General features: G+C 37.2%; 2 protein-coding genes and 2 pseudogenes across 2 annotated transcripts; 2 read left to right on the top strand and 2 right to left on the bottom strand.

Annotated features, from left to right (window-relative positions):
* Positions 1–2005: 2005 nt before the first annotated feature.
* On the bottom strand, positions 2006–2198 carry LOC118636804 (annotated as a pseudogene).
* Positions 2199–33441: 31243 nt separating this feature from the next.
* Positions 33442–34667, top strand: CT83 (cancer/testis antigen 83). The gene is given in 3 exon segments (XM_036270057.1): positions 33442–33516; positions 34432–34528; positions 34531–34667. Coding segments are annotated over 3 exon segments (309 nt in total).
* A 2685-nt stretch (positions 34668–37352) lies between these two features.
* On the bottom strand, positions 37353–97877 carry SLC6A14 (solute carrier family 6 member 14). The gene is made up of 14 exons (XM_036271060.1): positions 97752–97877; positions 96432–96597; positions 92946–93077; positions 91218–91379; positions 90282–90420; positions 81954–82086; positions 80207–80347; positions 63130–63358; positions 61195–61320; positions 49854–49972; positions 49213–49312; positions 48858–48967; positions 38715–38882; positions 37353–37536 (listed from the first exon to the last, which is right to left on the bottom strand). The coding sequence occupies exons 1-14, from the start codon at positions 97797–97799 to the stop codon at positions 37390–37392; spliced, it is 1920 nt and encodes a 639-aa protein (XP_036126953.1). The 5' UTR covers positions 97800–97877; the 3' UTR covers positions 37353–37389.
* A 31167-nt stretch (positions 97878–129044) lies between these two features.
* On the top strand, positions 129045–129899 carry LOC118636336 (annotated as a pseudogene).
* The last annotated feature ends 14280 nt before the right edge of the window (positions 129900–144179 follow it).

Here is a 144179-nt window from a genome sequence, read left to right as displayed (position 1 = left end):
TTATGCTTGGGTCTCTCTCTCTCTCTCTCTCTCTCTCTCTCTATCTCTATCATCTCTCTCTCTCCCTTTTAATGTTGGTTTGGTAGTTAAAAAACAAAGCTTCCTTTAGTTTTTTTTGTCTGCGAATCTCTTTATTTCACCCTAAGTTGCTTATAATTCTCACTAAGTTGATTGAGCACCTTAAAACCATTACTTTGAATTCTCTGTCTGACAAACTGCTTGCCTCCATTTCATTTAGTATTGTTTCTGGTGATTCCTCCTTTTCTTTATTTGAGGGTTGTTTCTTTGTCTCACCATTTTAGCAGTCTGGTAGTTTGCAGCCAGGTGAGGTTCACTGGGATGTGTAGTCAGGTCTGTGTTTATCCAATAAGACTGCTATGCCTCCCAGTCTTGGTGGGGTGGACTTCTCGTGGAACCACTGGAATAATCTCCTTAATCTTCTGAGCTGGGCACTCTAGGATTAACACTTGTGTGGGTTATGTGTGCTGTCCTGTTGAATTTGCATCTTGATTACTGTTATCCATTTGTGGGTGGGCTCAGTCCTTAGGGGTGCTAACTAGGAGTATTAATTCATCCCTTTTGACCCTTGAATCTGCTTTTTATGGAGCTCACTGGAGTTTTCTTCATTGTAGTTGAGTCTGGCCCCTTGGGTGTGGGTCCCTGTCCTTTTGGGAAGTTCTCTGGTGTAGGCCAATGTGAATCACTGTCCCTGCTGGTCCTTGGTCTCCTGGCTGGATCCCTTCAGGGCATTGTCCCAGGTAGGACTATGAGCTGGGCTTTTATAGTCCAGAGGCTGGATTGCCTTCGGGGCTAGCCACTTCTATGTATTTATTCTGAGCTGCTTTCCCTCCAACCATGGCACTGAGCTCTGCAAGTTATCAGGTCCAGTCAGAGTAGTTTACTCAGATTTGTGTTGGGGGTGGTGCCTGTAACTTGCAAGAGAGGCAGCAGACTCTTCCTCTCCTTGCAATGCCTCGGTTCTGCCTCAGTTTCTGGCACCCTACTTCAAACAGGTGAGAATAGAAAAAATAAGGTAATAAAAAGAAAGAAGAAAAAAATAAATGCCTTGCTTGGCTCTTGAGTCTTTCAGCAAGGCCAGTATGCATTGGGTGGTGCTACCACAAGCTCCCACCTAGCCAGACATTTGAATTCCCAATGCATCAGTCTCTGCCGCTGGGATGCAGATTTCCTGCTCTACATTCTATGCTGTTATTCAGGGCAGGGGTTCTACTCAGCCTCTCTGCCAGTCCAATGTCCGAATCCCCAGCACGTAGGCACTGCCGCTGGGGTGCGGATCTTCAGCTCCGAGCTGTTCCCCAGGTGTGGGGAGGGGCACCTCCTCTTTGCTAAATGTGGGGAGGAATGGGATTCTTTCAGTGGGCACCACATGTGCTCCCCGTCCCTTCCCTGTTGTTCTCCTTTGGCGATCTCTATGTGGTGCTTGAGTTCCTCCTTTCCCAGGGGGCTGGAGCTGTGCTGCGGCACCTTCCCTCCATCTTCAAAGCTATGCCGCAAAAAAAAAAAAAGCTATGCCACTCTGAGCAGCTGTGCAAGTTTACTTATCTACTCCACAGTCTTCTCCTCTCTCCTCTCCTTTCCAGACAGCTACTTTCAGCTACTTTTACGTAGTTTTTCAAGTTAAAAGTTCTGCAGTTTAGCCTCAGGTCCAGTTCTGTGTTTGGAGCAAGTGGGTGGGGCTTCCTCAGGCTTCAGCTATCTTGCCCGCTGACCTTGAATTTATTTTCTTAATAAAAGTGTAATGATTCTTCTAATAAACAAATACATAAATTATATCCATTATCTACTGTATGTTCATTTCTCTCTGTAACTATTACACCTACTACTCTAAACTGAGCCAGTTATCTTTACCCAAGAACCAACCAAACAACTGAAACTTGTTTTCTTATGAAGAAAACTAGAAGCCAAAAAATCAAGAACTGACTAGTACTTTTTGTCAACCAACACAAATTTCATATTGTATAATATTTTTTATTTTGTTTCTATTATCTGTTTCCTACATGCTTTGCCTCCTCAGTCATTGGCCACAGGATCCTGAGAAACTGTAAGAATATGCAGGCACAGAAACAAAGTCAGCTTCCTCTCCAATTTTGTGGAAAGGGACTGTATATCACAGGGCAGAGCCCTATGCTCCCTTACATCATCTGGACAGAATCACTAGACAGAGCTATTCATGTTGTATATGTATGCAATTTTAAAGTAACAATAAACATATATTAATACTATGAAAAGGCTTTTCACCTTTTTAATTTATAGTTATTATATAAATAAGGAACAGGGTAAATAAAAATTAAGCGTAGTGACCAATGCTTTGTACACTTTTCTTGCTTAGAAATTGTCCAGATAGCCAAAGAATATTTACTAATTAACCAAGTTTAAGATGACTTTAAGGACATAAAGTCAACTAAGCATGTGGAACTTATAATTTAAGCCAATGTAATTAGTTTTTATGGTTAGTAGCATTATAAAAATTCATGAGATTAAAGTCCTTAAAAAATACTCATTATTGCAAATTCATTGAGTTCAATAATTTTTTTTTATTTTAGTAATTTAAAAAAAATGGATTATTATTGTTGAATGTATTACAGATGTTCCTCATTTTTCTCCTATTGACTCCTTCCTCCCCACTCTCGCCCCCCTCCTGCTTTCCCGACACTGTTGTGTGCGTTCATTGGTTATGCATATATACATATAAGTTCTTTGGTTTATCACTTCTCACCATCCACTCCCCCTTCCCTTTGATATTTGTCAGTCTAACAATCAATTTGTACTTCTTAATCCCTTCACCCATTCCCTCAACCCCACTCCCATCTGGCAACCAACAAAATATTCTCTGAATCTATGAGAATGCTTCCGATCTGCCTGTTCATTTTGTTTAGATTCAATTGTCAATAGCTATGTATTCAATGATATTTTGTTTGTTCATATTTTTTATATTTTTCTACAAGAAGACCCTTCAACATTTTATATAATAATGGTTTGGTGATGATGAACACCTTTAGCTTTTTCTTGTCTGGAAAACTCTCTATATGGCCTCTGGCCTGCAAAGTTTCTTTTGAAAAATCAGCTGACAATCTTGTGAGAACTCCCTTTAGGTAACTAACTGCTTTTCTCTTGCTGTTTTTAAGATTCTCTCTTTGTCTTGAATATTTTGCATTTTGATGATAATGTGTTTTGGTGTGGGCCTCTTGGGGTTCATCTTGTTTGGGACTCTCTGTGCTTCCTGGACTTTATGTCTGTTTCCTTCACAAAATTAGGAAAGTTTTCTGCCATTATTACTCCAAATACGTTTTCGATTTCTTGTTCTCTCTCTTCTCCTTATGACAACCCCAACATGCAAATGTTGGTATGCTTGAAGTTGTCCCAGAGGCTCCTTACACTATCCACATTTTGGGGGATTTGTTTTTCTTTTTGCTATCTGATTGGGTGCTTTTTGCTTCCTTATATTCCAAATCGATGTTTTGCTTCTTGGTTTTACCTATTCTACTATTGAATCTGTGTAAATTATTTTTTATTTTAGTTAGTGCCTCCTTCATATCTGACCTGCATCCTTCATTTCTGATTGGTCCTTTTTTATGCTCTTGAGAACCTCACTAAGTTTATTGTGGTTCTCACTAAGTTCACTGAGCATCCTTATAAGCAGTGTTTTGAACTCAGCATCTGTTAGGTTGCTTATCTCCATTTTGCTAGGTTCTTTTCCTGGAGTTTTGTTCTGTTCTTTCATTTGGGACATGTTTCTTTGTCTCCTAATTTTGTCTGCCTCCCTGCTTTTGTTTCTATGTATTACTTAACAAGAGGTATGGGGAGACCCTAGGTCCGGCCCATGGACAGCGTCTGCTGCAACCGCGGTGAGCGAACCCTGGGGCCACCAGCGCCCGCCGCAGCTCCCAGGAGCAACCCACCCTGCTCTGACAAGCTGAACTGCGGGGGGTGGTGCACCCGACGACCACATAAGGGAGCTAGGGGTGCGCGGATGGGGGGAATAGGAAAAATGGCAGCAGAGTGAAAGGAAGCTACACAGACCGTCTCCCAGAACCAAACTGGAATTACAACTATAACACAGACAAATTGATGGGAAAAATCAACAGAAAAGCAGCTTGCGAGGACCATATAACGAGGAACACTGACTCCATCCTGGTAGGCTTGCAAAGGCTCGAGACAGGGGCTGGGAGTCCAGGGTCAGCAGCTCAGCAATGGCCTTAGCTGGGAGCGGCACCGTCGAGTTACACTCCCAGGCGGCCCCACAGCGCAGAGCCGGGACAGAGGCTAAAAAAGCCACAGTCACTCACCTTGGGCTCCGGCAGAGAGAGGGCAGACTGGACTGGAGCTGTGTGGGACACTCGGGATTTGGAGGGCGCTCAGAGCTTTTGCTGAGTGCAGCCACACAGGACGGTGCCCATATTGCTCCTTGACAGGGCTCAGGGGAGAGGCAGTAGCCCCTGCTCAGAGATCCAACCCCACCCTGTGGGCCATTGAAGTGCTAATTGAAGCTCATTAACAACCAGCATCTGCCCCACCCACGTGAAATCCCCTTGTGCTGAGCACCTGAGGGAATTTCAATCTACTGGCAACCCAAAACTCATCAAGTAACCTCCACTGCTAGCCTCCAGGCAAAAAACTAGATGATAACAGTACCTTTCCTGGGCTGGCAACTTTAACCAGGAAAGTAAGACTTGACAGTGGTGTTTAACGTGGGTCCTCCCTCGCTCATCTAAACACAGGAGAGGGAGCCACAAACAGCAGAACACCAACACCCACAGGGAAAACTTGACAGGCCCCAAAGCCCACAGTGATAGCAAAAATGGTGAAACACAGAAACAGAAGCCAAATGAAAGAGCAAGAGACCTCCACTGAAGATGAGATCAATGTGGAGCAATTAGGCATGTTAACAGAGCTAGAATTCAGAGCCATGATCTTGAGGAAGCTGAACAGCATGAGTAAGGACATAGACACACTGAAAATAAGCCAATTGGAAATTAAAAACAAACAAGAAGAGATAAAAAAAAATGACATATCAGAAATGAAAAACACATTGGAAGGTTTAAAAAGCAGAGTAGAGGAAGCTGAGGACCGGATCAGTGAATTAGAAGACAGGGTAGAAAAAAATCAACCAATCAGAAAAACAAAAGGAAAAAACTATTAAAAAACAGGAAGACAGCTAAAGAGAACTGTGGGACAACTGGAAACGTAATAATATTTGCATCATAGGAGTCCTCGAAAAAGAGGAAAATGAGCAAGGGATAGAGAATATATTCAAAAAAATAGTGACAGAAAACTTCCCTAATTTGGTGAAGGAAGAAGGCATTCAAGTTCAAGAAGCAGAGAGAGTCCCAAGTAAGAAGAACCCAAACAAACCCACACCAAGACACATAGTAATTAAAATGCCACATATTAAAGACAAAGAGATAATCCTAAAATCAGCAAGAGATAAGCAACAGGTTATCTACAAAGGGAACCCCATAAGTCTCTCAGCTGACTTCTCACAAGAAACATTACAGGCCAGAAGAGAATAGCATGAAATAATCAAAGTCATGAAAAACAAGAATCTGAATTCAAGACTACTCTACACAGCAAGGCTATAATTCAAAATAGAAGGTCATAAAAGAGCTTCCCACACAAAAAAAAGGTTAAGGGAATACATTAGCACCAAACCAGCACTGCAAGAAATGTTAAAAGGACTGCTGTAATTAGCAGTAGAAATGGGAAGAAAAATAGAACCACACTACACAAAAATAGCAATAAATAAGTACATATCAATAATCACCTTAAATGTAAATGGACTGAATGCTCCGATAAAAAGACACAGAGTAGCTGATTGGATAAGAAAGCATGACTCATCTATATGTTGCCTCAAAGAGGCCCACCTCACAACAAAAGACTCACATAGGTTGAAAGTGAAGGGATGGAAAGAAAAATTTCCAAGCAAATGGAAAGCAAAAAGAAAAAAGCTGGGGTAGCAATTCTCATATCTGATAAAATAGATTTCAAAATGAAGACCATAACTGGAGACAAAGAGGGCCACTACATAATATTGAAAGGATCTATCCAATAGGAAGATATAACCTTGATAAACATATATGCACCCAATATGGGAGCACCAGAATATATTAAAAATCTTCTAGAGGACTTCCAAGGAGAAATGGCCAAAAATACAATCATAGCAGGGGATTTCAACACCCCGTTGACAGCTCTGGATAGATCCTCTAGGCAAAAAATTAGCAAGGAAACAGAGACTCTAAATGAAGCACTAGACCAAATGGATTTAATAGATATCTACAGAGAATTACACCCCAAAACTACAGAATACACATTCTTCCCAAGTGCACATGGGACATTCTCAAAGATAGACAACATGATAGGACACAAACTAAATCTCTACAAGTTCAAGAAGATTGAAATCATATCAAGCATCTTCTCAGATCACAATGGCATGAAACTAGAAATCAATTGAAACAAGAACATGCAAAGACATTTCAACACATGGAGACTAAATAGCATGTTATTAAACAATGAATGGGTCACTGAGGAGATCAAGGAAAAAATTAAAAACTTCCTGGAAACCAATTAAAATGAACACACGCCCTGGCCAGTTTGGCTCAGGGTTAGAGCGTCGGCCTGTGGTCTGGAGAGACCCGGGTTCGGTTCCCGCTAAGGGCACGTATTTTGGTTGCAGTTTGTCCCCGGCCCTGTTTGGTCGTGTCGGTGGCAGCCACTCGATGTGTCCCTTAACGTCGATGTTTCTCTATCTCTCTCCCTTCCTCTCTCTCCCTCCCACTCTATCTGTACAAAAAATGGAAAAATATCCTCGGGTGAGGAAAAAATAAAAAAAATAAAAAAATAAAAAAAATAAAATGAACACACAACAACACAAAATCTATGGGATGCAGGGAAAGCAGTTCTGAGAGGGAAGTTCATAGCACTACAGGCCTACCTCAAAAAAACAAGAAAAATTTCTAATTGACTGTCTAACCTCACAACTTAAAAAATTAGAAAGCAAACAAAAAGAAAACCCCAGAGCAAGTAGAAGGAAGGAAATAGTAAAGATCAGAGCAGAAATAAATGACAAAGAGACCAAAAAAAGAATTCAAAGGATCAATGAAACAAAGAGCTGGTTTTTTGAAAAGATAAACAAGATTGATGGACCCTTAGCGAGACTCACCAAGAAACAAAGAGAGAGAACCCAAATACACAAAATCAGAAATGAAAGTGGAGAAGTAACAACCAACACCACGGAAATACAAAAGATTGTTAACAACTACTATGAACAACAATATGGCAACAAATTTGACAACCTAAGTGAAATGGACAAATTTCTAGAAACACAGAGTCTCCCAAAACTGGACTGAGAAGAGATGGAAAACTTGAACAGACCAATAACAACTAAGGAATTGAAGAGGTAATCAAGACTCTCCTAGCAAACAAAAGCCCAGGCCCAGATGACTTCACGGGGGAGTTGTACCGAACATTCCAAAAAGAACTAACACCCATTCTCCTCAAAATATTTCAAAAAATTCAAGAAGAAGGAAAACTTCCAAACACGTTCTATGAGGCCAGCATAATTCTAATTCCAAAACCAGAAAAAGACACTACAAAGAAAGAAAACTACAGGCCAATATCCCTGATGAACATAGACGCCAAAATCCTGAACAAAATATTAGCAAATCTGATCCAGAAATACATCAAAAAAATTATTCACCATGACCAAGTGGGATTCATTCCAGGGATGCAAGGCTGGTACAATATTCACAAATCAATACATGTGATACACCACATAAATAAGATGAAGAATAAAAACCACATGATCATATCAATAGATGCTGAAAAAGCATTCGACAAAATCCAGCATCCATTTCTGATAAAAAAACTCAACAATGTGGGAATAGAGGGATCATATCTCGACATAATAAAGGCCATGTATGAAAGACCTATAGCCAACATCATACTCAATGGACAGAAACTAAAAACATTTCCATTAAGAACAGGAACAAGACAGGGATGTCCACTTTCGCCACTCCTATTTAACATTGTACTGGAAGTCTTAGCCACAGCAATCAGACATGAAGAAAAAATAAAAGGGTCCAAATTGGAAAGGAGGAAGTGAAACTGACATTATTTGCAGATGACATGATATTATACATAGAAAACCCTAAAGACTCCATCAAAAATCTACTAGACTTAATAAATGAATTTGGCAAAGTAGCAGGATACAAAATTAATGTCAATAAATCGACGTCATTCTTGTACACCAATGGTGAACTCACAGAAAGAGAAACTGAAAAAACAATCCCATTTACCAATGCGCCAAAAAAATTAAGATACCTAAGAATAAACTTAACCAAAGAAGTAAAGGGCATATTTGCAGAAAACTACAGGTCATTGAAAAAAGAAATGGAGGAAGATATAAAAAAGTGGAAGCACATACCCTGTTCATGGATGGGAAGAATTAACATCATTAAAATGTCCATACTACCCAAAGCAATCTATAGATTCAGTGCAATCCCATCAAAATACCAACGATATATTTCTTAGAACTAGAAAAAAATACTTCAAAAGTTCATATGGAACCAAAAAAGACCCCGAATAGCCACAGCAATCTTGAAAAAGAAGAACAAAGTAGGTGGGATCACAATACCAGATATCAGGTTATACTACAAAGCGACTGTAACCAAAACAGACTGGTACTGGCACAAGAACAGGCATATAGACCAGTGGAACAGAACTGAAAACCCAGAAATGGATCCAAAGCAATACGCTCAATTAATATTTGACAAAGGTGGCAAGAGCATACAGTGGAGTAAAGACAGCCTCTTTAATAAATGGTGTTGGGAAAATTGGACAACTATATGCAAAAAAATGAAACTAGACCATCAACTTACACCATACAGAAAAATAAACTCAAAATGGATAAAAGACTTAAATGTGACCCATGAATCCATAAAAATTCTAGAAGAAAATGTAGGCAACAAAATTTCAGACATCATACGAAGCAGAATTTTCACTGGTACATCACCTAAGGCAACAGAAACAAAGGAAAAAATGAACACATGGAACTACATCAAACTCAAAAGCTTCTGCACAGCAAAAGAAACAATCATCAAAATGGAAAGGCAACCCACTGTATGGGAGAACATCATTGCCAATGATGTATCAGATAAGGGGTTAATTTCCAATATATATAGAGTGTTCATACAACTCAACAAAAGGAAGACAAAGAACCCAATTAAAAAATGGGCAGAGGAGCTGAATAGACACCTCTCCAAACAGGACATATATATGGCCAAAAGATATATGAAGAAATGCTCAACATCACTATTCATCAGAGAGATGCAAATTAAAACAACAATGAGGTATCACCTCACACCTGTCAGAATGGCCACCATCAACAAATCATCAAACAACAAGTGTTGGTGAGGGTGTGGAGAAAAGGGGAGTCTAATACACTGCTGTTGGGAATGCAGACTGGTGCAGCCGCTGTGGAAAACAATATGGTGTTACCTCAAAAAATTAAAAATTGAACTTCCATTTGACCCAGTGATCCCACTTCTAGGAATATACCCTAAGAAGCCTGAAACACCAATCAGGAAGAATATATGTACCCCCATGTTCATAGCAGCACCATTTACAATAGCTAAGATCTGGAATCAGCCCACGTGTCCTTCAGTAGACAAATGGATAAAAATGCGGTGGTACATATACACAATGGAGTACTATGCAGCGGTAAGAAAGAAAGATCTCTTATCCTTTGGGACGACATGGAGGGACCTGGAAAGTATTACCCTAAATGAAATAAGCCAAGCAGAAAAAGACAAATACCACATGATCTGACTTATATACGGAATATAATGAACATAACAGTCTGAGGAATATGGTAGACCAAGAAACATGGAAGTAGGGCACAGACTGACATCCCTCAGAAGAGGGGTTGGGGGTGGGGTGGGAAGAGATAAACCACAGAACTTATATGCATGTATGCATGACCAATGGACATGTTCAACTAAGCCAGGGACGGGGCGGGGGTGAGGTGGGGAGGGGGGTGCCAATGGGGTTAAAAAGTAAAATATCTGTAACAAAAAAATAAATAAATAAATAAATAAATAAATAAATAAATAAATAAATAAAAAACAAGAGGTATGGGGCTAGCTGTGACCAGATGCTGCTTGTTTGAAATAATTTAAGAAAACCTGCAGCAGGATTGAAGACAGGTCAATTCTATGGTAAAGCAACTGGCAACAGCTTGAATGGGTCTGAAAGTTGGGTGGAGTATGGCCTCAGGGAATCACCAGGGCAGGAAAACCAGTGTGAGCCAGGTTGCTGGAGTCCCAGATATGGCAGCTGTCTGCCTCCACAGGGAAGGGCTCACCAAAGGAACAAAGGCCTCTGACAACACTTCTGTCCAAGAGAGAGCTGCCTCTTCTGCCCTCGCTCTAATGCCAAACAACTCAATTGTTCCCCATATGTCTCTAGTGCCTTTCAAGCTACCTCCCTCACGCTGGAGCCTGGAGGGAGTGAGTCTGAGTAAGTTGGTGCGCAGGCCCTTTAAGAAGAGCTGCTGGGGCTCCAGCCACCTCAGCTTCTCTCAGCCTCAATTCCCACTGTTTTTTCCAGCAAAAAGTTATGGGGACTTCTCTTCCTGGCACTGGAATCCTGAGCTGGGCGCCTGGTGTAGGATGGGGACCCCTCAGTCCTCAGGGAGAACCTTCCCAGCCGAGATAGCTTTCTAATTTTTTTTCACCACATGTGTGTGTGGGACAAGCCCATTGCACCTCCACCCCTCCTATCAATCTTGATGTGGCTGCTTCTTTAATTTCATAGTTGTAGGACTTTCATTCAGGTTGATTTCAGGCAGTTTTGAATGATGGTTGTTCTGTAGTTTAGTTGTAACTTTAATGTGGTTATGGGAAGATGCAATAGCGCATTTACCTATGCTGCTATCTTGACTGGAATTCTATTTTAGTAATTTAAAACTATTTGTGGAAACAATAATGACAATTTATTTGATCTATAAAACAAAGTAGTAAATTTAAATATTTTAAACCTTGAAAAATAAAACTCAAGACTTATGCTAACTAGAATATTGTATATTTATTATTTTTACATGATAGAAAATGGGGGAGAAGACAAATAGTGGTTATGACACTAACATTAAACCATTCAGATTTTTGCAAATTGTCATCTATTCATTTGGAATATATCTTATGTTTTTTAATATAATTCATAGAACTTTTCTAATGGAATTCATAACACGCTTTACTCTTTGAATCATCTTCAAAACTTTGTCATTTTTTTTGCTTATTTCATTACCTGCTAACATAGGCCATTGTATAATATCATAATTCAAAATTATCATCCAATGTACAGTTTTAGTGAGAACAAATTTAGAGCACATACATATTTAATGCCATAAAGCACATACAGTTATTTTTTTCTTTTTTGATTATCTGGAATAAACATATTTCTAGAGTTTTCAACTAATAACAAAACATTTTTTGAGCAATTAAACATTAATATTTCCCAAAAGATAGCAAAAGAGGAATGGGGGAGGGGGAGACAAGTGAGCAAAATTAGCTCCAGATATGTACAAAATTATCACAGTAAAAAGTTAATTATATTTCCTCTAAAAATAGGACATAGTATACTGGCAGGAATCCGCCACTTATACACACTAAAAGGTGACAACAGCTAATTTGAACAGTAAGTCAAATAAGTGACAATCTAAGGTTATATGTTGGAAAAACATCTACTATTCCCTGGAGTATAGAAACAAAAAAGAGGTTCTTAAGTTGTTAATGACAAATGGAACAGAAAGTAGAAGAAAATAAAAAAAATTGACATACATCTAATTAACAGGAATTCACAAAATTGAAAGTTAAGAGAAAAAATATATGCCATCCTTTTCTTTCTTTCTTTCTTTCATTCTTTCTTTCTCTCTCTCTCTCTCTCTCTCTCTCTCTCTCTCTCTCTCTATTTCTCTATGTAAGTCTCTCGCAGATTGGAAGATTTCATATTTTCAATTATTTCTATCAGTTGTCGTATTTTAAAAATCAATAGTTGGTAGATGATGTCAAAAAGATGGTGGATACTTGGAAAATAGCAGTGGAGTGAATGGCAACTACACAGACCATCTCCGAGGACCAAACTGGAATTACAAATACAATAAAGACAAGTCATCTGGAAAACCCAACTGAAGAGCAGCTGGAGAGAACCCTTATAACCGGGGACATAAAGAGGACCCCAAATCGAGACTGGTAGGACCAACAGTAGCATGAGAGGACTGCCTGGGTGCCCACAGGCAGCAGCTGAGGACTCATGTAGCTGTGAGAAGTTCTTTCTGAGAAGTCAAGGGTTAAAAACCCAAGCTGGCTCCCCAGCACAGAATGGTGGAACAGGGAAAGGTGCCCACATGACACCTGGATGAGAAAATAACCAGAGAAAAGATTTTGTCCAGCAGGGAGAGGTGCAGGGAACACCAGCACTTCTCTGAAGGGCCAGTGCATTAAATTACAGCTATATCAACTCACCTTGGGCTCAAAAAGAGGGAGGACAGACTGGACTGGACCTGTGTGAATAAAGTCAGGGGTCCATGTCACGGGAAGAGAGCTGGGAAGGAAGCCATCAAGAGCTCTATACTGACTCACTCCCCCACAAGACAGTAGCGTCTCACTCAAAAAGCCCCTTTCCAGAGCAGTTTTATCCCAGGGAAGAAGCATCTGGCACAGAAAAGTGCAACCCAAGGCTCACTAATAGGTAGAGATGACCTCCCAGCCAGTAAGCAGAGAACAGCCTCTGAAAGCTTTGAGATTTGGACCTAGCTCTCAGTATTGGAGGTCATGGCTCTGGGGATTGAGCTGTGAAGTCTGAGGCCTGAGTTCATATGCTGAGACACTCCCCCATCATTCAGTAGCCATCTATGTCAAGTAGCCCCATCAGAGCAGTTTTAAACTGGGGAAGAAAAAACTGCCTCTCCCATGGGAATTTAACACGACATGGCCTGGAGAAGTACAACCTAAGGTTCATTACAGCCAAAGTCTACCATCAAGCCCACAGACAAAAAAGAGATTCTGAAGGCTTTGAGCCTTGGGTCTGACTCTCAGTACTGAGTGTCATGTTTCTGGGGACTGGCCTATGAAAGCTGAAGCCCAGGTCCCTGTGTTGAGCCAGTAAGCAACAGTGCAGAAAACCACTTTCTTCTCAAAGCAAATTTTGCTCCACAGAAAGCAAATGCCCCACCCACTGGAAATCCTCATACCCTGTCCACCTGTGGGATTTTTCATTCAGCTGAGGGCTACAACTTGAGGCTAATTAAGTAAATGCGACTACCAGTAAGCCTACAGGCAAACACTATGGGATAATTTAATCTTTGCTTGGCCTGTGACACTAGACAATGGAGTTTATCACGATTCTTTCCACACTCATCCAAACACAGCAGAGGAAGACAAAATCAGCAGAACACTGACACTATCCAGGGAAATTTGGCAGGCTCCAAAACCCACTGAGACAGCCAAATGGTAAAATAAAGAAACAAATTCCAAATGAAAGAACAAGGGAACTCTACTGAAAAATGGATTAATAACATGGAGTTAAGTGAGTTACAGAGGTAGAGTTCCGAGTAATGATTATGAGGAAGCTTGACAACATGAGTAAGGACATCAACACCATGAGTAAAGATAAAAAAGCAATGAAAATCAATTGGAAATAAAAAACCACTAAGTGGAAATGAGAATGACATAGCAGAAATGAAGTACACATTAGAAAGAATAAGCAGAAGATTAGAGAAAGCCAAGGATTGGATCAATGAATTAGAAGACTGGGTAGGAAAAAAATCACCCAATCAGAAAAGCAAAAAGAAAAAACAATTTAAAAACAGAAGGACAGTTTAAGAGAGCTGTGGGACAACATGAAATATAACATCTGCATTATTAGAGTACCAGAGGAAGAAGAAAATGAGTAAGAGATAGAGAAAGTGACAGAAAATTTCCCTAACTTGGTGAAGAAATAAGGGCATCCAATTTCAAGAAGCACATAGAGCCCCAAATAAGATGAACCTAAGAGGCCCACACCAACACATATCATAATTAAAATGACAAAAATTATAGACAAAGAGAGAATCTTAAAGGCAGCAAGAGAAAAGCAACAGGTCACCTACAAAACAAACAAACAAACAAAAAAACAACAACAAAAAAAACACCCATGAGGTTATCAGCTGATTTCACAACAGAAACACTACAGGGAGAGGAAGGGGCATGAAGTATTTAGAGTAATGAAAAACAAGGATCTGAATCCAAGATTTCTCTATCCAGCAAAGCTATTATTCAAAATAGAAGGTCAAATATAGAGCTTTTCAGACAAAAAAAAAAAAAAAAGGTTAAGGGAATATATTAGCACAGCCACAGGAGCTGACCCCACCCAGCAGCAGTGACACCTTGGGAACCGAGCTGCACATGGCAGCAGAGGAGCTGAAGCAGAGCCCCAACTAGCAACAATGGAGCAAAGGGGCTGAACCCCGCACAGCAGTGAGGCCTCGGGACCGCACACCCCTAAAGTACTCCAGCCGGACCTCTGAACCCCAGCAACACACCAGATGGACTTGCACAGCCTAGAAGCACACCTGCCAGGCCCATGAACCCCAGCTGAAAACACACTCCAGTGGACTATCGGCCTAACCCACAAAGCTTAGCAGCACCTAGGACAACATACAGGCATGAGTAACCAACAGTCAATCATCCTGGACCCGTAACAGATGAGAGGTGCCGGCTGGACAGCCACGCCCATGCCTAGAGCTGCTGACTCTACAGATCCCAGAAAAGCCAAGAGCCACCTGCCCCACCTGTGCAGCCACCACTGAGAGCCACCAGCACTCCAGTACGACTGGACTGGATCCAAGAACCAGCCCCAACACGACGCAATACCCCTGGACCCAAGGACTTGCCAACACAAACCAGAGCTCCAGGAAATACCAGACCATGAAAATAATGAGACAAAAAATAACACCCAAATGAAAGAACAGGAGGGATCACCAGAAAAAGAAATAAATGAAAAGGAAGCAAGCAGTTTGTCAAACAAAAAATTGAAAGTAATAGTTGTAAATGTGCTCAAACAATAGTGTAAGAATTGCAAGCAAGTTAATGAGAATTATAAATAACTCAGTGGAAGCTTGAAAGGGGAAGTAGAAGCTACTAATAAGAATCAGGGAAATAAAGAATGACATATATGAAATAAAGACCAACTTAGAAGGGTTCAATAGTACATTAGAAGAAGCTGAGAACTTAATCAGAAAGATAGAAGACAAGGTATAAAAACACTCAATTAGAACAGCAAATGGAAAAATAAAAATAAAAATCAGGAGGAGAGTTTAAGGGGCTATGGGACAATATAAAACATAACAACACTTGCACCAAAGGAGTGCCAGAAGGAGAAGAATCAGAGAAAGGAATAAAGAACCTGTTTGAAGAAATAATGACAGAACACTTCCCTAACATGGTGAAGAAAAAAGTCATACAAGTATCAGGAAACACAGAGAGTCTCACTCAAAATGTACCCCATAAGATCCACACCTAGACACATCATAATTAAAATGGCAAATGTTAAAGACAAAGAAAGAATCTTAAAGGCAGCAAGAGAGAGACAGAAAGTTACCTACAAGGGAGCTCCATTAGACTGTCAGCTGATTTCTAAATAGAAACAGTTCAGGCCAGAACAGATTGGCATGAAGTATACAAAGGAATAAAAACCAAATGACTGAATCCAAGACTACTCTATCCAACAAGGCTATCATTCAAAATTGAAAGCAAAGAGCTTCAAAGACAAACACACACACACACACACACACACACACACACACAGCAAAAGAAGTTTTGTTTTTTTACCATCAAACCAACATTGAAAGAGACTGCTGTAATATTAAGAAATAGACAAGGGAACACACAACCCAAAATCTATGGGACACAAAGAAAGCAGTCCTGGGAGCACTACAGGCCTACCTCAAGAAATAAGAAAAAATTCTAATTATCTAACCATACAACTTAAAGAATTATAAAGAAAACAAATATAAAAACACAGAGTCAGTAGAAGGAAGGAAATAATAAAGATCAGAATGAAAATAAATGACATTGAGACTAAAAATAAACAATACAAAAGATCATTAATACAAAGAGTTGGTTCTTTGAAAAGATAAACAAGATTGATGAAGTTCTAGCTTGACTCGCCTAGAAATAAAGAGAGGACTTAAATAAATAAAATCAGAATTGAAATATGTGAAGTAACTGACAACATAGAAATATAAAGGAGTTTTAACAATAATATATGAACAATAATGTGCCAATATATTGGACAAGTTAGGTGAAATTCCTAGAATCATACAAGTTTCCAAAACACAACAAGGAAGAGTCAGAAAACCTGAATAGACCACTAAAAACTAAGGAAATTAAAGCAGTAATCAATAAACTCCCAGCAAACAAAAGACTTGGTCTGTATGGCTTCACAGGGGAGTTTTCCGAAACATTTAAAAAAGCACTAATATCTATTCTCATTAAACTATTCCAAAAAATTCAAGAGAAAAGGAGACTCCCAAGTTTTTGTTGTTGTTGTTGTTGTTGTTGTTTTTATTTTATGAGGCCAGCAAATCCTAATTCCAAAACCAGATAAAGACACTACAAAGAAAGAAAATAACAGGCCAATATCACTGATAAACACAGATGCCAAAATCCTCAAGAAAATATTACTAAATTTGAACCAACAACATGTTAAAAAATCATTCACCATGACCTAATGGGATTTATGTAGGAATGCAAGGCTGGTACAATATTTACAAATTGATAAAAATCATAAATAGTATTAACAAAAAAAAAGTTAAAGCCATATGATCATATCAATTGCTGAAAAGGCATTTCACATAATTCAACACCCATTTTTCATACAAGCTGTCAGAACAGTGAGAATCAAGGGATCATACCTCATCATAATAAAGGCAATATATGACAAACCTACAGCCAACATCATAATCAATGGTAAAAATATAAAAGCATTTTCCTTAAGAATAAGAACATGACTGGGATATCTGCTTTTGCAACTCTTATTCAACACAGTACTGGAAGTCTTAGCCACAGTGATCAGACCAGAAGAAAAATTAAAAAAGAAATCCAAATTGGAAGAGAGAAAGTAAAACTGTCATCAATCACAGATGACATAATCTACCATACAGTAAACCACAAAAACTCCACCAAAATCTACTAGATTTAATAAATAAATTTGGCAAAGTAGCAAGATACAAAGTAAATATCCAGAGTCAATAGCAATTTTATACACCAATATTGAAACCTCAGAAAGAGAAAATAATAATCAATCACATTTACAATTGCTACAAAGAATTAAGATACCTAGGAATAAACTTAACCAAAGAGGTAAAACTCATGTTCTTAGAAAACTTGATGACAAACACTAGGATTCCAAAATGGTGGCAAAGCGAATGGAAGCTACACAGATAATCTCCCAGGACCAAACTGGAATTACATATAAAATAAAGAAAAATCATGGGGAAAAAGCAACAAAAACACAGCTTGACAGGACTACAAAACCTGGGACATTGAATAGAGCCTGGTAGGTCTGCGGGGGCACAAGAGGGGGCTGGGAGCCCACTAACAGCAGTAATTAGAGCTGTGAGCAGTGTCCTTGGGGATAAAATTGCAAGCTATCTCCACAGCACAGAGAACCGGGACAGAGCACTAAATTAGCTACAGCCACTAACCTTGGGCTATGGCAAAGGGAGGCTGGACTGGACTGAAAATGTGTGGAAACATTCAGGATTTGGAGGGCACTCAGAGTTTTTGTTCAGTTGTGGCCATGCAAGACAGTGGCAATCTTCTCCTTCATGGAACTCTGGAAGAAGCAGAAGCCACTCCTTCAGAGATTCAATTCCATCCAGCTAGGCAAAAGAAATGCAAATTGAGGCTCAATAAAAACCTGCATCTGCCCCAACCTTGGGAAATTTACTTACACTGAACAGCTGAGAGAGTTTTTTCATTCAACTGAGAACCCAAGGTTCTCCAGTAACTAAGACTAATAGCCACCAGGCAAAAAGTTAGAGGATAACTGAACCATTCCTGGGCTTGCAAATCTACCTAGGAAAGTAAGACTTGAAAGTGGTATTTAATGTGGGTCCTCCAACACTCATCCAAACACAGTAGAGGGAGCCTCAAACAGCAGAACACCAACACCCACAGGGAAAATTTGGCAGGCTCCAAAACCCACTAAGATAGCCAAAATGGTGAAACAAATCCCAAATGAAAAACCAGGAGAACTCTATCAATGAAGAGATAAATGAAATGCAGTTAACCAAGTTATCAGAGGTAGAGTTCAGAGTCATAATCTTGAAAAGCTCAACAGCACGAGTAAAAACATCAAAACCATGTGTAAAGATATAGAAACATTGAAAATCAACCAATTGGAATTGAAAAACCACCAAGAAAAAAAGAAGAAGAATACAGCAGGAATAAAGAACACATTGAAATGACTAAACAGCAGAGTAGAGAAAGCTGAGGACCGAATCAATGAATTAGAAGACAGGGTAGAAAATTTAACCAATCAGAAAATCAAAAAGAAAAAATAGGAAGACAGCTTAAGAGAAATGCGGGACAACAGGAAATGTAATACTATTCGCATCATAAGAGTCCCAGAAGGGAATGGCATAAGGTAATCAAGGTCATAAAAAACAAGGATCTGAATCCAAGACTCCTCTAACCAGCAGGCTATCATTCAAAATAAAAAGTCAAATAAAGATCTTCCAAGAGAAAAAAGGCTAAGGTAATATATTAGCACCAAACCAGTACTGCAATAAATCTTAAAAGGACTGCTGAAATTTGTACAAGAAATAACAAAATAAAAAAACAAACAAACAAAAAAAACAAACAATACTACTGCACTAAACAAAAATGGCAATAAATAAATATGTATCAATAATCACCTTAAATGTAAATGGATTGAATGCTTCAATAAAAAGACATAGAGTATGTGATTAGATAAGAAAGCATGACTCAAATATATGTTGTTTACAAGAGACGCACCTCATAAAAAAAAAAAACTCACATAGGTTGAAACTGAAGGGATGAAAAAAATTCTTCCCAGCAAGAAAAAGAAAAAAAATAAAAAGGGTGAGGTAGCAATACTCATATCTGATAAAGTAGATTTCAAAATGAAGGCCATAACTAGAGACAAAGAAGGCCACGATATAATACTGAAATGTTCTATCCAACAGGAAGATACAACCTTGGTAAACATATATACAACCAAATATAAAAGCACCAAAATATATTAATAATCTTCTGGAGGACTTTAAAGGAGAAATCACCAGCAATACAATCATACCAGGGGATTTCAACACCCCGCTAACATCACTGGAATGATCTTCTAGACAAAAAAATAACAAGGAAAGAGGCTCTAAATGAAGCACTAGCTCAAATGGATTCAATAAATATCTACAAAGAATTACACACCACAACTACAGAATTCACATTCTTCTCAAGTACACATGGTACATTCTCAAAGATAGACCGCATGTTAGGACACAAACTAAGTCTCTACAAGTTCAAGAAGATTAAAATCATATCAAGCATCTACTCAGATTGCAATGGCATGAAACTAGAAATCAATTGCAACAAGAACTAGCAAAGACATTTGAACACATGAAGTTTAAATAGCATGTTATTAAACAATGAATAAGTTACCAATGAGATCAAGGAAGAAATTAAAAACTTCCTGGAAATCAAAGAAAATGAACACACAACAACACAAAATTTATGGGATGCAATGAAAGCAGTTCTGAGAGGAAATTTTATAGCACTACAGGCCTACCTTGAGAAACAAGAAAAAAATTCTAATGACTATCTAACCTCACAACTTAAAGAACAAGAAAACAAACAAAAAGAAACCCCAGAGCAAGTAGAAGGAAGGAAATAGTAAAGATCAGAGCAGAAATAAATGACATAAAGACCAAAAAAAAAAAAAAAAAAAAAAAAAAAAAAAATTTCAAAGGATCAATTAAACAAACAGCTGGTTTTTAGAAAAGATAAACAAGATTGATGGACCCTTAGCTAGACTCACTGAGAAACAAAGAGAGAGAAGCCAAATACACAAAATCAGAAATGAAAGAAAAGTAACAACTGACACCACAGAAATACAAAGGATCATTAACAAATAGTATGACCAATTATACAGGAAAAATTAGACAATCTAAGCCAAATGGACAAATTTCTAGAAACACATAGTCTCCCAAAACTTAACCAGGAGGTGATAGAAAACTTGAACAGACAAATTAGAAATAATGAAATTGAAGATGTAATCAATACTCTCCCAGCAAACAAAAGCCCAGGCCCAAACAGATCCATGGGGGAGTTTTACTGAACATTCAAAGAAGAACTAATACCCATTCTCCTCAAACAATTCCAAAAAATTTAAGTAGGAATACTTCCAAACTCATTTTATGAGGCCTGCATAATTATAATGCCAATACCAGAAAAGGATGCTAAAAAGAGAGAAAACTATAGGCCAATATCCCTGATGAACATAAATGACAAAATCCTTAACAAAATACTAGCAAATTTAATCCAGCAATACATCAAAAAGAAAAACACAAAGACTATTCATTATGACCTAGTGAGATTTATCCCAGGGATGCAAAGCTGGTACAATATTCGCAAATCAATAAATGTGATGCACCACATAAACAAAATAAAAGATAAAAATTATATGATGCTGTCAATAGACTCAGAAAAAGTATTCAAGAAAATCCAGCACCCATTTCTGATAAAAACACTCAGAAATCTTGGAATAGAGGGATCATATCTCAACATAATAAAGGCCATATATGAAAGACATACAACTAATATCACACTCAGTGGGCAAAAACTAAAAGCATTTCCCTTAAGAACAGGAACAAGACAAGGATGCCCACTTTCGTCACTCTTATTTAATATAGTACTGGAAGTCTTAGGCACAACAATCAGAAAGAAAAAATAAAAAGGATCCAAATTGGAAGAGAGGAACTGAAACTGTCATTTTTCACAGATGACATGATACTATATGTAGAAAACACCAAGGACTCCATCAAAACTTTACTAAACTTAATACATGAATTTGGCAAAGTAGCAGGATACAAAATTAAGGTTAACAAATTGATGGCATTCTTATACACCAATGATAAACTCACAGAAAGAGGAACTAAAAAAAAATCTCATTTACCATCAGCCAAAAAATTAAGATACATTGCAATAAACTTAGCCAAAGAAATAAAGGACCTATTTGCAGAAAACTATAGGTCATTGAAAAAAGAAATAGAGTAAGATGCATAAAAGTGGAAGCACATACCTTGTTCATGGATTGGAAGGATTAACATCATTAAAGTGTCCATACTACCCAAAGCAATCTATAGATTCAATGCAATCCCCATCAAAATACCAATGACATACTGCACAGAATGAGAACAAATACTTCAAAGGTTCACACGGAACCAAAAACGACCCCGGATAGCCACACCAATCTTGAAAAAGAGGAACAAAGTAGAAGGGATCACATTACCAGATTTCAAGTTATACTACAAAGCCACTGTAATCAAAACAGCCTGGTACTGGCACAAGAACAGGCATATAGAACAATGGAACAGAATACAGAACCCAGAAGTGGACCAAAGACAATAAACTCAATTAATATTTGACAAAGCGAGCAAGAGCATACAGTGGAGTAAAGACAGCCTCTTTAATAAATGGTGTTGGTAAATTTGGACAGCTACAAACAAACAAAAAAATGAAGCTAGACCACCAACTTACACCATAAAAAAGAATAAACTCAAAATGGATAATAGACTTAAATGTGACGTGTGAATCAATAAAAATCATAGAAGAAAATGTAGGCAACAAGATTTCAGACATCATATGCAGCAGAACTTTCACTGATACATCACTTAAGGCATCAGAAACAAAGGGGAAAATGAATACATGGGACTACATCAAAATCAAAAGCTTCTGCAAAGCAAAAGATACAACCACAAAAATGGAAAGGAAACCCACTCTATGGGAGAGCATAAAGATATAACATTATGCAATATAACATTGAGCAATCATATAACAATTAAGGGGTTAAATTCTAAAACATATAGAGTGCTCGTACAACTCAACAAAAGGAAGACAAAGAACCCAATTTAAAAATGGGCAGAGAACTAAATAGACACCTCTCCAAACAGGACATACAAATGGCTAAGACACATATAAAAAAATGCTCAACATCACCAATCATCAGAGAGATGCAAATTAAAACAACAATGAGGTATCACCTCACACCTGTCAGAATGGCTGCTATCAACAAATCATCAAACAACAAGTGTTGGCGAGGCTGTGGAGAAAAGGGGACCCTAGTGTGCTGCTGGTGGGAATGCAGACTGGTGCAGCCGCTGTGGAAAACAATATGGTGTTACCTCAAAAAATTAAAAATTGAACTTCCATTTGACCCAGTTATTTCACTTCTAGGAATATACCCTAAGAAGCCTGAAACACCAATCAGAAAGAATATATGTACCTCCATGTTTGTAGCAGCACTATTTACAATAGCTAAAATCTGGAAACAACCCAAATGTCCATCAGTATATGAATGAATATAAAAGCTGTGGTACACATACACAATGGAGTACTATGCAGCTGTAAGAAAGAAAGATCTCTTATCCTTTGAGAAAACATGGAGGTTCCTGGAGAGTATTATCCTAAGCAAAACAAGCCAAGCAGAGAAAGACAAATATTATATGATCTCATTTATTTGTGGAATATAATGAACATAACAGTCTGAGGAATGGGGTAGTCCCAGGGACTTGGAAGTGGGGTACATACTGAAAATTGTGTGCGAGAGATAAACTACAGTGCTTATATCCATGCATGCATAAACAATGGAAATGGTGAACAAAGCTGGGGACAGTCCAGAGAGGGTGGTATCAATAGGGGAAAATGGAGAAACATCTGTAACAAAAATAAATTGATAAAGTAAGTAAAATAAATAAATAAATAAATAAATAAATAAATAAATAAATAAATAAAATTAAAAAAAAATAAATGTGATACACCACATAAAAAAAAAAAAGATAAAAACCACAGGATCATATCAATAGATGCTGAAAAAGCATCTGACAAAATTCAGTACCCATTTGTGATTAAAATCGCTTAGAAGGATCATATCTCAACAAAATAAAGAGCATATATGAAAGACCTACAGCCAACATAATACTCAGTGGGCAAAAACTAAAAGCATTTTTCTTAAGAACAGAAACAAAATAGGGATGCCCACTTTTGCCACTCTTTTTTATCATAGTACTGGAAGACGTAGCCACAACAATCAGACATGAACAAAAAATAAAAGGGATCCAAATTGGAAAGGAAAAAGTGAAACTGTCATTATTTGCAGATGACATGATATTATGCATAGAAAATCCTAAAGACTCCAAAAAAATCTACTAAACTTAATAATTGAATTTGGCAAAGTAGCAGGATACAAAAATGTTAAGAAATCGATGGCTTTCTCATGCACCAATAATGAACTCACAGAAAGAGAAACTAAAAAATCAATTCCATTTACCATTGCAGCAAAAACTTTAAGATTCCTTGGAATAAACTTAACCAAAGAAGTTAAAGTCCTATTTGCAAAGAACTGCAAGACACTGAAAAAAGAAATAAAAGAATATATAAAAAGGGGAAGCACATTCCTTGTTCATGGATGGGAAGAATTAACATTATTAAAATATCCATACTACCCAAAGCAATCTATAGATTCAATGCAATCTCCATCAAAATACCAACAACATATTTCACAGAACAAGATCAAATACTTCAAAAGTTTATATGGAACCAACAACGACCCTGACCAGCCACAACAATCTTGAAAAAGAAGGACAAAGTACGTGGCATCACAGTATTGGATAACAGGTTATACTACAAAGCTACTGTAATCAAACAGCCTGGTACGAGCACAAGAACAGGCATGTAGATAATGGAACAAAACAGAAAACTCAGAAATTGACTAAAGATGTTATGCTCAATTAATATTTCACAAAGGTGGTGTTGGGAAAATTAGGCAACTACATGCACAAAAATGAAACTAGACCATAAACTTACACCATACACAAGAATAAACTCAAAATAGATAAAAGACTTAAATGTAACTCGTGAATCCATAAAACTCCTACAAGACGGTGTAGGCAACAAATTTCAGACATTATACGCACCAGAATTTTCATTGCTACATCACCTAAGGCAACAGAAACTAAGGAAAAATGAACATATGGTACTACATCAATCTAAAAAGCTTCTGCACATCAAAAGAAACAACCATCAAAATGGAAAGAGAACCCACTGTATGGGAGAGCATAATTGCCAATGATACATCAGATAAGGGGGTTATTTTCAAAATATATGGAGTGCTCATACAATTTAACAAAAGGAAAACAAAGAACTCCATTAAAAAATGGGAAGAGGAGGTAAATAGACACCTCTCCAAACAGGATATACAAACGGCCAAGAAATATATGAAGAAAAGCTCAACATCACTAATCATTAGAGAAATGCAAATTAAAACAACAATGAGGTATCACCTCACACCTGTCCCTAAGGCCACCATGAACAAATCATCAAGCAAGTGTTGGTGACGGTGTGGAGAAAAGGGAACTTTAGTACACTGCTGGTGGGAATGCAGAATGGTGCAGCCACTATGGAAAACACTGTGGTGTTACCTCAAAAAATTAAAAATCGAGCCCTGGCCAGTTTGGCTCAGCGGTTAGAGCGTCAGCCTGCGGTCCGGAGAGACCCGGGTTTGGTTCCCGCTAAGGGCATGTACTTCAGTTGCAGTTTGTCCCCGGCCCTGGTTGGTCGTGCGGGTGGCAGCCTCTCGATGTGTCCCTTCACATTGATGTTTCTCTCTCTCTCTCTTTCCTCTCTCTCCCTCCCACTCTATCTGTACAAAAAAATAGAAAAATATCCTCGGGTGAGGATAAAAAAAAAAAAATTAAAAATCGAATTGCCATTTGACCCTGTATTTCCACTTCTAGGAATATATGTGCCCCCATTTTCATAGCAGCACTATTTACAATAGATAAGATATAGAAACAGCTCAAGTGTCCTACAGAAGACAAATGGATAAAAAATCTGTGGTTCTTATGCACAATGGAGTACTATGCAGCTATTTAAAAAAAGATCTCTAATCATTTGAGACAGCATTGAGGGACCTGGAGAGTATTACTGTAAGTTAAACAAGCCAATCAGAGAAAGACAAATATCACATGATCTCACTTATTTGTGGAATATAATGAACGTAACAATCTGAGGAACAGGGTAGACCCAGAGACATGAAAGTAGGTTACAGACTGACAATTCTCAGAAGAGGGCGTAAGGGGGAGAGAAGAGATAAACCACAGAATTGTTATGCATGTATGCATAACCAAGGGACATGGACAACAAAGCTGGGATGGGGTGAAGGATGTCAATGGGAAAAAAAAAAAAGGAGAAACATCTGTAACAAAATTAAATTAATAAAAAGAATACAATAACATTGAAAAAATAAATAGAAGAAGATATAAAAAATAAAAGCGTATACCATGTTCATAGATTGGAGGAATCATCACCATTTAAATGTCCATACTACCCAAGCCATCTGTAGATTCAAGGCAATTCCTATTAAAATGCCAAAGGCATATTTTACAGAGCTAGAACAAAAACTCCAAATAGTTCTAGGAAACTAATAATGATCCTGAATGGCCACAACAATCTTGAAAAGGAAGTACAGCTGAAGGGATCACATTACCAGATATCAGGCTATATTATAAAGCCATTGTAATCAGACCAGCCTGGTAGAAGCACAAGAACAGGCATGTAAATGAATGAAACAAAACAGAGAACCAAGAAATCAACAAATGGCATTATGCTCAATTAATACTTGACAAAGTAGGTAAGAGCATACAATGGAGTAAAGACTGTTTCTTCAATAAATGGTGTTGTAAAAACTGGACAGGTACATAGAAGAAATGAAACTAGACCACTAACTTACACCATACACAAGAATACACTCAAAATGGGTAAAAGACTTAACTGTAACCCATTAAACCATAAAAATTCTAGAAGAAAATATAGGCAGAAAATTCTCAGACATTGCAAGTAGCAAAATTTTCACCAATATATCACCTAAGGCAAGAGAAATAAAGGAAAAAATTAATTAATGGTACCACATCAAACTAAAAAAGCTTCTGCACAGCAAAAGAAACCAGCATCAAAATGAAAAGGGAATTCACTCTCTGGGAGAACATATTTGCCAAATCATACATTACATAAGGGATTCTTTTCCAAAATATAAAATGTACTCATACAACTCCATTGCATAAATGGGCAGAAATCCTTTTCTCCAAAAAGGACATTCAAATGGACAAGAGACATAAAAAAAAATGCTCAATGTCATTAATCATCAGAAATGTATATTAAAATGACTGTGAGGTATCACCTCGCACCTGCAAGAATGGTTACCATCAACAAATCATCAAACAACAAGTGTTGGCGAGGTTGAGGAGTAAAAGGTACTCTAGTACACTGCTGGTCGGATTGCAGACTGGTGCAGCTTCTATGGAAAACAATATGATGTTTCCTCAAAAAAATAGAATTGAAATGGCCCTTTGATCCAGGGATACCATTTCTGGGAATATATATTAAGAAGTCAGAAACACCAATTAGAAAGAATATATGCATCCCTATGTTTTTAGCAGTGCCCTTTACAATAGCTAAGATGTGGAAACAGCCCAAGTGTCCTTCAGTAGACAAGTGGATAGAAAAGCTGTGGTGCATTTACACAATGGAATGATATGCAGCTGTTAGAAAGAAAGATCTGTTACCATTTGAGAAGGTATGGGGGGACCTGGGGAGAATTATGCTAAGCAAAATAAGCTAATCAGAGAAAGCAAGTATCATATCATCTCCCTTATTTGTGGAATATAATGAACAAAATATGTTGAACAAAATAGATCCAGAGACATAGAAGTAGGGAACAGACTGACAAACCTCAGAGGGCAGGTGAGGGGAGAGATAAAACAGAGAATTTATATGCATACGTGCATAACCAGTAGTCACAGACAACAGTGTGGTGAAGGCTGGAGGGTATGGAAGTGTAGAGGTCGGGGTCAATGAGGGAAAAAAGGAGAAAATCTGTAATACTTAAAACAATAACTATAAAACTAAAAAGAAAAGAAAACTCATTCTCAGAAAAAAGACCAGAATAGAATACCAATGATTGTGGGGCAACTACAAAAGGTATTACATGCATAATGAGAATACCAGAAGAAGAAAGAGGGGAGAGGGGTACTGGAGGAGTAACACTGATAGGCCAGGGAAGAAGAAGAAATATTTGAAGCAATAAGAACTGAGAATTTCTCCCAAATTAATGTCAGACACAAAATCAAGATCCTGGAAGCTCAGGAAACAAGCATGATACATGTGTATCTTAGCACTTTTACATTAATTTCTGTGGGTATTTGATTAATACCTGCCTTTCATGCTAGTGTCTATTCCAAGTGAGCACAGATTTACTTTTTCCTCATAATCATGCTCCCAGCATACATCACAGTGTGTGCCCTTTGCTTGGGTGTATAATAAATACTTCTTGAATAAATAAATCTTTAAGCTTTGAACACATAATTTGGAAGTAAGTTTGGTATGAAAAGTTTATGCATGTAATTTCTCTCCCTCTTATCTATATGAATGTAAGAGTTATTCCCCAGGTAGAGTTAGAGATGGGCAGTTTGACACAAATCTTGAGATTATCCTGGCTATTATTTTTAGTTCACTGTCATCTTGTACATTTACCTACATTTATTGAACATTTCTAACTTGTTTTTACAACATTTCTTGTATCTGCTAGTTTTCATTAATACTGTTCCAAATATAGTGTTCAATTCCTTGGGTGGAAAATATGAAATACTTGATGCTCACAAGTCAATGAGTGTAGGTAGAGATTGCAAAGCTGGGGATAAAGGTTAGGGAATGGGAGAGTTGATCTGTGGACTCAAACTCTGTGGATTTTGCTACTAGTTTCAAATTAGATTACTTGACATCTGAATCTGGTTCTGCATTTCCAAAGTAGAAACAGTATTAGAAACACCTATAGCCCAAAATACTGTGAGATTCATGTGGCTAAATGTCCGCTGAATTATCTTTTAAAGCTGTACAGTAACACAAATGTTCATAATTAACTCAATGTTACTGAGTTGGAGTGGATCCTAAAATAAAAACATGGAGGAGGTTTCTGGCAAAGTCTTATAATTTGTAACTACTTTTCTTTTAATCCTAACCCGAGGATATTTTTCCATTCATCTTCAGACAGAGTGGGAAGGACAGAGAGGGGAGAAGAAGGAGAGAGAAACATCAATCTGGCTCATGACGTAGGTCCAGAGGAACTGACAAGGTACTTAACCTTGACCAGAATTGAACGGGGGTCTCATTGGTTTTTGGGAAAACACTCTAACCACTGAACAAAACTGACCAGGGCAGTGATTAACTACTTTTTACCTTGATTTTATCTTGTTTTTTAACTTACTTATGCAATTAATAATAGCGTAGTTGCAACAGAGAACTGTATCTTTCAAAAGAAGAAAGAAGGAAAGTCTCTACAAGTTCAAGAAGACTGAAATCATATCAAGCATCTTCTCAGATCACAATGGCATGAAACTAGAAATCAATTGCAAGAAGAACATACAAAGACATCTGAGCACATGGAAGCTAAATAGCATGTTATTAAACAATGAATGGGTTACCGAGGAGATAAAGGAAGAAATTAAAAACTTCCTGGAAAGCAATGAAATTGAAGACACAACCACACAAATTCTATGGGATGCAGCGAAAGCAGTTCTGAGAGGTAAGTTCATAGCACTACAGGCCTACCTCAAAAAACAAGAAAAATCTCTAATAGACTATCTAACCTCACAACTTGAACTAGAGAGCAAACAAAAAGAAAACCTCAGAGCAAGTAGAAGGAAGGGAATAGTAAGAATCAGAGCAGAAATAAATGACATAGACACCAAAAAAAAGAATTCAAAGGATCACTGAAACAAAGTGCTGGTTTTTCAAAAAGATAAACAAGATTGATGGACCCCTAGCTAGACTCACCAAGAAACAAAGAAAGAGAACCCAAATACACAAAATCAGAAATGAAAGAGGAGAAGTAACAACTGACACCACAGAAATACAAAAGATTGTAAACAACTACTATGAATAATTATATGGCAACAAATTCAACAATCTAAACAAAATGGACAAATTTCTAGAAATGCATAGTCTCCCAAAATTGGACCAGAAAGAGATAGAAAACTTGAACAGACCAATAACAACAGAAGCAATGGAAGATGTAATCAAGACTCTCCCAGCCCAGGCCCAGATGGCTTCACGGGGGAGTTTTACCGAACGTTCAAAGAAGAACCAACACCCATTCTTCTCAAACTATTTTAAAAAATTCAAGAAGAAGGAAGACTTCCAAACTCATTTTATGAAGCCAGCTTAATTCTAATTTCAAAACCAGAAAAAGACACTACAAAGAAAGAAAACTACAGGCCAATATCTCTGATGAACATAGATGCCAAAATCCTAAACAAAATACTAGCAAATCGGATCCAGCAATACTCCAAAAATATTATTCCCCATGACCAAGTGGGATTTATCCCAGGGATGCAAGGCCGGTACAATGTTTGCAAATCAATAAACGTGATAACCACATAAATAAAATGAAGACTAAAAACCACATAATCATATCAATAGATGCCAAAAAAGCCTTTGACAAAATCCAGCATCCATTTCTGATAACAATGCTCAGCAATGTGGGAATAGAGGGATCATATCTCGAGATAATAAAGCCCATATATAAAAGACCTACAGCCAACATCATACTCAATGGGCAAAAACTAAAAGCATTTTCTTAAGAACAGGAACAAGGCATGGATGCCCACTTTCACCACTCTTATTTAACATAGTACTGGAAGTCTTAGCCACAGCAATCAGACAGGAAGAAAAAATAAAAGGGACCAAATTGGAAAGGGGGAAGTGAAACTGTCATTATTTGCAGATGACATGATACTATACGTAGAAAACCCAAAGACTCCATCAAAAATTTACTAGACTTAAATGAATTTGGCAAAGTAGAAGGATACAAAATTAACGTCAAGAAATCAACAGCATTCTTGTACACCAATGATGAACTCACAGGAAGAGAACCTAAAACACCAATCCCGTTTACCATTGCGGAAAAAAATTAAGATACTTGGGGATAAACTTAAACAAAGAAATAAAGGACCTATTCACAGAAAACTACAGGGCATTGAAAAAAGAAATAGAGGAAGATGCATAAAAGTGGAAGCACATACCATGCTCATGGATTGGAAGAATTAACATCATTAAAATGTCCATATTACCCAAAACAATCTGTAGGTTCAATGCAATCCCCATCAAAATACCAATGGCATACTTCACAGAATTAGAACAAGTACTTCATAAATTCACGTGGAACCAAAATCGACCTCGTATAGCCACAGCAATCTTGAAAAAGAAGAACAAAGTTGGAGGGAATCACATTACCAGATTTCAGGTTATACTACAAACCACTGTAATTAAAACAGTCTTGTACTGGCACAAGAAAAGGCTTATAGACCAGTGGAACAGAACAGAGAATCCAGAAATGGACCCAAGGCGATATGCTCAATAAATATTTGACAAAGGTGGCAAGACCTTACAGTGGAGTAAATACAGCCTCTATAATAAATCGTGTTGGCAAATGAACAGCTCCATGCATAAATTTACACCATACACAAGAATAAACTCAAAATTGATAAAAGACTTAAATGTGACTCATGAATCCATAAAAATCCTAGAAGAAAATGTAGGCAACAAAATTTCAGACATCATACGCAGCAGAATTTTCACTAATATATCACCTAAGGCAATAGAAACAAAGGAGAAAATGAATACATGGGACTACATCAAACTCAAAAGCTTCTGCACAGCGAAAGATACAATCATCAAAACGGAAAGGCTACCCACTGTATGGGAGAGCATAATTGCCAATGATATATCAGATAAGGGGCTAATTTTCAATATATATAAAGTGCTCATACAATTCAACAAAAGGAAGACAATGAACCCAATTAAAAAATAGGCAGAGGAACTAAATAGACACCTCTCCAAACAGGACACACAAATGGCTAAGAGATATATCAAGAAATGCTCAACATCACTAAGCATCAGAGAGATGCAATTTAATACACTGCTGGTGGGAATGCAGACTGGTGCAGCCACTATGGAAAACAATATGGTGTTACCTCAAAAAATTAAAAATTGAACTTCCATTTGACCCAGTGATCCCGCTTCTAGAAATATAGCCTAAGAAGCCTGAAACACCAATCAGGAAGAATATATGTACCCTCATGTTCATAGCAGCACTATTTACAATAGCTAAGATCTGGAAACAGCCCAAGTGTCCATCAGCAGACGAATGGATAAGAAAGCTGTGGTACATATACACAATGGAGTACTATGCAGCAGTGAGAAAGAAAGATATCTTATCCTTTGAGACGACATGTTTAAACCTGGAAAATATTACTCTAAGTGAAATAAGCCAAGCAGAAAAAGACAAACACCACATGATCTTACTTATATTCAGAATATAACAGTCTGAGGAATATGGTAGACCCACAAATATGGAGGTAGGGCACAGACTGACATCCCTCAGAAGAGGGTGTGGGAGGAGCTAAACCACAGAATTTATATGCATGTATGCATGACCAATGGACATGGACAGCAAAGCCAGGGACGGGGCAGGGGTGGGGTGAGGAGGGGGGTGCCAATGGGGTAAAAAATGAGAAACACCTGTAACAAATAAATAAATAAAAAATTAAAAAAACAATGAGGTATCACCTCACACCTGTCAGAATGGCTGCCATCAACAAATCATCAAACAAGTGTTGGCGAGGCTGTGGAGAAAAGGGGACTCTAGTACACTACTGGTGGGAATGCAGACTGGTGCAGCCACTATGGAATACAATATGGTGTTACCTCAAAAAATTAAAAATTGAACTTCCATTTGACCCAGTGATCCCACTTCTAGGAATATACCCTAAGAATCCTGAAACAGCCATCAGAAAGAATATACACCCCCATGTTTGCAGCAGCACTATTTACAATAGCTATGATCTGGAAACAGCCCAAGTGTCCATCAGTAGATGAATGGATCAAAAACCTGTGGTACATATACACAATGGAGTACTATGCAGCTGTAAGAAAGAAAGATTTCTTATCCTTTGAGACTACATGGAGGGACCTGGAATGTATCATCCTAAGTGAAACAAGCCAAACAGAGAAAGACAAGTATCATATGATCTCACTTATTTGTGGAATATAATGAACACAGCAGTCTGAGGAATGGGGTAGTCCCAGAGACGTGGAAGTGGGGTACATACTGACAATCCCCAGAAAAGGGCGTGGTGGGGGAGAGATAAACCACAGAATTTATATGCATTTATGCATGAACAATTGACATGGACAACAAAGCTGGGGACAGGGCAGGGAGGGAGGGGGAGGGGGTGTCAGTGGGGGGAAAAGGAGAAACATCTGTAACAAAAATTAATTAATGAAAAAAAAAGAAGAAGAAGAAAGAAGGAAGGGATGGAGGGATCAAGGGAGGAAAAGAAGAAAGAAGAAAGAAAAAGAAAGAAAGAAAGAAAGAAAGAAAGAAAGAAAGAAAGAAAGAAAGAAAGAAAGAGAGAGAGAGAGAGAGAGAGAGAAAGAAAGAAAGAAAGAAAGAAAGAAAGAAAGAAAGAAAGAAAGAAAGAAAGAAAGAAAGAAAGAAAGAAAGAAAGAAGGAAGGAAGGAAGGAAGGAGGGAAGGAAGGAAGAAGGGAAGGAAGGAAGGAAGGAAGGAAGGAAGGAAGGAAGGAAGGAAGGAAGGAAGGAAGGAAGGAAGGAAGGGAGGGAGGGAGGGAGGGAGGGAGGGAGGGAGGGAGGGAGGGAGGGAGGGAAAGAAAATTTTTAAATCTTGCATTTAACCAGCCAATTTCGTGTCTGTACTCCTACAGTGTTTCAGATTCCTAGAAATCCTGAACTCACCCCATCTGGCTCTTACTCTCCTTCCTAACAACCTGCTGCCTGGTTTCCCCCAGGAGGGGTTTTGTGACCTCAGACTGTGATGTAGTGCTCCTATGTAAATGCTCAATTGTTAGGTCACAAGCCCTCAAGTATGTAAAGCGGGAGGCTGAAGCACAGCCCAGTAACACCAGGCAGTGTGGGAAGCTCAGCAAGCTGGCCTGGGGGCTTCTGGAGTTTGTGGTGGCTAGTGGCCCCTGCCTGCTGAGTGCCTGAGAAGAGAGTCCAGAAGAGGCTGAGGATGAGCCATGAATATCCTGTTGCTCCTACTGGACTGTGTTTTGCTTGCCTTTATGTTTATTTTCTGGACAAACCAGTTTCAGGTAAAGTGTGCAAGACAGATTGGAAAGAGATGAAGCTAGGTAAATACATGGATGGGGTGGGGGATTGTCTAAGAAGGTAGAAAGATAGCAAAATGGTAAAATAAGGGTAAAGGGAGTTCACCTACTCCCCCCTTTTTCTCTTGCAAGAGCCCCAGATGTTTATTCTTTATCCCTACACTTCTCTTATCTTGACCAGTGATTTGACAGCTGTGATCTGTTGCCCCCCAGAAAGAAAGAAAGAAAGAAAGAAAGAAAGAAAGAAAGAAAGAAAGAAAGAAAGAAAGAAAGAAGAAAGAAAGAAAGAAAGAAAGAAAGAAAGAAAGAAAGAAAGAAAGAAAGAAAGAAAGAAACCCAAGTCACTGATATAGTCAGCTTTTTACCCACCTGTAAAGTACAGCTTAAAAAACCTACTCTCCACCACCACCTCCTGTTTTAAGAATCTGTACCTTCTCTCTTTTCTTCTCTGGCTTCTACTGACCCTATGTTTCTGTTCTCCTCTTCCTCCCCTGTATTTTCCTTTTCAGCCATCTTTATGAGAACGTTAGGGGCATTCACAACTAACTGAGGTCAAAATGTGATATTCCTGGTGAAATTTAAAGTTGCAAATGAAGTACTTTTAAGTTAGGATCAGACAGGGTCCAAATACAAATCTACTGGGCCTCCTGAGAAATGTAAAGCAAGGATATGGCATTTTAGCATTAAAAGGTCACTTTCATATATTTCCCCCTCAGTCTGTGTTTGGGAAGAGCATATTTCCAAATCAATGTAATTATTCAATAGATTTTTAATCTCTAATTTTTAAGGGAGGACAGTCGGTTCATTTTGGTAACCAAGACTAAGCATGTTGTTATTTGGTAGTATTTGTAAATTGCTAAACTCAATAAAGTACATATGTGTAATTTTCTTCCCTTACAGAGAAACATTGATGAAATATCATCAGATTCTACTGTTCTTGTACTAGTAAGACCATCCTCTTCTACTGGGTCAACTAAGTATAATACTGTTAAGAGTCTAGAGTCTTCAACCTCTCTCAGGATATGTTAATTAATTTCCCACACTTGATAGTCATACAGGAACTAATACTGGTAAACCTCAGCATGACAGAATACAAGTTGGCTGAAGTGGAATATTTCCTAGTTACCAAGGGTTAAAATAGTTCACTGTAAATCCACTGGCATGCTTACAGAATGTACTGACAGTGAAGGCAATCATTAAAGGCACTTTGAATGGATTAATTTGATTATATGTGTTTATACCAAATGAATTATTCTTTAAAAGAGGAGATGCCAAGGAAGATAAAAAATTCAGACATTTATCAATATTCTTATTCATATTTAAACAATTGATTAGATATTGCTAATCTATATTTTACTGGGGAAGAAATGAAAGCACAATAGAGAAAGAAAATAATCTACTTGAGATATAGTGATTTTATTTTCACTCAAGTGCTAAAAGTGGTTTTCTCTAATGGTTTACTACAGAGAAATACATAACCACACATATCTCCAAGTTTGTATTAAAGTAAATAAGATTTGATGGGCCACTTCCATTAATGCAGAATAGTCCTTTTTACCATTGTGGAATCTGTGTAATAATTATAAAAGCTGTCATTGAACACCCTAAAATATACCAGGCACTCTGTTAAAATCCATGCTTTACACCTTGTGAAGAGAGTCACACACACTCTTAGCTAACCTTTGTAGTCAGCTCTTAGAGGATTTCTCCCCATCACCCCCTCCCCACTGCCAATTAGATATTATTTCATTAGAAATGTACCAGAATCTTTCCTGAATTGCAAGAGTCACCTATAGTAAATTTCATGCATTTTTCTATTTGGTAAGAAATCCACACCTCAAATAGCATCAAAATATAATGGTAGAATGCCCATGGTATAATATGGATTAAAATTAAGAAGACAAGTATTTCTAAACTCTATTCACACATCTATTACATATATTTTATAAAATCCAGTGTAATCTAGGAACTAACAATCTGTTGAAGTTCACTAACAGCATTTGTCCTACCCTCAAAGAAAACCCTCAAAATATTTAAGATGAGCCCTGCTGGTGAGGCTTAGTGGATTGAGCATCATACCATGCACCGAGAGGTTCGATTCCCAGTCAGGATACATGCCTGGGTTACAAACTCCATCCCCAGAAGGGGGCATGCATGAGGCAGCTGATCCCTGTTTCTCTCTCACATCTATGTTTCTGTCTGTCCTTTCTTCTCTCTCTAAAATAAATAGAAATGTATTTTTAAAAAAATATCTAAAATGAGTTCATCTTATATGTATGTACAAACTAACTGATATTGTTCAATTACTGTCCTACCTACTTATCTACCTTCATGCCCACACTTTTCAAAAGAATTTATTAGTATAAATTAAATAAATTAATTAATCCCTTATTCTTTTAATCTAACTAAAGGAAGAGGAAAAGGAATTAAAAATGAATAAGAAATTAAGGTTTAAAATTATTCCTCTATTTCTTACTTGCCAAGAACAAAAGCTAGCAGTGGTGTGTGTGGTTCATAAACTTTTGAGTCACAGAGCCCTTTGATATTCTGATGAAAACTATGGACACTTTCTTTAAAAACAATGTATGCATACATACACATAGAAAAATACTGCATATAATTTTACTTCCATATATTCTCAAAAGCCACAATTAAAAAACCTTAAGAATTGTTGAAAAATTGCTTACATATTTAGGCAATGTTCATCATCCTAGGCTGTGATGTTTCAACCAATTGTCAATAATATATAATCAGTGTAAAAAACTATGAGTGATATAATATGTTTTCATTATCTTCTGTAACATACGATTTCTGGGACATACGATTTCTAATTTGGTTTCTCTCATTCTTGACAACTTTAACAAATTTATCTCCTATAAGTATGTAAATAAGTTATCATCTGTGAGTAGTAATGTATTCAAATAAGACAAATTATTCTACTTAATTTATTAACTATATAATACAACATAAGTTTTTAAATTTGATTGAAGCCATTTCCTCATTAGTATTTTGTGTCATGTTTTATTTGAAATTGCTCCTAGATTTCAGATAGTACAATGAATTACTCTTAATTTCGTGAAACAGTTGAAATTACATGAGTTATATTTTTCTCCCAAATATAACCTAAGGAAGACATTATATGAGGAAAGAAGTACTTAAAGATTCTGGTTTCCATTTTCTAGATTTATCACTTACTAGACACAGGATCCTTATTTTTCTGTCTTATTTTACTATTTGAAAACAAAGAACACAATTACTAAGCTCATATAGAAAAAGTCAGCTATAAATACATGAAGCTTTTAGACATATCTGGATCAAAAGTACTAAACTACAGTCCTTGTGTTATATATACAGTCCATTTATTCCAAATCTGTATGGCATTTCCAATTAAGTGAGGCCTTCAATTTTAACACTTTCTTTTAAATATATTGATTTATTTTCCCCAGTTGTAAGGGAAAAAAGATTGTATAACAAGAAAATATAAGCAAGTAATATTTAAAAATGTATACAATAGAATATATAACTATTTTCTAAATAACCTGGTCAAATTAAAGCATTCAATATATTACAAAAATATTATGGCAATATGTACACAAATGTTATTGTGAAATAAAGATAGCTGTGTGTGTGTGTGTTATACAAATAGATCATCTAAAAAGAAATATAATAAGTACATTGCTAAACATTAGTAGATTCACATTTTTATATTATATTCCTGCTTAAATGGGAAAAAATAATTGTTAGGCTATTATGAATATAATATATACATTTTTATTCGATTAACATACAAATAAATAAAAATTTTCTCTATTCTAAAAAAATCACATTACACAAACACATATTTTTAAAAATTAGAACTTATTCTGGTTTTCCACTGCCACTGACAGTAGGTATTTCATGGTCAGTCTCTTTCTTAGGATCTACCATGTCTTTATATCTCTCCCCACGGTATCGTTCCAGATATGGACCCCAGTTAGAAGCTGGTCTGCAGCAGCTTACAATGCGCTGAAATGGGAGGAAAAAAAAAAGCTGTCTTAGAACTTAAGTGCTATAATCTATAAATAAATAAATATCAAAGTACATTTTTATTTTAGAATGTTAAATTTCTTTGCCCTAAGCTTAGGGTGACAGGTGAGGATCTAAACTACTGTGTATCTGGGAAGTTTCAAGAACCAAAGAAAGGGAACTCCAAGGTGAAACAGTTGATCTAGATCTACTCTTGTATGGGCTTAGGTATTTATATAAAATCTGACTACTGAGCATACCTTGTTATTGCCCTATGTCCTAGTGACATGTCATAATCAACTCCATCCCCTAGGCCTCCATGGAAGAGGGACGACTCAGGATCTAGTTTGTGTTCAAGATAGTTGACCAGGTTTTTCCCAATTGAAACATACTATTAGGACATGTGTTATAAACAGAGCATGTTCTTTTTATTTTTCAGACCATGTTTTACAAATGAAGATTATAGATGTAAAACAAAAAAGGTCATATATTTTGCTTTTGCATCATTTTCAGAAACAATTTAGTACAAGTACAGATATAATAACTTTTATGTGCTAATATGGCCTGAGGCTACAGTAACATGTAAGACAAGACTTTTCCTTAAAGGAGCTTCTAGTCTAATACAAGGAGTCACACACATTTATGTCTACTATAATACAATGCTATGCATGCAGTAATGGATGTTTGTATCAGGTATAGAAGTAACCTAAAGGAAAGAGTGATTAATTGGATCTCATGGTCATAATCTCATGATACCACCATATTAATAAATTAATCTTCAGTTTGATCATATTGTTTTATGTGAAGTACAAATAATATTAATTTTGATTGAATTTATTGGGGTGATATTGGTTAATAAAATCATATAGGTTTCAGGGGCATAATTCTTTAATACATCATCTGTATATAAACTAACAAATAACATAGAAACAGACTTATAGATACAGAGAACAGACTGATAGCTGACAGTGGGAGGGGAAAACAGGACTGAGTAATAAAGGTGAAGGGACTAAGCAAAACAAAATAAAACAAAACCTTATTGACAGACAACAGTATGGCGATTACTAGAAGGAAAGGGGAGTGAGGAAAGGTAAGAAAGGGTAAAGGGAGAAAAAATGAGGATGGAAGGAGACTTGACTTGGGGTAGTGAACAAAAAGTATTAATTTAATGTGCTTACTTGAAAGATGTTCCCTTTAGCTTGAATTATTTTTATAATAGCCATAATTGGAATCCAAATAATGCAGAAAATAATCATACACCAGCCTATAGCAACTCCCCAGTCCGGGTATGAAATTTCACCATAATGAGGTCTACTAAATTTCACCAGTGACCAGATAAAAATTGCCTGTAAAAGTTAAAGTATGAAAAGACAATGCTAAAGATTAACTTTATCACACTAATGATTTCAATTACACTATCAGCAATTTGATTCCATTCCTTAGAAATAGTTTATCAAAAGTATGTACAAGAAAAATACTTTGAAGCAACTAATATAATCAGGTAACTAACCAGAAGCTAACAATACTAAGTTAATCAATCTACATTACTTGTAATTGGTTTTGAATGGATTATTTCAAAATTAGCACTCCTATATATTTATAAAAGGTACAAATACTAGTCCAACATGTACTATATTTCAATAAAATACTTTACAATAAAATATAGCAAATTGAAAGTAAAATAATATCTGTGATTTTATGTTATTGAACTTCAAACTTTTATTTATAATAGCATGTTTCTTTTCTATGCTATTAGTTAGACAGCATATCAATTAATTTAATGAAAATTTAAAGTACACTATAGTGAACATGCTTTGCTTCTTTCTTAGCAATAGTTTTCATTACTTCTCACTGTACAGAGCATACCTTGCTCCACATGCAAGCACACATACATTCACATATTAGTGGTACATACATATTTACCAAAGCAAACGTCACTTCCAGCCTCTCAGGCAAAAACAAAACAAAAAAACACCTCAATATTTGCTTAGAAGAACAATGAAATTTGAACGTTAAAGCTGAAACATATTAAGGCCAAGTTTTTTTTCTAATCCCATTTTTATTTCTTTATTTTTTAAATTAATTTATTTACTTTTGGGTTTGGGTTTTTTTTTTTATTAATTAATTTATTTTTGTTACAGATGTTTCTCCTTTATTCCCCAGTGATTCCCCCCCCTCCTCCTCCCTCCCTGCCCTGTCGCCAGCTTTGTTGTCCATGTCAATTGTTCATGCATAAATGCATATAAGTTCTGTGGTTTATCTCTCCCCCACCATCCCCTCTTCTGTGGATTGTCAATCTGTACCCTACTTCCACGTCTCTGGGACTATCCCATTCCTCAGACTACTATGTTCATTATATTCCACAAATAAGTGAGATCATATGATAATTGTCTTTCTCTGTTTGGTTTGTTTTATTTAAGTTAATACTTTCCAGGTCCCTCCATGTCATCTCAAAGGATAAGAGATCTTTCTTTCTTATAGCTGCATAGTACTCCATTGTGTATATGTACCACAGCTTTGTTATCCATTTGTCTACTGATGGACATTGGGGCTGTTTCCAGATCTTAGCTATTGTAAATAGTGCTGCTACAAACATGGGGGTACATATATTCTTTCTGATTGGTGTTTCAGGCTTCTTAGGATATATTCCTAGAAGTGGGATCACTGGGTCAAATGGCAGTTAAATTTTTAATTTTGTGAGGTAACACCATATTGTTTTCCATATTGGCTGCACTAGTCTGCATTCCCACCAGCAGTGTACTAGAGTCCCTTTTTTTCCACAGCCTCGCCAACACTTGTTTGATGATTTGTTGATGGTGGCCATTCTGACAGGTGTGAGGTGATACCTCATTGTTGTTTTAATTTGCATCTCTCTGATGATTAGTGATGTTGAGCATTTCTTCATATGTCTCTTAGTGATTTGTATGTCCTGTTTGGAGAGGTGTCTATTTAGTTCCTCTGTCCATTTTTAAATTGGGTTCTTTGTCTTCCTTTTGTTGAGTTGTATGAGCACTCAATATATTTTAGAAATTTACCTGATGTTAATTTCTTATATGATGTATCATTGGCAATTATGCTCTCCCATAGAGTGGGTTGCCTTTCCATTTTGGTGGTTGCTTCTTTTGTTATGCAGAAACTTTTGAATTTGATGTAGTCCCATGTGTACATTTTCTCCTTTGTTTCTGTTGCCTTAGGTGATGTATCAGTGAAAATTCTGCTGTGTATATTGTCTGATATTTTGTTGCCTACATTTTCTTCTACGATTTTTATGGATTCACGAGTCACATTTAAGTATTTTATCCATTTCGAGTTTATTCTTCTGTATAGTGTAAGTTGATGGTCTAGTTTCATCTTTTTGCATGTAGCTGTCCAATTTTCCCAACACCATTTATTAAAGAGGCTGTCTTTACTGCATTCTATGCTCTTGCCACCTTTGTCAAATATTAATTGAGCATATTACCTTGGGACCATTTCTGGGTTTTCTGTTCTGTTCTACTGATCTATATTCCTATTCTTGTGCCAGTACCAGGCTGTTTTGATTACCGTGGCTTTGAAGTATAACCTGAAATCTGGTAATGTGATCCCTCCAACTTTGTTCTTTTTCAAGATTGCTGTGGCTATTTGAGGTCTTTTTCGGTTTCATGTGAACTTTTGAAATATATGTTCTAGTTCTGTGAAGTATGTCGTTGGTATTTTGATGGGTATTGCATTGAATCTATAGATTGCTTTGGGTAATATGGACATTTTAATGATGTAATTCTTCCAATCCATGAGCAGGGTATGTTCTTCCACTTTTTTATATCTTCCTCTATTTCTTTTTTTAATGACCTGTAGTTTTCTGTGACTAGGTCCTTTATTTCTTTGGTTAAGTTTATTCCTAGGTATCTTAATTTTTTGCCACAGTGGTAAATGAGATTTTTTTTTTAAGTTTCTCTTTCTGTGAGTTCCTCATTGGTGCACAATAATGCCATTGATTTCTTGACATTAATTTTGTATTCTGCTACTTTGCAAAATTAATTTATTAAGTCTAGTAAATTTTTTATGGAGCCTTTGGGGTTTTCTACGTATAGTATCATGTCATCTGTGAATAATGACAGTTTCACTCTCTCCTTTCCAATATCGATCCCTTTTATTTTTTCTTCCTGTCTGATTTAACATAGACTTCCAATTCTATGTTAAATAAGAGGGGTGAAAGTGGGCATCCTAGTCTTGTTCCTGTTCTTAAGGGAAATACTTTTAATTTTTTGCCCATTGAGTGTGATGTTGGATGTAGGTCTCTCATATATGGTCTCTAAATTTAATTTAGAATGTTTTTTAGAATATAATAAACTTAATAAAATAGGATCCCAAAATGGTGGTGGATTAAAGAAGGTCAGCTACACTGATCTTCTCCCAGGACCAAACTAAAATTACAGCTAAAATATATTTTTACATCATCCTGAATTACAAACTAAAGACTAGCTGGAGAGAACCCTTAGAAACAAAGATGTAAAAAAGAACCCACATCACGAATGGTAGTGCTAAGGCACGAGAGGCCTGGCTGGACTCCCACAGGCAGCAGCTGAAGTTCCAGAGAGATATCTCTGCTGTGGGAGGGTTCCCCTGAGAAGGCTGGGGTTTAACCCCAAGCTTAGCTCTCAGCCCATAGTGATAGAACCTGGAAGGTTTCCCATATAACACCTGGCTGTGAAAAGCACTGGAGGTTCTGTCTAGCAGGGAGAGATGGCTAGAAACAGACACCTTCTTAAAAGGCCAATGCATTAAATTTCATTTGCAGCCACACACCTTGGGCTCTGGCAGAAGAGAGGGCAGAATGAACTAGAGCTACATGAGGAGAGTCTGAGATTGGTGGCTCTGGGGAGTGTGCTGGGAATACAGCTGCCAGAATCCCTGTGCTGAGCCATTCCTCTACAGTTCAGAAGCCATCTTTCTCAGGCAGAATATTCCCATCAAAGTTGCTTTAGTCTGGTGGCAGGGAGTAATTGTCCCATATGTTCAAAATGCCCTAGCCCTGACCTGTGGAGTTTACACCTAGCTGAGGAATACAACCTGAGGCTCATTAAGTGACTGAAGTTAACAGTAAGCCTTCAGGCAGATGTGGATCTCTGGGTGCTTTGAGTCTTTGTCTGATCTGTTCCTCTGCCTGGGCTAGTAAAGCCAGACCTTAGTGTTCAACTTGGTCCATCCTTACACACCAGCCCCAGTAGGGAGAGCCGCAAGTTGCAGATTGCTCCAAAGAGACAATAAACCTAAACTCAGTGTCCAACTTCAGTCAACAATACAGCAGGACCCAATAAACTTCACAAGCAGTATATCTCCAGGGAGATCATGGCAGTCTCCAAACCCGACTAATTGTACTTTGGGTGATAAGCACTAACTATAAGCTGTATTGGGGGTTGAGCATTACTTACAGGCAGCTTGAGAGTCAAGCCCATGCATGAGCAGACCAATAACAATCAAGATACCATCATAACAGAAGAGCCCATGTAAAACACACAGGGGACATTATTAGAGCACCAAGTTCTGGTGATCAAGGAGACTGTACCACTGGCTCCTACAGGGAACCTACTACACAAGACTACCTAGACTGAGAGCTATAGCAGATCTACTTAATATACAGAAACAAACCTAAACAGGCAGCCAAAATGGAGCACCAAAGAAACAAGACCCAAATGAAAGAACAAAAGAATTCTCAAGAAAAATAGCTAAATGAAATGGAGATAAGCAATTTATCAGACAAAGAATTCAGAAAATTATTATATAAATACACAAGAGCATGAAAAATATATAGAAACTACAAAAATCAATGAGTCGGAAATTAAGAATGACATAGCATAAATAAAGAATACACGGGAAGAAATAAACAGAAGATTACAGGAAACCAAGAATTGGATCCTTGAATTAAAAAGCAGGGTAGAATAAAATCACTTGATTGGTGAACCAAAAATAAAAAGAAGAACAATTAAAAACAGGAGAACTGTTTAAGGTAGCTGTGGGACAACATGAAACATAACAACATTAGCATCATAGAGTAACAGAAGTTGAAGAAAGCGAGCAAGGGTTACAGAACATGTTTAAAGAAATAGTGGAAGAATACTTCCCTAACTTGGTGAAGGAAAAAAGTCACACAAATTCAGGAAGCACAGAGAGTCCCAAGCAACAGGAACCAAAAGAGGCCCATGCTAAGACATGTCATAATTAAAATGCCAAAAATTAAAGACAAAAAGATGATCTTAAAGGTGGCCAGAGAAGAGCAATATATTACCTACAAAGGAGCTCCCATAAGGCTGTCAGTTGATTTCTCAACAGAAACACTACAGGCCAGAAGGAAATGGCATGAAGTATTCACGGTAATAAACAATAGGGATCTGAAACTAAGACTACTCTATCCAGCAAGGCTATCATTCAAAACAGGATGTGTAATAAAGAGCTTTCCAGACAAAATAAAGCTAAAGGAATGAATAACCATCAAACCAGCTTTGCAAGAAATGTTCAAGGGAGTGCTGTAATAAGAACTAGACACAAACATAGGCATAATGAATAAAAATGACAATAAATAAGTACCCATCAATAATAACCATAAATACAAATGGATTAAACACTTCAATCAAAAGACATATAGTAGTTGAATGGATAAGAAAAACTGAAGTCTACAAGAGACCCACCTCAGAACAAAAGACTTAGACAGGTTGAAATTAAAGGAATGAAAAAAATTTTTCGATCAAATGGAAACAAAAAAAAAAGTTAGGGTAGCAATAGTCATACCTGATCAAATAAACTTCAAAATGAGGCCATAAGAAGAGACAAAGAAGGGCACTACATAATATTAAAAGGTTCAATCCAACAAGAGGATATAACCCTGGTAAACATATATGCACCTAATATAGGAGCATCAAAATGTATTTAAAATTTATGGACTTTAAGGGAGAGATCAACAGCAATAAAATCATAGTAGGGGACTTTAACACACCACTGGAATCACTGGATAGATCCTGTAGACAAAAAAATTAACAAGAAAACAGAGATTTTTAAACAACACACTAGATCCGATGGATTTAATTGATATTTACAGAGAATTTTACTCCAAACCTGTAGAGTATACATTCTTCTCAAGTGTACATGGGACATTCTCAAAGACAGACCACAAATTAGAACAAAAACTAAGTCTCTGCAAGTTCACAAAGATTGAAATCATATCAAGCATCTTCTCGGATCACATTGGCATGAAACTGGAAATCAATTACAATAAAAACACTCAAAAACTTTCAAACACGTGTAGGCTATATAGCATATTATTAAACAATAAATGGGTTACTATTGAGATCAAAGAGGAAATAAAAATCCTTAGAAACAGATGAAAATGAACAAACAACACAAAATCTATGGGAAACAGAAAAAGCAGTTCTGAGAGGGAAGTTTATAGTACTACAGGCCTACCTTAAGAAATAAGAAAAATTTCTAATAAATTATCTATCACTATTACTTAAAGAATTAGAAAGAGAACAACAAGAAAAGCTCAGAGTGAGTGGATGAAAAGAAATAATAAAGATCAGAGCAAAAATAAATGACATACAGACTAAAAAACAAAACAAAAGGTCAACGAAACAAGAGAGGGTTCTTTGAAAAGATAAAAAAATATTGTTGAGCGTTTAGCCAGACTCATGGAGAAATAGAAAGAAGACTCAAATAAATAAAATCAGAAAAGAAAGAGGTGAAGTAACAACTGACACCATAGAAATACAAAGAATGATATGAAAATAATATGAACTATTATATACCAACAAACTGGACAACCTAGGCAAAATGGGCAAATTCCTAGAATCATGCAATCTTACAAAACTCAATGAGGATAATTCAGAAATCCTGAACAGATCAAAAACAACTAATGAAATTGAAGGTTTAATCAATAAATTCCCAGCAAACAAAAGCCCTTATCTAGATGGTTTCAAAGGTGTTTTACCAAACATTCAAAAAAGAACTAACACTAACCAAATATTCAAGAGGAAGGGAGCCTTCCAAGCTCTTTTTATGAGTCCTGCACAATCTTAATTCCAAAACAAGATGAAGACACCAGAGAGAAAGAAAATTACATGCCAATATACCTGATGCCAAATCTAGACACCAAAATCCTTAACAATATATTACTAAATCAGGACCAGCAATATATTAAAATAATTATCTACCACGACCAAGTGGGATATATCCCAGGGATGCAAGGCTGGTATAATATTTGCAAATCAATAAATGTGATACATCACATAAACAAAATGAAGATCAAAATCATATGATCATATCAATAGATGCTGAAAAGCATTTGACCAAATCCAGCACCAATTTTTGATAAACACTTTCAGCAAAGTGGGAATCATATCTCAACATAATAAAGGCCATATATAACAAACATACAGCCAACATCATACTCACTGGGTAAAAACTAAAAGCATCTCCCTTAAGAACAGGAACAAAACAGGGAGGTCTGCTTCCATGACTCTTATTCAACATAGTATGGTAAGTCTTAGCCATAGCAATCAGACAAGAGGAAAAAAATAAAAGACATCCAAATTTGAAAGGAGGATGTGAAACTGGTATTATTCTCAGATGGCATGATATTGCTCAGTGTCACCAATCATAATCTAGATGCAAATTAAATTGAATATGAGGTATCACCTACCACCTGCCAGAATGGCTGCCATCAGCAAATCAACAAACAACAAGTGCTGGTGAGAGTGTGGAGAAAAGGGGACTTAAGTACACTGCTGATGGGAATGCAGACTGGTGCAGCCTCTATGGAAAACAATATGGTGTTTCCTCAAAAAATTAAATACGGAACTGCCATTTGACCCAGTGATCCCACTTCTATGAAAATATCCTAAGAAGACTGAAACACCAATCAGAAAGAATATATGCATCCCTGTATTCACAAGAGCATTACAATAGCTATGATTTACAATAGCTATGATATGGAAACAGCTCAAGTATCCATCAGTAGATAAGTAGATAAAAAAAGTTGTGGTATAATTATAAAATGCAATACTAAGCAACTCTAAACAAGAAATGTCTCTTACCCTTTTAGATACCATGGAGGGACCTGGAGAGTATTAAGATAAGTGAAACAAGTCAGTCAGAGAAAGACAAATATCACATAATCTCACTTATTCATGGAATGTAATGACCTTAAAATAAAATGATGAAAAAATAGATCCAGAGACATGGAAATAGAAAACAGACTGACAAACCTCAGAGGGAAGGTGAATAGGATGGTGGGAAAAGGTAATCAAAGAACTTATATGCATATATTCATAACCAATGGACACAGACAACAGTGAAATGAAGGCCGGTGGAGGAGTGGTAGGAAGAAGTGGATCAATGAATGGAAAATGATAAAAAAAAAATAAACTTAATAAAATAAATATTTAAATTCAATTTTATAATTTAATAGATTAATTCCATTAATTTAAATGTATTTCACAATTGCTATAATTTTACATAACTGCAAGAGAAGGAATGAGGAGTAGCGGAGTCTAATATATATAACTTGATACAAATGGCTAATGATATATATAATTTAATATTTAACACCTTTACATTTAAAAATATATTCTGGCCTTGAGTGGTTTGCTCAGTGGTTAGAGCATTGACCCACAAACCAAAGAGTTGCAAGTTTGATTCCAGTCAAGGGCATGTACCTAGGTTGCAGTTCGGTCCCCAGCCCTGGTCGTCGTCATGCTGGAGATAGCTAGTTAATGTGCCTCTCTCTCTCCCTCTCTCTCCTCCTCCCATTCTATCTGAAGATAAAAGAAAAAATATCCTCTGGTGAGGATTAAAACTAAATAAATAAATCCTGTTGTCATCCTGTTTGAGTGACTCAGCTGATTGGAGCATAGTCCCATACACCAAAAGGCTGGGGGATTGATTACTAGTCAGGGCACATACCTAGGTTGCAGGTTTGATCCCAGGTCAGGGTGTGAACGGGAGGCAACCAATCAATGTTTCTCTGTCACATTGATGTCTCTCTTCCTCTTTCTCTCTCTCTCTCTCCCTTTCTCTCTATCTAAAATCAATAAAATCATATCCTCAGGTGAGAATTACAATAGATAGAATAGATAGATAAATAGATAGACAGATAGATAAATAGATAAATAGATGTTATAGACAGATGATAGATAGATACATAGATGGAAGATAGATAGATAGATGATAGATAGATAGATAGATAGATAGATAGATAGATAGATAGATAATAGATAGATAGATGATAGATAAATCCAGTTGTCAAACATATGTAATCTGTGAAAGCTGCTGGCTAACAGTCTAGTTAGGTCTTTTAAATTGATAGGGATTTTATTTTTTTATGGAGACTTGTCAAAAGGGCCAAACAATATTGAGTAGCACTGTCAAAGTCAGTTAGCAAAAATATAGGGCATCCAAATGTTTCAAATCGGCACATCCAGTATTAAATTACTCGCAACTTGAAACTGACCTTATAATGTTTTCAAAAAACTTAATTCCCTCTAAAAACAAACAAATGTGATTCTTCAGATGTGAAGCAAATTCTAGATAAAATTATTTAATGGCCTTTTGCAGGAAAACCTTTGAAGCATGAAGGCAAACAAACCAAAACACATCCTCTATGAAGCTTTGTCACCACCAACCTCCCACCATTATTTCTAGTCAATGGTAATTTCCATCCTACTAAGTGTTATTTTGGCATTCAGCATTTACTGCCCTGAACTGTTATTTAAAGTTAACATGTCTATATACCATGTCTCTCCAGTAAAACATCTTTTGCTTTTCCTCAGCTCCTAAATAGCAAGTGTTGAATTTTATATAAACTACTGCCTCTATTGATATAGGTGAGTTTCTTTTAGTAATTTCATATACTAAGTACCTCCCATAAAGAGAAAAAGTATGCAATGAAATCTGAGTGCTGATTATTAGCAATTAGTATACTTAGATTGAATTCCTTGAAGGCAGACTATGGGTTACATGAATATTTGTATTTTCTGTATCTAGCATAGTTTTTTTTTTTTAATTAAATGAACAAATAAATGTTTTATTTTTATTTATCCTACTAATTCTTAAATATGTAGAAATTTTAAATCCATATGTTTATTTTCTGAAATAGTAAATGTTTAAACCTATGGCCTAAAAAATAATACTGCAAAGGCATTTTAATTTAGGCAACTTGGAGGAAAAAGTTTAAAATCATTCATTTATGACATTAGTTTGCCTTATTGTCTTCAATGTGAATTATTCTTCAAGTTTATCTTAGAAATATATATATATAATTTATACTAAATTGATGGCATATTAATACTTACAATCAAAAGAATAGGTGTAATGACAAACCAGCAAGCTCTCCACCATAGCCAGAATATCCAACTTTTTGCTCCAATCATCATTTCTATATCTTCAATGAATCTGTTCCCTCCTAACAAAACAACCAACAAAGAGTGCATTCATCCCTTGCTCAATTTTTTTTTCACTGATCATTGTGGCCCCAGATTTTCTGTCTGAACATTTGCCTATACTACAGCAATGAAAAACACATACTTACATTTTATTTATAATATATTTTGCCCAGTTATACTTTATTATTATAGTACACATAATGGGAAGAAATAAAACTAAACTATTTTAATAAAAAGTATAGATAATTCTATAGTCACTATTTACCATAAATCCAGATGATTCCTATTAATTCCAGTATAGCTGCAATCAAAATGCCCCATCCAGCACAGAAGTGGTCAATCAGATTAACCCAGTAAATTCCAGCCTATCAAAAGAAAAAAAAATCAATTACTTCTAAGTATAAATTATTTTTATGATTGATTAAGCATTCAAATTGAATTTGTCAATTTGATTTTAGCATATGCTTCTTGGTTTTACCTCTGCCAAAAATGTGAAAAAGGATGCTTTTCAATGTGAACATAAATGTGGATTTAAATATCTCAAAAGTGATGCACCTTTTTTCTGCACTGAGTCAGGTGGAAAAAACATTTAGAATAGTTAATTATCAAAATGATATGCACTGTCTTTGTGTTCTGTAGTAGCAATCAAGAAATATAGTGCATGTTTAAAGTTTATAACTTTATTATAATTGGGGAAATTATAATTGGGCCTCCTGCCCCTCTGAAAAATATACTTATCGAAATTGTGCTTCAATGGGAAACAATGTGGGCTAAAACTCAGAAAACCTTAATACAAGTTAGAATTCGACTTAGCATTAGACATTATCTTAAACTTTTGTTTCCTCATTGAAATTATAAAGTGTGTTCCAAGTAATACAGTGTCTGTGAAAAAATACTATAGTATACCTGAGTTACACAGACAAGACCAAGGAGAAACAAAACCAAGCAGCAACCCACAGTTATGGGAACCCTCATTTTCTTCATCACTTTGGGAAATAAATCTTGAATTGTTGTTGTAATCGTTTCTTTAGAAAGGAAAACAAAAAAGGCATGTTATAAGTCAACTCATTTGCCAATAAATTTAATCACAGAATTCAACTTCTATTAATGAAATCTATAAATATATGGTGAGAATACAATCTGGGCCCTACTCATTGCTTTTAAAAAACCCACAAGAGTTCTGACTGGTTTGATCAGTGGTTAGTGTCAGCCTACAAACTAAAGAGTCACAGGTTTGATTCTAGTCAAGGGCACATGCCTCAGAGGTAGTTCGACCCAGGCCCCAGTCAGGATTGTGCAGGAGGCAACCAACCAATGTTTCTCTCTCTCTCTCTCTCCCCGCCCCTCTTCCTCCCACTCTATCTGAAGATAAATGAAGAAATATCCTTAGATGAGTATTTAAAAATAATAATAGAAATAAATTTAAAAACCCAAAAGATTCTTTCTCTTGGCAGTCACCACTTACTGGTTATGATCAAAATCAAATGAAGCTTGCTTTGTCATTTTTAATCTGTTTTATAACTTTTTTTATCTTTTTGGCAGAATTTTTGTTGTTGTTGTTTGTTTTATAGGGTTTTTCATTGTTAATGACTATAAGGTAACAGGTCTCTGAAGGCTAAAGTAGTCTGAAAGAGTTATAGAGAAGAAAAAAGTCTACTACAACTTTTTAAAAATATGACTATTTGAAAAAATGATATGGAGACAGAAAGGCCTTCCAGGTTTAAGAAATAAATATGTTCATGAAACAGGATACTGGCTAAGAGTAGAAAGATGTCTGAGTGAAAGGATTAAGAAACAAGTTTGAGGCCAGCATAATCCTAATTCGAAAACCGGATAAAGGCACTACAAAAGAAAGAAAACTACAAGCCAATATCCCTGATGAACACAGATGCCAAAATCCTTAACAAAATATTAGCAAATCAGATCCAGCAATACATCAAAAAACTTATCAAGTGGATTTTATTCCAGGCACACAAGGATGGTACAATAATCGCAAATCAATTAATGTGATACATCACATAAACAAAAGTAAAGACAAAAACAATATGATCATATCAATAGATGCTAAAAAAGCATTTCACATAATCCAGCACCCATTTCTGATAGAAATGCTGAGAAAGGTGGGAATATACGGATCATATTTCAATATAATATAGGCCATATATGAAGAACCTACAGCCAACATCATATTCAATGGGCAAAAATTAAAGCATTTCCCTTACGAACTGGAACAAGACAGGGATGCCCACTTTCGCTACTCCTATTTAACATAGTACTGGAAGTATTAGCTACAGCAATTACACATGAAAAAAAAATAAAATAAAAGGAGGAAAGGAGGAAATTGGAAAGCAGGAAGTGAAACTGTCATTATTTGCAGGTGACAGGATATAGTACATAGAAAACACTAAAGATGCCATTGAAAATCTACTAGACTTAATAAATGAATTTTGCAAAGTAGCAAGACACAAAATTAACGTCAACACATCGATGGCATTCTTATACACCATGATGAACTCACAGAAAGAGTAAAGAATTTTCTTACTCACAGTAAGAAAACAATCCCATTTACCATCACAGCAAAACATAATTAAGATACCTAGAAATAAACTTAATCAAAGAAGTAAAGTACCTCTTCACAGAAAACTACAGGTCATTAAAAAAAGAAATAGAGGAATATATAAAAAAAAGTAGAAGCACATACCTTGTTCATGGATTGGAAGAATTAACATCATTAAAATGTCCATACTAACCAAAGCAATATATAAATTAAATGCATCAAATTACCAATGACATAATTCACAGAACTAGAACAAATACTTCAAAAGTTCATATGGAAACAAAAAAGACCCCAAATACAAACAGCAATCTTGAAAAAGAACAAAGTAGGAGGAATTACATTACCAGATTTCAGGTTATACTACAAAGCTACCGTAATCAAAACAGCCTGGTACTGGCAAAAGAACAGGCAGATAGATCAGTGGAACAGAATAGAGAATCCAGAAATGGATCCAAGACAATATACTCAATTAATATTAGACAAAGGTGGCAAGAGCATACACTTGAGTCAAGACAATTTCTTTAATAAATGGTGTTGGGAAAATTGGACAGCTGCTTGTAAAAAAATTAACCTAGACCACCAACTTACACCATACATAAGAATAAACTAAAAATAGATAAAAGACTTAAATATAACTCATGAATCCATAAAAATTCTAGAAGAAAATGCAGGCATAAAATTTCAGACCTCAGACACAGTAGAATTTCCACTGATACAACACCTAAGGCAAGAGAAACAAAGGAAAAAATAAGCACATGGGACTACATCAAACTCAAAAGCTTCTGCACAGTAAAAGAAACAACTATCAGAATAGAAAGGGATCCCACTATATGAGAGACCATAATCACCAATGATGCATCAGATAAGGAGTTAATTTCCAAAATATTTAGAGTGCTCATACAACTCAACAAAAGGAAGACAGAAAACTGAAGTAAAAAATGGGCAGAGGAACTAAATAGACACCTCTCCAAAAAGGACATACAAATGGCGAAGACACATATGAAGAAATGCTCAACATCACTCATCATCAGAGAGATACAAATAAAAACAACAATGAGGTATCACCTCACACCTATCGGAATGGCTGCGATCAACAGACCATCAAACAACAAGTGTTGGCAAGGGAGTGGAGAAAAGGGAACCCTAGTACACTGCTGGTGGGGATGCATACTGGTGCAGTCATGTTGGAAAACACTATGGTGTTATCTGAAAAAGTTAAAAATTAAACTGCCATTTGACCCAATGATCCCACTTCTAGGAATATACCCTAAGAAACCTAAAACAGAACTTGGAAGATCCCGGATCTTCCCTGGGAGGAGGCAGTGGGAACAGCTAGGACCCAGCAACCTGAGCCCACTAGCGCACCTGGCACCATCGGACCAGTGGAAACTGTGTCATCGCAGAACAGTGAACAGTAGTGGAGCTCCCAAGGTGCTGGTCATGAAAGCTGTGGACAACCTGGAGCCCAGCACCATCCCCCATCGTAGCAGACCAATCAGAGTCCAGCTATGCCTCCAACAACAGAGACTGGGGAGCAGACATCCATCCACAGTCAATGGAAGCACAGACCAGCAGCTGAGACCCATCCTCAAAAACTACAGCAAAAGCTGACCAGAAGTTGAGCACCATGAGGCAGCAACACTCCCCAGCCACCAGCAGCAGGACCTGTGGCTCTGAAGCACCAGAGAGGCCTCTACTACTCAGCAGGGACTGTGCAATCGAGTTAGTCGCAGGAACTGCAGGGTGCTGAAGCACCAGAGAAGCCTGTACGACCCATCAGGGACTGTGTCACCCAGTTACCCATGGGACTTTTGGGGTGCTGAAGCACCAGAAAAGCCTGTGCGACTCAGCAGCCTATAAGATAGGCATAGAGCCTGATCTTGAAAGGGACAGTGCGATCCAGTTACCCACGGGAGTGCAGAATGCGGGGGCATCAGAGAGGACTGTGTGTTTCAGCTGTGCACAAGATAGGCCTAGAGGATGTGAAAGTAGAGGCAGAGTGAATGGAAGCTACAACGATGATCTCCAAGGACCAAACAAGAATTACAACTAAAATAAAAACAAATTCTCAGAAAAAAGCAACAGAAAAACAGCAGGAAAGGGCCATATAACCAGGGACACCGGTAAGATCTGCACAGGCGCAAGAGAGTGGCGGGCTGGGAGGTCACGGATAGCAGCAGTCTTAGCTGTGAGCAGCACCCTTGGGAAATAAAGACCAAGCCCGCTCCACAGCACAGAAAGCCAGGACAGAGCACTAAAATAGCCACAGCCACTCACCTGACAGCTCAGGCAGAGGGAGGGCAGACCGGGCAGGAACACTTTGGGGACACCCAGAATTTGGAGGGCACTCAGAGTTTTGCTGAGTAGCCACCACAAAGGACTGTAGCCAGTGTGCTCCTTTCCAGAGCTGTGCGGAAAAGCAGCAGCCCCAACTTGCAGATTTAGCCTTTCTCAGGTGAGGCAAAGAAATGCAAATTGAGGCTCATTAACTACCAGCATCTATCCCACCCTCTGGGAATCCTCTTATGCAGAAAACCAGGGCTACATTTCAAGGCACTGAGTAACTGAGACTACTACCCTCCAGGAAATAACTACAGGATAACTGAATCTTTCCTGAACTTGCAAATCTACCCAGGAAAGAGAGATTTGACAGTGGTTTTTATCGTGGGCCCACCCACGTCACCCAAAACCACAATAAGGAGCTACAAACAGCAGAACACCAACACCCACAGGGAAAATTTGTCAGGATCCAAACCCACTGAGATAGCAAACATTATGAAAAAAGAAACAAATACCAAATGAGAGAACAAGCAAACTTTATCGAAGATGAGATAAAGAAAATGCAGTTAAGCAAATTATCAGAGGTAGAGTTCAGAGCCATGATCTTGAGGAACCTCAATAGCATGAATTAAGGACATCAGCACCATGAGTAAAGATATAGAAACATAGAAAACCAACCAAAAGGAAATGAAGAGTGACATAGTAGAAATAAAGAACACATTAGAAGGAATAACCAGAAGAGTAGAGGAAGCTGAGATCCGGATCGATGAATTAGATGACAGGGTAGAAAAAAATCAACCAATCATAAAACCAAAAATAAACAACAATTAAAAAACAGGAAGATAGCTTAAGAGAACTGTGGGACAACTGGAAACGTAATAACATTAGCATCATAGGAGTCCCCAAAGAGGAAGGGCAAGGGTTAAAAAATATATTTGAAGCAATAGTGACAAAAAAAATTTCCTAACTTAGTAAAGGAAGAAGGCATTCAAGTTCAAGAAGCACAGAGAGCCCCAAGTAATAAGAACCCAAACAGGCTCCACCAAGACATATAGTCATTAAAATGCCAAATATTAAACACAAAGAGAGAATCCTAAAGACAACAAGAGATAAGCAACAGGTGACCTACAAAGGAAACCCCATAAGGCTCTCAGATGAATTCTTAGCAGAAACACTACAGGCCATAAGGTAGTGGCATGAAATAATCAAGGTCATGAAAAACAAAGATCTGAATCCAAGACTCCTCTACCCAGCAAGGCTATCATTCAAAATAGAAGGTCAAATAAAGAGCTTTCCAGATACAAAAAGGGAAAATATTAACACAAACCAGCACTGCAAGATATGCTAAAAGACCTGCTGCATTAGTAGAAGAAATAGGAAGAAAAACAACCACACTAAACAAAAATGGCAATAAATAAGTACATATCAATTATCACCTTAAATGTGAATGGGTTGAATGTTCCGATAAAAAGACACAGAGCAACTGACTGGATAAGAAAGCATGACTCACATATATATTGTTTACAAGAGAACCACCTTACAACAAAAGACTCACATAGGTTGAAAGTGAAGGGATGGGAAAAAAATCTTTCAAACAAACAGAAGTAAAAAAAAAAAAAAACTGGGGTAGCAATACACATATCTGATAAAGGAGATTTCAAAATGAAGGCCATAAATAGAGACAAAGAACGCCACTGCATAATATTGAAAAGATCTGTCCAATAGGAAGATATAACCTTGGTAAACATATATACACCCAATATAGGAGCACCAACATATGTTAAAAATCTTCTGCAAGACTTCAAAGGAGAAATCAACAACAATACAATCATAGCAGGCAACTTCAACACCCCGCTGACATCACAGGATAGATCATCTACACCAAAAATTAACAGGAAAACACAAACTCTAAATGAGGCGCTAGATCAAATGGATTTAATAGATATCTACAGAGAATTACACCCCAAAACTACAGAATTCACACTCTTCTTAAGTGCACAAGGGACCTTCTCAAAGACAGACCACAAGTTAGGGCACAAACTAAGTCTCTATAAATTCAAGAAGATTTAAATCATAGCAAGCATCTTCTCAGATCACAATGGCTTGCAACTAGAAATCAACTGCAAAAAGAACATGCAAAGAAATTTGAAAACGTAGAGGCTAAATAGCATGTTATTGAACAATGAATGGGTTACCATGGAGATCAAGGAAGAAATTAAAAACTTCCTGGAAACAAATATAAATGAACACACAACAACACAAAAACTATGTGATGCAGCAAAAGCAGTTCTGAGAGGGAAGTTCATAGCACTACAGGCCTACCTCAAGAAGTAAGAAATATTTTTCATAGACTATCTAACCTCACAACTTAAAGACCTAGAAAGCAAACAAAAAGAAAACCTTGGAGCACGGAGAAGGAAGGAAATAGTAAAGATCAAAGCAGAAATAAATGACATGGAGATGAAAAAAAAAAAAAAATCCAAAAGATTAATGAAACAAAGAGCTGATTATGTGAAAAGATAAGCAAGATTGATGGACCCTTAGCTAGACTCACCAAGAAACAAAGAGAGAGAACCCAAATACACAAAATCAGAAAGGAAAGAGGAGAAATAATAACTGACACCACAAAAATACAAAGGATTGTTAACAAATACTATGAAAAATGATATGGCAACAAATTCGACAATCTAAACAAAATGAACAAATTTCTAGGAACACATTGTCTCCCAAAACTGAACTGGGAAGAGATAGAAAATTTAAACAGACCAATAACAACAATAGAAATTGAAGATGTAATCAAGACTCTCCCAGCAAACAAAAGCCCAGGCCCCGATGGATTCACAGGGGAATTTTATGGAACATTCAAAGAAGAACAAATACACATTCTCCTTAAACTATTTAAAAAATTCAAGAAGAATAAAGACGTCTAAACTCGTTTTATGAGAACAGTATAATTCTAATTCCAAAACCAGAAAAAGATACTACAAAGAAAGAAAACTGCAGGCCAATATCCCTGATGAACATGGATGCCAAAATCCTGAACAAAATACTAGCAAATCGAATCCAGCAATACATCAAAAAAATTACTCACCATGACCATCCAAGGGATACAAGGCTGGTACAATGTTCACAAATCAGTATATATAACATACCACATAAACAAAATGAAAGATAAAAATTATATGATCATATCAATAGATGCTGAAAAAGCATTTGATATAATCCAGCACCCATTTCTGATAAAAACGCTCAGAAATCTGGGAATAGAGGGATCGTATCTCAACATAAAAGGCGATATATGAAAGACCCAGAGCCAACATCCTACTCAATGGGCAAAATCTAAAAGCATTTCCCTTAAGAACAGGAAAAAGACAAGGACGTCCACTTTCGCCACTCTTATTTAACATATACTGGAAGTCTTAGCACAGCAATCAGACAGGAAGAAAAAACTAAAAGAGATTCAAATTGGAAAGGTGGAAGTGAAACTGTCATTATTCTCAGATGACATGATACTATATGTAGAAAACCCTAAAGACTCCATCAAAAATTTACTAAACTTAATAAATGAATTTGGCGAAATAGCAGAATACAAAATTAACATGAAGAAATTAATGGCATTCTGATATACCAATGATGAACTCACAGAAAGGAAATTTAAAAATCCATTCCATTCACCATCATGACAAAAAAATTAAGATACCTAGGAATAAGATTAACCAAAGAAATAAAAGACCTATTCACAGAAAACTACAGGTAATTGAAAAAAGAAATAGAGGAAGATATAAAAAGTGGAAGCACATAACTTGTTCATGGATTGGAAGAATTAACATCATTAAAATGTCCATATCACCCAAAGCAATCTATAGATGCAATGCAATCCCTATCAAAATACCAATGACATACTTCACAGAACCAAAACAAATACTTCAAAAGTTCATATGGAACCAAAAAAAGACCCTGAATAGCCACAGCAATCTTGAAAAAGAAGAACAAAGTAGGAGGGATCACATTACCAGATTTCAGGTTATACTACAAAGCCTCTGTAATCAAAACAGCCTGGTACTGACACAAGAACAGCCATATAGATCAGTGGAACAGAATAGAGAACCCAGAAATGGACTCAAGACAATATGTTTAATTAACATTTGACAAAGGTGGCAAGAGCATACAGTGGAGTAAAGATAGCCTCTTTAGTAAATCGTGTTAAAAAAATTGGACAGCTACATACAAAATAATAAAACTAGACCATCAACTTATGCCATACACATGAATAAACTCAAAATGGATAGAAAACTTAAATGTGACGTATGAATCCATATAAATCCTAGAAGAAAATGTAGGCAATAAAATTATAGACATCATACACAGCAGAATTTTCACTGATATATCACCTAAGGCAACAGAAACAAAGGAGAAAATCAACACATGAGACTACATCAAACTCAAAAGCTACTGCACAGCAAAAACAAACAAACAAACAAACAAAAAACACATTAAAATGGAAAGGCAACCCACTTAATGGAAGAGCATAATTGACAAAGATACATCAGATAAGGGGTTAATTTCCAAAATATATGAGTGCTCATATAACTCAACAAAAGGAAGACAAAGAACCCAATTAAAAATGGGCAGAGGAACTAAATAGACACCTCTCCTAAAAGGACATACAAATGGCTAAGAGACATGAAGAAATGCTCAACATCACTAATCATCAGAGAGATGCAAATTAAAACAAAAATAAGGTATCTCCTGACACCTGTCAAAATGGTCACCTTCAACAAATAATCAAACAAGTGTTGGCAATGGTGTGGAAAAAAGGGGATTCGAGTACACTGTAGGTGGGAATGCAGACTGGTGTAGCCACTATGGAAAACAATATGGTGTTGCTTCAAAAATATAAAAATTGAACTGCCATTTGACCCTGTGATCCCACTTCTAGGAATATATTCTAAGAAGCCTGAAACAGCAATCAGAACGAATTTATGTACCCCCATGTTCATAGCAGCACTATTTACAATAGCTAAATCTTGAAATGACCCCAATGTCCATCAGTAGACAAATGGATAAAAAGGCAGTGGTACATATACACAATGGAGTACTATGCAGCTGTAAGAAATAAAGATGTCTTATCCTTTGAGACACAGGGAGGGATCTGGAAAATATTCTCCTAAGCAAAACAAGGAAGACAAATAAAGAGAAGCATAATATGATCTCACTTATTTGTGGAATATAATAAATATAACAGTCTAAGGAATGGGGTAGTCCCAGAGATATGGAAGTGGGGTATAGACTGATAATTCCCAGAAGAGGGGTTGGTGGGTGAGAGATAAACCACAGTACTGATATTCATGTATGCTTGAACAATGGACATGGACAACAAAGCTGGGTACAGGGTAAGGAGGGAGGGGGACAGGGAATCAATGGGGAAAAAAGAAGAAACATCTGTAACAAAAATAAATAAATTAATAAAAAAAAGAAAAAAAAGAAACCTAAAACGCCAATCAGAAAGAATATATGTACCCCTATGTTCATAGCAGCACGATTTACAATAGCTAAGATCTGGAAACAGCCCAAGTGTCCATCAGTAAAAGAGTGAATTAAAAAGCTGTGGTACATGTATACAATGGAATTCTATGCAGCTTTAAGAAAGAAAGATCTCTTGGCCTTTGAGATGACATGAAAGACCTGGAGAGTATTATGCTAAGTGAAACAAGCCAAGAATAGAAAGACAAATATCACATGATCTCACTTATTTGTGGAATATAATGAACTAAACAAACTGCTGAACAAAACTAACCCAGAGACATAGAGGTGGGATACAGACTGACAAGCCTCAGAGTAGGGGAGTTTGGAGGGGGGAGATAAACCACAAAACTTATCTGCATGTATGCATGACCAATGGACATAGTCAACAATGCTGGGGATGGGGCAAAGGTGATGGGGAGAAGGGTGTCAATGTGAGGAAAATGAGAAACATCTGTAACAAAAGCAAATTAATAAAAAAAAGAAACATGTTTGAAATTTTTGAGGGTTTTGAAAGACAATTAGAGGAAGCTGGGCTTTATCCTATAAACAGTAAAGTATTCCAATATTTTATATAAGAGGATGATATAATAAAAACTGTTTCAGAATATCTAGGTTTGTACCCTAAGGAAAATTATTATGTGTACATAGAGCCATGTGCAAAAATAGTCATTACAGCAGTGTGTGTTCATTTTAAACCCCTGAAATAATCTGAATGCCTGTCACTATGGCAACAGATTGTGAATTAGCTAGATCTATGTGTTTATGTATCAACACGGGTTCATAATATATGTAAAAATTAACTCTCAGAATGATATGTATGGAATAAAACTTCACATTTATGTGAACATTTAAAAATTCATGTTATTTATTGGTACATATAAAATGTATACCAACATGGATATATGTGTCACATTATTTATAGTGACATTTGTTTCTAGGAAGAAAGAAATGTGAATATTGTTAGGGAGAGAAACATGAGATGTTTCGAATTAATCTGTAACAGTTTATTTTTGTAAAAATTTTCTGATGCAAATATGATAAAATAATAATGTTTATTCCTTCTGGGTGTTTAATTCTTGAGTACTTTGTATTTTAAAATTTTCAGTTAAAAAGAATTTTTGGGAAGATTATTCTAAGAGTAAAACCTGGGGGTAGGGCAACAAGGATGAAGAAAAGTGTGTGTGTGTGTGTGTGTGTGTGTGTGTGTGTGTGTGTGTGTGACCCTGGCCAATTTGGCTCAGTGGTTAGAGCGTCGATCCACAAACCAATGAGTCACAGGTTTGATTCCAGTCAAGGGCAGGTACCTCAGTTGCAGTTCGTCCCTCGCCCTGGTTGGGGTCGTGTGAGAGGCAACCAGTCTATGTGTCCCTCTCACATCGATGTTTCTCTCTCTCTCCCTCTCTCTCCTTCTCTCTTTCTCCCTCACACTTTGTCTGAAGATAAATAGGAAAATATCCTCAGGTGAGAATTTTTAAAGAAAGAAAGAAAGAGAGAGAGAGAGAGAGAGAGAGAAAGAAAGAAGAAAGAAAAAGAAAGAGAAAGAAAGGAGGGCGGGAGAGAGAGAGAGCGGGAGGGAGGGAAGGAAGGAAGGAAGGAAGGAAATATTTCTTCATTTATCTTCTGATAGAGTGGGAGGGAGGGAGGAAGGGAGACAGAGAGAAACATCAACCGACTGCTTCCTGCATGACCACAACCTGGGCCAGACCAAACCACAACCGAGGTACATTCCCTTGACTGGAATCAAACCAGTGACTCATTGTTTTGTGGGCTGATGCTCTAACCATTGAGCAAAACTGGCCAGGGTGAAAAGTATATTTTTAAGTAGAAGAAGCATGAGTACAATCAATATAAGAGGGATAGGTTAACACTGGAAGTATTACTTACCAATAGAAGCAAACTGAGAGTCGAGACCCAAAGTCAAAAGCATGAAGAAAAATAATATGGACCAAAATGGCCCACCAGGGAGTTGGGCTAGAGCTTCTGGATAAGCAATGAATGCCAGATCAAAACCTAAGAAAAATGCATGGCATTTTAATTTAAATTAGTTGTCAAGAAAATTCACATATTTGGACATTTTCAAAATAAGGTACTAGAAAAATCTCATTTTAATTTGGTAACCGAATCCATGATATACATTATTTAGCAATAATTTCACTTTCACTTTTTAAAATATTTGACTTGGTAGTTCTACAGTGTGAACACATGACATGAATTAAGCTAGTGAGATCAGTTTTATAAATGGTACATTTCTCACATAAGAAATCTTAATGATTTCATTGATTTTGTTTAACTGACTTTATTTTTTTAAGATTGATGAAGAATAACAACTGCCTTAAACTCCAGAAACAATTATCTTACCCTAGAAATTCTTTAAAAATTACACTGTAAAAAAAGATATGGTTGTGGAACTAACTTTTTAATCTTCAATCATTTCTCCAAATGTCTACCCAAAATCAGAATGAAATATTATATTATATTTTATGTTTGTTACCTTAGAGATACTGTTTAAATTTTTTCAATTATATTATGTGATACTTAGTTTTAAGTATTTTAAGTTTCTCCAACCTCCCAGAGTACTGACCTAGGATTCAGGAGAATTAGTTTCTAGCCCAGGCTTCTACTTCCTAATAATTTCATCTTCTGCAAGACAACATTTCTCTGAATCCATCCACTCTGTAAATGAGGAACTGGACACTAAATGATCCCCAAGGTTCCTTCTAGTCCTAACATTCTATTCTCATTCATCATTCTTTCCATCAAATGATACCATTATTAAAAATTTAATAAGAAATTCCTACTTAAAAGAATCCTAGAATTATTTTCTTAAGAATCTTTAGACAGATAATTAAGCATCGTAGTTAATATCTTTAAAGTTAGGAAGTTTACCCAGCCAGTGTGGCTCAGTGGTTGAACATAAACCCATGCACCAAAAGGTTGCTGGTTCAATTCCTGGCCAGGACACATGCCCAGGTTGTGGGCCAGGTACCCAGTGAGGGGCATGCAGGAGGCAGCTAATCAATATTCTCTCTCATCAATGTTTCTATCTCTCTCTCTCTCTCACTACTTTAGTCTCTCAAATCAGTAAAGGAAAAATAAATAAAGTTAGGAAGTTCATTAACTAGACTATGTTCAGGTTGGACACAGTTGGGCATTCGACTTGGGTCTTCTATCTATATGCTATTAATATGTTTTTAAAATTTAGTCCAGCTGGTGTGGCTCAGTAGTTGAGCATTGACCCATACACCAAGAGGTCGCCAGTTCAGTTCCTGGTCAGGACACATGCCCAAGTTGAGGGCCCAATCCCCAGTGTGGGGCATGTAGGAGGTGGCCAATCAATGTTCTCTCTCATCAAGTTTCTATCTTTCTCTCCCTCTCACTTCCTCTCTTTGTAAAAATTAATAAATGTAAAAATTTTTTTAATAAAATATAAAATAAAATTCTGATGAATACTATAATTGTACATAGAACATATATATACATATATATTTCATATATATGAATATATGTACATACACACATACACATATACACAAATGAGGATAATGTATGTGAAGTTCTTGTCATGATTCCTGAGACTTGTAATTGTACAGTCAGTAGTTCATATTAAACACTTAACAAAATTCAGGATAAATTTCTTAAATAATGATATATTCTTATTTTCTCAGATTATCTAAGAATTATTCCATCATTAAAACAACCAAATTATATAAGATTAAATGAGAAAGAAATGCAATACCCTAAATCTTGAGTGCTTTAAGTAAATTGCTGTAAAATATAACATTGAGTTAATCAAAGTTAATAATATATAGTATCCCATACCTGATTTTACAACTTGAGAGACTTCCTTTCCAGATATGTGAGCCATGTGTCCCAATATAGAAAAAATAGCAAATCCAGCGAACACACTAGTGAGGCAGTTTGTCAAACATACTACAATGGCATCCGAGAAGCAGTTGTTATTGAACTTATTGTAAGATGATAGAGCAACTAAGCCACCCCAAGCCACTGAAAGGGAGTAAAATATCTGAGTGGCAGCATCTTTCCAAACCTATGGGAAAATAATTTAATATTTAAAAACATACACTATTCATTTTCATTTGCACAAAATATTTTATATATATAGATGAATCAGATGAACAAATTTAATGAAATACACACTCAAGTAACCACTATTCAGCTTAAGAAATAAAATATTATCAGTCTTTTAAATACCCCATATGCCCTTTCCTAATCTTACCACCCTTCCAACCTCCAGTGGCAACTGCTATTCTGACTTTTGTGTTTATAATTTTATTGTTTTTCTTTATAGTTTTACTGTGTGTGTGTGTGTGTGTGTGTGTGTGTATGTGTGTGTGTGTGTGTATATATATATATATATATATATATATATATATATATAAAATGTAAACCTAACCACTATGGCATTTAGCTTTGCATGTTTTTGAGTTTATAGAAAATATTTTTAATACACATAAATTATACAACCTGTTTTTTTTTCAGTCAGTATTCTATGAGATTTATCCCATATCAATTTGAACCTTAAGAGATTTCAATTTTGTAAATCAAAAATGAAAGAATATAAGCACATTTGTATGGTTCAGTTATATATATGTAGTTTTAAATATGTTTTTACTGCTGTATTGCCCTACTGTGTATACCACATTTTATCTTTTATCTTGTTGATAGACATTTATAAGTTGTTCAGTATTTTGATATAAAAACAATATAGCTGTGAATATTCTTGTATGTCTCCTCAAACCTAGTTGTGGAACTGTGATGTCATAGAGTATATGAATCTTCCCTTTTACTAAATATTGCCAAATTATCCTTCAAAGTGGTTGTATCACTTTGCACTTTCACCAGCTGGGTATGAGAGTTCCCTTTCTTCCATCTCCTTGCTAATAACTATTGGTCAGAATTTGTTTTTAATCCACATCAGAGGCTATTTTTTTTTTTATTTATCTTCAGATAGAGTGAGAGGGAGGGAGGGAGAGAGAGAGAAACATCAACGTAAAAGGGACACATCAACTGGATGCCTCCCGCAGGACCCTGATCAGGGCCGGGGACGAACCGCAACCGAAGTACACATCCTTGACTGGAATCAAATGGGCGACCCATTGATCCACAGGCTGACGCTCTATCCACTGAGCAAAATTGGCCAGGGCAGTTAGAATTTTTTTTTTTTTAATCCTCACCAGAGGACATCTTCTTGCACTTATCTTCAGATACAGCAGAAGGGAGAGAGGAATGGAGAGAGAGAGAGAAAGAGAGAGAGAGAGAGAGAGAGAGAGAGAGAGAGAGAGAGATCGACGTGTCTGTGAAAGAGACCCATCGAGTAGTTGCCACCCACACAACCCCAACCAGGCCAGGGACGAACCGAAACCAAGGTACGCGCGCTTAGCAGGAACCGAACCCGGGACTCTCTGGTCCAGGGCCGAGGCTCCAACTGCTGAGCCAAACTGGCCAGGGAGGTGGTCAGAATTTTTAATACAATCAAATCTAGTGACTGTGAAGTGAGAGGTGATTACCCTAATGACTTACACGTTTTAGCATGTTTTGATGTTATACTCCATAGTTGTTTTTGTTTTTCTGTGAAATTCCTGTTTATGTCTTTTGCCATTTTTTAAATTTTTATTGTTGAAAATACTACAGATGTCCCCTTTTATTTCCCATTGACCCCTCCTTCCCGCTCCCACCCCACTCCTGCTTTCCCTAACTTAATGTCCGTGTTGATTGGTTGTGCATTATTTTGCCATTTTTGTTTGGCTTATTTGCCTTATTGGAATACTTGATGTAATTTGGATTCTAACCCTTGGTTTATTATACATGTTAAATTTTTTTTCTGACAATTTGTGGCTTATCTTTTTTTTTTACCTCTTAACATTGTGTTCTTAGATGAAACAAAGATTTTGTTGTCATTTTAATGTAGCTAAAGTTGTTCATCTTTGCTTGTTTTTATTGTCCTTGATTTCTCTGATTTCAAAAATAATCTTTAAAAATATAATCCTTAACCCAAGGTCATAAAGATACTATGCTATATTTGCTTCTAAAATATTTAAAGTTTTGCTTACATTATCGTTTCAATTCACCTGAAATTTATATTTGTATATTAAATTGGAAATTCCAATTCATTTTTCTCCAAATGGAATATCAATTGTCCAAAAATAATTGATATTACCAATTATATCAAATAGATATCAATTATACAATTGAATAGTCCATCCTTTCCCCATTGCCACCTCGGCCACATATCAAGTTCTATATACTTATGAATATTTCTGATATTACTATTCTTTTCCAATGGTCTATATGTCAGTACCTATGCTAAAACCACATTGTTTTAATAACTATAGCATTATTATATTGTTCCATATCTGGTGGGACAAGTCTTCCTCACTTCCTCAGAAACATCTTGTTTGATCCTATTTTTTTGCCTTTTTCTCTTAATTAATTTTAGAACAGTTTTCAAGTTCCACAGGGGGGAAAAAAACTGTGCTAGAAATTTGATTGGAATTCTTACCTATCAATTTGGGAATAATAGAAATACAATTCTTAACAAAGATAGTACTGGGCAATCTTTGAACAATGATGATACATTGAGGCATCCCTTAGATCACCCAATTCCCTCATTCTGTGTTTTGATTAGAGCCTCATGTATCTGGCTACATCACTTTAAGCAGCCCCCCACATTCTTCATCTGATCCTGCCCATTTATTACTTTCCATTTTTTTCAATTTACCCCTCCTATGTCTTTGCTAAATGACAGTAATTAATCTCAGAAATTAATATAGGTAAATCCATTTAACAGAAAAATTCTGTAGCTATAACATTACCCCAAAGGAAAAAAAGTTAACTCTGCAGATTTAAAATAATAGAGCTGGAATATATTTGTGCAAAATTATTTTTTGAGTTCATCTGAAAACAGGACTGGTCAGTGGAAGCAGGCAATATAACATTGTGACTAAGAGATCTAGCTCTAGAGTCAAAAAGAATAAAGTTTACATCCAATACTTCTCACTCTCTTTGATTTCAATTTAATTAACATCTTTAAACCTGTTCTTTTATCTACAAAATGGAAATGGCAATAATAATTATTATGTACCCTAGGAATGATATAGGAAACATGTAAAGCAATAAGCAGATGCTCAATAGTAGATAATATTGTTATTATGGAAAATAATCACAAATTAATACTTGTTGTTTATGGAAGTTAAAAACAATACTTTTCTCCCTGAAAGTTATATAATTTATTTTCAATTACAATAAAAATAAAGAGTTTTGACAATAAAATAAATATAGGTCTTCACAGTACAGTTTGATGTTAGATTATTATTATATTATAATCGCTTTATAATGGTAGGAAGCAAGTAGAAAGTAAATGGATCGATGATAGATAGATATTAAAGAGCTAGATAGATAGATGATAGATAGATGACAGATAGATAGATAGATAGATAGATAGATAGATAGATAGATAGATAAATAGATAAATGATAGATAAATAGATCATGGTTATTTTCCTTATTTTTAACAAAACATGTTAGAAATAAATTATTCTTATTTCTTAGGCAGTTATGCATATTAAATGACAAATAACATGTTTATATTGGTGTCAGCTTCTCTTACTTGATACATTATATGCGCATATGTGAATTAGGGGGGAACTGGAAATGGTGTGGCAGATGTGGGTCATAATGTTTACCTAGCTTGCAAAGAAAAGTAAAGCAAAATTCCAAGCATAGTTGAAATGTTCATGCCTACAAATCACATAGTTATATACAGAATCATTACTTTACGAATTACGGAATCTTAATTCAAGATGCAAAAACTGGCTGCGTAAACTTAACTAAATCTGAATCTTTCTGGGTCTCAATACTACTTTAAAATGAGTGAGTTAGTAAAATACTCACTGAAGTCCCCTCTAGCTATAAATTTGCATGGTTCTCTACTCTTCTAGAGATCTCAATAGAGATCAGATATCCAAAGACAAGGAAAAATATATGCTTATGATTCCCATGCTCTAGTATGTGGACAGAGAGGAATAAAAAAATCTAAGAAAACATTCTAATTGCCAGCAAACCCAAAGAAAAAAGAATGGAAGTAGTGTTTGTGTTGCAGTGGGGAGGTGAGAGTATTAAATTTTGTTCCAAAAGGTGCTTTAGGTTTAGTTTAGTTCTGACCTTTTAAAGCTGTCAGAGAGGTGTGGGGAAGGGCAGATTGGACAAAAAAAAAAGGTGAAGGGATTAGCCAAAGAACATATATACATAACCCATAGACACCGACAACAGTGTGGTGATGGCCAGAAGGAAGGGGGGAGGGTACGAACCAGGTGGACGTAAGCAAAGGGGTGGGGGGAGTGTGGACATCTGTAATAATGTCAACAATTAAAATAAGTAAAAGTGATAGAGACACAGAAGTACAGACCAATATAAAATATTCATATAAAAATTTCAAGATAGTTTCAAGGAACTATAAAGCCCAGGTTATTTGGGTCTTGTAAAACCCACTTAAAGAATATCAAAGGGACTTTCCAACTGTGCTCAAAGTTATGATATTTAAATAAATGAAGGTTCCACTTCTTAGGGAAAATGTTGCATCCATAATAACATACAGGTGTGGGCAAAAGTAGGTCTACACTTGTTCCTATGGAAAAAGATATGCAGGTTATGATTATTACAATTGTTATATTAACTCTGTTTTGTGTATTCACAACTGTAAACCTACTTTTGCCCACAATCACAATAATCACAATATAATATGATAGAAATAATTTAAATAATTCTGTGTTCATATTTATATAGCACTTTACCTTTCCAAAAGTGTATTAACACTTTATCTTGTTTAATAACCTAACATAGAGAAGATAATGAATCTAAAATTCCATTTTATTTGTTTCTTGTTCATCATGAACTATGGTTGTCAAGTTGTGAAAAGATTAACAAACAAGGTTAAAATATGTGAAGCTTAAGACAAACAAAGAAATAAACAGTTGGTCTGTGAACACATAAAAATATATTCATTTCCAAGATTAAAATAATAAAACTTCATAGTTTAAAACCAGTTTATGGTTCTTGTAGTTGATTATAGTAGATTATGGAGTGAAAATTGTTTGCACACAAGATAGGTAACCAAAGGCCAGAGATGAACACCTCAATTTTCAAAAAGATAAAAGATGGATTTTCATGAATAAAACTAAAAATTTAATATGGTTACCAGGAAATTTCTATAACAAATAATTAAATATCCAAATTGTAAGTACAGGCATACCTCAGAGATATTGCAAGTTCTATTCCAGACTACCACAATAAAGCAAACAGTACAATAAACCAAAAGTGCAATAAGGTGAGTCAAATGAATTGTTTGGTTTCCCAGTTCATATAAATATTATGTTTACACAATATTATCATCTATTAAGTGTGCAATGTACATACCTTAAAAAACAATGTACATACCTTAATTAAAATATTTCATTGTTAAAAGGCATCCCAGGCAGAGGGAATAAATGTACAAAGGTCCAGAGGCAGGAACAGCTCTGTTATTTATAAGGAAGAGAAAGGATGTGTCTCTGGCAAAATTAGTAAGAGGATGTTGGAGAGGTAGGCAGGCCCTGGTTAAGCAGAACTTTGTAGACCATTATATGACCTTGGATTTTATTCTGGAGCCATGGGAAACCACTAAAGAGTTACTTATAAGAAATGTACCAGACTTCCGGTCAAGATGGCGGCGTAGGTAAACACGGTATCGCGTCCTCCCACAACCACATCAAAGTTACAACTAAACTACAGAACAACCATCATTCAAAACCGCCTGAAATCAAGCTGAATGGAAGTTCTACAACTACGGAATTTTAAAAAGCAGCTACATCCAAACTGGTAGGAGGGGCAGCGGCGCAGCGGCGCAGCGGCGGCGAGGCAGGCTGGTCCCACACCCAAGTGTGGCGGATAAAAATCAGGAGGCTCCCACGGCTGGAAGGTCCTTCCTGAGGACTGACTGGTCCCTGTCCCACACCAGGTGCCCCGCTCAGGGTTCCAGTGCCAGGAAGAGAAGTCCCCATCACTTCTGGCTGGAAAAACCAGCAGGAACTGAGGCTCAGGGAAGCTGAAGTGGCTGGAGCCCCAGGCAGCTCCCTAAAGGGCCCGCGCACGGACTTATCGGACTCTCTCCCTCTAAGCTTGGAGGGGAGGCAGCTCGAGGGGCGCCAGAGACATACAGGGAAGAACTGAGCTGTTTGGCACTGGAGTGAGGGCTGGAGAGGGGGCTTCCTCGGGACAAACGTGCTGTAAGAGTCCTTTGTTCCTTTGATGAGCCCTTCCTGGGGGCAGCAGACAGAAGACATATCTGGGACTCTAGCAACCTGGCTCACACTGGTAGCCCCGCCCTGCTGACTCCCCGCCCTGCCCCACACAACTTTCAAGCCCACCCAAGCTGTTGCCACTTGCTTAACCATAGGATTGGCCGGTCTTGGATCCTGCTTCAGGTTTTTCCTAAATTCTTTCAAACGAGCAACAATGGGTCTCAGCGAGCCCCATACCTCTCATTAAGTAATACACAGAAACAAACACAGAGAGGCAGCCAAAATGAGGAGACAAAGAAACAGGTCCCAAATGAAAGAACAGAACAAAACCCCAATAAAAGAACTAAGCGAAAGGGAGATAAGCAACCTAACAGATACTGAGTTCAAAATACTGCTTATAAGGATGCTCAATGAACTTAGTGAGAACCTCAGTGAACTTAAGGAGGGCCTCAAGAGCATAAAAAAGGACCAGTTAGAAATCATGGATACACAGAATTGAAGGAGGCATTAACTGAAATAAAGAATAATTTACACAGCTTCAATAATAGAGTACGTAAATCAAAGGAGCAAACCATCGATTTGGAATATAAGGAAGCAAAAAATGCCCAATCAGAACAGCAAAAAGAAAAAAGAATCCAAAAAAATGAGGATAGTATAAGGAGCCTCTGGGACAACTTCAAGCATGCCAACATTCGCATCTTGGGGGTGCCAGAAGGAGAAGAGCGAGAACAAGAAATCGAAAACCTGTTTGAAACAATAATGGCAGAAAACTTTCCTAACTTGGTGAAGGAAACAGACATACAAGTCCAGGAAGCACAGAGAGTCCCAAACAAGATGAACCCCAAGAGGCCCACACCAAGACACATCATCATCAAAATGCAAAAGGTTCAAGACAAAGAGAGAACCTTAAAAGCGGCAAGAGAAAGGCAGCTAGTTACCTACAAGGGAGTTCCCATTAGGCTGTCAGCTGATTTCTCAAAAGAAACTTTGCAGGCCAGAAGGGAGTGGCAAGAAATATTCACAGTGATGAAAAGCAAGAACCTACACCCAAAATTACTCTATCCTGCAAAGCTGTCATTTAGAACCGATGGCCATATAAAGACTTTCCCAGACAAGAAAAAGTTAAAGGAGTTCATCACTACCAAACCGTTATTATATGAAAAGATGAAGGGTCTTTTTGAAGAAAAATATAAAATGTATGAACAAACAAAATGGCAATGAATACAGATCTATCAACAATGGAATCTACAAACAAAATGAACAGGTAGAACAGAAACATTCTCATAGATACAGAGAACATTTTGTTAGTTGCCAGTTGGGAGAGGGGTTGGGGGAGTGGGTGAAAATGGTGAAGGGATTAAGAAGCACAAATTCATTGCTAGACTGACAAACCTCAAAGGGAAAGGGGTTGGGGGGGTGGGAAGAAATAAACCAAAGAACTTATATGCATAACCAATGGACACAGACAATAGTGTGGGAAAAGGTGGGAGGGGGGTGGGAGTGGGGAGGAGGGGGTCAATGGAAAAATGTGGAACATCTGTAATACATTTTACATCCAACAATAAAGATTTGAAAAAAAAAAGAAATGTACCATACTAATCTAAGATAATAATAATAGGAGTATAAGAACTCTTTGTATGATATGCTTGATATTTCTGAAATATCTGAAACTTTTCTAAAAAATAAAGCCTGCTAATAAAAAATATGGAACTGAAAAAATAAAATTAAAAAAAATAATAATTTACTGTTAAAAATCTTAACCATCTTCTAAGCCTTCAACAACATATAATCTTTCTGCTGGTAGAGGCTCTTGCTTTGATATTGATGGCTGCTGACTGATCAGGATGGTGGTTCCTGAAGGTTGGGGTGGCTGTGGCAATTTTTTAAAATAAGAAAACAATGAAGTTTGCAGTATAGATTGACTCTTCCTTTTATGAATGATTTCTCTATAGCATGTGATGCTGTTTGATTGCATTTTACCTATAGTAGAATTTCCTTCAAAATTGGAAGCGATTCTCCCAAACCCTATCACTGCTTTATGAACTAAGTTTATGTAATATTCTCAACCCTTTGTTATTATTTCAACAATCTTAACAGTATCTTCACCAGGAGTAGATTACATCACTAGCAACTACTTTCTTTGCTCATACATAAGAAGCAACTCCTCACCCATTAACATTTAATCAGGAGATTACAGTAATCCAGTCACGTCTTCAGGCTCCACTTCTAATTCTAGTTCTCTTGATATTTTCACCACATACACAGTTAATTCCTCCACTGAAATCTTGAACCCATCAAAGTCATCCAGGAGAGTTGATATCAACTCCTGTTAAAGATGATATTTTTACCTCTTCTTATGAATAACAAATGTTCTTAATGGTATCTAGAATGGTGAATTCTTTCCAGAAGGTTTTCAGCTCACTGTTCAGATCCATCAGAGGTATCACTACCTATCTGTGGTAGCTATAGCCTTTAAAAACTGAATTTCTTAAATAATAAGACTTGAGAGTCAAAATTACTCCTTGATCTTTTAGCTGCAGAATAAATGTTGTTTTAGCAGACATGGAAACACATTAATCTCATTGTACATCTCAAGCAGAACTCTTGAGTGGTCAGGTGCATTGTCAGTGAGCAGTAATATTTTGAAAATCTTTTTTTTTTTTCTGAACAATGGGTTAAAATATCCAGTAAACAGTGTTGTAAACAGATGTGCTGTCCTGCAAGCTTTGTTGTTCCATTTGTAGAGCACAGGCAGAGTAGATTTAGCATTATTCCTAGGAGCCCTAGGATTTTTAGAATGTTAATGAGCATTGTCTTCAATTTAAAGTCACCAGACTGTCCTTTGAAGATTTGAAGCCAGGCATTGGCTTCTCCTGGCTAACTATGAAAGTTCTAGTTGGTACCTTCTTTCAATATAAGATTGTTTCATCTACATAGAAAATTTTCTACTTTAGCTACCTTTATAATCTTAGCTAGATCTTCTGGATAACTTGCTACAGCTTCTATACCAGCACTTGCTTCTTTACCACCTTTCATTTTTATGTTATGGAGATAGCTGCTTTCCTTCAATCTAATTAATAAATTCTGGTGACTTTAAACTTTTCTTTTGCAACTTCCTCACCTCTCTCAGCCTTCATAGAATTAAAGGGAGTCAGAGCCTTGCTCTGGATTAGGCTTTGGCTTAAGGGAATGCGGTAGATGGTTTTATCTTCTATTCAGACCAGTAAAACTTTCTCCATGTCAGCAATAAGACTGTTTTTATTTCTTATCATTCACGTATCCACTGAAGTAGAGCTTTTAATTTTTCTTCAAGAACTTTTTCTTTGTATTCACACCTTGGCTCTTTGGTACAAGAGACCAGCTTCTGGCCTCTCTTGGTTTGCAACATGCCTTTCACACTAAGCTTGATCATTTCTAGTTTTTGATTTTAAGTGATAGATGTGCAAATCTTCCTTTGACTTGAACACTTAGAAGCCATTGTGGGGTTATTAATCAACATGATTTGAATAGTGTTATGTCTCAGAGAACAGGGAGATTCAAGAAAAGGTAAAGAGACCAGGGAATGGCTGGTAGGTGGAGCAGTCAGAACATACACAACATTTATCAATTTAGTTCACCATCCTATATGGGTGCGATTTGTGGTACCTCAAAATATTTACTGTGATCAGTAATTTTTGATGTTACTAAGTTTGAAATAATGCAAGAATGACCAAAATGTGCTAAAGATATGAAGCAAGCAAATGCTGTTGGAAAAATGGTGCCAATACACTTGTTCAACATAGAGTTGCCATAAGCCTTCAATTTGTAAAAAACACATTACTGGGAAGTACAGTTAAGTGAAGTGCAATAAAATGAGGTATGCCTGTTTTGAGAAAATAGAAATTGTTGGAAAAAAGCATAAGTTCCAGAAAAAATATCATAGCAAACTAAAACAAATATTTACTTTGGATAAACCTATTAGGTTTGACTACTAAAAAGGGAAAGCATTCCTAGGCTGTTATCAATAAAAGCATAGTATATAGATTACACTTGCTTTTAATGTTTCTTACAGTCAAAATTATAAAAGTTTTTATGTATGCATGATACAGACAGCCATTATCTGGAGATGGACAAAAGTTAAAATAGGATTACCCAATTTATATTCATGACATATGTTTATGTTTCTGGTACAGTAACAATTTTGTCTATGGAATGTTTCATCCAATTTCAAATTTGTATTTTAACCTCATGATCCATCTGGCAAAATTTTATCTTACTGGAATATTAACTTTCGAAGATAATTTTATATATATATATATATATATATATATATATATATACACACACACATATATATATACACACATATATATACATATATATCAGTGTATTAAACTTTCCACTGTAACCTTTAAATTTCCTGTGAGTTCATCCAATAAGTCACATGGCCCTATTATTAATTTGTAAGTATTCATGCAGGAAATGTTCTTTGTCAGATTAATAAACCCCAAATCTATGTGGTCAAATAGAATCAGTTATATGAATAAAAGGACTTTGGGAATCCTATTGCGAAAAATAATTATCTCAGAATTCCAAAATAACAGTGGAGTGAATGGAAGCTAAACAGACCATCTCCTAGGACCAAATTGGAATTACAATGAAAATAAAGACAAATCGTCAGGAAAAAGGAACAGAAAAGCAGATTGGAGGACCACATAACCAGGGACACTGACTCAATCCTGGTAGGTTTGCAGAGATGCCAGAGGGTGGCAGTGGCCTTAGCTGGGAGCAGCAGCCTTAGCTGTGAGCAGCACCCTCGGGTTAAACTCCTAAGTGACTCCATAGCTCAATGCCTGGACAGAGGCTAAAATAGCCACTTACCTTGGGATCTGGCAGAAGGAGGGCAGACTGCACTGGAAATGTGTGAGGACACTCAGGATTTGGAGGGCACTCAGAGCTTTTGCTGAGTTGCAGCCACTCAGAACTGTGGTCATCTTACTTTTTCCCAGGGCTCTGAGGTGAGGCAACCAATCCTCCCTCTGAGATTCAACCCCAACTGGAGGCCATTCAAATGCAAATTGAGACCCATTAACAATCAGCATCTGCCCCACCCTCAGGAAATCCCCCTACTCTGAGCACCTGAGGGAGTTTTTTATTCAATTGACAAGCCAAGGCTCTTCAGGTAACCTCTAATGATAGCCTCCAGGCAAAAAGCTAGAGGATAACTGTACCATTCCCTGGGCTAGCAATTCTGACCAGGAAAGTAAGTCCTGACAGTGGTGTTTAACATGGGTCCTCCCTGACTCATCCAAACCCAGGAGAGGGAGCCAAAAACAGCAAAACACTAACACACACAGGAAAAATTTGGCAGGCTCCAAAGCCCATTGTGATACCAAAATGGTGAAACACAGAAACAAAAGCCAAATGAAAGAACAAGAGACCTCTACCAAATATAAGATGAATGAGGTACAGTTAAGCAAGTTAACAGAACTAGAATTCAGAGCCATAATCTTGAGAGAGCTCAACAGCATGTGTAAGGACATGAGCACCATGAATAAAGACATAGAAATGTTGAAAATCAACTAGTTGGAAATTAAAAACCACCAATAAGAAATGAAGAATGACATATCAGAAATAAAGAACACCTTGGAAGGTCTAAATAGCAGAGTAGAGGAAGCTGAGGACCAGATCAGTGAATTAGAAGATAGGGTAGAAAAAATCAACCAATTAGAAAAAAAAAAAATTAAAAAACAGGAACACAGCTTAAGAGAAATGGCGGACAACTAGAAATGTAATATTCGCATTATAGGAGAAGAAGAAGAAAATAGCCAAGTGTTAGAGAACATATTTAAAGAAACTGTGACAGAAAACTTCCCTAATTTGGTGAAGGAAGAAGGCATTCAAGTTCAATAAGCACAAAGAGCCCCAAGTAAGAAGAATCCAAACAGGCCCACACCAAGACACATAGTAATCAAAATGCCACAAATTAAAGACAAAGAGAGAATCCTAAAAGCAGCAAGAGATAAGCTACAGGTTACTTACAAAGGAAAACCCATAAGGCTCTCAGCTGACTCCTCAACAGAAACATTACAGGTCAGAAAAGAAAGTCATGAAGTAATCAAGGTCATGAAAAAGAAGGATCTAAATCCAAGACTACTCTACCCAGCAAGGCTATCATTCAAAATAGAAGGTCAAATAAGGAGATTCCCAGACAAAAAAAAAAAGAAAAAACGTTAAGGGAATACATTAGCACCAAACCAGCACTGCAAGAAATGTTAAAAGGACTGCTATCATTAGCAGGAGAAATAGGAAGAAAAATATAACCACATTAAACAAAAATGGCAATAAATAAGTACATATCAATAATCACTTTAAATGTAAGTGGACTGAATGCTTTGATAAAAAGAAACAGAGTAGCTGAGAGGATAAGAAAGTATGACTCATCTATATGTCCTTTGCAAGAGACTCACCTCATAACAAAAAACTCACATGGGTTGAAAATGAAGGGATGGGAAAAAACCTTCCAAGCAAACGGAAAGGAATAGGAATCTGGGCTAGGAATACTCATATCTGAAAAAATAGATTTTTCTCTTTCTAGTTATGAAGACCATAACTAGAGGCCACTACATAATATTAAAAAGATCTATCCAACAGGAAGATATAACCTTGATAAACATATATGCACCCAATATAGGAGCAACAACATGTATTAAAAATCTTCTGGAAGACTGCAAAGGAGAAATCTATAGGAATACAATCACAGCAGGGGACTTCAATACCCTGCTGACATCACTGGATAGATCCTACACACAAAAAATAAGCAAGGAATAAGACACTCTAAATGAAGCACTAGACCAAATGGATTTAATGGATATCTACAGAGAATTACACCCCAAAACTACAAAATTGACATTCTTCTCAAGTGCACATGGGACATTCTCAAAGATACACCACATGATAGGACAAAAACTAAATCTCTACAAGTTCAAGAAGATTGAAATCATATCAAGCATCTTCTCAGGTCACAATGGCATGAAACTAAAAATCAATTGCAAAAAGAACATGCAAAGACATTAGAACACGTGGAGGCTAAATACCATGTTATTAAAAAACGAATGCATCACCAAAGAGATCAAGAAAGAAATTAAAAACTTCCTGGATTCCAATGAAAATAAACACACAACAACACAATATCTATGGCATGCAGTGAAAGCAGTTCTGAGAGGGACGTTCAAAGCACTACAGGACTACCTCAAGAAGCAAGAAAAATCCCTAATAGACTACCTATCCTCACAACATAAAAAACTAGAAAGCAAACAAAAAGAAAACCCTAGAGCAAGTAGAAGGAATAAAGATCAGAGTAGAAATAAACGACATAGAGACCAAAATAAAATTCAAAGGATCAATGAAATAAAGAGCTGGTTTTTCAAAAAGATAAACAAGATTGATGGACTCTTAGCTAGACTCACCAAGAAGCAAAGAAAGAGAACTCAAATACAGAAAATCAGAAATGAAAGAGGAGAAGTAACAACTGATACCACAGAAATACAGACGATCATAAACAACTACTATGAACAATTATATGGCAACAACTTCGACAATCTAAGCGAAATTTATAGAAACACATTTATAGAAATAAATTTATAGAAACACATAGTCTCCCAAAACTGGACCAGGAAAGAGAGAAAACTTGAACAGACCAATAAGAGCAGAAGAAATTGAAGATGTAATCAAGACTCTCCCAGTAAACAAAAGCCCAGGCCCAGATGGCTCCACGGGGGAGTTTTACTGAACATTCAAAAAAGAACTAACACCCATTCTCCTCAAGCTATTTCAAAAAATTTAAAAAGAAGGAAGACTTCTAAACTCGTTTTATGAGGCCACCATAATTCTAGTTCTAAAATGAGAAAAATATATTACAAAAAAAGAAAACTGCAGGCCAATATCCCTGATGAACATAGATGCAAAATCCTGAAGAAAATACTAGCAAATCAGATACAGCAATTCATCAAAACAATTATTCACCATGACCAAGTGGGATTCATTCCAGGGATGCAAGGTTGGTACAATATTCACAAATAAATTTATGTGATATACCACATAAACAAAATGAAGAATAAAAACCACATGATCATATCAATAGATGCTGAAAAAGCATTTGACAAAATCCAGCATCCATTTCTGATAAAAATGCTCAGCAATCTGGGAATAGAGGGATCATATCTTGACATATTAAGGCCATATATGAAAGACCTACAGCAAACATCATACTCAATGGGCAAAAATTAAAGCATTTCTCTTAAGAATAGGAACAAGACCAGGATGCCCATTTTTGCCACTCTTATTATCATAGTACTGGAAGTCTTAGTCACAGCAATCAGACAGGAAGATTAAATAAAAGGGATCCAAATTGGAAAAAAGGCAGTGAAACTGTCATTGTTCGTAGATGACATGATACTATATGAACAAAACCCCAAAGACTCCATCAAAAACTTACTAGACTTAATAAATGAATTTGGCAAAGTAGCAGGATACAAAATTAATATCAAGAAATCAATGGCATTCTCATACACCAATGATGAATTCACAGAAAGAGAAACAAAGAAACAATCCCATTTATCATTACAGCAAAAAAATTAAGATACGTAAGAATAAACTTAACCAAAGCAATAAATGACCTATTCGCAGAAAGCTACAGGTCATTGAATAAAGAAATAGAGGAAGACATAACAAAGTGGAAGCACATATCTTGTTCATGGATTGAAGAATTAACATCATTAAAATGTCCATACTACCCAAAGCAATCTATAGATTCAATGCAAAACCCATTAAAATACCAACGACATACTTCACAGAACTAGAACAAATACTTCAAAAGTTCACAGGGAAAGAAAAAAGACCTCAAATAGCCACAGCAATTTTGAAAAAGAAAAACAAAGTTGGAGGGATTAAATTACCAGATTTCCGGTTATACTACAAAGCCCCTGTAATTTCTGGTACCGGCACAAGAACATGCATATAGACCAGTGGAACAGAACGGAGAACCCATAAATGGACCCAAGGCAATATGCTCAATTAATATTTGACACTGGTGGCAAGAGCATACAGTGGAGTAAGGACATCCTCTTTAATAAATGGTGTTGGGAAAATTGGACAGCTACATGCAAAAAAATGAAACTAGACGACCAACTTACATCGTACACCAGAATAATCTCAAAATAGATAAAAGATTTAAATGTGACTCATGAATCCATAAAAATCCTAGAAGAAAATATAGGCAACAACATTGCAGACATCATATATACCAGAATTTTCACTGATACATCACCTAAGGCAACCGAAACAAAGGAGAAAATAAACACATGAGACTACATCAAACTCAAAGCTTCTGCAAAGCAAAAGATGCAATCATCAAAATGGAAAGGCAACCCACTGTATGGGAGAGTATAATTGCAAATGATATATCAGATAAGGGGTTAATTTCCAATATATATAGAGTGCTAAAAAGGAAGACAAAGAACCAAATTAAAAAATGGGCAGAGGAACTAAACAGACACCTCTCCAAACAGGACTTACAAATGGCCAAGAGACATATGAAGAAATGCTCAACATCACTAATTATCAGAGAGATGCAAATTAAAACAACAATGAGGTATCGCCTCACACCTGACAGAATGGCCACCATCAACAAATCATCAAACAACAAGTGTTGGTGAGACGGTGGACAAAATGGGACTCTAGTACACTGCTGATGGGAATGCAGACTGGTGCAGCCACTATGGAAAACAATATGGTACTACCTCAAAAAATTAAAATTGAACTTCCATTTGACCCAATTATCCCTCTTGTAGGAATATACCCTACGAAGCTTGCAACCCCAATCAGAAAGCATATATGTGCCCCCATGTTTGTAGCAGCACTATTTACAATAGCTCAGATCTGGAAACAGCCCAAAAGTCCATCAATTGACGAATAGATAAAAAAGCTGTGGTACATATACACAATGGAGTAATATGCAGCTGTAAGAAAGAAAGATCTCTTATCCTTTGAGACTACATGGAGGGACCTGGAAAGTGTCATCCTAAGCAAAACAAGCCAAACAGAGAAAGACAAGTGTCATATGATCTCACTTATTTGTGGAATATAATGAACATAACAGTCTGAGGAATGGGGTAGTCCCAGAGACGTGGAAGTGGGGCACAGACTGACAATCCCCACAAGAGGGGGTGATGGGGGAGAAGTAAAGCACAGAACTTATATGCATGCATGCATGACTAACGGACATGGAAAACAAAGCTTGGGACAGGGTGGGGAGTGAGAGGCAGCAGGGAATCATTGGGGAAAAAAGGAGAATCATATGTAATAGAAATAAATTAATTAAATAAATTAAAAAACAATAAAAATGATTATCTCTCTTCCAATAAGATTGCTGTATGTTAATTAGCTAAAATTACTGTAATGTTAAATAGCTAAGTTAGACATCCTCATGGACAGAAACACTATTAAAGTTAACTGTATATTTTTTTGCAAGATACTACATATGACACTCATAGGTAACCGTTTTTGGTATTTGTTTTTAAGGTTTACCTTCTCAGATAGTTTAAAATACAAATTAAGCCTTACCTCAGCTTCTTGAAGTTTTGTAAAATTCGACTGTGTTCCAATATAGTATGAAATGCCTTTTGAGGCTCCCTCCAGAGTTGCACCTCGTATTAACAGGATGAGTAGGACAACATATGGGAAAATAGCTGTAAAATATACCACCTATCAAGAAAAACAATCAAAACTTAACGTCATTTAAAAAATAATAGTATATAGTTGTACAGTAACAGTCACTAGCCAGTTGAGATTAGCAAAATAAAGTATCAATATCTTAAGTTTATTAATAAGTCTGATGACACCAATAGCTAAATTGGCATAATTTCTTTTTCCTGTTCTCACCACTCTCAAATGATCCATTTTTTCAAACACTCTGATGTATGAAACATTATTTCCCAGGTTCATGTTGGAAATACACAATATATCAGCAGTGATAATTTGGAATCCATATGGAATGCTTTCCAAAATATATACTTACAAATGTCTGAGGGTACTGAATATTACCTCTTGGTAAATTGCTGCATTGAGGTAGGAAGAAAAATTATTTTAAATCCTGCAGTGTTTAGTACATACTCAGTCCCCAATGAGAAGGAAAGTAATCTCCTAGTTGATGTCTAAAGCCCATGAAAGCTGACTAAAGTGAATACTAGACACTTGTCATTGTTATCGTTAAAGCTATTATTAAGACAGTTTGATAGCATACATACAAGTGCACTGTTTGTGTACTGGATAACACATGATTCCAGATTAGCAGATTGCCTTTCAGGCTGGATTTCATTAATGTGGATGATATGTGTAATCCATAGATGTCTTATGTGTGATAATATGCCCAACAAGATAATTACATCACGTTATCCAGAGACTAATGAAAATTAATGCATTAGGTAAATGGCCTTTAATAGATTCTTTCAATATTAACATCAAAAAAGAGCCTAGGGTTTCAAAAATATGCAATCAAAACATTATTTCAGAAAGTTTCCACTGACTTTGTAATATTCGCAATATTTTTGTGATCTAACAGCATATTTCATCACAATTTAACATTAACTAAATGTGTAGATATTCTACCAGGAATATAAAGATAGTATCTATAGTTATTCCTGCCCTCCATTTTTAAGGAAATTTAACTCTAGTAGTTACAAACACATAAACATTCACTTTTCTGGGTACTGTATAACTGCTCACAGAAAAAAATTCATGTTGTTTACTGAAATTGCCATGACACATTCTGAAAGTTTAAAAAATAAAACAATGAAGGGGAAAATATAATGTTTTTCAGAAGAGGACTCTTTGCTGAGAGAGAGTTCTGAGTCAATTTCAGCAAACATGAAGAATGATAACAAGGTTTGGTGTTTCTTATTTTCTCCAACAAGGGGAATCCTGACATAATTACCCTAATGAACAAGGATCTAGACTTTTGAACTGAACATTGCAGTATATAAGATGCTTATATATTCAAGATGCTTATTTATATAGTAGGACAGAAATTTTAAAAATATACTTGCAAGCTGCAGCATACTGTATCAGCTGGAAAGGTCCAAGTTTTGAGTAACTGCACATTCTAGTACTAGTTTGTGCTTATTTTGTTTTATTTTTAACAATAGCAGTAATCTTATGCATTTTTTCGAGCCAGACTGCCTACTTAAAAAGATTTTCACGCATTTGAATGTTCCCATTATAGAAAAAAACATGCATTTGATAATGGTCGTCATTGAACTACAATGATATTGGAAAAGAACTACATCACTATCTAATGTGTATTCCAAATTACCTTGCCAGAAGACTTGATTCCTTTAAATAGTGCTGCACCAACTATGAGCCAAGCCAGAAGAAGACAAAGTGCTAAATACCACACAATTTCTCCAGTTTCATCCAGTCCACTTGAACGCTGAAGTGCCACTTTGCTGAAAACACATAAGCTCTTTTATGAACACAGAATCACTAGTCTTAATACATTGACTTTTGTCATATATTTAATCCAGGGGGAAGCCTCATGAGTATTTTATCTCATTAATACATCAATGTCATTTTATCGATACTGTTATATGGAGGGGCAAAAACAGTTACATGAAAAGCCAGGCTCTGACTTGAGGCTTAAATGCAGCCAATCCAAAGTTTCAAACCCCAGAAAAAAAAATCTATGGATTCCTTTAGCTATGATTCTCCACTAATATTTCAAAGTTACTTAATGTGAACAAAAAAGTAACTCTGTATTAGATTATTTCATATTACTTGTTACAATGTTTTTCTCAAGTTAAAATAACAAAGATATCATTTAAAATTGCATTAAACATTTTCTTATTCATTGTACTTGTATTTATCTTCAAACCTAAATGGTTCCGCTACTTATAACATTTTCAAAGGCTTTCTGTAAAACTCTATTATTTAGGACCTTGCATGGATCTAGGATTTCAATTCTTAGCTTGCTGTTTGGAAACATTTTAAGATCCAAATTTTAAAAGGGTCACAAAAGAGCATTAACATATAGATGAGGAAGAACTCATTACAGCAATAATCAAAGAAATTTGGTCAGGGTAAAGGGTAGGTATACAGTAAAGAAAATACAAAGAAAACATTTCAAATTAATGAAAGTACATGTAACTCAAAATGTGCCTTCCTACCATATAGTGACAATTATAAGCAAAACAGAAAATAAAGAATTGCAGCCTTAAATAGCAACTTTACCTCTAAATTGCTCATCACCCAACTGCTTATCATTAGAACTTGCTAATTATAGTCTAAAATTTGAATGTTTTTCTTCAAAGCAATGCCCTAACTTATAGTTAATAGTGTTAAATAAATGTTTACTGACAGTGTTGTGCCTATTTACATAACTAATTTATAAATGGTAATTTGTTGGGTATGAGCTACATTTGCAGTTTATTAATACTCACACAGGATAGGCAAATATCTGAGTTAAAAGGAGTAGAATTTGCTTTGCTTCCTTTTTTTGTACTTATATAAGTTAAGAAAAGAGCTGATTAATATTTTACTGCTGCTTATAAACACCTTTTAGTAACATCTGTTTAAGAATTAGATCATCTGGGAAGATGGCAGTGGGCAGGACCAGTGGGAGGGTGAGTGTGTGAGAGAGTGAGTGAGTGTGTGAGCGAGTGTGAGTGGATGTGAGGTGGACAACCAAACCCAAGCAGTGCAGAGCCATGAAGCAGAAAGTTCCTGTGCTCTGGACAGGAGCAGCCGCTACCTCCATAAGCGGTCCTTTAGGGCACTTCTCCCTGTGCATCAGGGAGGTCTCACCATTGTGGACGATCTGGAGTCTTCTAGGAGGGGGAAGTGGGAGCAGATAGGGCCCAGCAACCTGAGGCTACCAGCACACCTGGCACAATCTGAGCAGTGGAAACTCTGTGTCAACACAGACCCTTGTACAATAGTGGAGCTCCCAAGGTGCTGGTCACAGAAGCCTCAGACATCCCGGAGCCCAGCACCATCCCCCATAGTAGTAGCCCAATCAGAGTCAAGATATACCCCAGCAACAGAGGTTGGGGAGCAGACATCCATCCCCAGGCAACAGAAGCACAGACCAGCAGCTGAGACCCATCCCCAAAAACTAGAGCAAAAGCTCAGCAGGAGTTGAGACTCATGGGGCAGCAGCACTCCCCACCTGCCAGCAGCTGGACCTGGGGCTCCACAGAGGCCTGTGTGGTCCAGCAGCCCACAAGAGCAGTGCGAAGCCTGAGTCCCAGAGAGACTGGTAAAATCCAACTGCCCACCCGTAGGAACTGCAGGGTGTGAGGGCACCAGAGAGGCCTGTAGAACCCAGCAGGAACTGTGTGATCCTGTTACCCTTGGGACATGTGGGGTGCAGAAGCACCAGAGAGGCATGTGTGACCCAGCATGTACTATGCTATCTAGTTGCCCGCAGGACCTGAAGGGTGCTGGAGCACCAGAGAGGCCAGTGCTACCCAGCAGAGTCTGTGATATCTAGTTACCCACGGGACCTGCAGGGTGCTGAAGCACCAGAGACTCCTGTGCGACCCAGCAGGGACTGTGCCATCCAATTATCCGAGGGACCTGCGGGGTGCTGAAGCACCACAGAGGACAGTGCGACCCAGCAGGTACGGTGCCATCCAGTTATCCATGGGACCTGCGGGGTGCTGAAGAACCAGAGAGGCCCGTGCAACCCAGCAGACCATAACACAGGCATAGAGCCTGGTCCCCAAAGGGACTGTGCAATCCAGGTATCCACGGGTTCGGCAGGGTGCAGGGGCACCAGAAAGGTCTGTGCAACCAAGCTGCACAGAAGATAGGCATAGAGGATGTGAAAATGGAGGCAGAGTGAAGAAAAGCTACGCAGACAATCTTCCAGGACCAAACGGGAATTACAATTAAAATAAAGACACATCATTGGAAAAAAGGAACAGAGAAGCAGCAGACAGGACCATATAACCAGGGACACAGGTATGTTCTGCGGAGGCGAGAGAGGGTGGCGGGTTGGGAGCCCATGGACAGCAGCATGTTTAGCTGTGAGCAGTGTACTTGGGGAATAAAGACCAAGCCCAAGTCACAGTACAGAGAGCCCAGACAGAGCGCCAAAATAGCCACAGCCACTCACATGGGGGTTACAGAAGAGGGATGACAGACTGTGCTGGAACTCTTTGGGGACACCTGGGATTTGGAGGGTACTCAGAGTTTTTGCTGAGTTGCCACCACAAAAAACAGTAGACAGTGTGCTCCTTCCTTGAGCTGTGGAAAAAAGCAGGAGCCCTTAACCTAGGACATTCAGCCTTTAACAAGTGAAGCAAAGAAATGCAAGTTGAGGTTCATTTACCACCAGCATCTATACCACCCTCTGAAAATCCTCTTATGCAGAACACCAGGGCTATATTCCAAGGCACTGAGTAATTGAGACTACTAGCCACCAGCAAAAAACTAGAGGATAATTGAACCTTTCCGGGCTTGCAAATCTACCCAGGAAAGTAAAACGTGAACTGGTGTTTGATATAGGCCCACCCAGGCCCATCCAAACTCAGAAGAGGCAGCCACAAAGAGCAGGACACCAACACCCACAGGGAAAATTTAGCAGGCTCCAAAATACACTGAGATAGCCAAAATGGTGAAACAAAGAAACAAATCCCAAATGAAAGAACAAGAGAATTCTATCAAAGATGGGATAAATGAAATGCAGTTAAGCAAATTACGAGAGGTAGAGTTCAGAGCCATGATCTTGAGGAAGCTCAAAAGCATGAGTAAGGACATCAACACCATGAGTAAAGATATAGATACATTGAAAACCAACAAAGTGGAAATGAAGAATGACACAGCAGAAATTAAAAATACATTGGAAGGTCTAACCAGCAGAGTAGAGGAAGCTGAGGACTGGATCAGTGAATTAGAAGACAGGGTAGAAAAAAATCAACCAATAAAAAAAATCAAACGGAAAAAGCAATTAAAAAACAGGACGATAGCTTAAGAGAACTGTGGGACAACTGGAAACATAATACAAGTTGCAATATAGGAGTCCTCGAAGAGGAAAAAAATAGGCAAGGGTTAGAAAATATATTTGAAGAAATAGTGAAAGAAAACATTCCTAACTTGGTGAAGGAAGAAGGCATTCAAGTTCAAGAAGCACAGAGAGCCCCAAGTAAGAAGAACCCAAACAGGCCCACGACACAACACATAATAATTAAAATGCCAAAAATTAAAGAAAAATAGAGAATACTAAAGGCAGCAAGAGATAAGCAACAGGTTACCTACAAAGGAAACCCCATAAGGCTCTTACTGACTTCTCAACAGAAACACTATAGGCCAGAAGGGAGGGGCATGAAGTAATCAAGGTCATGAAAAACAGGGATCTGAATCCAAGACTACTCTATCTGGCAAGGCTATCATTCAAAACAGAAGGTCAAATAAAGGGCTTTTCAGACCAAAAAAAAAAAAAAAAGGCTAAGGGAATATATTAACACCAAACCAGCACTGCAAGATATGCTAAAAGGACTGCTGTAATTAGTAGAAGAAATAGGAAGAAAAATAGAACCACACTAAATAAAAATGGCAATAAATAAGTGCATATCAATTATCACCTTAAATGTGAATGATTTGAATGCTCCGATAAAAAGACACAGAGTAGCTGACTGGTTAAGAAAGCATGACACACATAAATGTTGTTTACAAAAAACGTACCTCACAACAAAAGACTCACATAGCTTGAAAGTGAAGGGATGGAAAAAAAAATCTTTCAAGCAAACAGAAAGCAAAAAACAGCTGGGGTAGAAATACTCGTATCTGATAAAGTAAATTTCAAAATAAAGACCATAACTAGAGACAAAAAAGCCACTACATAATATTGAAAGGATCTATCCAACAAAAAGATATAACCTTGGTAAACATATATGTACTCAATATAGGAGCACAAACATATATTAAAAATCGTTTGGCGGACTTCAAAGGAGAAATCGACAGCAATACTGTCATAGCAGGGGACTTCAATACTCCACTGATATCATTGGATACATCTTTTAGACAAAAAAAAATCAACAAGGAAACACAGACTCTAAATGAAGTGCTAGATCAAATGGATTTAATAGCTATCTACAGAGAATTACTCCCCAAAATCGCAGAATTCACATTCTTCTCAAGTGCACATGAAACATTATCAAAGATAGACCAAATATTAGGGTACAAACTTAGTCTCTACAAGTTCAAGAAGATTTAAATTACATCAAGCATCTTTTCAGATTACAATAGCAAGAAACTAGAAATCAATTCCAACAAGAACACGCAAAGACATTTGAAAACATGGAGGCTAAATAGCATGTTATTGAATAATGAATGTGTTACCATGGAGATCAAGAAAAAATTAAAAATTTCCTGGAAACCAATGAAAATAAACACACAATGGCACAAAATTTATGGGATGCAGCAAAAGCAGTTCTGAGAGGGAAGTTCATAGCACTACAACCTACCGCAAGAAGCAAGAAAAAATTCTAGTAGACTATCTAATCTCACAAATTAAAGAATTAGAAAACAAACAGGAAGAAAACCCCAGTGCAAGTAGAAGGAAGGAAATAGTAATGATCAGAGCAGAAATAAATGACATGGAGACCAAAAAAAAAAAAAAATACAATTCAAAGGATCAATAGAACAAAGAGCTGGTTCTTTGAAAAAAAGATAAACAAGATTGATGGACCCTTAGGTAGACTCTACAGGAAACAAAGAGAAAGAACCCAAATACACAAAATCAGAAATGAAAGAGGACAAAGAATAACTGAAACCACAGAAATACAAAGGATTGTTAACAGATATTATGAACAATTATAAGGCAAAAAAATTTGGCAATCTAAATAAAATGGACAAATTTCTAGAAACACATATTTTCCCAAAACTGACCCAGGAAGAGATAGAAAACTTGAACAGACCAATAACAAGAAAATAAATTGAAGATGTAATCAAGATTCCCAGAGCAAACAAAGGTCCAGGCCCGGATGGCTTCACGGGGGAATTTTACCGAATATTCAAAGAATTAATACCTATTCTCCTCAATCTATTTCAAAAAATTTAAAAAGAAGGAAGACTTCCAAACTCGTTTTATGAATCTAACATAACTGTAATTCCAAAACCAGAAAAAGACACCACAAAGAAAGAAAAATACAGACCAATATCCCTGAATAACATAGATGCAAAATCCTGAACAAAATAATAGCAAATCGAATCCAGCAATACATCAAAAAAATTATTGACCATGACCAAGTGGGATTCATCCCAGGAATGCAAGGCTGACAAAATATTTGCAAATCAATAAATGTGATACACCACATAAACAAAATTAAAGATAAAAATCATATGATCATATCAATAGACACTGAAAAAGCATTTGACAAAATCCAGCACCATTTCTTATAAAAACGCTCAGTAATCTAGGAATAGAGAAATCATATCTCAACATAATAAAGGCCATATATGAAAGACCTGCAGCCAACGTCATACTCAATGAGTAAAACCTAAATGCATTTCCCTTAAGGACAGGAACAAGACAAGGATGCCCACTTTTGTCACTCTTATTTAACATAGTACTGGAAGTCTATGTTAAATCAGACAGTAAGAAAAAACAACAGGGATGCAAATTGGAAAGGAGGAAGTGAGACTGTCATTATTCACAGATGACATTATACTATACTTACAAAACCCAAAGTCTCCATCAAAAATTTACTAGACTTAATAAATGAATTTGGCAAAGTACCAGAATACAAAATTAACGTCAAGAAATTGATAGCATTCTTATACACCAATGATGAACTTACAGAAAGAGCAACTAACAAACAATCTCATTTACCATCACGGCAAATAAAATTAAGATACCTAGGAATAAATTTAACCAATGAAATAAGGGACCTATTTGCAGAAAACTACAGGTCACTGAAAAAATAATAGAGGAAGATATAAAAAAGTAGAAGCACATACCTTGTTCATGGATTGGAATAATTAACATCATTAAAATGTCTATACTTCCCAAAGCAATCTACAGATTCAATGCAATCCCCATCTAAATACCAACAACATACTTCACAGAACTGCCACAAATACTTCAAAAGTTCATATGGAACCAAAAAAGACATTGAAAATCCACAGCAATTTTGAAAAAGAAGAACAAAGTTGGAGGGATCACATTACCAGATTTCAAGTTATACTACAAAGCCACTGTAATCAAAACAGTCTGGTACTGGCACAAGTACAGGCATATAGACCAGTGGAACAGAACGGAGAGCCCATAAATGGACCCAAAGCAATATGCTCAATTAATATTTGACAAAGGTGGCAAGAGCATACAGTGGAGTAAAGACAGCCTCTTTAATAAATGGTGTTGGGAAAATTGGACAGCTACACCAAAAAAATCAAACTAGACCATCAACTTACACCATACTCAAGAATAAACTCAAAATAGATAAAAGACTTAAATATGACTCATGAATCCAACATGAAGAAAATGTAGACAACAAAATTTCAGATATCATATGCAGCAGAATTTTCACTGATATATCACCTAAGGCAACACAAACAAAGGAGAAAATGAACACATGGGACTACGTCAAACTCAAAAGCTTCTGTATAGCAAAAGATGCAATCATCAAAATGGAAGGGCAACCCACTGTATGGGACAGCCTCATTGCCAATGATACATCAGATAAGTGGTTAATTTCCAAAATATATAGAGTACTCATATAACTCAACAAAAGGAAGACAAAGAACCCAATTAAAAAATGGGAAGAGGAACGAAATAGACAACTCTCTGAACAGAACATACAAATTGCTAAGAGACATATGAAGTAATGCTCAACATCACTAATCACCAGAGAGATGCAAATTAAAACAACAATGAGGTATCATCTTACACCTGTCAGAATGGCTGCCATCAACAAATCATCAAACAGCAAGTGTTGGCGAGGGTGTGGAGAAAAGGGGACTCTAGTCCACTGCTGGTGGGAATGCAGACTGGTGCAGCCACTATGGAAAACAATATGGTGTTACCTCAAAAAATTAAAAATTGAACTTTCATTTGACCCAGTGATCCCACTTCTAGGAATGTACCCTAAGAAGCCTGAAACACCAATCAGAAAGAATAGATGTACCCCCATGTTCGTAACAGCACTATTTACAATAGCTAAGATCTGGAAACAGCCCAAGTATCCATAAGTAGACGAATGGATCAAAAAGCTGTGGTACATATACACAATGGAGTACTACGCAGCTGTAGGAAAGAAAGATCTCTTATCCTTTGAGATGACATGGAGGAACCTGGAAAGTATTATCCTAAGCAAAACAAGCCAAACAGAGAAAGATAAGTATCATATGATCTCACTTATTTGTGGAATATAATGAACATAACAGTCTGAGGAATGGGGTAGTCCCAGAGACATGGAATTGGGGTACAGACTGACAATCCCCAGAAGAGGCGGTGTTGGGGGAGAGATAAAGCACAGAACTTATATGCATGTATGCATGAAAAATGGACATGGAACACAAATCTGGGGACAGTGCGAGGATGGGGGGTATGGGTGAATCAGTGGAGGTAAAAGTAGAAACATCTGTGACAAAAATAAATTAATAAATTTAAAAAAAGAATTAGATCATCTTGTGTACATACTTCCAATATTGTTCACTGGGAAGTTGTCCTGGCTGATAAACTTCAGTTCCATTAATGCAGGTATAATTGTTGGAGTCTACCCAGCTTTTATTTGCATAGATTATCACCCCTGTTTGTGACGTCGTATTGCAGTGAGTTACTATAAATTATTAAAAAAACAGAAAGCACACATAAACATGTATTTAATCTGAGATGAGTATGTTTCTAGAAAAAAAATTATTAGTAAAATATTTAAAGTACTGTTTAAATTTTTGCTTGGTGAAGGTGGAGAAAAAATCATTCAAATATAATAAAATATGCACATTCAATATCTTAAATATTCTCTCCTACTAAGCTATGAGTATAAAAATATCTGCCCTATTAAACTATGGTTATATTTATAGTCATAATCTATAAAGTAAAAATAATTTTCAATTGGGATTTAGTGCTCTAAGGGACTCTTAGTATGTGGACTTATTTAGTCTATATAGAAAATGACACCTTTAAATTCCTAACAAGTATTCTGTCTTTACCACTTTATCCTCTGATATACAAAGCAATCCCTGTGGTAACAGTCTACAATATTAATGCTATATTATTCCAAATATTAACAACATATGACATGGGCAATACTGACTGTCCCCTGAAACACACTATCACTATCATGGATAGTACTTTTTTTTTTTATCATTTTCCCAATGTCTTTGTTCTCTCTTGCCCATGGCTTAGGTCTGCAAGAAATACTCCTAGTAGCTAGTTAGCCTTACTGGCTGTCCTTAGGAATTAACATTACATGAATTATACATGCTTTATTCTTTTTTTATCAGTAACCTATAACTCGCTTAATATTGCTCCTAAATTGGTTAGAAAATGATTTAACCCTTTAAGCTTATTAAAAATATAAAAGAATGAAGAAGAGTTAACAATATTTTTTAAAAAGATATAAATGAATTTTACCTATAGGCGATCTGGAACAGTTTTGATCTGCCCAATAAGAACAATTTTTCCATGGAAGTTCACTTTGAAGAGATGCAAACAAGTAGTAAAGACTATAGGCAATTATGACATTGTAATAGATAGTCACAAAAATGGATATCAGGACCATTGTAATTCCCACACCTGAAAAAAAGAACAATTGAAATAAAAACACGAGTGAAGTTTCTCTGCTAATTTGTAAAAAAGCTGCATCTCAATTTCCACAAAATGTATTTTTAATCAGAGGGCTGTTTCAAACGACGTTTTCTTTTTGGGTCAGTAGGGAGGCAGTACTACTGTCTGAATAGTTTTCTTCTCAAATTTAAAATTATTTTGATAATTGGCTTTCTGAGACCATTTTTTAATTGATTAGAAAAAAGTTCTAAGACCAAGGGCAGACGACTATATTAATCTATTAAATTCACATAAGGAAAAACCCATGTCCATTACTCCTTCTTATGAAGTCTTTAAATTCTTGTCAGAATGGGTACTATTCTTTTTTTTTTTTTTTTTTTAAGGTTTGGGGGCAAATTATACAAAGCTCAAATCCTATTGACTCACTGACCAATACTTACACTTTCATCTATAAACCAACATTTTGACAAGTAAAAGATAAAGCCTATGAGTCAATGTCCTCAAAGGATCGTGTATACTATTTCTATAGTACATGTAAAGGAAATTCAACAACTCAGTAACAATGTGACTTTAAACTTCCAAGGTTCAATTAACTCAGTAGTTTCAAAATAATCCAAGCAGAAAAAGACAAATATCACATGACAAATACTCACTTATTTGTGGAATATACTGATCATAACAGTCTGAGGAATAGGGTAGACCCAGACACGTGGCAGTAGGGTACAGACTGACAACCCTCAGAAGAGGGGGTGATGGGAGGAGGGAAGCGATAAACTACAGAACTTATATGCATGTACGCATAACCAATGGACATGGACAACAAAGCCAGGAATGGGATGGGGGGGGATGGGGAGGAGGGTGTCAATGGGGTAAAAAAGGAGAAACAACTGTAACAAAAATAAATAAATATTTTTTAAATGCAGTTTAGCGTACTAAATGTAATTCCTATGCTTAGGACTAGCTTTTGAGGTAGCTTCCTTAATATTTCAGCACAATATACTGTTCACACCACTATCAATTTATTTCTGATGTTGCATTGAGACTTTTACAAATAGTTAGCTGCTAGCACATATAAATGAGATCTAACTTCAGATAGAAAGGCTGTTTGATGTTTAATAACAATCAAGGCATTAAAACTTTTTTTACCAGCATCTTAATCTATTAACAGCATCTAAGAAAAAAAATTGTGACCTGTCTTTCAACTTTTCTGAGTGAAGAATTGTAAAAGATATGCAAAATCAAGAAGGCAAAGACCTCGAAGTAGAAAAGAAGTGAATGCACAGAAGGACCATGTGCCAAGAGAATTGAAAATTTAAAATAGGGGAAGAATGACACCCTTACAATCCTCTCTAATATACTTTCTTACTCAGACCATATCTGCAGCCTGAGACAAACAGAAATAAAAATTAACATTTGATTTTTAAATTCTACAGTGGTAAGCATGCAGTAAAAAATATGTATGTTTCTTTGCCTTGAACCTGTCTACATTTTAAACAGTTTTATTCCACATGGTAAGGACAGCTATAATCATGAATAGACCAGTAAGTACAATAGGGAAAATATTTTAATACCAACCTTGAAACAATGGAAGAATCTTCCAAACTGAAACTGGACCTAAGCTAGCAAACTGTCCCAGTGAACACTCTAGGAAGAACAATGGTAAACCAGCCAATGCTAGCATAACCGCATAAGGTATCAAGAAGGCACCTAGAAAATACAAAAAAGAACCAAAGCACTATTATATCACCAAAATGTTGATGTCACTTAAAAACCAGCATAACATTTTGAAAGCATTCTGACACAGTGGAGTCAGAGAGTACTGTTTAGGCTCCAAATTCACTACTTTCTGGGAGAAAGTCCTTGATTCTCTAAACCTTGATTCCTCATCAATGAAATGGGGATGCTAGTACAGTAAATCCTCACTTGATGACCTCCATAGGTTCTGTGATTTTAAGTAAAATGGCATATAATAAAACCAATTTTACCAATTTTAATAAAACGAATTGATATGAGAGGTGAGTTCCTACAGTACCTCATCAACATTATAACAAGACAACGTTGAATGAAATGACACTATTCAAGGACTGGCGGTATTATGTAATGAGGTTGCTGTGGTTATTGAAAACAATAGCTCATATAGAGCAATCCAGCCCTGGCCGTTCTTTCTCAGTGGTTAGAGCAGTTAGAGCGTCGGCCTGCAAACCAAAGAGTCACAGGTTCGACTCTGGTCAAGGGCATGTACCATGTTGTGGTTTGATCCCCTGCCCTGGTTGGGGTCGTATAGGAAGCAACCAGTTCATGTGCCTCTCTCACATCGACATTTCTCTCTCTCCCTCCCTCCTTCCCTTCCTCCCTCCCACTCCACTAGAAAATCATTGAAAAAATAACCTCAACTGAGGATTTTTTAAAAACAGCAATCCAGAAGAGTTGGATAATCATACCTTTTGGAGTCAGATAGAACTAGGTTTATATCTTGATTCCATCATTCACTAGTTATGTGGCCTGGGGCAATTTACATAACCTCTGAACCTTATGTTGTTCTTCATAAATAGGAAGAACTATGTGTACCAACTCATCGGTGTGTGCCAAGGATTTAAGAACCTATGAAAAAACACTTGGCAAAATGGCAGGCACATAGCATATGTTCAAAGTTAGTTTCCCTACTTTCTCAAAAAAATAACTAAATAAATTGTCTATTTTTAAGATTATAGGGTGAAAATGTTAAATGTAGTTCAGCGTGGAAGTCATTGCAGTTAAGGTCATCATTCTCCAAACAGTTATAAGGGTCTTTATTCAGTTTAACAAGAAATGTATTGTTTTTGTTAGAAGAGCTGAAAATTTTGAGGTGCATTCAGAGTTAACTTTCAATTTCATGAGGATTAATTATCTTATATTTAGATTATCCAGGCCCTTGTTATTGATTTCTCTAAAAAAAAAATAACTTTTATCATTTTTCTTTTTTTCTACCTACTTTTGGGGCATAATATTGCTCACTAGAACTCTTATCATATTATGAGTAGAAGCAGGGACATAACACTAAACTTATTGATCAAATATTCTAGAAGTTTAAATGGGCTTTTGGATTATGTACATTTCATTTACCATATTATATTTTTTCTCATGTAATTTTTATATTATAATGCTGTAACATGCCTGGGAATTATATTTTTTCAAAATATATTCCACTAAAAATAATGAGACAATAAACTACTTGTTATGTATAAGTCACTATAACATAGGGACAAATATGTTTTACAGATGTTGCAATATACATACCATCATTATTATGGCTAACAGAAGTGTAAGTCCTGACAATGATAAATATAAAGAAAATGAAATACAAAATATCCTTTTATAAATACAACAGGTATCAAAGGCTTATTAGCCCAGTGTAAATAGGTTTTTAGGGAAAGAAAAGGGATTATTTTTCTCAGTGTTATATATGGATTTTTATGCATTACATTTTTTTTATTATTAATAACAACCGTATTGGTAAATTGTTAATACAATACAGTGGTCACGCATTGGTAACTTTAAGGTAGTATAATACTTCTCTTTCATAAACTGTTAAAAATAATCTACAGATAAAAATGATTCTAAATTTTATCATATTTTTAAATTGACTGACCACATTTTAAAAATAAGCTCTATCAACATTTGACAAATTTGAATATTATGTTCATCTTCTACCCTTGGGCAAAAATAGAAAGAAGCAATTGAGAGAGCCTAGATCATTCATTACCCAAATAATGTCATCTTTAAAAACTGAGAGCCCGTATAATATATTATTTCTTTGAGAAAATACTATTTGGTTTTGGCTGTGTTTAATGATTCTCTATTAAACCTAGTTTAATATAGTTTCTGGAAAATGGTGGCAAACACTGGTTCTGTGTATGATGTCAAGTCACAGAGAAATTCTTATTCTAAACCTGAATACAAGAGGCTAGAAAGGAGCTTGAATGCTTCACTTCACTGCACTGGACCTTAGGGTGTAGACACCAAAAGGACTGTGATTTCTGACCCATTTTCCAGCTCAAACTTACACCAAATCCATGACTAAATAACATAGGCTCTAGATAGGGGAACTTTTTACCACACTACCACTTAAAGTTTTTAAGAGACAGAACTCCTTTCTTAAGTCTCTGAAGGTCACTGTGAATGTTTTAAATGCAACCAATTAACAAAGAATACAAGATTGAAATATCCCCACACAAAATCCTATTATACCAAGAAAAATAACAGCAGTGGCACAGTTTCACTGGTACCCAATTATGAAATATAAGGGCATGTTACCTCTTTACTTCTAAAAGAACCTATAATTACAAGTAAATAAAATATGGTGTAAGTGAAAAGTTGTTTCGACATTACTAGAGAATTATGCAATTTATTTTGTATCACTTTGTGTGTCATCTCAGAGTTACTTTTTTCCTCCTGGTTTTAATTGAGTCTTCCTTAATGATTTCTGGAGTATAAACAGCATTATTTTGCAGAAATTAAACACCTAGTCTTAAACTAAATTCAATTGCATTTTAGAACGATCTTCTAAATAATCAATTAAATTAAGGATGCACATAACTGAATACTGCAGCTTTAAATACTAAATCGTTAATTATTTTTAATCAACTGCTTCCTCACTTATATTTTCAAAATGTAATTATTTACTCCATTTACATAAACAATTTGCTTGAACTTCTTATTAGAACTATAATTCACTGCCTTTTGCTTAGATTCAGCTATAAATTAAGCAAAACACTAAAGTCTAAACAGATTATCTCAGAAATGTATAAATTAAGAAGAGTAAGTCACAGTTAAAGGTTACACAGGCTCTCTAATAAGAAACTCAGAAGTTACAAATATACAACTTTCATAATGTTTATATCTGAGGATTTTGTGAGGCTGTCTTCCTAACAAGCTAGCAACTTAGAGTTTAATAATAAATGCAGTATGCTTGCTTCCCATTCTCCCTCTAATACCTTTCCTCAGTTCTTAAAATATTTTCAGAGACCTTATAGCACCCCACTTAAAGCTGGAGGGGAAAGAAGTGAGGGGAAGAGGAAATACCTCCACCATTGTTGTAGGTCAAATATGGGAATCTCCACACATTCCCCAATCCAACTGCATATCCAACCATAGACAGAAGATAATCCGATTTTTTGGACCAGTTGCCACGATCCTGATTCTCATCATTTTCACCAACATGGAAATTCTCAGATGAAGCCGTTACTTTCTGGAGAAGAGAAAATATCAACAGCTTGTCTTCCTAGTATTAAAATTCCAAAGAAGCATACTTTCACAAACCCAGAGAGGGAGAACCTGAAAACCATAGAACTGGAAGCAAGGGAAATGCTATTCAAGGTTGGGGAGATTTCCGCTAATTGCTGTTTTTACTTTACATTTACCCTTTGAAATGAAAAAAGCTTTGTAGGCAGATATTTTACTACTTTGTCTAGTAAGATTATCCAAATTTGTAGAAAGGTTACATGTGGTACCCAGCATGAAGGGCAAATAAAGGTGGACAAATAAGTTTTCAAATACAAAATCTTAAAGATGAATTAGGTAAAATTAACACTCTTGACATTATAGAAGATTTTTTAGAAGAATCAACTATAGCTTCCACTATAAAAGGAAGAGAAAGAAGAACGAGAGAATGAGAGAGAGGAGAGGGGAGGAGGGGGGAGGAGAGAAGGAGAGGAGAGGAGAGGAGAGGAGAGGAGAGGAGAGGAGAGGAGAGGAGAGGAGAGGAGAGGAGAGGAGAGGAGAGGAGAGGAGAGGAGAGGAGAGGAGAGGAGAGGAGAGGAGAGGAGAGGAGAGGAGAGGAGAGGAGAGGAGAGGAGAGGAGAAAAAAAAGATTAACTCATAGACTTCCATAGGCTGATAGTTTTGGATGTTTGGCATTAAGGGAAGTTTAACTTAACCCACTATCTTGGAGAATAAAATTATTGCTTTTTGAAAGCCACAGAATAATATTCAGAGACAATTTCTCCTCTCCCACCAGGTGGAGCAGCTCTCTCTCTACTTCAGAGGAGAGTGGTTATCTACAAATCTGTCAGCTGCTCTGGGCTATGGAGGGTGCTTCAGGTCAGATAAGGATAGTATATTTTCTCATTTTTCCCCCAGGATATGGGCCTAGTCTGGAGAGAAACAGAAAACAGGGTTTTCTGGACACACTCAAGGCAGAGGATGAGGTGCCCTGTCTTTAGCTACTGGAGTAAAAGCTGTTCTAATTTTTCTCTGCTCTATGAGTACATCTCAGGCACACTGAAAGGCAGTTGAGCAGAAATGTGAAGAAGTAAGAGCCACAGAAAGCAAAAACTGAGACTTGTCTCCCCTTAAAATTTTCCTCCCAGGCCCTCCACACGTCTGCAGCTCCCAGACCCCTACCTCCTTTCCTCTGCACTTCAAGAAGCTGGGGCACTTCAACTTGTCCATTGTTCACTCACTCCCTCTTCTCACGCCTCCACCTAGTCTCACAGTCCGGTTGAGCTGAACTGGTGGCAGGTGCACACTGCCCCGTTGTTACCTGTCAGAATGAGCCACCTGGTCCAGGGGTGGGACCATTTATGAAGAGAAACTCTCTCCTCCCCCTCTGGAGCAACCTGTTATGTCAATTACTGGAAGGGACTAACTGCAGCTCTGGTTTTTCCCCAGGTAAGCTGGCATGTAGCAATCCCCTGATCAGCCCCAGGAAAGGGCTGGGCTGTGAGAGAGCAAAGCAGCCTGATCCAGGAGGACTAACAGCCTTTGACTCAGAGCCCAGCAGGTGCCTTCGCAATCTCACCTGCTTTCCCAGGTTCCCTGCTTCCTCCTAGCCTCCTCCCTTACACTGGTGTCTGTTCTGGGGCCAAGTGCTGATCTCCAATTGTGCTGGAGGGGGGAGGGCACAGTCTGTGGGGTCCATTCTGTTCCCCATGATATCATGAATAAACCATACCACCCTGAGGCCTGAGATTTTCCAAAGTTTTGCCCTCACTAGAAAGCACTTGATCTTCTAAGGTAAAGTTGCTCCCAGAGGAAAAGTTCCTGAACTGGGCACCTTGAAAAGCAGCCAGTGTAGATAAGATTACTCAGCTGGCTCTGCCTGAAAAGAGCAAATTTGAGCCCATGTCTCAGGCACCTTTCACAGCCTTCAGGACAGTATTGCCCTTTACAGGGATTACTTTGTATAGTATTTCAAAGTCATACAAAACAAATTATTGAGCAGGTTTTTGGGAAATTCTAACCTTAACAAAGGACTCCACTTTGCAATAAAAGTGAGGCCTAGAAAGTAATTTATGAGGAAACATCGTAGCTTGGCTGGGGAGGAAAGAATTATTATCATGGTGTTTACCAATATAGCATCTTTTAATCAGAAAACAAAAATATTAAGTGACATCTTCCCAGGTAAAAGATGGTGGCATTTCTCTGGAACAGTACAAATCAGGGCACACAGAGATGCAAGCAGAGAACCAAATTCTGTACCCTATGTGCAGCTCATTTTTTCTCCATTGACTGAAGTGAATTTTCCATTTGCAATAGAAATATGTTCTGGGGAAGCTGGACAGGTAAGGCAGAAAAAAGTCTACAAAAGAAATGGGAAGGTAGTAAGGAGACAGTATCAAGAAGTTTTATCTGATTTTGCCTTGAACATAGCACAGGCTGGTGAGTGTGTGTGTGTGTGGGGGGGTGTAGGTGCGCACGCATGTGCGTGCCTATTAGTATGAAATACTACTGGTATGACATAAAGGCTAAAATGAGGAAATTATTAGCCTATCTTGGACATAGAAAAGAAGCAAGGAAGAGAGATGTATAAACCTCTTTATAAAAGGATGAGCTGAAAAGCAAATCCAATAGCATTTACCAAACTATCAATGTTCTGTTTCCATGGGGCACTGTAAACAGATGGTAAACCATGGAAATATAAAGAGAATAGGAATCTTAGGGATAGATAGATAATGGGGATAGCAAAGCAAGGGTTGCTGGCATGCCGGGGAAACCACCAGAAATTTTACATGTCTGTTTGACAGTAGAGAAATTTCTAGCAACTTTGAGAGTTTAGAATATCAAAGGCACAAAATTTAAGATAGAAGTCATTTTAGAGAATGCATTGTTGTTTCCTTATTTGTTTTAGGGAATATCATTCCCATTGTCATTCATGGCTTTTCATGACATGGCTTTTGTCTATCTTTTTAGTGTCATCTTGTGTCATTCTTTGCCTCAAACTCTTAAGCTTGTGTGTACTTTCCTATGTGTGCACCTGCATGTCTCTTACTTCTGTGCCTTTGTTCATGCTATTTCTTCTTCTGGAAATTCCTGCCCTCCTCATTTGGCTAACAACTACTCATCCTTTAAGACTATGCTTAAGTGTCACATCCTCCAGGTCTTTCCACAATGGTTGCACCTCTATTACAGCATACTGGGTTTAGATGCCTCTCTGTAATCCTAGGCTACCCTACACATATTTTACATTGTGTGAAACTATTTGCTTACAGTCCTATAGAATTTAAGTTCGCTGAGTGCTATGTAACTGTTCTTTATCATGCCTGTATTCCCAGCAACTAGGACAAAACCTGACACAGAAAAGGCACAAAGTAAATGCTTATTAGAAAATATGACTCAGAAGGGCCATTGAATGACTTTGTCCTCAAAAAGATAAAGTACAACTGGCATTGAATGTATCTCCAAAATATCATAAAATACCAAAATATGATTTGTCTTCTTTGGGGTCTGATTCATTAACTAAGAAACAATTGTGTCTGTGAATTTTTTTTTTATTTGGGACTTGAAAAATTATAAAAATTGAGTGGGCATAACACAGACGGAACTACATAAACTCAGTCACAGGCATATGAATAAGCATGGTGTGGAAGAATGTGAGGAGACTCTGTTAATTGTTGGAGTAATAAGAAATGTTTGGAGAGAGAAAGTGTGGCCATTCACGTGCTTTGAAATCCAGGGTTAAGTCATGGCCTGATAGGCAATAGTAAAGTATTTGTTTACTTGGGGATGATACATAGTATACTCTAGTTGTGAGGAAACACTTCAAAATTATAATTAATGACCTTCATGCACTGAGTTGTGCAATGCTGGAACCTTAAATATGGGCTATCTCTTTCTTCCAGGACACACATACCACAGCCATGAATCTGCTCTGCTTAAAAAAATCACTGACAGCAATTAATTTAAATAGTTATTCATAATTGTTATTTTGTCCAGGAAAAAAAAGTTAAAATAAAACTGAATCCAGGCTTTCCTTGTAGAAGATGGTGACAGGCAGGACCTGAGGGAGGGTGAGTGAGTGAGAGAGTGAGCTAGTGTGTGACAGAGTGTGAGTGTGCTTGAAGGTGGATGAACAAACTCCTGCAGTGCAGAGACACAGAGCAGAAGTTTCCTGTGCTGTGGAGAGGAGCAACCGCCTACCACTGTAAACAGCTCTTCAGGGTGCTTCTCCCTGCGCCTCGGGGAGGTCTCACCATTATGGAAGATCCAAGGTCTTCTCTGGGAGGAGGCAGTGGGAGCGACTAGGGCCCAGCAACCTGAGCCCACCAGCACACCAGGCACCATTGGACCACTGGACACTCTGTGTCAACACAGACCAGTGCACAGTAGTGGAACTCCCAAGGTGCAGGTCACAAAAGCTGCAGACAGGCCAGAGCCCAGCATCATCCCCTATAGTAGAAGCCTGATCAGAGTCAAGATATACCCCCAGCAACAGAGGCTAGGGAGCAGACATCTATCTGCAGGCAACAGAAGCACAGACCAGCAACTGACCCCCATCTCCAAAAACTACAACAAAAACTGAGCAGGAGTTGAACCCCATGGGGCAGCAGCACTCCCCAGCCGCCAAGAGAAGTACTTGGGGTTCCACAGAGAACTGTGCAGTCCAGCAGCTGACAAGAGCAGTGGGAGCCCAAGAGAGATGGTGCTATTCAGCTGCCTGCCCAGGGGACCTGCAGGGTGCAGGGGCACCAGAGAGGCCTTAGCGACCCAGGAGGGACTGTGTGATCCAGTTACCCGCAGGACCCACGGGGTGCTGAAGCACTAGAGAGGCCTGTGTGACCAAGCAGAAACTGTGCCATCCAGTTACCCACAGGACCTGCAGGGTACTGAAATACCAGAGAGGTCTGTGCAACCCAGCTGAGCACAAGATAGGCATAGAGGATGTAAAAATGGAGGCAGAGTGAATAGAAGCTAAATAGATGATCTCTCAAGACCGAACAAGAATTACAACTAAAACAAAGACAAATCCTCATGAAAAAAGCAACAGAAAAGCAACAGGAAAGGACCATATAACCAGGGACACTGGTAGGATCTGCAGAGGCATGAGAGAGTGGCGGGCTGGGAGCCCACAGAGAGCAGCAGTCTTAGCTGTGAGCTGTGCACTAGGGAAATAAAGACCAAGCCCACTCCACATCTCAGAAAGCCAGGACATTGCGCTAAATTAGCCACAGACACTCACCACCTGAGGGCTGCGGTAGAGGAAGGGCAGACTGGACTGAAACTCTGTGGGGACAGCCGGGATTTGGAATGCATTCTGAATTTTTGCTGAGATGCAGCCACAAAGGACGGTGGCCAGTGTGCTCCTTCCCAGAGCTGTGGGAAAAAGTAGAACTCCCCTCCCCCTGAAGGACTCAGCCTTTCCCAAGTGAGGCAAAGAAATGCAAATTGAAGCTCATTAACTACCAGCATCTATACCACCTTCTGGAAATCCTCTTATGCAGAACACCAGGGATACATTCCAAAGCACTGAGTAATTGAGACTACTAGCCTCCAGTAAAAAGCTAGAAGATAACTGAACCTTTCCTGGGCTTGCAAAACTACCCAGGAAAGGAAGACTTGACAGTGGTGTTTAACATGAGCCCACCCAGGCTCATCCAAACCCAGTAGACGGAGCCACAAACAGCAGAACACCAACACCCACAGGAAAAATTTGGTAGGCTCCAAAACCCATTGCGATAGCCAAAATGGTGAAACAAAGAAACAAATCCCAATGAAAAAAATAAAAAAAGAGAACTCTATCAAAGATGAGATAAATGAAATGCAGTTAAGCAAATTATCACACATAGAGTTCAGAGCCATGATCTTGAGAAAGCTCAACAGCACAAGTAAATATATCAACCTATGAGTGAAGATATAGAAATATTGAAAACCAACCAAGTGAAAATGAAGAATGACATAGCAGAAATTAAGAATACATTGGAAGGACTAACCAGCAGAGTAGAGGAAGCTGAGGACCGGATCAGTGAATTAGAAGACAGGGTAGAAAAATATACCAATCTGAAAACAAAAAGAAAAAAAAAAATTGGAAAACAGAAAGATAGCTTAAGATAACTGTGGGACAACTGGAAACATAATAACATTCGCATCATAGGAGTCCCAGAAAAGGAAAAAAATGGACAAGAGTTACAGAATATATTTGAAGAAATAGTGACAGAAAATTTTCTTAACTTGGTAAAAGAAGAAGGCATTCAAGTTCAAGAACCACTGAGAGCCCAAGTAAGAAGAACCCAAACAGACACCCGCCACAACACATAATAATTAAAATGCCAAAAATTAAAGACAAAGAGAAAATCCTAAAGGCAGCAAGAGATAAGCAACAGGTTACCAACAAAGGAAACCCCATAAGACTCTCAGCTGACTTCTCACAAGAAACACTACAGGCAATAAGGGAATGGCATGAAGTAATCAAAGTCATGAAAAACAAGGATCTGAATCCAAAATGACTCTACCCAGCAAGGCTTTCATTCAAGATAGAATGTCAAATAAAGAGCTTCCCAAACAAAATGGCTGAGGGAATACATTAGCACCAAACCAGCACTGCAAGAAATGTTAAAAGGACTGCTGTAATTACCAGGAGAAATAGGAAGAAAAATAGAACCAAACTAAACAAAAATGGCAATAAATAAGTACATATCAATAAGCAATTTAAATGTAAATAGACTGAAAGCTCCAATAAAAAGATAAAAAGTAGCTGATTGTATAAGAAAGCATGACTCATCTATAGGTTGTTTACAAGAGACCAACCTCAAAACAAAAGACTCACATAAATTGTAAGGGCAGGGATATAAAATAATCTTCCAAACCAACAGAAAGCAAAAAAACGTTGGGGTAGCAATATTCATATCTGATAAAATAGATTTCAAAATGAAGGCCATTAACTACAGACAAAGAAGGCCACTACATAATATTGAAAGGATCTATCCAACAAGAAGCTATAACCTTGATAAACATATATGCACCCAATAGAGCACAAACATATATTAAAAACCTTGTGGAAGACTTCCAGGGAGAAATCTACAGCAATACATTCATAGCAGGTAACTTCAACACCCCGTTGACACCATTGGATAGATACTATAGACAAAAAAATCAGCAAACAAACAGATTCTAAATGAAGCACTAGACCAAATGAATTTTATATATATCTACAGGGAATTACACCCCCAAAATTACATAATTCACATTCTTCTCAAGTGCACATGGAGCATTCTCAAAGATAGACCACACGATAGGACACAAACTAAGGCTCTACAAGTTCAAGAAGATTGAAATTATATCAAGCATCTTCTCAGATCACAATGGCATGAAACTAGAAATCAATTGCAACAAAAACATGCAAAGTCATTTGAACACATGGAGGCAAAATAGCATGTTATTAACCAATGAATGGGTTACCATGGAAATCAAGGAAGAAATTAAAAGCTACTTGGAAACCAATGAAAATGAATACACAACAACAAAAAATCTATGGGATGGAACAAAAGCAGTTCAGAGAGGGAAGTTCACAGTACTACAGGCCTACCTCAAGAAACAAGAAACATTTCTAATTGACTGTCTAACCTCACAATTTAAAGAATTAGAAAGCAAACAGAAAGAAAACCCCACAGCAAGCAGAAGGAAGGAAATGGTAAAGATCAGAGCAGAAATAAATGACATAGAGGCCAAAAAAAACAATTCAAAGGATCAATGAAACAAAGCGCTGTTTTTTTTTTTTAAAGACAAACAACATTGATGGACCTGTAGCTAAACTCACCAAGAAACAAAGAGAGGAAGTCAAATACACAAAATCAGAAATGAAAGAGGAGAGTAACAAGTAACATTACAGAAATACAAAAGATAGTTAACAACTACTATGAACAATTATATGCCAACAAATTCGACAATGTAAGTGAAATGGACAAATTTCTAAAAACACACAGTCTCCCAATACTGGACCAGGAAGAGATAGAAAACTTCCAATAACAACTAAGGAATTTAAAGAGGTAATCAAGACTCTCCCAGCAAACAAAAGCCCAAGCCTGGATGGCTTCACTGGGAAATTTTACCAAACATTCATAGAAGAACTCTACTATTTCCTCTACTATTTCAAAAATTCAAGAAGAAGGAAGATTTCCAACCTCATTCTATGAGGCCAGCATAATTCTAATTCCAAAAACCACTAAAAACACTACTAAGAAAGAAACCTACAGACCAATATCCCTGATGACCATAGAAGCCAAAATCCTGAACAAAATACTAGCAAATCTAATCCAGCAATACATAAAAAAATTATTCACCATGACCAAGTGGGATTCATCCCAGGGATGCAAGGCCGGTACAATATCTGCCAATCAATAAACATGATACACCACATAAACAAAATGAAGAATAAAAACTAAGCACATGATCATGTCAATAGATGCTGAAAAAGAATTCAAAAAAATCCAGCACCCATTTTTGATAAAAACACTCAGCAATCTGGGAATAGAGAAATCATATCTCAACATAAAAAAGGCCATATATATGAAAGACATACAGCCAACATTATACTCAATAGAAAGAAACCAAAAACCTTTCCCTTCAGAACACGCACTTGACAGGGATGCCCACTTTTGCCACACTTCTTTAACATAATACTGGAAGTCTTAGCCACAGCAATCATACATGAAGAAAAAATAAAAGAGATCCAAATTGGAAAGTAAGAAGGGAAACTGTCATTATTTGCAGATGACATGATAGTATACATAGAAAACCGTAAAGACTCCACCAATCTCTACTAGATTTAATAAATGAATTTGGCAGAATAGCAGGATAAAAAATTAAAGTCAAGAAATTGACCACATTCTTATACACCAATGATGAACTCACAGAAAGAGAAACGGTAAAAACAATCCCATTTACCATTGTGGCAAAAACATTAATATATCTAGGAATAAATTTAACCAAAGAAGTAAGGAACATATTTGCAGAAAACAACAGAGGAAGATATTAAAAAGTGGAAGCACATACCTTGTTCATGAATTGGACAAATTAACATCATTAAAATGTCCATATTACCCAAAGCAATCTATATATTCAATGAATCCTCATCAAAATACCAAAGACACATTTCACAGAACTAGAAGAAATACTTCAAAACTTCATATGGAACCAAAAAAGACCCTGAATAGCCACAGCAATCTTGAGAAAGAAGGACAAAGTAGGTGGGATCACAATACCTGATATCAGGTTATACTACAAAGCTACTGTAATCACAACAGCCTGGTACTGGCACAAGAACAGGCATATAGACCAGTGGAACAAAACATAGAACCCAGAAATGGACCCAAGGCAATATGCTCAATTAATATTTGACAAAGGTGGCAAGAGCATACAGTGGAGTAAAGACAGCTTTTTTAATAAATGGTGTTGGGAAAATTGGGCAGCTACATGCCAAAAAATGAAGCTAGACCATCAACTTACACCATACACAAATAAACTCAAAGTGGATAAAAGACTTAAATATGACCCATAAATCCATAAAAATCCTAGAAGAAAATGTAGGCAACAAAATTTCGGACCTCATACGCAGCAGAATTTTCACTGATACATCACCTAAGGCAACAGAAACAAAGAAGAAAATCAACACATGAGACTACATCAAACTCAAAAGCTTCTGCACAGCAAAAGAAACAACCACCAAAATGGAAAGGCAACCCACACTATGGGAGAACATCATTGCCAGTGATACATCAGATAAGGGATTAATTTTCAAAATATATAGAGTACTCATATAATTCAACAAAAGGAAGACAAAGAACCCAATTAAAAATGGGCAGAGAAACTAGACACCTCTCCTAACCGGACATGCAAATGGCAAGAGACATATGAAAAAATGTACAACATCACTAATCATCAAGAGATGCAAATTAAAACAATAATTAGGGCCCTTGCCAGTTTGGCTCAGTGGTTGAGCGTCGTCCTGCAGACCAGAGAGTGTGGTTCGGTTCCCGCTAGGGGCACATACTACAAAAATAAATAAATAAAACAACAATGAGGTATCACCTCACACCTCTCAGAATGGCAGCCATCAACAAATCATCAAACAACAAGTGTTGACGAGGGTGTGGAGAAAAGGGGACTCTAGTACACTGCTGGTGGGAATGCAGACTGGTGCAGCCACTATGAAAAACAATATGGTGTTACCTCAAAAAATTAAACATTGAACTTCCACTTGACACAGTGATCCCACTTCTAGGAATATACCCTAAGAAGCCTGAAGCACTAATCAGAAAGAATATATATACTCCCATGTTCATAGAAGCACTATTTACAATAGCTAAGATCTGGAAGCAGCCCGAATATCTATCAGTAGATGAATGATTAAAAAAGCTGTGGTAGATATACACAATGGAGTACTATGCAGCTGTAAGAAAGAAAGATCTCTTAAACTTTGAGAAGGCATGGAAGGATCTGGAGAGTATTATCCTAAGTGAAACAAGCCAAGCAGAAAAATACAAATATCACATGATCTCCCTTATTTGTGAAATATAATGACCAGAACAGTCTGAGGAATGAGATAGTCCCAGAGACTTGGAAGTTGGGTATAGACTGACAATCCCCAGAAGAGGGGATGGGGGGGAGAGATAAACCACAGAACTTATATGCATGTGTGCATGAACAATGGACATGGACAACAAAGCTGGGGACAGGGCAGGGAGGGTGGCAGATGAGGGTATCAGTGGGGTAAAAGGAGAAACATCTGTAACAAAAATAAGTAAATTAATTAAATAAAAAAAAACAATTCAATAGTTGTACTCCACATTTTTTTTTCTTTCTAAGATTAAAATTATGTTATCATCCATGGAAATTCCTTTAATTTTGTTTTAAACTAAAAATAAAGTGGACTCATTACCTAGTTTTTCTCTAGCTATTTGGTTGTAAACATTTTGCACACATTTCTTCTAGCCCTAACCTGAGAGAACCCTATTAAACTTCACCAGGTGAAAGTCTAAGAGAAAGAACCCTATTAGTCTATCTACAGAGAAATATATGCATATATATTTTAAAATTCTATCATAGTAAACAAATGTATATAAAATAGACCTTTAAGGCTTATAGTTTCATACATTAACCACTTTATTAAAATATCAGACTCCACCCATAGTCAAAACATTGATAAATTATTTCTTTAAAAGTTTTCTTAATTTCTAGGTAGCAAGACATACTTAGGAAAGACAATCACATAGATCTCCTTGCTGGCAGCCAAGGAGGCAATGATTCTGTAGCTACATCAACTAGTGGACGGGCTAAGGAAACGTACACTATTTTCCTAGAGAATACTAAAGGAGAATACATGTTGGGCAACCTTGAAAGAAAACAGTACCACCTGATGCACAATTTCATATTGGTTCTTTCTAAACAGGAAAAGGTGAATGTCTTAAATTTCATGATTATTTTTACATTTGCCATAGAATACCATATAGCTTTTTTTTTTTTTTTGAAGTATTGAGTATACAAATCAGAGGTGTACAGCTTGACAAATTTTCGCAAATATGATACTCCCATGCATCTAACACTAAGTTCAAGAAACAACAGTATCAGAACTTCAGAAAACCCCTCCTTACCCTCCTCAATGTTAAACACTATCTTGAATTTTAACATCACAGATTAGTTTTGCCAGTTTCTTAAACTTTTTATATGAAATATTATGGCATGTACACTTTTATGTCTGACTTTGTTTGGCTCAAAAATATGTTTTGGAGATTCGACCATACTATAACAGAGACCTGAAGTTCATCTGTTTTCATATTGTATAATATTCTAATATATGAATATACCACAGTTGATTTGTTTTACTGATAGGTATTTGGACTGTTTCCAGATTGGGGCTGTTTAGAAGAGTATGGTTATGAACTTTGCTGTAACATGTCTTCTGTGTGTATTTCTGTTACGTGTTTTCCTAGAGTGAACTTTCTGGATCATAGTAGATGTTGCCAAACAGGTTTCCAAAGTGATTTTCCAATTTATATTCCTACTAGCACCACCATGTGGATTTTTAACGGCCATGTGGAATGGAAAGGGACGTGGAAGAAAAAGAAAGAAGATGGAAGGAAAGATATATTTGATGGGAAGAGAAGAAAAATAGTTATTTACTGAGCCAGGCAGGTACTGTGAGGTAGGAATTATTATAATCCCCATTTTTCAAATTAAGAAACAGAGGTTCTAAGAAGTTAAATGACTTGTTCAGTTATACAACTAGTAAGTGATAGTTATGCTATTTGAACCCAAACTATCTGACTCTAAAGTATATGCTCTTAAATGACTTTACTATAAGAACATGAGGACATACAAAATGCTTTGTCTGTGGCATTTTTACAAGATATTACAAAATCCTTTGTCTGTATACATCTTGGTATTCCATCAGCATTAATGATGACATGAATTAATTAGGCATCATTTGACCCTCCCTATCCAATAGAATAGTACACATAGATGAAACTCTGTTTAATTTTGTATTCAGTAAGATCAAATATGTCTATCAGTATTCCCTCCCTTAAAAAGTCACAACTTAGACAATATTTGTGCTTCCATATGGGCTGAGTTTCACATTGTTAATTTGCAAGGATAACCATAGAGAGTTTTTGACTCAACTGATTTACAATGAAGACAATCAGGATTCGAAAAATGGTGGCGAAGTGAATGGAGCGACACAGACCATCTCCCAAGACTAAACTGGATTTACAACAAAAATAAAGGCAAATCGTCAGAAAAGGACAACTGAAAGACACCTTGGAGGAACACATAACCAGAAATACCCACATAATCCTGTTAGGCTTGCGAGGACACGAGAGGGGGCCAGGAGCCCACAGTCTGCAGCGGCCTGGGCAGGGACCAGGGAACTCGACCGGAAGTTACTGCTACCGCCTCCCTTGTGACCCTGCATGGGCCCTGGGAACTCTGTTGCCTGCTAAGCTCTCGGCTGAAACTGCACAGACTCATGGGCACCAGGGGACTTGGCAGGACCAGGGAACTCGGTGGGAAGTTACTGCTACCGCCTCCTTTGCAACCCTGCATGGACCCTGGGAACTCAGTTGCCTGCTAAGCTCTCGGCTGAAGCCGCACAGACTCACGGGCACGCTGCTACCAAGGCTGAGTCCTGCAAAGTCTGCGTGCTAAGCCCTCGGCGGGTGCCGCGCAAACTCGCGGGGACCAGGGGACTGTGCTGGACGCTACTGCCACCTCTGCAGTGTCCCGCTACCGCGGCTCAGTCCTGGGGCTTCTGCTGAGTGTAACCCCCTCGGCTGGTGCAACAGCCACCGCCGCCATTGGCTGGAAACAGCACCCTCCGGTTAAAAGTGCCAGGCGGCTCCACGACGCAGAGTCCGGACAGAGGCTAAATTGGCAGCAGCCACTCATCTTGAGCTCTAGCAGAGGAAAGGCAGACTGGACTAGAACTGTGTGGGGACACTCAGGATTTGGAGGGTGCTAAGAACTTTTGCTGAGTGCAGCTCGCAGGACTGTGGTCATTTTACTTCTTCTCAGGGCCCTGGGGAGAGGCAGCAGCCCCTCCCTCAGAGATTAAACCCCACCTGGTGGCCATAAAATGCTAATTGAGGCCCATTAACAATGAACACCTGCCTCACTCTCAGGAAATCCTCTTACACTGAGCACCTGAGGGAGTTTTTCAGGCAACTTAGAAACCAAGGGTCTGCAGGTGACCTCGACTAATAGCCTCCAGGCAAAAAAGCAAGAGGATAACTACCACTCCCTGGGCTTGCAACACTAACCAGAAAAGCTAAGACTTGATGGTGGTGTTTAAAGTGGGTCCTCCCTGGCGCATCCAAACCCAGAAGAGGGAGCCACAAACAGCAGAACACCAACACCGACTGGGAAAATTTGGCAGACTCCAAAGCCCACTTTGATAGCCAAAATGGTGAGAAACAGAAACAAAAGCCAAATGAAAGAACAAGAGACCTCTACGGAAGATGAAATAAATGAGGTACAGTTAAGCAAGTTAACAGAACTAGAATTTAGAGCCATGATGTTGCAGAAGCTCAACAGCATGTGTAAGGACATGAGCACCATGAGTAAAGACATAGAAATGTTGAACATCAACCAGGTGGAAATTAAAAACCAACAGGAAGAAATGAAGAATGACATATCAGAAATGAAAAGCACATTGGAAGGTCTAAAAAGCAGAGTAGGGGAAGCTGAGGACGGGATCAATGAATTAGAAGACAAGCTAGAAGAAATCAACCAATCAGAAAACAAAAAGGAAAAAAAAGATTAAAAAACAGGAAGACAGCTTAAGAGAACTGTGGGACAACTGGAAACGAAATAATATTCGCATCATAGGAATCCCTGAAGAAGAAGAAAATTAGCGAGGGCTAGAGAATATATTCAAAGAAATAGTGACAAAAAACTTCCCTAATTTGGTGAAGGAAGAAGGCATTCAAGTTCAAGAAGCTCAGAAGAACCCAAAAAGGCCCACACCAAGACACATAGTAATCAAACTGCCAAAAATTAAAGACAAAGAGAGAATACTAAAAGCAGCAAGAGATAAGCAACAGGTTACCTCAAAGGAAACCCCATTAGACTCTCAGCTGACTTTTCATAGGAAACACTACAGGCTAGAAGGGAATGGCATGAAGTAATCAAGGTCATGAAAAACAAGGATCTGAATCCAAGACTACTCTACCCAGCAAGGCTATCATTCAAAATAGAAGGTCAAATAAAGAGCTTTTCAGAAAAAAAAAAAAAAAAGCCCAAGGGAATACATTAGCACCAAACCAGCACTGCAAGAAATGTTAAGAGGACTGCTGTAATTACCAGGAGAAATGGGAAGAAAAATAGAATCACACTAAACAAAAATGGCAATAAAGAAGTACATATCAATAATCACCTTAAATGTAAATGGACTGAATGCTCCCATAAAAAGACACAGAGTAGCTGATTGGATAAGAAAGTATGACTCATCTATATGTTGTTTACAAGAGACACACCTCACAACAAAAGACTCACATAGATTGAAAGTGAAGGGATAGAAAAAAATCTTTCAAGCAAACGGAAAAGAAAAAAAAGCTGGGGTAACAATACTTATATCTGATAAAATAGATGTCAGAATGAAAGCCGTAACTAGAGACAAAGAAGGCCACTATGTAATATTGAAAGGATCTATCCAACAGGAAGATATAACCTTGAAAAACATATATGCACCCAATATAGGAGCAACAAAATATATTTAAAAACTTTTGGAGGACTTCTAAGGAGAAATCGATAGCAATACAATCATAGCAGGGGACTTCAATACCCCACTCACATCACTGGATAGATCCTCTAGACAAAAAATTAGCAAGGAAACAGAGACTCTAAATGAAGCACTAGACCAAATGGATTTAATAGATATCTACAGAGAACTATACCCCAAAACTACAGAATTCACATTCTTCTCAAGTGCACATGGGACATTCTCAAAGATAGACCACATGTTAGGGCACAAACTAAGTCTCTACAAGTTCAAGAAGATTGAAATTATATCAAGCATCTTCTCAGACCACAATGGCATGAAACTAGGAATCAATTGCAAGAAGAACATACAAAGACATTTTAACACATGGAAGCTAAATAGCATGTTATTAAACAATGAATGGGTCACCGAGGAGATCAAGGAAGAAATAAAAGACTTCCTGGAAACCAACGAAAATGAAGACACAACAACACAAAATCTATAGGATGCAGCAAAAGCAGTTCTGAGAGGGAAGTATATAGCACTACAGGCTTACCTCAAAAAAGAAGAAAAATCTCTAATAGACTATCTAACCTCACAACTTAAAGAACTAGAGAGCAAACAAAAAGAAAACCCCAGAGCAAGTAGAAGGAAGGAAATAGTAAGAATCAGAGCAGAAATAAATGACATAGAGACCAAAAAAAAAAAAAAAATTCAGAGGATCAATAAAACAAAGAGCTGGTTTTTCGAATAGATAAACAAGATTGATGGACCCTTAGCTAGACTCACCAAGAAATAAAGAGAGAGAACCCAAATACATAAAATCAGAAATGAAAGAGGAGAGATAACAACTGACATCACAGAAATACAAAAGATCGTTAAAAACTACTATGAACAATTTTATGGCAACAAATTCGAAAATCTAAGCAAAATGGAAAATTTCTAGAAACACATAGTCTCCCAAAACTGGATCAGGAACAGATAGAAAACTTGAACAGACCAATAACAACAGAAGAAATTGAAGATGTAATCAAGACTCTCCCAGCAAAAAAAAGCCCAGTTCCGGATGGCTTCACGGGGGAGTTTCACTGAACATTCAAAGAAGAACTAATACCCATTCTCCTCAAACTATTTCAAAAAATTCAAGGAGAAGGAAGCCTTCCAAACTCGTTTTATGAAGCCAGCATAATTCTAATTCCAAAACCAGAAAAAGACACAACAAAGAAAGAAAACTACAGGCCAATATCCCTGATGAACATAGATGACAAAATCCTGAACAAACTACTAGCAAATCGAATCCAGCAATAAACCAAAAATATTATCCACCATGACCAAGTGGGATTCATCCCAGGGATGCAAGGCTGGTACAATGTTCGCAAATCAATAAATGTGATACACAACATAAATAAAATGAAGAATAAAAACCACATGATAATATCAATAGATGATGAAAAAGCCTTTGACAAAATCCAGCATCCATTTCTGATAAAAACACTCAGCAGTATGGGAATAGAGGGATCATATCTAGACATAATAAAGGCCATATATGAAAGACCTACAGCCAACATCATACTCAATGGGCAAAAACTAACAGCATTTCCCTTAAGAAAAGGAACAAGGCAAGGATGCCCACTTTCGCCACTCCTATTTAACATAGTACTGGAAGTCTTAGCCACAGCAATCAGACAGGAAGAAAAAATAAAAGGAATCCAAATTGGAAAGGAGGAAGTGAAATTGTCATTATTTGCAGATGACATGATACTGTACATAGAAAACCCCAAAGACTCCATCAAAAGTTTATTAGACCTGCCCTGGCCGGTTTGGCTCAGCGGTTAGAGCGTCGGCCTGCGGTCCTGAGAGACCTGGGTTCGGTTCCCGCTAAGGGCGCGTGCCTCAGTTGCAGTTTGTCCCTGGCCCTGGTCGGTTGTGCGGGTGGCAGCCACTCGATGTGTCCCTTTCACATCGATGTTTCTCTCTCTCTCTCTGTTCCTCTCTCTTCCTCCCACTCTTCCTGAACAAAAAATGGAAAAAAGTCCTCCTGTGAGGATTAAAAAAAAAAAAAAAAAAAGTTTACTAGACTTAATAAATGAATTTGGCAAAGTAGCAGGATACAAAATTAACGTCAAGAAATTGATGGCATTCTTATACACCAATGATGAACTCACAGAAAGAGAAACTAAGAAAACAATCCCATTTACCATTGCGGCAAAAAAAATTAAGATACCTAGGAATAAACTTAACCAAAGAAATAAAGGACCTATTTTCAGAAAACTACAGGTCATTGAAAAAAGAAATAAAGGAAGATATAAAAAAGTGGAAGTACATACCCTGTTCATGGATTGGGAGAATTAACATCATTAAAATGTCCATATTACCCAAAGCAATAGATAGATTCAATGCAATCCCCATCAAAATACCAACAGTATACTTCACAGAATTAGAACAATTACTTCAAAAGCTCATATGGAACCAAAAAAGGCCTCAAGTAGCCACAGCAATCTTGAAAAGGAAGAACAATGTTGGAGGGATCACATTACCAGATTTCAGGTTATTCTACAAAGCCACTGTAATCAAAACAGCCTGGTACTGGCACAAGAACAGGTATATAGACCAGTGGAACAAAACAGAGAACCCAGAAATGGACCCAAGGCAATATGCTCAATTAATATTTGACAAAGGTGGCAAAAGCATACAGTGGAGTAAAGACAGCCTCTTTAATAAATGGTGCTGGGAAAATTGGACAGCTACTTGCAGAAAAATGAAACTACACCATCAACTTACACCCTACACCTGAATAAACTCAAAATGGATAAAAGACTTAAATGTAACTCATGAATCCATAAAAATCCTAGAAGAGACAGTGGGCAACAAAATTTCAGACATCATACGCAGCAGAATTTTTACTGACACATCACCTAAGGCAATAGAAACAAAGGAGAAAATGAACACATGGGACTACATCAAACTAAAAATCTTCTGCACAGTGAAAGATACAATCATCAAAATGTAAAGGCTACCCACTGTATGGGAGAGCATAATTGCCAATGATATATTAGATAAGGGGTTAATTTCCAATACATATAATGTGCTCATACAACTCTACAAAAGGAAGACAAAGAATCCAATTAAAAAATGGGCAGAGGAACTAAATAGTCACCTCTCCAAACAGGACATACAAATTGCTAAGAAACATATGAAGAAATGCTCATCATCACTAATTATCAGAGAGATGCAAATCAAAACTCAATGAGGTATCACCTCACACCTGTCAGAATGGCCGCCATCAACAAATCATCAAACAACAAGTGTTGGCGAGGGTGTGGAGAAAAGGGGACTCTAGTGCACTGCTGGTGGGAATGCAGACTGGTGCAGCCACTATGGAAAACAATGTGGTGTCACCTCAAAAAATTAAAAATTGATCTGCCATTTGACCCAGTGATCCCACTTCTAGGAATATACCCTAAGAAGCCTAAAACAATCAGAAAGAATATATGTACCCCCATGTTTGTAGCAGCACTATTTACAATCGCTAAGATCTGGAAACAGCCCAAGTGTCCATCAGTAGACAAATGGATGAAAAAGCTGTGGTATATATACACAATGGAGTACTACGCAGCGGTAAGAAAGAAAGATCTCATCCTTTGAGACTACATGGAGGGACCTTGAAAGTATCATCCTAAGTGAAACAAGCCAAACAGAGAAAGACAAGTTTCATATGTTCTCACTTATTTGTGGAATATAATGAACATAACAGTTTGAGGAATGGGGTAGTCCCAGAGATGCAGAAGCAGGGTATAGAATGACAATCACCTAAAGAGAGGGGTGCTGGGGGAGGGATGAACCACAGAACTTATATGCATGAACAGTGGACATGGACAACAATCTGGGGAAAGGGCAGGGAGGTAGGGAGAGGGGGGAATCAGTGGGGGAAAAAGGAGAAACATCTGTAACAAAAATTAATCAATAAAAAAAAGACAATCAATACTGGCTGTTCAGCGTGAGGGCTGAATTTTGGTATTTACAGCTTATAAGCAAATATAGACACAAATTGTTCTCTGAGGTATAACAAACACATGGGATTTGGAGGCTACAGAATACTTAGGTGCTTCACTAAATAACCATCCATGTAATGTAGCTTTGTTTTTCTTTTCTTTCTTTCTTTTTTTTCTTTTTTGAATATCTTTAACCAAACTAATGCCTGAATTACATGAGGCAATGGAGATATTGTAGATTCTTTATTAACAAACAAATTAAAAATTTTCTATCTAAGGACAAACAGGGACTTTTTTTAGTACACCATTATTAATTATTTTTATTACCTTAAAACTTTGATTATGTAGCCAGTGGGGGTGTTCTTTACATTGTTAGTAACAATGAATAAACATTTTAATTTGAACTAATTATCTGATACTATTGTAATGATTCATTAAAGGATAGAAATATTTAATCTTCACCCTTGATACATTGGCATTTCTCCTTTTAAAATCATTGTTATATGGCATACTTACTGCTAGTTTGCATTTTGTATCAGAACTATGTGCTATAGCTCTTAAATATCAGGCTCTTCAGAGATCCAGTGCCTAATTTTTCGCTTTCCCACATAAGGAAATTATTTACTACATATGATCAACAGAATAATTGTTCTTGTTACCTATTTAAATAAAAACAAGTATTTAAAAAATATATTTCATTATGGGACCTAACTGAAATCTACCTACTAGAGTCCTTTGAGAAGATAAAATCAATTAAATAATAGTTAATACTGTCTATGTTCATGTTCAGACTTTTTCAATATCTTATTCTAATTAATAAAGATCAAACTAGGAGTTGCCATTACTACATATTCTAGAAAACAGTAAAAAATAAGTACTATAAACAAAACCAATCACGTGTATAAAGCAATGATTTTCAATCTTTTTTATCTCATGACATACAAACTAATTACTCAAATTCTGCAGCATACAAAGAATATATATATTTTGCCAATCTGACAGAAATAATAGACATAATTTTGATTCATTCATACTGAATGCCTATTGTTTGCTGTTTTCATTTTTTTAATTTTCTTTATTAATTTTTGTTTTAAACTAGATATTTGTTTATTTTTTTAATTAATTAATTTACTTTTGTTACAGATGTTTCTCCCCCCCCCCACTGATACCCTCCACTCCTTCCCTCCCTGCCCTGTCCCCAGCTTTGTTGTCCATGTCCATTGTTCATGCACACATGCATATAAGTTCTGTGGTTTATCTCTCCCCCACAACCCCCTCTTCTGGGGATTGTCAGTCTGTACCCCACTTCCACGTCTCTGGGACTACCCCATTCCTCAACTGTTATGTTCATTATATTCCACAAATAAGTGAGATCATATGATACTTGTATTTCTCTGTTTGGCTTGTTTCACTTAGGATAATACTTTCCAGGTCCCTCCATGTAGTCTCAAAGGATAAGAGAGCTTTCTTTCGTACAGCTTCATAGTACTCCATTGTGTATATGTACCACAGTTTTTTTATCCATTCGTCTACTGAAGGAAGCCACTGTAATCAAAACAGCCTGGTACTGTTTTCATTTTTTTTTTTTTTTGACAATCTAAGAGACAAGAGGTCAATGCCCCTAAATAATAGTCATAACCTGCATGTTTTAGAAATTCTTGCAGCACAACAGTTGAAAATCTCTGCTAAAAAGTATAGCATTTATTTTTTTCTTTCTTGGCTGACGTCCTTTAATCTAAAAGTGTTGTGCAGTAAAATGTCTAGTGTGTGCATAATACAATGGTTTATTTCCTCTTTTAGTGTGTACAGCAATGTTTGAACTTCTTTTGCTAAAACTGACTTCTGGAAGGAGGGCTACCTGAGGCCTCCTTCACCTATGCACTTTCTTGTGTTGCTGAATTGATATTAGCAACTGATTTGTCTGATTAGTGTGAAAAACACTGTCACTGACAGAAATAGAGTGACTGCCTCTAACAATAACAGTAACCACCAAAACAGTAGTAATATCAGCTACCCGTTGTTTGAGTAGATGCCATATGCCATGTACTTTAAGAATGTTATTTTCAATCCTCACAACAACTTTACCAAATAGGTATACTATTATTATCACCATTTTTACAGATGAATAAACAAGCACAGAAAAATGAAATAACCTGTCCAATGTCATTGAGCTGGTAAATGCACAGGCTGACACTCAAACCCAGTTCTATTAGAACCTGAGTTTTTCCCAGTGGTCATACTATGAAGCTTCTCCTTAACACTTTAGCCTTTGTTAATTTTTCTATAACTTTCTGCCCTCTTCTCAGTATTCTTTTTTTGTGTTGTTTCCTTCTAGTACTATTTCCTTTCACTCATATAAAGCCTAAACTTAATCTTTCTTATAAAACGGTTTTCCTTTTCTTTGTAGTCTCCCCTCCATTTACCCCTCCCTCTCAGTCAGTCTCCCATTAAAATACAAACCAAGGGTGAAGATGGTGGCCAGCAGGACTGCAGGGAGGGTGAGTGAATGAGAGAGTGAGCAAGTGTGTGAGAGAGTGAGAGTGGACACGAAGGTGGACGACCAAACCCGAGCAGTGCAGACACACAGAGAAGAAGGTTCTTGTGCTGTGGGGAGGAGCAGCCAGCTACTTTGATAAGCGACCCTTCAGGGCCCTCCTCCCAGCACCACAGGGATGTCCAATAATTTTAGAAGATCTGTGGTCTTCCCTGGGAGGAGGCAGTGGGAGCAGCTAGGGCCCAACAACCTGAGCCCACCAATGCACCTGGCACCATCAGACCAGTGGACACCCTGTGTCAACACAGACCAGTGCACAGTTGTGGAGCTCCCAGGGTGCCTGACCTGGAAGCCACAGACAGCTCAGAGCCCAGAACCATCCCCCAGAGTAGCAGCCCTATCAGACTCCAGATATACCCCCAGCAACAGAGGCTGGGGAACAGAAATCCATCCCCAGCCAACAGACCACCAGCTGAGACTCATACCCAAAAACTACAACAAAAGCTGAGCAGTAGTTGAGCCCCTTGGAGCAGCAGCACTCCCCAGCCGCCAGCAGCAGGACCTAGCACTCCACAGAGGTCTCTGCGGTCCAGTAGTTCACAAGCGCAGTGGGAAGCTGGAGCCCCAGAGAGACTGTTGCAATCCAGTTTCCTGCCCACAGGACCTGCAGGGTGTGGGAGCACCAGAGAGACCTGTGCAACCCAACAGGTACTGTGCGATCTAGTTACACACTGGGACTGTGTGGTGCTGAAGCACCAGAGAGGCCTGTGTGACCCAGCAGGGACTGTGCCAGCCACTTACTCTCAGAACCTACAGGGTGCTAAAGCACCACAGAGGACTGTGTGACCCAGCAGCCCAAAATATAGATATAGAGCCAGGTCCACAAAGGGACTGTCTGATCCACTTACCAGTGTGACATGCAGGGTGCTGGGGCATGAGGAAAGCCTGTGTGACCCAGCTGCCCACAAGATAGGCATAGAGGATGTGAAAAATTGAGGTGAAGTAAAAAAGCTACACAGACGAACTCCCAGGACCAAACAAAAATTACAACAAAAATAAAGACAAATACTCAGAAAAAAAAACAACAGTGAAGCAGCAGGACAGGACCATATAAACACGGAAACTGGTAAGAACTGACCAGGAGCAAGAGGGTGGCCAGCTGGGAGCCCATGGACAGCAGCAAGCTTAGCTCTGAACAGCGCCCTTGAGGAATAAAAACCATGCCCGCTCCACAGTGCACAAAGCAATGACAGGGCGCTAAAATAGCCACAGCCACTCACCTGGGGGCTACAGCAGAGGGAGGGCAGACAGGGCTGGAAATCTGGGGGAACACCCGGGATTTGGATGGCACACAGACTTTTTGCTGAGTTGTGGCCACAAAGGATGGTGGCTAATGTGCTCCTTCCCAGAGCTGTGGGGAAAAGCAGCAGCCCCCAGCCTTAAAGATTCAGCTTTTCCCAGGTGAGGCAAAAAATACAAATTGAGGCTCATTAACAAACAGCATCTATCCCACCCTCTGGAAATCCTCTTATGCAGAACACCAGGGATACATTCCAAGGCACTGAGTAACTGAGACTACTATCCTCCAGAAAAAAAAGCTAGAGGATAACTGAACCTGTCCTGGGGTTGCAAATATACCCAGGAAAGTAAGACTTGAGAGTGGTGTTTTATGTGGGCCCACCAATGCTCATCCAAACCCAGTAGAAGGAGCCACAAACAGCAGAACACCAACACCCACAGGGAAAATTTGGCAGGCTCCAAAATCCAATGAGGTAGCCAAAATGGTGAAACAGCAAAACAAACCCCAAATGAAAGAACATAAGAACTCTATCAAAGATGAGATAAATGAAATGCAGTTAAGCAAATTATCAGAATTAGAGTTCAGAACCATGATCCAGAGAAAGCTCAAAAGCATGAGGAAGGACATCACCACCATGAGTAAAGATATAGAAACAATGAAAACCAAACAAGTGGAAATGAAGAATGACACAGCAGAAATTAAGAACACCTTGGACGGACTAACCAGCGGAGTACAAGAAGCTGAGGACCAGATCAGTGAATTAGAAGACAGGGTAGAAAAAATTAACAAATAAGAAAACAAAACAAAAAAACAAAACAACAATTAAAAATAAAAAAGACAGCTTCCTGGGACAAATGTGGGAAAACTGAAAACATAATTGCATTCAAATCATAGGAGTCCCAGAAGAGGAAAAAATGGCCAAGAATTAGAGAATATATTTGAAGAAATAGTGACAGAAAACTTTCTTAACTTGGTGAAGGAAGAAGGCATTCAAGCTAAGAAGCACAGAGAGCCCCAAGTAAGAAGAACCCAAAGAGGCCTACACCAAGACACATAGTAATTAAAATGCCAAAAATTAAAGACAAAGAGAGAATCCTAAAAGCAGCAAGAAATAAGTAACAGTTACCTACAAAGGAAATCCCATTGGGCTATCAGCAGACTTCTCAACACAAACACTACAGGCCAGAGAGGAATGGCATGAAGTAATCAAGGTCATGAAAGACAAGGATCTGAATTCAAGAATACTCTATCTAGCAAAGCTATCATTCAAAATAGAAGGTCAAATATAGAGCTTTTCAGACAAAAAAAAAAAAAAAAAGGCTAAGAGAATATTATAACACCAAACCAGCATTGCAAGATATGCTAAAAGGACTGCTGTAATTAGTAGAAGAAATAAGAAGAAAATTAGAACCACATGGAACAAAAATGGAAATAAATAAGTAAATATCAATTATCACCTTAAATGCAAATGGTTTGAATGCTCTAATAAAAAGACACAGAGTAGCTGACTGGATAAGAAAGCATGACTCACATATATGTTGTTTACAAGAAACCCACCTCACAACAAAAAACTCACACAACTTCAAAATGAAGGGATGGAAAAAAATCTTTCAAGGAAATGAAAAGCAAAAAAAAAAAGCTAGGGTAGCAATACTGATATCTAATAAAGTAGATTTCAAAATGAAGGCCATAACTAGAGACAAAGAAGGCCACTACATAATATTGAAATGATCCATCCAACATGATGATATAAACTTGGTAAACATATATGCACCGAATATAAAAGCATAAACATATATTAAAAATCTTTTGGAAGACTTCAAAGGAGAAATTGACAGCAATACAATCATAGCAAAGGACTTCAATACACCACCGAAATTACTGGATAGATCTTCTAGACAAAAAAAAATCAACAAGAAACACAGACTCTAAATGAAGAGCTCGATCAAATGGATTTAATAGACATCTACAGAGAATTACACCTCAATACCACAGAATTCACATTCTTCTCAAGTGCACATGGAACATTATCAAAGATAGACCAATTGCTAGGAAAAAAACTAAGTCTCTACAAGTACAAGAAGATTGAAATCATATCAAGCATCTTCTCAGATCACAATGGCATGCAACTAGAAATAAATTACAACAAGAACGCAAAGACATTTGAAAACATGGAGGATAAATAGCATGTTATTAAACAATGAATGAGTTACGATGGAGATCATAGAAGAAATTAAAAACTTCCTGAAAACCAATAAAAATGAAAACACAACAACACAAAACTTATGGGATGCAGCGAAAGCAGTTCTGAGAGGGAAGTTCATAGCACTACAGGCCTACCTCAAGAAGCAAGAAAAATTTCTAATTGACTACCTAACCTCACAACTTAAAGAACTAGGAAGCACACAAAAAGAAAACTCCAGAGCAAGTAGAAGAAAGGAAATAGTAAAGATCAGAGCAGAAATAAATGTCATGAAGACCAAAAAATCAATACAAAGGATGAATGAAACAGAGAGCTGGTTCTATGAAAAGATAAACAACACTGATGAACCCTCAGCTACACTCACCAAGAAACAAGGAGGGAGAACCCAAAAACACAAAATCAGAAATGAAAGAGGAGAAGGAACAACTGACATGACAGAAATACAAAAGATTATTAACAGATATTGTGAACAATTATAAGGCAAAAAAATCGGCAATCTAAACGACATGGACAAATTTCTAGAAACACATAGTCTCAAAAAACTGAACCAGGACAAAATAGAAAACTTGAACAGACCAATAACAACAAAAGAAATTGAACATGTACTCAAGACTCTCCCAGCAAATAAAAGCCCAGGCCCAGACGGCTTCAAGGGGGAATTTTACTGAAAATTCAAAGAAAAACTAATACCCATTCTTCTCAAACTATTTCAAAAAAGTCAACAAGAAGGAAGACTTCCAAAATTGTTTTATGAGGCTAGCATAATTGTAATTCCAAAAGCAGAAACAGACAGTACAAAGAAAGAAAACTACAGACCATTATCCCTGATGAACATAGATGCCAAAATCCTGAAGAAAATACTAGCAAATTGAATCCAGCAATACATCAAATAAAATTATTCACCATGACCAAGTGGGATTCATCCCAGGGATGCAAGGCTGGTACAATATTTACAAATCGAAAAATGTGATACACCACATAAACTGAAAGATAAAAATCATATGAACATATCAATAGACGCTGAAAAAGCATGCGACAAAATCCACCACCCATTTCTGATAAAAACGCTCAGCAATCTGGGAATAGAGGGATCATATCTCAACATAATAAAGGCCATATATGAAAACCTACAGCCAATATCATACTAATTGGGCACAAACTAAAAGAATCTCCCTTAAGAACAGGAAGAAGGCAAAAGCGCCCACTTTCGACACTCTTATTTAACATAGTACTGGAAGTCTTAGCCACAGCAATCAGTAAGGAAGACAAAATAAAAGGGATCCAAATTGGAAAGGAGGAAGTGAACCTGTCATTAGTCACAGATGACATGATACTATATGTACAAAACCTCAAAGGCTCCATCAAAAATTTACTAGACTTATTAAATGAATTGGGCAAAGTACCAGGAAACAAAAATCAATGTCAAGAAATTGATGGCATTCTTATACTCCAATGATGAACTCACAGAAAGAGAAACAAAAAAAAATCAATCCCATTTACCATCGCAGCAAAAAAATTTAGATACCTAGGAATAAACTTAACGAAAGAAATAAAGGACCTATTTTCAGAAAACTACAGGTCATTGAAAGAAGAAATAGTGAAAAATATAAAAATGTAGAAGCACATACCTTGTTCATTAATTGGAAGAATTAACATCATTAAAATGTCCATACTACCCAAAGCAATCTATAGATTCCATGTAATCCCCATCAAAATACCAATGACATACTTCATAGGACTAGAACAAATACTTCAAAAGTTCACATGGAACCAAAAAAGACCTCGAATAGCCATAGCAATTCTGAAAAAGAAGAACAAAGTTGGAGGGATCACATTACCAGATTTCAGGTATACTACAAAGCCACTGTAATCAAAACAGCCTGGTACTGGCACAAGAACAGGCATATAGACCAGTGGAACAAAACATAGAACCCAGAAATGGACCCAAGGCAATATGCTCAATTAATATTTGACAAAGTTGGCAAGAGCATACAGTGGAGTAAAGACCAATTTTGAACAAATGGTGTTGCAAAAATTGGACAGCTACATGCAGAAAAATGAAACTAGACCATCAACTTACACCATACTCAAGAATAAACTCAAAATGGATAAGAGACTTAAATGTGACTCATGAATCCATAAAAATCCTAGAAGAAAATGTAAGCAACAAAATTTTAGAGATTATAAACAGCAGAATTTTCACTGATACATCACCTAAGGCAACAGAAACAAAGGAGAAAATGAACATATGGGACTACATCAAATTCAAAAGCTTCTGCACAGCAAAAGATACAATAATCAAAATGGAAAGGCAATCCACTGTATGGTAGAGCATAATTTCTCATGATATATCAGATAAGGGATCAATTTCCAATATATTTACAGTGCTCATATAACTCAACAAAAGGTAAACAAAGAACCCAATTAAAAAATGGGCAGATGAACTAAATAGACAACTCTCTGAACAGAACATACAAATGGCTAAGAGACATATGAAGAAATGCTCAACATCACTAATGATCAGAGATATGCAAATTAAAACAGCAATCAGCTATTACCTGACACCTGTCAGAATGACTGCCATCAACAAATCATCAAACAACAAGGGTTGGCCAGGGTGTGGAGAAAAGGGAACTCTAGTACACTCCTGGTGGGAATGCAGATTGGTGCAGCCACTATGGAAAACAATATGGTGTTACCTCACAAAATTAAAAATTGAACTTCCCTTTGATCCAGTGATCCCACTTCTAGGAATATACCCTAAGAAGCCTGAAATACCAATCAGAAAGAATTTATGTACCTCCATGTTCATAACTGTCTACAATAGCTATGATCTGGAAACAATGCAAATGTCCATGTGTAGATGAATGGATAAAAAAGCTGTTGTATATATACACAATGGAGTACTATGCAGCTATAAGAAAGAAGCTCTCTTATCCTTTGAGACGACATGGAGGGACCTGGAAAGTATTATCCTAAGCAAAACAAGCCAAACAGAGAAAGGCAAGTTATCACATTATCTCATTTATTTGTGGAATATAATGAACATAACAGTCTGAGGAATGGAGTAGTCCCAGAGATGTGGAAGTAGGGTACAGACTGACAATCCCCCGAAGGGGGGAGGGTGGGGGAGAGATAAACCACAGAACTTATATGCATTTTTGCATGAACAATGGACTGGACGACTAGCTGGGAACAAAGCGGGGAGGGAAGGGAAGGGAAGGGGTGAATCAGTGGAAGAAGGAGAAACATCTGTAACAAAAAGAAATAAATTAATAGAAAAAAGAATTTTACAAATAAAAATAAAAACACATCATGAAAAAAATAAAATAAAATAAGATACAAACCAAGGGTAATTGGTATTCATTACCAGCCTAAAAAGATAATACCTTAACACCTGCCAGACATGTCACTTCTCCAAGCAGGAATCACTTGTGGGATACTGAAGAGAGGAGGGCTGATTCAATATATAAGTCAATAGGATCTGTTCCATGGACATGCTACAATGAGAGATCAGTTTATGAAACCAGTACCAAGACCTCTACCACTACCCATGACCTAGAGAGCTTATAAATGAAATAGAGTACAGCTCTATAATCAGTGTTTTTTTAGTTATTAACATCAGTGAGGTACAGCAACCAGTCACTGGTGGTTACGATTTTAGGCTTCCCATGACCCTGTGTTTTGGCGATACTATTGTTTTCAGGCTTATGAGTGGTGATACATCTGTCTTGTAATTACATGGCACTAGCCAATGCCTCAGTGTGCATTACAGACTGATTCATTTGTTTAGATCTTTTGTGTCTAGAAATAACAAGAGCTATATAATTAAGACTTACTGGGACATATTATTGAAAAATTCAGGAAAAATAAAACATAACCTCTTACATAATACCTTTCCATTAAATAATTTTACCAATTTTAGTTGCTCATTCCAATGAGGTATGCCAAGTGAAATGGGTGCAATGTGTAATAGTCTCATTTTTCTAAATAACTAAGAGAGAAACAATCACACTTCTGTTTTATAACTGCATAATGCAAAAATAATACGTGGAGCTAGATAAAAGCAAGATTTCCTAATATTTACACTAAATCCTATTACCTATTATGACTAATATGTCCAGTTTATTGAACAGTGCTGGATACACATGTAACTACTTTCTAATTACTACTTTTAACCATAGTGTGTTGAATCTCCATGTTCCTACCCTTAAAAATACCTCAGGAGTAAAACCGTCACTATTTACAGATGACATATTATATATACAAAACCATAAGGACCCCTCCCTCCAAAATTAGAACTAATAAACAAATTCAGTAAAATTGCAGAATACAAAATCAGTATAAAAATGTGTTTCATTTCTATACACCAAAACGAGACATCACCTCACACCTGTTTAAATTGCTACTATCAAAAAGACAAGAAGTAATAATTGTTGACAAGAATGTGCACTGTTTGTGGGAATGTAAATTGGTACAGCCACTATGAAAAAAAGTATAGGGGGTCCTCAAAAAATTTAAAATAGAACTACCAAAAGACCCAGCAATTTCACTTCTTGGTATTTATTCGAAGAAAACAAAACCATTAATTCGAAAGAATATATGCATCCCCTATGCTTATTGCAGTGTTATTTACAATATCCAATATATGGAAACAACTTAAGTGTCCATTGATGGTTGAATAGATGATAAAGAGGTGGTATATATATACAATTCAGCCATAAAAAAATAATGAAATACCATATGATTTTACTTATATGTGGAATCTAAAAAACAACAAAAATAAAATGCTTAGATATACAGAGTACAGATTGGTGGTTACCAAAGGCGAGGTTGGGGAGGGTAGGTACAATGAGAGAAGGGAGTCAGAGGTAAAACATCCAGTTATAAAATGAATAGTCATGGGAATGTAATGTATAGAATGCTACTATAGTTAATAATATTGTATTGTATATTTGAAATTAGCTAAGAGAATAGATCTTAAGTTCTCATCACACAAAACATTTTTGTAACTATATGGTGAGGGATGTTAACTAGGCTTGTTGTGGTGATCATTTCACAATATATACAAATAGCAGTTTATTATGTTGGACACCTGAAACTAATATAATGTTATATGTCAATTATACCTCCTTTTTTATTTTTAAATAAAAACACACGAAAATAAAACAACACCATAGCTTTTTGGTCACTTTTACATATTATAAAGTCCAAACTAGTCCAACCCACTTTAAAATGTTAATTTATTGCCAGTTTACTGTTTATATTCTCTCTCCCTCCAGACTTCAGCTCAAGAGAGTTGGAGTGATGAGTAAATACAACTTTCTCTTTCATTCCTCCCTTCTCTTTCAGAGTCCCTTTCTCCTCTGACAGGTTGGGATGTGAAGAGCTCCTGTTCTAATCTGCATTCTACTGTCACTACTTTTCTGAATATGAATGACTGGTCATAAATGCCTTTTACAAGGCAGGTATCCACATAATTCGGGTATGTAAAGTTATCGGAAACTGTATGGGCATGTGGCTCCTCTTCTCACTATTCTCTGACATCTAGTTGCAACCTCTTCCAAGCCAGCCTCAGTAGTATGCCTCAGAGGCTCTGACTGCTGGGAAAAGCTTCATCACCTGGAAGCCCTTGGGTAGCATACTGACAAAATAACTCAAACCTGGCTACTTTTGGTGGCATCCATTTAACCAATGGGAAACACACATACTTTCTTTGCCAAAATGGGAGTTCCAACTGGTCCACTGACATCTTTTCTCTTTGCCTCGTCAGTTCTCTTCTATTAAGTTTTCCTGCTGCTTAGACGTCATAGGGGACAAATCAGATGGCTCACTAGATAATCAAAGCTTACAACAACAACAACAAAAAAAGCATGACAGTGTCCTATTTTGCACAGCCCTGAAATTTCTGGCAAGCAGTTATCTTAGTGTCCTCTCCATCCTTACTTGGTGTTGGAGCATCCCTCCTCTCCCCCTTTAAGAACAAAGAAGAAAATCATAACAAGTCACACATATAATATTTTATACTTCACACATACAACTTCTCATCTGATCCTCCTAACACTATGGAATAGGTGTCAAATGTATCATTTTGAGGAAAACTGATTTTCAGGCCCATGCTCTTTGTTGGAGCCCCACCTGAACACTGACTTCAGGTGTTCTGCCTTATACTTGCAACTAGACTGAGATGAAAACCTTTAGGACTTCTGTAATAAAATCTTCTTGAGCAGGGTTGTTCTAAAACAAAGAAGACATATTTAGAATCTCATCTTACTAAAGCAAGGTTCTGGTAAAGAAAGAGCTACTTGGCACATATACTACACATGGTGCTGTGGGGAAGCTTGCAGTCTTTCTAAGTAGGGTATTAAAAAGTTGCATAAGGAAATGAATAATCAAGTACTCAATTGTGAGTACAGATTTAAGTGCTCTGATCATTGGAATAGATGGGGAAAGTTTTACAGAGGATATAGGATAACACTTGATAGAAAGGATTAGGGCTTAGGGGACAAGATAACTGTAATCAGGCAAGAATGAAGAGAAAACAGCATAATACAGGTCTTACTAGAGCAAAAGATTTTGTGTTGGGAAGGGGATATAAAAGATATGGTTGGTTCATTGCAATGGGATTACCAGACTACAAGATTGATGGAGGAGGGACCTTATCTTGTTCATCAGTGCATGCCTAGTTCTTAAAGGAGGCCTGGAGCATAGCAGGCTCAATAAATATCTGTTGCTTGCTGAGGCTGAGAATAGAGGTGCTTGAATCTGGATTCCACTCTGTAGGAAAGAGGGAGCCTTCAGAGTTATCATGGAGAATAGAATCACTTGAGAATTTTCCAACATGCCTTTAAAATGATTTCAAATTTTATTTTATATCCAGTCTCCATCCTATTCTACTTAAAAATATCTCAACATAGATAAGGACAAAACAGCAGTCCCTGCCCGTGAAGTAAGCCTAAGGAATGACTAAAGTAGCATTCATTTTTATTTCTTTGGTTATCATCAGAATCAAATTTATTGTAATATTTGTTATTTCCTATGGTTTGAAAATCTAGATTCACATTCAATTGCATAATTGAGAGTACTGAAAATTGGTATAAATTTTTGGAGGGCAATTTGGCAACATGTATGAAGAATTTGAAGAATGCCCCTGGTACAATTTGGTGCTGTGCCTCTGTGCTGCGGAATACAAGTCATTTATTTCCAGCCGCTTTCTCTCACCTAAGTATATGCTACCACCCCATGGAAGATTCAGTGGACATGAACATGAGCCCTCTGAGGCCCCAGAACTATCTTTTTGGTTGTGAACTAAAAGCCAACAAAGATTATCACTTTAAGGTGGATACTGATGAAAATGAGCACCAATTATCTATATGAATGGTCAGTTTAGGGGCTAGTGCAAAGGATGAACTGTACATTGTTGAAGCAGAGACAATGAATTATGAAGGTAGTCCAATTAAAATAACACTGGCAACTCTGAAAATGTCTGTGCAGCCCAAAGTTTCCCTTGGTGGCTTTGAAATAACACCACCTGTGGTCTTATGGTTGAAGTGTGGTTCAGGGCCTGTGCATATTAATGGACAGCACTTAGTGGCTGTGGAGGAAGATGCAGAGTCAGAAGATGAAGAGGAGGATGTGATACTCCTAAGTATGTTGAGAAAGCGTTCTGCACTTGAAAGTGGTAGCAAGGTTCCACAGAAAAAAGTAAAACTTGCTGCTGATGAAGATGATGAGGATGATGATGATGATGATTTTGACAATGAGGAAGCCGAAGAAAATGCTCCAGTAAAGAAATCTATACGAGATATACTCCAGGCAAAAATGCACAAAAACCAAACCAGAATGGAAAAGACCATCAACACCAAGATCAAAAGGTCAAGAATCCTTCAAAAAACAGGAAAAATCTCCTGAAACACCGAAGGGACCTAGTTCTGTAGAAGACATTAAAGCAAAAATGCAAGCAAGTATAGAAAAGGGTGGTTCTCTTCCCAAAGTGGAAGCCAAGTTCATCAATTATGTGAAGAATTGCTTCCGGATGACTGACCTGGAGGCTATTCAAGATCTCTGGCAGTGAAGGAAGTCTCTTTAAGAAAATAGTTTAAACGGTTTGTTAAAATTTTCTGTCTTATTTCATTTCTGTAACAGTTGATCTCTGGCCGTCATTTTTATAATGCAGAGTGAGAACTTTCTCTACAGTGTCTGATAAATGTTGTCCAGGTTCCATGGCCAAGAATGTGTGGTCTGAAATGCCTGTTTAGTTTTTAAAGATGGAACTCCACCCTTTGCTTGGTTTTAAGTATGTATGGAATGTTATAATTGGATATAGTAGTAGTAGTGGTCAGACAAATGGGAATGGTGGGGAGACAAAGATATACATGTGAAATAAACTCAGTATTTTAATGAAGAAAAAAAATTTAAGAATGGTCATACCCTTTGACCTGGTATTACTTAATTTTAGAATGTAGCCCAAGGAAACAAAGATATAAACAAAATTTCAGCATAATTGAGAAAAAAAACTGATAACACACTGAAGGAACACTTTGTGAATGTTTAAGTAAATTTTATGTTATTCAACCAACAAAATTTTGTTGTAAAATAATAACATACAAAAATGTAAACATATGCACAAGTACATTGGGAAAAGTCTGAAAAAAATATGCTAAAATATCAGAAAGAGTTCTACAGGTAGTGATTTATTAATAATTTATATTCCCAGAAGATGGCAGTGGCAGGACCAGAGGGAGGGTGAGTGTGTGAGAGAGTGAGCGAGTGTGTGAAAGAGGGTGAGTGGACGTGAAGGTGGATGACCAAACCTGAGGAGGGCAGAGATACAAAGCAGAATGTTCCTATGCTGTGGACGGAGCAGCTGGCTACCGCAGTATGCAGCCCTTCAGGGCACTTCTCCCTGCACTGTGGGATGGTCCCACCATTTGGGAAGATCCCAGGTCTTCCCTTGGAGGAGGCAGTAGGAGTGGCTAGGGCCCAGCAACCTGAGCCCACCAGTGCATCTGGCACCATCGGACCAGTGGACACTGTGTGTCAACACAGACCAGTGCACAGTAGTGGAGCTCCCAAGGTGCCAGTTGCCAGAAGCCAGGGACAGCCCAGAGCCCAGCACCATCCCCCATAGTAAAAGCCCACTCAGAGTCCAGATATTCCCCAGCAACAGAGGCTGGGAAGCAGACATCCATCCCCAGGCAACAGAAGCACAGACCAGCAGCTGAGACCCATTCCCAAAAACTACAGCAAAAGCTGAGCAGGAGTTGAGACCCACAGGGCAGCAATACACACCAGCTGCCAGCAGCAGGACCTGGGGCTCCACAGAGGCCGTTGCAAACCAGTAGCTCACAAATGCAGTGGGAAGCCTGAGCCCCAGAGAGACTGGTGTGATCCAGCTGTCCATTGGCAGAAACTGCAGGGTTCAGGGGTACCAGAGAGGTCTGTGCCACCCAACAGAGACTGTGCCATCCAGTTACCCACTGGACCTGCTGGGTGCTGAAGCACCAAAGTAGGCCCTTGTGACCCAGCAGGGACTGTGCCATCCAGTTACGCATGGTACCTGCTAGGTACTGAAGCACCAGAGAGGTCTGTGCAACCCAGCAGGGACTGCATGATTTAGTTAACCAGGGGGCCTGTGGGGTGCTGAAGTACCAACGAGGCCCTTGTGACCCAGGAGGTACTGTGCCATCCAGGTACCCACCGGACCTGCAGGGTGCTGAAGCACAAGAGAGGCCTGTGCGACCCAGCAGCCCATAACATAGGCATAGAACCAGGTCCCCAAAAGGACTATGCGATCTAGGTACCCATGAGACATACAGGGTGCGGGCACACTAGAAAGGCATGTGCGGCCTAGCTGCGCACAAGATAAGTTTAGAGGATGTGAAAAAGGAGGCAGAGTGAATAGAAGCCACACAGACAATCTCCCAGGACCAAATAGAAATGACAACTAAAATAAAGACAAATCCTTGGAGTAAAGAAACAGAAAAGCAGCAGGACAGGACCATTTAACCAGGGAAACTGGTAGGATCTACACAGGCATGAGAGGGTGGTGGGCTGGGAGCCCACAGACAGCAGCAGACTAGGCTGTGAGCAGCGCCTTTGGAGACTAAAGACCAAGCCCTATCCACAGCCCAGAGAGCCAGGACAGAGCACTAAAATAACCACAGCCACTCACCTGGGGGCTATAGCAGAGGGAGGGAACACTGGGCTGGAACTCTGTAGGGACACCTGGGATTTGGAGGGCACTTAGAGTTTTTGCTGAGTTGTAGCCAAAAAAAAACAGTGGCTAATGTGCTCCTTCACAGAGCTGTGGGGGAAAGCAGCAGCCCGACCCTCAGAGATTCAGCCTTTCCAAGGTGAGGCAAAGAAATAAAAATTGACCCTCATTAACAACCAGCATCTATTCTACTCTCTGGAAGTCCTCTTATGCAGAACACCAGGGCTACATTCCAAGGCACAGAGTAACTGAGACTACTAGCCACCTGGAAATAGCTAGAGGATAACTTAACCTTTCCTGGGCTTGCAAATCTACCCAGAAAAGTAAGACTTGAGAGTGGTGTTTAACATGGGCCCAACAAGGCTCATCCAAATACAGTAGAGGGAGCCACAAACAGCAGAACACCAACACTCACAGGGAAAATTTGGCAGTCTCCAAAACCCACTGAGATAGCCAAAATGGTGAAACAAAGAAATAAATCCCAAAAGAAAAAAACAAGAGACCTGTATCAAACATGAGATCAATGAAATGCAGCTAAGCCAATTATCAGAGGTACAGTTCAGAGCCATGATCTTGAGGAAGCTCAACAGGATGATTAAGGACATCAGCACCATGAGTAAAGATATAGAAACACTGAAAACCAACCAAGTGGAAATGAAGAATGACATAGAAATAAAGAACACATTGGAAGGACTAAACACCATAGTGGAGGAAGCTGAGGATCAGATCAGTGAATAAAAAGACAGGGTTGAAAAAATCAACCAATCAGAAAACCAAAAGAAAAAAAAAACAATTAAAAAACAAGAAGACAGCTTAAGAGAACTGTGGGACAACTGGAAACGTAATAACATTTGCATCATAGGAGTCCCAAAAGAGGAAGAAAATGGGCAAGGTTTAAAGAATATATTTGAAGAAATAGTGACAGAAAACTTTCCTAACCTGGTGAAGGAAGAAGGCATTCAAGTTCAAGAACCACAGAGAGCCCAAGTAAGAAGAACCCAAACAAGCCAACACCAAGACACACAGAAATTAAAATGCCTAAAATTAAAGACAAAAAGAGAATCCTAAAGGCATCAAGAAATAAGCAACATGTTACCTACAAAGGAAACCCGATAGGGCTCTCACTGATTTCTCAACAGAAGCACGACAGGCCAGAAGGGAGTGGCATGAAGTAATCAAGTTCATGAAAAACAAAGATCTGAATCCAAGACTACTCTATCCAGCAAGGCTATGATTCAAAATAGAATGTCAAATATAGAGCTTTCCAGACCAAATAAATAAATAAATAAATAAAGACTAAAGGAATAAAATAGCACCAAACCATCACTGCAAGATATGCTAAAAGGACTGCTGTAATTAATAGAAGAAATAGGAAGAAAAATAGGACCACACTAAACAAAAATTGCAATAAATAAGTGCATATCAATTATCACCAAAAATGCAAATGGTTTAAATGCTCCGGTAAAAAGACTGGATAAGAAAGCATGACTCACATATATGTTTTTTACAAGAGACCCACCTCACAACAAAAGACTCACATAGGTTGAAAGTGAAGGGATGGAAAAAAATCCTTCAAGCACACAGCAAAAAAATGCTGGAGTAGCAATACTCATATTTGATGAAGTAGATTTCAAAATGAAGACCATAACTAGGGACAGGAAAGGCCACTACATAATATTGAAAGGATCTATCCCACAGGAAGATATAACCTTGGTAAACATATATGCACCCAATATAGGAGCAACAACATATATTAAAAATCTTTTGGAGGACTTCAAAGGAGAAATTGACAGCAATACAATCATAGTAGGGTCTTCAACACCCCTCTGACATCACTGGATAGATCTTCTAGACAAAAAATCAACAGGAAACACAGACAAAAAATGAAGTGCTAGATCAAATGAATTTAATAGATATCTACAGAGAATTACACCCCAAAACTGAAGAATTCACATTCTTCTCAAGTGCTCATGGGACATTTTCAAAGATAGACCACATGTTAGGACACAAACTAAGTCTCTACAAGTTCAAGAAGATTGAATTCATATCAACAATCTTCTCAGATCACAATGGAATGCAACTAGAAATCAACTGCAACAAGACCATGAAAAGACATTGGAATACATGGAGGCTAAATAGCATGTTGTTAAACAATGAATGGGTTACCATGGAGATCAAGGAAAAAATTAAAAACTTCCTGGAAAAGAATGAAAATGAACACACAACAACACAAATTCTATGGGATGCAGCGAAAGCATTTCTGAGAGGGAAGTTCATAGCACTACAGGCCTACCTCAAGAAGCAAGAAAAATTTCTAACAGACTACCTAATCTCACAACTTAAAGAACTATAAAGAAAACAACAACAAAACCCAGAGCAAGTAGAAGGAAGGAAATAGTAGATCAGAGCAGATACAAATGACATGGAGACCAAAAAAACAATTCACAGGATCAATGAAACAAAGAGTTGTTTGTTTTTTTTTTTAAAGATAAACAAGATTGATGGACCCTAAGCTAGACTTACCAGGAAACAGAGAGAACCCAAATACAAAAAATCAGAAATGAAAGAGGAGAATGAATAACTGACACCAATTATACGACAACAAATTCGGCAATCTAAGCGACATGGACAAATTTCTAGAAACACATAGTCTCCCAAAACTGAACCGGGAAGAGATAGAAAACTTGAACAGACCAATAACAACAAATGAAATTGAACATGTACTCAAGACTCTCCCAGCAAACAAAAGCCCAGGCCCGGATGGCTTCAAGGGGGAATTTTACCGACCATTCAAAGAAAAACTAATACCCATTCTTCTCAAACTTTTTCAAAAATCTCAAGAAGTAGAAAGACTTCAAAACTTGTTTTATGAGGCCAGCATAATTTTAATTCCAAAACCAGAAAAAGAAAGTACAAAGAAAGAAAACTGCAGACCAATATCCCCGATGAACATAGATGCCAAAATCCTGAAGAAAATACTAGCAAATTGAATCTAGCAATACATCAAAAAAAATTATTTACCATGACCAAGTAGGATTCATCCCAGGGATGCGAGGATGGTACAATATTCACAAATCAATAAAGGTGATGCATCACATAAACTAAATGAAGTAAAAGAATCATATGATCATATCAATAGATGCTGAAAAAGCATTCGACAAAATCCAGCACCCATTTCTGATAAAAACACTCATCAATCTGGAAATAGAGGGATCATATCTCAACATAATAAAGGACATATATGAAAGACCTACAGCCAACGTCATACTCAATGGGCAAAAATTAAAAGCATTTTCCTTAAGAACAGGAACAAGGCAAGCATGCCCACTTTTACCACTGTTATTTAACACAGTACTGGAAGTCTTAGCACAGCAATCAGACAGGACGAAAAATTAAAAGGGATCCAAATGGGAAAGGGGGAAGTGAAACTGTCATTATTCACAGATGAGATGATACTATATGTAGAAAACCCCAAAGACTCCATCAAAAATTTACTAGACTTAATAAATGAATTTGGCAAAGTAGCAGGATACAAAATGAAAGTCAAGAAATTCGACGGCATTCTTATACACCAATGACGAAATCACAAATAGAGAAACTAAAAAAAAAACAATTCCATGTACCATCGCAGCAAAAAAATTAAGATACCTAGGAATAAACTTAACCAAAGAAGTAAAAGACCTATTTGCAGAAAACTACAGGTCATTGACAAAAGATATAGAGGAAGATAAAAAAAAGTGGAAGCACATATCTTATTCATGGATTAGAAGAATCAACATCATTAAAAGGTCTATACTACCCAAAGCAATCTATAGATTTATGCAATCCCCATCAAAATACCAACAACATACTTCACAGAACTAGAACAAATACTTCAAAAGTTCATGTGAAACAAAAAAAGACCTTGAATAGCCACAGCAATCTTGAAAAAGAACAAAGTTGATGGGATCACATTATCAGATTTCAGGTTATGCTACAAAGCCACTGTAATCAAAACAGCCTTGTCCTGGAACAAGATCAGACATATAGACCAGTGGGCCCAAGGGCATATGTCCAATTAATATTTGACAAAGGTGGCAAAAGCACACAGTGGAGTACAGACTGCCTCTTTAATAAATGGTGTTGGGAAAATTGGACAGCTACATGCAGAAAAATAAAACTAGACCATCATCTTACGCCATACACAAGAATAAACTCAAAATGGATAAATGACATAAATGTGACTCATGAATCCATAAAAATCCTAGAAGAAAATGCAGGCAACAAAATTTCAGACATTATACGCAGCAGAATTTTCACTTATACATCATCTAAGGCAACAGAAACAAAGAAAAAAATGAACACATGGGACTACATCAAACTAAAAAGCTTCTGCACAGCAAAAGATACAATCATCAAAATGGAAAGGCTACCCACTGTATGGGAGAGCATAATTGCCAATGATATATCAGATAAGGGGTTAATTTCCAATATATATAGAGTGCTCATACAACTCCACAAAAGGAAGACAAAGAACCCAATTAAAAAATGGGCAGAGGAGCTGAATAGTCACCTCTCCAAACAGGACATACAAATGGCCAAGAGACATATGAAGAAATGCTCAACATCACTAATCATCAGAGAGATGCAAATTAAAACAACATTCTGACCTTACACCTGTCAGAATGGCCACCATGAACAAATCATCAAACAACAAGTGTTGGCAAGGGTGTGGAGAAAAAGGTCTCTAGTACACTGCTGATGGGAATGCAGACTGGTGCAGCCACTATGGAAAACAATATGGTGTTACCTCAAAAAATTAAAAATTGAACTTCCATTTGACCCAGTGATCCCGCTTCTAGGAATATATCCTAAGAAGCCTGAAACACCAATCAGGAAGAATATATGTACCCCCATGTTCATAGCAGCACTATTTACAATAGCTAAGATCTGGAAACAGCCCAAGTGTCCACCAGTTGACAAATGGATAAAAAAGCAGTAGTACATATACACAATGGAGTACTATGCAGTTGTAAGAAAAAAAGATCTCTTATCCTTTGAGATGACATGGAGGGCCCTGGAATTTATTATCTTAAGTGAAACAAGCCAAGTAGAGAAAGACAAATATCACATGATCTCACTTATTTGTGGAATATAATGAAAATAACTGTCTGAGGAACAGGGTCATCCCAGAGATGTGGAAGTGGGGTACAGACTGACAATCCCCTGCAGAGAATGTGGTGGTGGGGTTATAAACCACTGAACTTATATGCATGTATGTATGAACAATGGACATAGACAACAAATGTGGGGACAGGGTGGTGAGGGAAAGGGAGTGGGGAATCAGTGGGTGAAAAAGGAGAAACATCTGTAACAAAAATAAATACATTAATTTAAAGAAATAATTTTATTTCCAATTATCATGAAAATGTTTTATAATCATATAAAAATAATATTTTCTGAGTTTATTTTTTAAATCTATTTTTTATCTTATCCCTTCTACAGAGGCAAAAACAAAACGGGACAGAAAAATGTAAGTATTCAAAGCAATTGAGGAACATACTAGTAGGTATTTATGGACTATGCCATGGTATCTTAAGCCCTTTCCCAGAAAAATCCTGCAAATCCCTCCCTTATCTTAGTCATTTTGCCCCAGTATGGTTGTCCATGTAATCAATAACAGGAAAAAAGTATAATTCAGATGGTTTTCTGCTTTCTAATGTTCCAGGGAGGAGAGAGGGTGGTATATGTAGGTTTAAGCCTGGGAATTTTTTTGAATTTTAGTCTAAACCTCTATTCTTCTGTTTCTTGCCTTTAAAGTTGCTCTCAACTTTGCAGTAATTAGGAATATTAGGAAATAGAACAATTAACTTCAAGCAGGCAGTTACCTGCTGGCTAACTTTCTGCTAACATCATCCAAGGTAATGTCTGTGTAGCAGAGAGGAGGACAGTTCTTTTCTGAACTTTGTGCCCTGTGGCCCCCAGCATTTCCTCTTTCCTTCTCCCTTGCTGCTGTCCTCTGCACCATGTCTACTGCTCACATGTGCTCAGTCAGCCCATCGGAATGCAAAAGTACCTACAGCAAGGCAATCTCAAGGTATAAACTATATACCAATTAGGTAAATTGCAGGTACCTAGGCCTATTATTTAGATTAACTAGACACAGCTTACTCATTAATTAGGCTCTTAACGAGGCTGTTGCTCTAGATTTTTCTCCAAGGCTGGATAGCTCACTAATTTGGCTCTCTTCTTTCCTGACGATCCAGCAGGCCTTCCCCTCAGAGCTGAAATAAAAGTGCACCTTCTATAAGTCCTCCAAAACTATATAGCATACAGCATTTATTTTACATACTGATTATATAAGTAATACTTTTTGTTTAAGAAATCACAAAATAAAAGTATAAAGTAAAAAACAAAAGTCATTCATAATAACTCCACCCAGATACAACCACTGTTGTTGGTACATTTGCTTTACATATTTAAATGTATCTATATGCATGCATGTATAAACAAAATAAAATCAGTTTTATGTTGTAAAATAAGTTTTTTATTTTATTCTTTTTTGCATTTAGTATTATATTGGGGCATTTTCTTATGTCGACATATTTTAAAATTGCTTCATAGCATCCTATCACATGGGTGTGATAATATATTTGACCTATTTTTGGTGATTTACAATTTTTTAAGTTTTCATTGTTATATAAGTTATTTAGATAAGCACCTTTGTCTATAAATTGTAATGAATTAGTTCCTCAAAATACATTCATAGAATTGTGATTAGAAATCAAAAGAAATGATTGTTTGCACACTTAAGACATATTTCTAAGTTACCATCCAAAATTGTACCAACTCACATTATCCCCAGAAGTATATCAGAGAACACTGGCAATCCCTGGTATGTGACAACTATGGGCCAATATTTTCACAATATGGTTTAGAAACCCTGACCAAGTCCCAGATAAATAAGGATCTTTCCTATTTATTTGCATCCCACATTTACTGTAATTTACTAGTTATAATCACAAAAATTCTCTATGGAAAATTACTATTTGATATAATCATGAAGTCAAATTAGTGGTTTTGTTGTCTGATCAATCTCTTAGTTACATTTCTCTATAAATTCCATTTACGCCCTAAATCTCGCCAGAATGTAATAAAAATTACAGGATAAATATCCATGTGAAAATCTTTACCAGCTGCAAGTGTGATTTCAAATAGCCAAGTAGGACACCAAATAAATATAAAGTATAATTTCGTAATGTTTTGTGTACTAAGTTTCATCAACTTTAGCCAATTTTTGTGAAAGTTATATGGGAGAAGACTGACATTTCTTGAGTGGTAACATGTGCCAGGCAGTGTGTGCTTCTCATTTTACATGAATAATCTTATTTGATCTTCACAAGGCTCTTAGGTGAAATTTTCAGTATGCTGTTTCACTGGTGGGGAAACTGAGGTATAGAAACTAAATAACTCTACTCCATCCATGATAAAATGGCGGAGCCACAAGTGAGACCCAGGTCTATCTTTTCAAGACTTCTCTCAAGATGGTGGTGTAGATAAATGTGGTAAGTGAATCCTCCCACTACCACATCAAAATTACTACAGAACAGCCATCACTCAGAACTGTATGAAATCTAGCTGAATGGAAGTCCTACAACTAGGGTTTTAAACAAGAAGCCACATCAAGACTGGATGTTCAGAAGGGCTGGTCCCACACCCACGTGTAGCAGATAAAAATCAGGAGGGATACCTCAGATGGGAAGGTCCTTCCTGAGGAGCAAGGGGTCCTAGACCCACACCAGGCCCCCCAGCCCAGGGTTCCAGAGCCAGGAAGAGAAGTCCCCATAACTTCCGGCTTTAAAAAACAGCGAGGATTGTGGCTGAGTGAGATGGAGGGCTTCTAAAAGTCCCAGGTGTGCCTCTTAAAGGGCCCACACACAGACTTACTTAGATGTACTCCCTCTGAGCTCTGGTGCAGGGACAGCCGCTCAAAAGACACCAGAGACATACAGGGAAGAACTAAATTCTCTGGCATCAGGGTTAAAGGTGGGAAGGCAGCTTTTTGCCAGACAAAAGTACTGGCAGAAGCCATTGGTTTTTTGTTTGTTTGTTTGTTTCTTTGTTTTCTGAGAATAATTACTACCACCACCACACAGACCTGGCAGGCAGGTACCATATCTGAGTCTCCATCAACCTGGCTCACACAGTTTGCCCTACTCTAGTGATTCCCTAAGATCCCACCCCACCCAACTTTCAGGCCCACCCAAGCTGTTTCCAGTGGCTATTCCATACAAATGGTCTTTCTTGCCTCATGCTTCATACTTTCCTAAAATCTCTCAAACAAGCAGCACCTGGTTTCTGGGTTCTTTGTACCCCTTGCTAAGTGGCCCCAGGCCCAGCACTAGTGGCAGCCACCTTTGTTTGCAACTTTGCCTCTCTTGGGCATCTCTAAGCCCATCACAAGCAGTAGCCATCTGCAGATTACTTTGTAGCTCAGGCTGGATGGACCCAGGCAGGGCATAAGCAGTGGATGACCTTGCATCTCCCAGGAGACCCCATAACCAGTACACCTGGTGGATAGCTTCAGGCCATGCTGGATTACAACCCTACCACCTCCATGAGTGACACACTCAAGGGGTGGACACAGTGAGCACCAAAGCCTCACTGAAGCAAGTTCTGATCTGTAGGGTTGACTCCTGCACAGCAGTTCTTCCACTATAGTTGCAGCTTGTCCTCTCAGCTAATAGGCCTGGGGTCAATCTCTACCAGTGACAACAAAAGTGTTAAAGCCCAACTACAGCAGAACAGTGCACACAGCACACACAGTGGCCCACCAAGAGTGGCCAGCTTGAGTGGCTGTGCCACTGGGTCCTACAGGACACCTAGTACATAAGGTCACTCAAACAACTCCAGGAGACATAGAAGTTCTACCTAATAAATACAAACAAAGATAGGGAAGCAGCAAAATGCAGAGACAAAGAAACAATTCTCAAATGAAAGAACAGGAGAAATCTCAAGAAAAGCAACTAAATGAAGTGGAGGCATGCAAACTACCAGATACAGAGTTCAAAATAATGGTTATAGGGATGCTCAAGTAACAATGAGAACTTCAAGGAACTTAGTGAGAACTTCAACATCATGAAAAATGACATTGAAACCATAAAAAGAGCTAGTCAGAAATGAAGGATACACGAAATGAAATGAAGAATAATTTACAGGGAATCAACAATAGATTAGATGAAGCCAAGAATCAAATCAGCGATTTAGATTATATGGAAACAAAAAACACCCCGTGAGAACAGCAAAAAGAAAAAAGAATCCAAAAACATAAGGATAGTGTAATGAGCCTCTGGGACAACTTCAAATGTACCAACATTCACATCATGGGGTTTCCAGAAAAATAGAGAGTGCAAGAAATTGAAAATTTATTTGAAAAAATAATGACAGAAAACTTCCTTAACCTGGTGAAAGAAATAGACTTATGAGTGCAGGAAGTGCAGGGAATCCCAAATAAGATGAACCCAAAGAGGCCCATACCAAGACACATCATAATTAAAATGCAAAAGGTTAAACACAAAAAGAGAATCTTAAAAGCAACAAAAGAAAAGCAGTTAGTTACCTACGAGAAGGCTCCCATAAGACTGTTAGCTGATTTCTCAACAGAAACTTTGCAAGCCAGAAGGGAAGGCTATGAAATATTCAAAGGGATGAAAAGTAAGGACCTACAACCAAGATTACTCTACCCAGCAAAGCTATCATTTAGAAGCAAAGGACATATAAGTTTTAGCTTCCTGGACAAAAAAAAGTTAAAGGAATTCATAACCACCAAACCAGTATTACAAGAAATGTTAAAGGGTCTTCTATAAGAATAAGAAGGGGAAAATAGTTAAAAATATGAACAATAAAATTGCAATAAACATATATCTATCAACAATTGAATGTAAAAATTAGCAAAATAAATGAAGAAGCAAAGCATAAACAGACTCATAGATACATAGAACATTTTGATTTTGATAGTTGCCAGATGGGTTGCGGTTAGGGGGATGGGTGAAAGAGGTAAAGAGATTAAGAAATACAAATTGGTAGTTACAGAATAATTATGGGGATGTAAAGTACAACATAGGGAATACAGTAAATAATATTCCAATAACTATGTATGGTGTGAGATAGGTACAAGATTTATCAGGATGATCACTTAGTAAGTTATATAATATCTAATCACTGGGGTGTGCACCTGAAACTAATATAATATTCAATGTCAACTGTGATTGAAAAATAAAAAATGAAAAAATAATTTTAAAGAGCTTTTTCCACTTCACTCCATTGAATTCTGAAAAATTAAGTCAAAACAAAAGATACCACCTATTATTCAATAATTTTCATCAGCTCCCTAATATCTCATACTATGTTTGAGTCTTTTTCCATCCTTTAAGCTTCTACCTTGCATTCTTACTACCCCAGGAATATTCTGAAGATAAATCAGTAACTGATTGCAGAGACATTAGAAGTGTAAAAACAGCCACCTAATAAAACAATACACCTATATAAAGTATACAACATTAAAGATGCTTAAGAGAGAATGACTTACACCCAGTGGCTCCAATTTTATTGTTACCTATTAGTTACCTATAGATGTGTGCATTTTCTTATTTTACAATATTGGAAGAGAATATTCATTCTCAAATACCCTTATTGTATCTTGCTGACATCTAAGAGTTCCACACAAATATCTGGGGGCAGAATTTGACCCTTTATCAAGGTATATGTTACTAAATACAAAGTCAGAACTAATCTAATCTATGAATCAACTTCTTTCAGAGCATCTCCCTCCCTCTCTTCCCTTAAAAGGAGTGGCTTGTTTTTCAGTTGTTTGCTTTCTGTTTCTTGGAGTAAATTATTAACCCCTTGCATGAGAATCCTGTAAATATTTGGGAAACAGTATTTGAAACAATTCTTTTTATTCACAGAAGCCAACATGACTGCATTACAGCTGTTGGAAATTTATAAGATAGCAGCCTAGTTACAGAACGTGTATTGTCCTATATGAACTCATGCAACAAGCCTTGTAAGGCAATTTATGATTATCCTTCCAAGTCAGAGTTTCTCAACCTCACCACTTTGACATTTTGGACCAGGTGATTCTCTATTCCTTTGCATCGTAGTATATTCAGCAGCATCCCTGGCTTTTACCTAATAGATGCCAGAACCACCACCTCTCAAGTTGTAACAAAAATGTCTCCCGGCACTGGCAAATGTGCCTCGGGATGGAGGGAAGATAGTGGATAAAATCTCTGCCAGTTGAGAACTGTTTCTCTCAATCAAGTGTCCTTAACTCTTATAGTGAGATACTGTACTGCTTCCAGTTTCCATTCAAAGTTTGTGGATAGGGTAAAGAAGAGAGAAATGGCTATAGTAAAGAAAATCACTGGGTTGTGCAGAGGTGGTTAAAATAATAGGGTATATCTTTAAATAGGTATAACATTAACATCTCCCTTAATGAATTGTTTTAAAGAGGAATCAAGAAAGGTATAGTTGCCCTATTATTAGATAGTATATATATATGAAATATATTGGAATAGTTAAGAATTTAGTCTCTACAAAAATGTGGATTTCATGTGAATCCCAGCTCTGGCACTTACTAGCTAATTAACTTTAGATAAGTTTCTTAAGAATTCTGTGTTTCAGTTTTCTCATTTGTAAATGGTTACTATAATATAGTATTTGTGTCACTGGATTATTGTGATGATTCAATAATAGAATATAAATAAAGCACCTCAAAAAGATAGCTCCCTTTATATAAACAACAAATAAAAACTCTGGAAACCTGTTTGACCAGCCCTTCCCACCATTTTGATGTTTTCATTTTGGAAATACAAAATAAATGAAAATAAAATAAGTGGTACTATATCTGTTGTTATGAGATAAACCATAGAAACCTACCTGAATAATCTTTCTGCCTGAATGGAATTGAACTTATTTCTAATGGGAAAATAAATCTCTCAATTTTTAATTTATTCGTAGTTATCAAAAAGTTGCCTAGGACCTGTACTTCACCCGGAAATAGAGAGCCCCAGCCACTACAAGAACTATTCAAAATGTGTGTGCTAAGAGACAGCACCACAGAGGCTGGCTGGCTTTCGGCCAGTCAAATCATGTTAGACCTGTTTATTTCACATGTGATT

The sequence above is a fragment of the Molossus molossus genome, unplaced genomic scaffold (genome assembly GCF_014108415.1).
Source record: "Molossus molossus isolate mMolMol1 unplaced genomic scaffold, mMolMol1.p scaffold_m16_p_2, whole genome shotgun sequence".
NCBI lineage: Eukaryota > Metazoa > Chordata > Mammalia > Chiroptera > Molossidae > Molossus > Molossus molossus.
This window is presented reverse-complemented; position numbering and strand designations above follow the sequence as displayed.

Excerpts from the sequence above, each read along its gene's own strand:
- SLC6A14 (XM_036271060.1), bottom strand. The coding sequence starts at position 97,799 with ATGGACAAGTTGAAGTGCCCCAGCTTCTTGAAGTGCAGAGGAAAGGAG. Across the intron at positions 61,321-63,129 it reads CTCTCAAGTTGTAAAATCAG|GTTTTGATCTGGCATTCATT; the intron begins GTATGGGATACT and ends CATTTTTCTTAG. Across the intron at positions 38,883-48,857 it reads TTACACCTATTCTTTTGATT|GCAATTTTTATCTGGTCACT; the intron begins GTAAGTATTAAT and ends TAACTTTTACAG.